At 42.4% G+C, this 127,951-nt stretch overlaps 6 protein-coding genes and 1 pseudogene across 10 annotated transcripts; 4 read left to right on the top strand and 3 right to left on the bottom strand.

Moving 5' to 3' along the window:
• Positions 1–11,327: 11,327 nt before the first annotated feature.
• Positions 11,328–20,102, bottom strand: LOC111976681 (transcription cofactor vestigial-like protein 4). Of its 2 annotated transcripts, none has more exons than XM_024005698.2 (6): positions 19,937–20,102; positions 19,441–19,593; positions 13,630–13,795; positions 11,971–12,196; positions 11,758–11,869; positions 11,328–11,628 (listed from the first exon to the last, which is right to left on the bottom strand). In XM_024005698.2, exons 2-6 carry the CDS (start codon positions 19,520–19,522, stop codon positions 11,423–11,425), a joined length of 792 nt encoding a protein of 263 aa, XP_023861466.1. In that variant the 5' UTR covers positions 19,523–19,593; positions 19,937–20,102; the 3' UTR covers positions 11,328–11,422. The 2 variants fall into 2 exon arrangements, with proteins under 2 accessions (XP_023861466.1, XP_023861465.1); XM_024005697.2 differs by having other exon boundaries at positions 13,630–13,813; positions 19,937–20,026.
• A 2,787-nt stretch (positions 20,103–22,889) lies between these two features.
• On the top strand, positions 22,890–38,035 carry LOC111976967 (synapsin-2). Its single transcript, XM_024006173.3, has 11 exons — positions 22,890–23,586; positions 32,575–32,632; positions 32,833–32,924; positions 33,168–33,324; positions 33,427–33,516; positions 33,629–33,691; positions 33,773–33,915; positions 34,146–34,220; positions 34,551–34,653; positions 35,028–35,177; positions 35,506–38,035. Exons 1-11 carry the CDS (start codon positions 23,243–23,245, stop codon positions 35,632–35,634), a joined length of 1,404 nt encoding a protein of 467 aa, XP_023861941.1. The 5' UTR covers positions 22,890–23,242; the 3' UTR covers positions 35,635–38,035.
• A 10,997-nt stretch (positions 38,036–49,032) lies between these two features.
• Positions 49,033–62,327, top strand: LOC111976214 (peroxisome proliferator-activated receptor gamma-like; annotated as a pseudogene).
• Positions 62,328–65,400: 3,073 nt separating this feature from the next.
• On the bottom strand, positions 65,401–92,473 carry LOC111976869 (RAF proto-oncogene serine/threonine-protein kinase). Its single transcript, XM_070447842.1, has 17 exons — positions 92,227–92,473; positions 85,573–85,799; positions 85,054–85,166; positions 84,582–84,684; positions 82,312–82,469; positions 74,657–74,749; positions 72,661–72,814; positions 71,886–71,928; positions 71,636–71,745; positions 71,107–71,224; positions 70,814–70,898; positions 70,157–70,333; positions 69,906–69,952; positions 69,623–69,741; positions 68,999–69,130; positions 65,875–66,004; positions 65,401–65,690 (listed from the first exon to the last, which is right to left on the bottom strand). The coding sequence occupies exons 2-16, from the start codon at positions 85,771–85,773 to the stop codon at positions 65,939–65,941; spliced, it is 1,719 nt and encodes a 572-aa protein (XP_070303943.1). The 5' UTR covers positions 85,774–85,799; positions 92,227–92,473; the 3' UTR covers positions 65,401–65,690; positions 65,875–65,938.
• Positions 92,474–94,920: 2,447 nt separating this feature from the next.
• Positions 94,921–98,874, top strand: LOC111976394 (CCHC-type zinc finger nucleic acid binding protein). Of its 3 annotated transcripts, none has more exons than XM_024005199.2 (5): positions 94,921–95,026; positions 96,314–96,436; positions 96,808–96,873; positions 97,270–97,468; positions 97,858–98,874. In XM_024005199.2, exons 2-5 carry the CDS (start codon positions 96,316–96,318, stop codon positions 97,973–97,975), a joined length of 504 nt encoding a protein of 167 aa, XP_023860967.1. In that variant the 5' UTR covers positions 94,921–95,026; positions 96,314–96,315; the 3' UTR covers positions 97,976–98,874. The 3 variants fall into 3 exon arrangements, with proteins under 3 accessions (XP_023860967.1, XP_023860968.1, XP_023860966.1); XM_024005200.2 differs by having other exon boundaries at positions 94,922–95,031; positions 96,314–96,430; XM_024005198.2 differs by having other exon boundaries at positions 94,923–95,031.
• Positions 98,875–99,469: 595 nt separating this feature from the next.
• Positions 99,470–105,477, top strand: LOC111976393 (haloacid dehalogenase-like hydrolase domain-containing 5). 2 transcript variants are annotated; one of them, XM_024005193.2, is made up of 8 exons: positions 99,470–100,054; positions 100,917–101,120; positions 101,414–101,565; positions 102,310–102,403; positions 102,498–102,531; positions 102,649–102,823; positions 103,056–103,244; positions 103,776–105,477. In XM_024005193.2, the coding sequence occupies exons 1-8, from the start codon at positions 99,935–99,937 to the stop codon at positions 104,173–104,175; spliced, it is 1,368 nt and encodes a 455-aa protein (XP_023860961.1). In that variant the 5' UTR covers positions 99,470–99,934; the 3' UTR covers positions 104,176–105,477. The 2 variants fall into 2 exon arrangements, with proteins under 2 accessions (XP_023860961.1, XP_023860963.1); XM_024005195.2 differs by having other exon boundaries at positions 99,476–100,054; positions 101,453–101,565.
• A 26-nt stretch (positions 105,478–105,503) lies between these two features.
• Positions 105,504–107,546, bottom strand: LOC111976562 (platelet glycoprotein IX-like). Its single transcript, XM_024005482.2, is given in 2 exon segments — positions 105,504–106,459; positions 106,462–107,546. Coding segments are annotated over 2 exon segments (657 nt in total). The 5' UTR covers positions 106,649–107,546; the 3' UTR covers positions 105,504–105,989.
• Positions 107,547–127,951: the final 20,405 nt, after the last annotated feature.

The raw sequence follows: 127,951 nt of genomic DNA, 5'->3' as shown, positions 1-127,951 counted from the left end.
AAAAAAAAAAGGAGAATGGGTGAGGATGCTTTGCTTAGACGCATGACGAATAGTCACTTTAATCTGTAGATATCTGTTTTAGTTGACTATTTCAACATGAATGCGTTAGTTGTGGGTTTTATTTTCAATCTGATGTTAGTTAGTTGAATTCTGTCAATTTGATAATCTTTCTTCGTTAAATTGACTTGCAATGACAGTTACTGACAATTCTGACTTGAAATGTAATGTTTAATTTCCCCTAATTAAATGGATGACTTTACCCCCAATGTTCATGTGGCCTTGAACGAGGCTTGCTCAGCTTGTCTTGAGATATGGCATAACTTACACATCATACGAGTTAATATTTGTTCTAAAATAAGATCTGGTGAGAAGTAAGTTTGAGGAAAGGAGGATAGGTTTACATGTGTTTCTATAGGTGAAAAGTATGGTATTAAAAAACATAAGCAATCAGGAGTAGCAGAACATGAAGTGTTAAGAGGCGTTGAGGATGAATGATTCTGAAGTGTTTTCCATTTCCTTTATTAACAGATTAACACTGATAGAAATGATAAGTACATTGAGATTTGTTTAGTCAGTCTTTGTAAAAATTATAGTTATATGTATTGCTCCTTTATTCTTACATTGTTTTGAAATGACATAAAACTCATATTCCGTTTTTAACTTTTTTATTTTGTATATCGAAAGATATCATTGCGCCGTGCGTAATGATCTATAGATTTTTTTAAACAGAAAATGTACTGCCATGATATTAGCCATTGATATTCATGATCCTACCAATGCTTGTATCTTATAAAAAGTTTATCTTTTTCCAGAGTGATTAGGTTTGATAATGCAGGAACACCTAGTCGTCAATGAATAAGGCTCTTCGTTGGATGCATGTCGGTGACATTATTGGTGCAAGTTTTGCTGTTTTGTACCTACAGTGATGTAGAGGTTTATCTAGAGGTGAATTCATAAGATATATGGGTTAATGTTCAATGTATTTAATTGTATTTGACTGCTTGTGCTCTAAACAACAATTGCAGGACTAACTCCTCCATTGCTCTTATACATGGAACTGCATCGCGCTTAACAGACGGTTTGTTAATTCTTATTTGTGTTATTTTGGTCTTATGGTCTCCAGAAGAATATTCCTGGTTTTGTTTACTTTGATTTTTTCTTAAATATAAACTGTTAAAATGTCTCTAGTACAGTCAGTATGTGAAAATGTTTTGGTTGGGTAACATTACTTGTCAACAATGTATTCGAGACTTGAGATTTAATACTCTTGCACAGACCACCATTGCCGCATAAACCACCACAAGGGCAGACCTGGGTTTACTTTTTTATAAATAAGTTGTAATTTGGCCTCATGGGGTGGTGGAAAACAGTAACTAGTTACAGCTGTATGTGTGGATTGTTGTTTCTAAGTGCTGGCAGGGAGGGATGATACTGTCTTTTCTCGAAACACTATCTGTCTAACAGAGACACATCATTAAAAAGACTTTCTTCGGTGAAATATTATGTGGTAGAATTGAACATAAATTCAAAAGAATCGCATGTCTGAACATTCAGAAGAAAAAAATGTGTAGAATTACAATTAATAATGGGCCGTGGGATGGGGCAGTTAGAGGATTTCTAGAGTTTTAGCCTGTTTGTACAAGTTATGTTAAACGAGTAAGAATACCAGGGTGAGTCTGGAGGATGATGGTGCCATACAGACCTGTCATTTGACCATCAGGTGTTGGCAAACTTCATAATGCTGCTGGCTATATTAAAATAGGTCAGAGGAAACTGCGTTGGGGGAACTTGGTACATCAGTGGAAAGTAAAGCCACAGAAAGCCAGAGTATGAGGAGCGTAACAACAATGTCTCTAAGAGGCTGGGGGTTTTATCAGGTAGAATTTATTATCAAACTGCAAGAATATAGAATGGAGTCAATTTTGACAAACTGATTGAATTGAAGTATTTACTTTTCCTGGTGAACCAAATGGTTTGAATATTAATTTGAGCCTTTAATATCATCCTGTATGAAACTATATGTATATTTTGTGTAATTACGATTGTGTGTGTATAACTGTTTCAAATGCTTTGCTAGTAGGATCAGAGCATAAGTCATGAAATAGATCTACATTTTAATATGAGGAGTGTTATGTATGACGTAGGCTTTGCTGAAAGAAAACAGCGTGTAACACAACCACAACCTCTGTTGTGATACCTCTTTAACTGTGTGAGTTACACGCCTCCTTTTAATGGTTCTGTCTTTGCAATTGTTTGGAACGTACTCTGGGGATTTTTCCCATTAAAAGGTAAATTGCTCATAAGTTTCCCTGTAGGTCTGCTGACTTGGTGGGCAATCGTAGTAAAACTGTTTAATAGGGATTTCAATGACTGCTTCAAGTGATATTCTTTCTTTATTCCTACTCATAAGTATATATGGTGTTGACTTGAGCAAACATTCTTTTACTCCATCGAGAGGGCTGTAATTACCACGAACCGAGACATCCCATGAACTCCTTGCCATCCCAGAGACTGAAAACAAGGTAAAATTTACATTATGCTGGGAAGGCTGATGTGAAAATGAAACAGTCTCTCATCTCTCATATTATTTATTCTTACAGTGTGGTTTTCCACTGAAAATAAAATGCATGGTACAAAGCATAGATTGCGATGAGAGGTAGAGTACCTGAAGGTTCATTGCTCGCAAGTCCGGGGTTGGGTTTGATATGCTTGCTGTGAGAGATTGTGTTAATTTTGTCTTATCGTAAGCTGATGTTATTGTCAAACAACGATGCAAGCGTGCAGTGGGGATAAATGTATAGGAATTACACATTTTATTGTTGCGACTTTCTAATTCAATGCGGCATCTTTCTGATGGCTGTTTTGGGGGGGAATGGATTTAGACAGTTCTATGTTAGATAGAACAAAGCCTCTAGTTGATGGAATTTTGAATCGCCAACCCCGTTGTAACCGCACATCTTCTACTGGAGAGAGGGAGAAGATCGGATTTTGTGCTCGTTCCCCGTTCAGCTCAAACTGCTCTAAACCCTCAACACATAAAAAAAACAAAAAAAAACAGACCCCTCTCCTATAGAGATTAAGACCCAACCATAGAAACAGCAACACCAAATGTTCGACGAGTGCTCTACTACAATACCTAAGGCCTTCAAGAAGCCGCCGCCTCCAGGGAATTGATGCGAGAAGAGAAGAAGAAGAGGAAGGAAATCCACATTTGCCTCCGCTTTATTAAAAAAGCCAACTGGCAGAACACATAACAGAGTATGGCGAATCCTGCATGTGGCAAGCTCATCAGCCACATTGGTAGAACACAGAGAAATACGGGTTATATCAGAACGACACTTCAGGGTCAAGCCAACTGCAGGCTGGCTGATTCAGTGGGCGAAGGCTGCATAGTGTGTGACCTCTGAAGTAGGACAAAAGGACCGGTCCTTGACCGTCTCCTACGGATCGGTCAGCACGATGGATCCGCTCTTCAAGACCTGTAAGGACATATACACAGTTTGAAATTCTAAAGTAGAAAGAACTCGTTGGCATATGTGTGGCCGTATCATGTTGGCAGTTGCAAAAGGCTGATAGAGATCTCATCGTTGCATAATTAAACATTTTCTGTGGCTGATGAGAAAGTAGGGCTGCTTGCTCTATTAGTCTGCGTGCACATCAGTACGGGAAATTGCATGATTGCCTTAGAGATGTTGAAACATTATCTATCAGCCTACCATCTTTTTCTGTGGCTATCTGCTGTGAGACCCGACATCCTTAGGCTAGAAAATTAAAAGTAGATATACAAGGAAACTGAATGTAGATGCACAAGCGCAGGAAGGCTCAACGGCAGTACTTTGAGTCTGCTGGCAAGTCATGCACCCTTGAGCGACACCCAACATACACCTCGATTCAGCACGTCATCTTATCCAAAGCAGTGGTCACAGAAGCGGTCCTCTGGTCCACAAACAAATGGGGCATATTGAGATTTAACCCTCTGATTTATACGTGGTCCAACCCCAGTGACTGGATTGTGTGATTAGTGATGTGTGTATAGGTTCAGTACAGGGGGTGAGAGGTAACTTGTGAATTATTCGTATGGGCTGACCTGATGAGGGTCATATCTGTGGCCTCTGCTGGCCTCGTCCAGCCAACATGTAGGGAGACATTATTGTGTCATGTCGACTGCTGGAATGAAACTGGGAGGGAAAGAAGACAACAGGTCACTTCTGGATATACAGTCTCATATGATAGCAGGAAACAGAACCATGTCAGGTGTCTCACGTGCGGTGGGTCGCACACACTACACTATGCTGTACACACATACACACCACAGGTACACCACACCACTGTAACACCATGAAAACGCACCGACCATACCCAGCCATAGATACCTGTACAGTCACAACTACATACACATCTGTGAGACACTGTAAACCTGTACACACACACGACATAACTACAAACACACGCACACCAAAAGACTGTACATCACCAGTATACACATTAGCACATCGGCACAACCACTGTAACCACATAAACATCAACGAACACAACCACCACGGACCACGCACCGTCTGTAACAACCGTAGACTCCACCACTCCACTGTAGCACGAACATACACCATAACACACCCCACCGGTAACGGAACATAGACACCACAGAATACAACCACGGTACACCAGCACCGTACACCACTGTACAGACACATAACGCGACCACGTACACTGTACACCAACCATACACCACCTGCTACCATTGTACACCAACCACGCACACTCATGACAGCACGACACACAACCCAGACATACGAACCACCAGTACACCACCCACGGACACACAACATAAGACCACCACCATACAACCACCTGGTACACCACTGTATACAACATTAACACGCAACCGGTAACACACGGTATCGACAACGAGCATTACACACTATGTACAGCGACGTACACTAATCACACGACCACCGTAAACACACCATCGTATACGACTGACACAACATCACACGCACCGTAACAAACCACCTCCAGCGTACACCAACCACTCAAGTCACAGACACCACCACTCCACCGTTAGACCACGGTACACGTTCACCGCCAACCACAGACCTTCACAACGACCACACCGGTACACACATACACCACACACTCACACATACATCACATATGAATCACCGTAAACCCAAACTACAACACCACCACCGTACACCACATTACACACCACACGCCCACGTAACACCCACTGGACATCGACGCAAACGTACAACCAAACTTCAGCACACACCAATCATATACCTGATAGACACACCACCACGTACACCAGCTATACACCACACCTCACTCAACACCACACTGTACAATACCATACACCAGTACACCACACGTACAGCCCCGTACAGCCACCTCAACTCACTGTCAGATATACCAGGTGGTGGTGGTGTACGGTGGGGGTGGTGTATGGTGTATGGTGGTGTACAGTGGGGGTGGTGGTGTACGGTGGTGTACAGAGGTGGTGGTGTGTGGTGGTGTACGTTGATGGTTTATGGTGGTGTACAGTGGTGTGCGGTGGTGTATGGTGTGTACAGTGGTGGTGTACAGTGGTGTTGTGGTGTGCGGTGGTGTTTGGTAGTGTACGGTGGTGGTGGTGTACGGTTGTGTACAGTGGTGTACAGAGGTGTATGGTAGTGGTGCTGTACGGTTGTGTATGGTGGTGTATGGTGGTGGTGGTTTATGGTGGTGTACAGTGGTGGTGGTGTACGGTGGTGGTGTATGGTTGTGTACAGTGGTGTGAGGTGGTGTGCGGCCCACCGACACTGAGACAGCCTGACAGGTTCTGTTTCTGCTCATTGGAGGACTGTTATCCAGAGTGACCGTGTTGTCTTCCTTTCCCTCCACCGAGGTTATGCTATTGCCAGCAGTCCACATGACACAATGAATGAGTCTCCTACATGGTTGGCTGGGGACAGGCAGAGGCACAGAGAGACCCTCATCAGGTCAGCCTACTGAAGGTAATTCACAAGTCCTCTCAACCCCCCTGTACTGGACCTATACACACATCACTAATCACACATCCCAGTCACGTGGGGTTGGGATGGCGGTAAATCAGAGGGTTAGATCTCCATATATGTCCCCATTCGTTTGTGACCCATAGGGACCGCTTCTGTGGCCACTGCGTTTGGAAGATGACGTGCCTTGTAATCGGGTGTGTTGGGCTGTCAGCTCAGGGTGCATGATCTTGCCAGCATGACTCAAGTCTGCCCGTGAGCCGCTTCCTGCGCTTGTGCATCTACTTCAGTTGCTTGTATGATCTATTTTAGATTTTCTAGCCTAAGGATGTGTGCGCATCCTCACAGCAGATAGCCACAGAAAAAAGAGGGGTAGGGGGGATAGATAATGTTCAAATCATCTACAGGCAATCATGCAAATTCCCCGTCTGTGGTGCACTCAGGGATGTAGATAGCAGAGCAGCCCTACTTCCTCATCAGCCACAGCAAATGTTTAATTATGCAAACGAGTGAGATCTCTATCAGCCCTTTGCACACGCCAACATGTAGGCTACACATATGCCAACGAGTCATTTTAACCTTTAGAATTTCAACTGATGTATGTCTTGACCATGTCTGAGAGCGGGAGTCCATGGTGGTGCAACGATAGTAGGAGACAGGGTCAGAGGACCGGTCCTCTTTGTCTCTACTGCAGATGTCACACACTATGCAGCCTTCGCACACTGAAGCAGCCAGGCCTGGGTTTGGCTTGACCCTGAAGTGTCGTTSTGATTTAGACCCTATTCTCTGTGTCTGCTACCAATGTGGCTTGATGGCTGTGCCACCATGCAGGGGATTCGCCATACTCTGTGTGTCTGCCATTTGGGTTTTTACATAAAGCGGAGAAATGTGGATCTTCCTCTTCTTCCTCTCCTCTTCTCGCAGTAATCCCTGGGGAGCGGGCTTCCTTGGAAGGCTTGGTGTAGTGAGAGCACTGCGGTGACATTGTGCTGTTTCTATGGTTGGGTCTAATCTRGTGGAGGCAGGGGTCTGTTTTTTTTGTTTTTTTTATTGTTTGAGGGGCTTTAGAGCAGCTTTGAGCCTGAGGGGCGAGAGCACAGAAATCCCAGGGATCTTCTCCCTCTCCCAGTAAGAAGATGTGGGTTACAACGAGGGGTGTTGGGCGATTTCAAAATTGCCATAACTAGAGGGGCTTTGGTTTCTAGGCTACATAGAACTGTCTAAATCCATTGCCCCCCAAAAAACGAGGCCATCAGAAAGATGCCGCTTGAATTATAAAGTCGAACAATAAATGTGTTAATCCTATACATTTTCCCACTGCACGCTTGCATCGTTGTTTGACAAAAACATCAGCTACGATAAAGAGCAAAATTAAACAATCTCTCCAGCAGCAGCAGTATCAAACGCAACCCCGGAGCTGGGAGAATGACACCTTCGGTACTCTACCTCTCATGCAATTATGCTTTGTCACCTGCATTTGTTTCAGTGGAAACCACATGTAAGAATAAATAATATGAGAGATGAGAGCTGTTTCATTCAAATCAGCCTTCCCAGAGTGATGTACATTTTCTTTGTTTAGTCTCTGGGGAGTGGAAGGAGTTTCATGGGGATGTCTGTATCGTGGTTAATTACTGCCATCTGGTGGAAGAAGATAGAATGTGTTTGCTCAAGTCAACACCATATATATTATTGAGTCAGGAATAAAGAAAGATATCATTTAGAAGCAGTCATGGAAATCCTATWAAACAGTTTTACTACGATTGCCACCCGAGTCAGCGACCTCACAGGGAAAACTTATGAGCCAATTTGACCCTTTTAATGGGAAAAATCCCCCAGAGTAGCTTCTCCAAACAATTGCAAAAGACAGAACCATTAAAAGGGAGGGTGTAACCTCACCAACAGTAAGAGGATAATACAAAACAGATGTTGTGGTTGTGTGACACGCTGTTTTGGCCTTTCAGCCAAAGCCTACAGTTATACATAACACTCCTGATATGTAAAATGTAGTCTATTTCATGACTTATGTCTCTGATCCCTACTAGCAAGCATTTGAAACGAGGTTAGTTACACACCACAAATACTGTAATTACACAAATATAATATAGTTCATAACATTGTGATATAAAGGCTCAAATTAATATTCAACAACAATTTGGTTCACCAGGAAGAGTAAATTAACTTCAATTCAAATCAGTTTGTCAAAATTGGACTCAATTCTATATTCTTGCAGTTTGAATAATAAATTCTCCTGAAAAAACCCCAGCCCTCTTAGAGGACAGTGTTTGTTGAGCTCCCTCATACTCTGGCTTCCTCTGTGGCCTTTCACTTTCCACTGACTGACCACAGCTCCCCCAACGCAGTTCTCCTCTGACATTTCTAAATAAGCAGCAGCATTATGAAGTTTGCCAACACCCTGATGGTCAAATGACAGGGTTGTGATTGGACCAGCATCAGCCTCCAGACTTCACCATGGGCTGATTCTACTCGTTAATACTGTTGTGGACCAAACAGGCCTGAAACACCCTAGAAAATCCTGCCTTCAACTGCCCCATCCCACTGGCCCAATTATTCATGTGAATTCTACACATTTTTTCTCTTCTTGATGTTCAGACATGCGACTTGCTTTTGAGATTTATGTTCAACTTCCTAACATTATTTCACCGAAGAGAAGGCTTTTAAATGATGGGGGTCTCTTGTTTAGACAGATAGTGTTTGAGAAAGACAGAATTATCATCCCTCCCTYCCAGCACTGAGAAACAACAATCACACAGCACAGCTGTAACTAGTTACTGTATGTTACCACCACACCCATGAGGCCAAATACAACTTTATTTATAAAAAGTAAACCCAGAGCTGCCTCTGTGGCTGGTTTCATGGCAATGGGCTGGGTCCTGTGCAAGATGTATAAATGGCCTCAAGTCTGAATCACATTGTTGGACAAGTATTGGTTACCCAAAACCAAAAAACATTCACATACTGGACTGTGATAGAGCATTTTAAAGTTTATTTAGGAGAAATCAAGTAAAAAAAACAGTGGTATATTCTTCTGGAGAAATAAGACCAAAAATTAACAAAATACAGATTAACAAACCGTCTAAGGCGATGCAGTTTCCCATGTTAAGAGACAAATGGAGGAGTTAGTTCCTGCAACTTGTTGTTTAGAGGCACAAGCAGTCAAATACCAATTAAATAACATTGGAACATTAAACCCCAACATATCACTGAGATTCAACTCGTGATAAACCCTTACAGTTCCACTGTGGTACAGAAACAAGCAGAGAACCTGCAGCAGTAATGTCACCCTGACATCATGCCAAGAGAGCCTTATTCATWGAACGACTGGTGTTCCTGCACTTATCAAACCTCAGACAACTCTGGAAAAAGATCAACTTTTTAGATAGATACAAATGCATGGTTAGAGGATCATGAATATCCAATGGCTACATATCATGAGTACATTGTTCTGTTAAAAAAAATCTATAGGATCATTACGCACGGCGCAATGATAGTCTTTCGATATCAAAGTAAAAAATAAAAACGGGAATATGAGTTTATATAGTCATTTTCAAAACAGTGTAGAATATAGGATGCAAGTACATATAATATAWTTTTTTCACAAAGAGCTGACTAAAACAATCTCAATGTACTATACAATTTTCTATCAGTGTTAACTCATGTTTACTAAAGGAAATGGAAAACACTTCAGAAAGGTCATTCATCCTCAAACTGCCTCTATAAAGCACTTTCGATGTTCTGCTACTCCCCTTGATTCTGTTAATGTTTTTTAAAGTCCCATACAGTTTACACTATAGAAACACATGTAGGAGAACCTATCCCTCTTTCCTCAAAGCTTACTCTTACCAGATCTTATTTTAGACAAAAAAAATATTAAGCTGGGTAGTGATGGTGGAATGTTCATGCCATCATCTCAAGACAAGCTTGAGCAAGGCTTTCGTTCAAGGCCAGCCATGATACATGTGGGTAAAGTCATCAGCATTTTAATTTAGGGGAAATAAACATTACACTTTCCAAAGTGAAGAATGTCAAGTAGACATGCTCATTGCAAGTCAATTTAACGAAAGAAAAGTTAGTCAAAATTTGACAGAATTCAACTAAACTAAACATCAGATTGGAATAAATAAAACCACAACTAACGGCATTATGGTGAAGATAGTCAACTAAGACAGGACTGGTCTACAGATGTTAAATGTTGACTATTCAGTCATGCGTCTAAGCGAAAGCATCCCGTACCAACCACATAATAACAACGTAGCCTATTATACTGCATTCAGACAGCCTTGCCAGAGGCTGCGATCGGTAGATGGATGCTAGTGTATACATATTCTAATGAAAACCATATACAAAAAATATATTGAGTACGACTGTACCAGCAGTAAGTATTTCTAAAACGGTTACTGACAAAAATAAATTCTGAGGGTAAATAGAATAGAATAACAAGGCTTATTATAATAGATACCAGCTATTTGAAACATGCATCTCTGTAAGCATAATACTATAATTATTACTAACTGTATCTACGAAATAAACCAGTGAGTACTAAAAGAACAAAAAGATAAAAACAAAAAATGTAAAGTCCACAAAAGAGAAAGAAGTTAGTCCAGTTGTGAATAGTTGGAGAGAAAAGAGAGAAACATTGTGACCAGAGGGAGACGAGAGCCTTGATAGCATTACCACTATTAGTATTGTTAAAACAAACAAAAACGCACTCTTACAAATGTACTGTTTGCTCCAAATGAAACAGGTATGCTGTTACCATACCTCAATCTAACACATAATAGTGCAAATCAGAGCCGGTCTTCCTTTCGAACTAAAAACACAAACACAGGGTCACATGTGGAGTTAACAGAGATGGCAGGAGGATGAAAACAGAAGAGAAGCAAAGCAGACTATGGCTTTTTGTTTGAAGCAGCAGGCAAGTTCTTTGGTTAATAAGAAAGGCATGAGGGAGTTAAGACCGAACAGTATGCCTTCTCAAAGGCCAAATGAATTGGTCATTTTGGGACTCTCTGTCAGGGTAAGTGTTAAAAATATATAAAATGATACACCTCAAATAAAGACAAGCTGACATCTGCGGGTCCTAGAGAGCTCCTCAAAGTGATATTTCTGCTTTCAAAATGAAGAATTTGAACACTTGGACTCAAACCAAAACTACCCTAACTAAACAAATGTATCAAATCCTCCCAGATCGGAGTGTCAGGAACCCCCCAAGGTCTGTAAAAGGCCAGCTTTGGTGTATAATACAGTATTAAAACTGGAAATTCATTGTCTTGTCTAGCGTTGTTCTGAGCTCAGGGAAGTCAAGCTTGACAATGAATGGTATAGGGAGGTCAATCGGTGCACTTGTCTGATGCCACAGACAAAGAAATGGTTGTGGTTCACCATTCAACAGTGAGGGAGGTCCGGCCAGTGTTTCAGGAGTTGGCCTCTGGACTGTGGGGGTGTCCCCCCGGCCCCTTGGACTTGATCTGGAGCCAGGTCTTCCCCAGGGCCTTGGCAAAGTGGTCGTCCACCGAGCCTGTGATGGACACAGAGTTGGAGACYGGCTCGGGCTCCTTGTAGTTCTTCCCCAGGCTGCGGCGGAAGTGCTCCTCGATCACAGGGTCGACCGCAGTGTTATCTGGGATTACAGAGGAGAGGAGAATAAATCAACATTTTAAAGTGTGGCATGGTAACAAAGATACAAATTATATCAAATTTATGCACAGATTTACCACGTTAGTAAGGTAATGTGGTGATAAACATTTACCATCAGCCTTCCTCTGATCCATGGGTGGGCTGGGGCTGTGAGACTTGTGGCAGTGAGACAGGTTGCAATTGCGATTGCTTGCAGGAGCACAGGTGATCACAGAGGGACGATTCTATAAGATATAAACAAACACGTTAGCGACACACAATACGAGACTGTACGTAAGGCGCAACTGACCAACGCATGAATGTATTTCGGAATTGTCAGAATTACCTGTGGTCTGTCCACAGGGCCAGGCATGGCAGGCCTCTCTGTGCCACCCAATCCAGAGTCTATGCTGTTTTTAGTCAGAGCCAGAGGCTGGTCCATCGCATAGGAGGGGATGGAGGCGTACAAGTGGTTGCCATGGAGGCCGTTGGAGGAGGAAGTGATGCACTCCACGGGGCTGTGGCCGAGGATCCAAGGGTCGTTGCGGTTGTCTCCGCCGGCAGGCTGTCCCCTGGTTAAAGAGAGGACAAGTGGCAGATTACCCCCGACAGCCTGACACAGACCAGCAACTGCTCCAGTTATTCATAGGCCACTTTAAATCAACCCCGCCTTGAAGTCAGGAGATTGGGCCTGTCACTTAATGAGGGTGCAGGGATTCAGTGCATGGATTGTTTAAAGAGCAGTAGACAGTGTTTACTTACGACACGCGTCTTCGGCACATGTAACTACGCTGAACAAGAAATATAAAATGCAACATGTAACGTGTTGGTCCGATGTTTCATGAACTGAAATAAAAGATCCCAGAAATTTTCCAGACGCACAAAAAGCTTATTCCTCTCAAATTGTACAGACATTTGTTTACATCCCTGTTCGTGAGCATTTCTCCTTTGCCAAGATAATCGGTCCACCTGACAGGTGTGGCATATCAAGAAGCTGATTAAACAGCATGATCATTACACAGGTGCACCTTGTATTGGAGACAATAAAAGGCCACTCTAAAATGTGCAGTTTTGTCACACAACACAATGCCACAGATGTCTCAACTTTTGAGGGAGCATGCAATTGGCATGCTGACTGCAGGAATGRCCACCAGAGCTGTTGKCAGAGAWCTGAATGTTAATTTCTCTACCATAAGAACGCCAAATTAGGGAACTTGGCTGTACGTCCACCCAGCCTCACAATCACAGATCACGTGTATGGTATTGTATGTGTGAGCCAGGCATAAGCTACGGACAATGAACGCAATTGCATTTTATCGATGGKAATTTATGCACAGAGATACCGTGACGAGATCCTGAGGCCCATTGACATGCCATTCATCCGCAGCCATCATCTCATGTTTCAGCATGATAATGCACAGCCCCATGTTGCAAGGATCTGTACACAATTCCAAGAAGCTGAAAATGTCCCAGTTCTTCTATGGCCTGCATACTCAGACATGTCACCCATTGAGCATGTTTGGGATGCTCTGGATTGACGTGTAAGACAGGATGTTTGAGTTCCCGCCAATATCCAGCAACTTCGTACAGCCATTGAAGAGTGGGACAACATTCCACAATCAACAGCCTGATCAACTTTATGCGAAGGATGTCGCGCTGCATGGAGGCAAATGGTGGCCACACCAGATACTAACTGGTTTTCTGATCCACGCCCCTACAGATGCATATCTGTACTCCCAGTCATGTGGAATCCATATATTAGGGCCTAATGAATTTCAATTGACTGATTTCCTTATATGAACTGTAACTCGGTAAAATCTTTGAAATTGCTGCATGTTTTGTTTCTATTTTTGTTCAGTATACATGCACACTCCTCGTGTGTACAATATTTATCTGATTTTCATGCCAGCAAATGTTTGGATACATTTGACATTAAAATATTGTAATGTAAAAAAATATTTCAAAGTACGAAACGATAGATTAAGACAGACATGTTTATACTTACAGTTGAGCAGCAAACAGTCGACTCATTTTGGTCATGTGGTTGTTGTCACAGTCAATGCAGTCATCTACCTGCTCCTCGCCATACTTCCTTTTGCTGGGGCAGATGGGGGGAGGACCGGTCCTCATGTTGGTCATTGGAGAGGGCAGCGACGGCATCCTGGATTCACCTGTGAGAGAAGATTCAGCTGTAGAGAACTCTCTCTGTTTATACTTTGCATGCAAACCAAGGTGGTCATGTCTCAATAATGTAGAACACAGACTATTCAGAACGTTTTAAACACTAAATCAGTAATACTAAGAGTTTGCCATGCTCCCCCACGTGATCTAGTTACCTGCTGTGACCATTACCTGACAAATGGGAACTAGAAAAGGTTTAGTCGATTAAACTCAAATCCACGATGGAGTTGAGRGGCAACTAGTGTGGGGGGGACTGGAGCTCCGACGTAGTTTTTAAATCAGAAACGACTGATTTCCGCACCCAAAGAATAGCCCACAATTACACACATTGTTCTGTGTAATCGCTGGATATTCTTTGGGTGCTGAAATCAGTAGCTAGTTTTTGATAAAAATKTTCAATAAATGTAACATTGGAGCTCCAGTCCACCCACAGTAGTCGCCACTCAAATCCATTGTAAATCGCGGAATTGAGTTTAGTCGGCTAGACAAGGTTTAGCTTTACCTTGTCTGTCAAGCCTTGCAGTCACACTAGCTAGGTTTCCATCCAATTGGCGACAGATTCATGCAAATATTCAAAAAAATGCATGAATAAAATATGCTAATTTTCCTACCAGAGATGTGTTTCCATCAAATTGACTTGTTGCWGATGAAGTGATGACAGTGCACATAAAAAAGTTTTTGAAGTTAAATTGCTATGTACCGAATACAAGTTAAATGAGTTTCCATCTCATTTTAACCTTACTGATGGTTTTGTCACAAAAAAAATGCGTTATACACTGAGTATACCAAACATTAGGAACACCTTCCTAATATTGAGTTCCACCCSTACCTTTTGCCCTCAAAACCTCAATTCGTCGGGGTATGGCCTCAACAACGTGTCGAAAGTGTTCCACGGGGATGCTGTCCCATGTTGACTCCAATGATTACTACAGTTGGATAAAGTTGGCTGGATGTCCTTTGGGATGTGGACAATTCTTGATACACACAGGAAACTTTTGAGCGTGAAAAACCCAGCAGCGTCGCAGTTCTTGACAAACCGGTGACGCCTGGCACCTACTACCAAGCCACTTAAATCTATTGCCTTGCCCACTCTGAATGACACACATACACAATCCATCTCAAGACTTAAAAATCCTTCTTTAACCTGTCTCCTCCCCTTCATCTACACTGATTAAAGAGGATTTAACGAGTAACATCAATAAGGGATCATGGCTATGTCATGGAAAACAACAAGTGTTCTTAATGTTTTGTATACTCAGTGTATATCAAATGTGCCCACTCTAGTATTGGRTCTAGTATTGGCTCAAGTATTGGCGCTCTAGCCAACAGCTTGCAGATATGGAACGCCGTGTGGGTCATCYCGTGTCAAAGAATATATACACGTCAAATAATACTATTTGACGCGTTAAATAAGCTTTTAATTTGACATGTCAAATAACACAATTCTATTATAGAATGTTGTGTGTGCTGAATTTGCACGTGCAAGCCAAGCGCCACCATTACTATCAGTAGCACTGTCAAAGCTGTACATAAGAAGTCTGCAAACAAGCACACACCATACACGAACAATGTGTTTACAATACCACGTTGGTAATAAGGCATTTGTTCGACCGCTTTAGCTTGGTACCCATCTAGCACCAACACAACTAGCCTGAAAACAATGAGCAATAGAAACTGCAGTCATTTTCATTCATCTTTTAAATGATTTAGGCATCCTTGTGTGTAAGTATTAGCTAGGTAGCCACTTGTTGTTCACCTATTGAAATTGAAATTCAGTTCATGGAAATACATAAAGATCCCTTTTTCAGGACCCTGTCTTTCAAAGATAATTCAAAAAAATCCAAATAACTTCACAGATCTTCATTGTAAAAGGTTTCAACATTGTTTCCCATGCTTGTTCAATGAACCATAAACAATTAATGAACATGGACCTGTGGAACGGTCGTTAAGACAATAACAGCTTACAGATGGTAGGSAATTAAGGTCACAGTTAAGAAAACTTAGGACACTAAAGAGGCCTTAAAAGAAAGATGCCCAGGGTCCCWGCTCATCGGCGTGAACGTTCCTTAGGCATGCTGCAAGGAGGCATGAGGACTGCAGATGTGGCCAGGGCAATAAATTGCAATGGCCGTACTGTGAGACGCCTAAGACAGCGCTACAGGGAGACAGGACGGAGAGCTGATTGTTCTCGCAGTGGGAGACAACGTGTAACACCTGCACAGGATCGGTACATCCGAACAGCACACCTGCAGGACAGGTACAGGATGGCAACAACAACTGCCCGAGTTAAACCAGGAATGCACAATCCCTCCATCAGTGCTCAGACTGTCCGCAATAGGCTGAGAGTGGCTGGACTGAGGGCTTGTAGGCCTGTTGTAAGGCAGGTCCTCACCAGACATCACCGGCAACAACGTCGCCTATGGGCACAAACCCACTGTCGCTGGACCAGACAGGACTGGCAAAAAGTGCTCTTCACTGACGAGTCGTGGTTTTGTCTCACCAGGGGTAATGGTTGGATTCGCGTTTATCGTCAAAGGAATGAGCGTTACACCGAGGCCTGTACTCTGGAGCGGGATCGATTTGGAGGTGGAGGGTCCGTCATGGTCTGGGGCGGTGTGTCACAGCATCATCGGACTGAGCTTGTGTCATTGCAGGCAATCTCAACGCTGTGCGTTACAGGGAAGAAATCCTCCTCCCTCATGTGGTACCCTTCCTGCAGGCTCATCCTGACATGACCCTCCAGCACGACAATGCCACAAGCCATACTGCTCGTTCTGTGCGTGWWTTCCTTCAAGACAGGAATGTCAGTGTTCTGCCATGGCCAGCGAATAGCCTGGATCTCAGGACGTTTCTTTTTTTGCTGATTTTAGCTAGCCAGCTACTTAACCCTGTTACCCAAAGCTAACGTTATAAGCAGCCAGCTAGCTTCATCTGTCTAGTGAGGCTCAACCAGACCGGGTTGTGTTGTGAAGCTAGCCACAATAAGGATTAGGCACAAGTGGAATTTGAGGTTTACCTTCAAAATAAAAGTAMCTCTTTGAAAGAGACGCAGAAGGTTACAATTGGTGGAATTGTAACATATTTAGACTACCGTAGATAATGTTAAACAAGGTTGGAATGTGAAGCAATGAAATGGGGTATCAGTCTACTCGGTGACACCCACAGAACACAACTGTGAAGAGTTTACGCAAATATTAGCTTTGTAGCTCTAATCGGGGGACTGTGACTGTGTGAAACKACCTCCCCAGTCAGCCTATTGTGTGTATTGACATTCATTTTGCACTGTACAGCTTTACCCAAGATATTTTTTCCCAAGGTCCTCCTCAGAGTTATCAGACTCCAAAACATCCACGCAGTTTTGTTTTTCCTCGGGAATAGTGTTCAATGCATATAGTAGGTTGACAATAAATGTGGTTCTAATGACAGTTGTTTCAGATTCCCGCAATAAGAGCCAAGACGCTAATGTTATCTGGGTGTCAGAGTAGACTGATACCCCGTGTCATTGATCCACAATCCATAGGTAAGGCTGTACAGTGAAATAAGTATGCCCCCCAATGCAATGCTAATGTGTAATACATCCAGTGTAATTTCAACAGATTTGTCAAATTTAACAAATTGTCTTTTACTGATTTTATATAACATTCCAACCTCGTTTAGCATGATCTATTCAATTATGGCATAATTCGACWATTTTTTATTCATTTGCATCACTGTCAATGACATACTTTTATTTTGAAGGCTAACCGCAAAGTCCACTATTGTGGCAAATCCTTATTATGGCTAGCTTCACATAGATGGGTCCGACCACCATTAATCAAATWAAAACTGTCTTGTAAATTATGTTTTTTTTTTAATTATGACAACTAGCTATATAGTTAGCTAGCTAACTATAGCTACTTAAACAGATGATGTCGTGTTGCTATGTGTTTGGGGAAGAACATTGTTTTCACCCATCAGCTAGCTAGCTTTTTTTTATGACCAGCACGGTAGGTGCGCGAGACAACTTTACCTATATTTTTTATAGCATACCTATCGATGAATCCTTGTGACATATGAAATACGAGTGATAGTTATTATACATTGATTACACTACGTTAAAAAAATTATGAAATTATTATGTGACGTGCAGTCATATTCAGATCCTGATTGGTCAATAAGCTTATCTGGCACGTCAAATAGTGTTATTTGAAACGTCAAACACAATTTGACGTGTATCTTTTTTTGACACGCAAAGACCCAAATGCGTTCCATACGCTGATACAGTGCGGGTATAGCCTACATGAGATTATTATGGACAAAAGAACGACATTATTTTAATTTGTCAAATGGCTGCCAAGCATCGATCATGTCACCACAATAAGACCCTCTCCTTTATTGGAAAGGAGAATAAAGATTATCACCTTACACTTTCACCATCCATTGAAGTTGAGAATGTTGTTAACTGACTTGCCTAGTTAAATAAAAGGTTTATTTTATCTTATTTTATCTGTATRCTAATAAACAGCATGTTTTCCCGAGATGTAGGACCACACAACATGCCATCGCGTGACTCCAAGTTTACTTCGATACGATGGTTAATATATCAACATTTTCACTTTTACACCGCCATTTCTCACATAATAAATTTTACAGACAATAAGATCCCACCTTGTCATGCGTATTTTGTTTAACCGACAAATTTGCTGTTTCCATCATCAGGCCTGTCTTTACATGTTTTATCCGACATGTACTTTACTCGAATAAGAAGGTTGGATGGAAACCTGGTTAGAATTTTTTAGTGGTTACAAAACTAATCAACACATTCAATTGTGCTTTTAATGCTAGTTAACTAAACACACGGTATGGTTTGTTATGGTGATAATGGATTGATCAACAAATAATGGGGGAAGCCATAGCATAGATAGCTGGCTAACGTTAGCTAGCAGTGGTGTAAAGTAGCCTACTGAAGTACTAAATACTTTAAAGTACTAAGRTACTTAAGTAGATTTTTTGGGATATCTGTACTATTATTACATTTTTTACAAATTTTACTTCACTACATTCCTAAAGAAAATAATGTACTTTTTAACTGCATACATTTTCCTGACATCCAAAAGTACTCGTTACATGTTGAATGCTCAGCAGGACAGGAAAATTGTACAATTCACGCACTTCAAGAGAACATCCCTGGTCATCCCTACTGCCTCTGATCTGGCGGACTCGCTAAACACAAATGCTTCCTTTGTAAATAATGTCTGAGTGTTCGAGTGTGCCCCGGCTATCCGTAAATTAAAAAATAAATTAAAAGAGTGCCGTCTGGTATGCTTAATATAATGAACGTTGACTACTGTAGTCAGTTTGCCTCTATTGGCCTATTTATTGCCTTACCTCCTTACTTCATTTGTACACACTGTATAGATTTTTCTATTGTGTTATTGACTACGATATTTTATCCCATGTGTAACTCTGTTGTTTTTTTCGCATTGCTTTGCTTTGTCTTGGCTAGGTCGCAGTTGTAAATGAGAACTTGTTCTCAACTGGCCTACCTGGTTAAATAAAGGTGAAATAATAAAATAAAGTTAACGTTAGTGACTTACCATCAGCTAGGTTTAGGCCAATAACAGATGTAGCTAGCTATTGAAAATGAGTCTCTTACCTTCGTAGTGTAGTCTCCCGATATTGTTGTTCATTTTGTCCAGGAACTGATAGTTCAACAGGTCCATTCTCGTGAAAACCATTTACGCGTACTGGCTACTTGCTAACATCAAKGTTAGCAGCTAGCTAGCCAGCTAGCCAGTAAGTGTCCGTCCTAGAATAGAATATAAAATATTAGCTAGTAGCTAACTAACGTTAACCAACTAGCTAGCTAGGTAAAGATAACGTTCGATTATACGCGTTGTTGTACCAAATACACAACTTTAGCTAYCTAACGTTATAYCTAATAGTTTAGCAACCTCTATGAACTAGCTAGCCAATGCATCCATGTCAAATGGCCCTCTTCGCCTGTAAACATTGGATAACTGGCTAGGCTAGCTAGCTAACTACCGTGGTAGTAAGCTACTAAGAAGCTAAACTAGTGCAAGCAGCTAAAGTTAGCTAAAAAGCTAACTCACTTTTTCAAAGTTGGTAAAAACCCAAAAATACAAACTTACAATGTGTTCGAGGTCCAGATCAGATGGCCGATAGTCAAAACGAACTGTAGATAGATGTTCTGAAAATCAGTTGGCTGGCTCCATCAGTATTATATTTTTTTCCGCAAACAGTTTTCAGACAAAAGGGACGTTGCGCCACATCTCATACTCAGCCTAGCTACACAGTGACGCTGCTAACCAAGCTAGTTAGCTAGCCAACTACCCCTGGTGACTATCTTCTCTCCCACGACCCCATTCAATTTACTACAAGGTTCTGTGCGTCAGGCCCGACTGAACCAAGTATTACACAAAGGGAGGACTTTGACAAATATAATATTTTTCACTTGAAGCAAATATTTTTTCCCCTGAGAGATTTTTGGTTTTTGTATTTAGATTAGTCATAAACCTAGTGATTCTTGAGTTTCGACATCTGGGGGGGAGCTGTTTTAAAACATTGTGTAATTTTCTATGTTGAGTGTTTACAGGGAGTTCCCATAATTGTTTGGTGTTTCAAACATTTCGCCCTGCAATGGAAAATGTTAAAAACCTCTGCTTTACCTTTATTTGTTTGTTTGAAATAATCTTTATTAAAGCAATTTTTAACATTTTACAAACATAATAGGTTCAACCATATAAATACAAATCTGTTTTCACATCAATACATGGGTTCATTATTTGGCTACTTAACATGATTTACATATTTAWTAGTGTCCATGTAAGTTTTTGTAGGTCAACTTGTTTTTTTGGACCCGGCCTAGACTCCCCAAGCACATAGGAAGGATCATACTCTATGGAAGGATAGGACCTTGAGAGGAACCAGACTCAGAGGGGTCTGCACTATGGATGGTATGCAACTCATTATCTAAACCCGTTATAATCCTATGGGAATGGGATCCTCGCTACAAAATAAACGGCAGGTGAAATATGATACCATAGGCCTATGGGTCATTAGGCCTAATGATATTGTATGTTTAACTAGAGATATTGCATAACGATGACTGGATTTTGTCTTAATGAGCGTGCTTATAATGAAGACATTAATTTAGKGACAACACCTAGCGACCTTGTCAAGAGGTTCGGACCTCTTGGCGTAATTGTTGACAAAGTCGCTGGACCTGGTTTTGAGTCCCGTTTAGGGATACCCCACAAATTCGCTGTTGGTGTCAGAGGTGGGATAGCGCCTGTGAGGCCATCGGAGAGGCGTGTTCACGTGAGGGAATTGGTATAGAGACTTTTGGGGACACGCAGTCCTGAAGGAAAGGGGTAATGTAACGACTTTGTCAAGAGGTTCGTAACCTCTTGGCATAACTGTTAAGGTTTTGGCTTGACAGTTGCTGGACGCGGGTTCGAGTCCCGGTCGGGGCTACCCCCTGAATTTGCTACAATATATTATATAATGTGTTTGTAGGTTATGTGTTCATTGGGCTGGGATGATCATAATCATTTACTAGTGTTGTTTGCAGAAGTCTCTACCCTCACATCAACCAATGTGGTCCTCCTACTCATTAAGACTTGTGTCCTTCCTTTCTGGATAAATTAGGTCTGACCACAATCTCTACAATTATCACCCTACCTGAGAGAATAGCAGATTTCTAATGCCAGTTTCCATGGAGATACATTTTCTGCCACTTGTTACAATGCATTCTACACTTGGTGCAGCGTATAGCTTAGAGCTGTGGAGGAGCAGCATGACATTTAATGACATTGCCTGAGGGAAAGAGCACCTCTGAGGCCAATGTGTTATGTGTGAGAACATGATTCATGCCCTACTATAATAGTGACATAAAATACAGTACAGCGTCATCATTATTCTAGTATTTTCCTTCGTATTTCACAGTACATCATTTGTCTGACAATGGCTTTTAAGGACGTTATCAAACACTCAAGACAGAGCAGGGAATTCATTATGATATCTCAAGTGAACAAGAAGCCTACATACAAATTGGCAGTAGACGCAGTGACATACAGCATTTAACCCATGTTAAGGTTTTGCATTTAATGTCTTAGGTCTATATTTTCTAGTGAATTCGTTGATCAATTCCAAGAGTAATGCATTTTCTAAATATTGACACCACAATACGTACAATTGCTAAAATGGGTTAACAGCTAATACAGCAATACCATACACATTTTTTATTGGAATCTAAGTCTTTTTAATTTGTGTATGCGAACCATTTGTATTTTTTATAAACTTTTGTCAAATACTATTAAAAATACTCCCCCAAATATTAAACAGTGCTGCAGTATATTGTATACTATTTGACTATACTAATTCATATTCTTTTACACCATCAAAGCCATAGAAAAGACTGATGATCATTAGCCTATCTGAAAAAAAAAGAATTAGAGAGCATGGTATTATGCGAATTAATCTAATGGCAGCAAGAGCAAAGCTCTGCAATCATACATTCTGCAGACCTCTACACACCCACATTAAAAACCATGCTAGTCATGTGCAATAGTAAAGATAGGTAAATATTTCCAAAAATACTGTGTTTAAAACACCTCTAGTGGSAAATCCACATGGATGATTCAGAATGGCTGCATGGGATCTTTCCTCAGCTAAATTAGCTGCTTAACGGGGATGGGGAGGAATCCATCACATGGCAACATGAAGGAGGGGGTTAACACTACAGCATGCGCTGGTGTCCCAGAGGACTGTTGCTGCCACTTGCCTGCCTCTCCTTCTGCAAGCCACACTGACAGCAGACCAAACAGCCATTTTCTCTCTCCATCCTCATAGCTGTATTAGGCACAGGCAACTGCGGACACAGAGATAACATAAGAAGAGAGAGGGTCAGGCTGTGTTGGAGGTTTCCTCTATATTACTACCTCGTGCATTTCCATTAGAAACCTCTCTTCCCCCCCCTTTTTTTTGCAGTGGTATGAAAAGACGTGATGCCTGTGAGGCAGTACAGAATGGGGGAGGGGTAGAGGAGGCAGACACGACACAATACGAATGAGTGGGAGTAGGGAGGAGAGGAGGAGAGAAGAGGGAGGGAGAGAGTGAGCATTTCTTGCAGACGTTCAGGCTAGCAGAGAGGCATGCGATTGGCTGAGGGGGAGAATAGCGTCACGGCCACAGTGAGGGGAGCTCTGAGGATGCACGGCTGAGCTGGGAGGAAACATTACATTCACTGGGAGTTTGCATGGAGAAGAGCTGAGCCTTCAACCAGCTGCACCCTGGGAAGTGGCGCCTTCTGCAAATTAATCGGTCCCTCAGGTGACATCATTTGGCCTCTACCATTCTCCTAAGGACTCTTCACATCCAGCCCTCATTGATTCGTCTGTTCTGTCTGCTCTAACAGRCCTCCATCTTCTTCAGCCATGAACTACCTGCGCCGGCGCCTCTCTGACAGCACCTTCATCTCRAACCTGCCCAATGGCTACATGACGGACCTCCAGAGGCCTGACCCTGCTCAGCCTCCTCCCCCAGCTACAGCAGGCCCAGCCACGGCTGGGACCACGCCGCCCGCCACCTCCCCTACCCCCTCCCCTGCCCCAGAGAGGAAACCCCAGCTGTCCCAGTCCAGTGGGGCAGGCTTCTTCAGCTCCATCACCAACGTAGTCAAGCAGACTGCGGCCTCGGCAGGACTGGTGGAGCAGACCACGGTCACGACGCCCAAGAAGTTTAAGATCCTCCTGGTCATCGACGAACCACAACAGGAATGGTGAGGCAACATGCTGTGTCTTGCTGTAAAATGGTGTAATGTAATTATGTGAATTATTGTGTTGATGTATGTGTTGTTTGTGTTCTGTAACATCGGAGCGGCTCTTGGCCAGATCACTGTTGTGAAACTGATATTCTGCTCAGGTTCCTTCTTGAAAAGAGGAGCTCTCAGATGGACCTGGCTTGTGGTAAAGAAAAGGTTAAAACAACCTGTCAGCCAACAAGTATGGCATCCAACTCTGCTTATAAGATTTGAACAGGTTACTGCTGTGGATGGTCTGATGCCAGTGCAGGTCGCTCTAATGACAAAACACAGATGCAGCTACTCAGGAGGAAACGAGGAAACAAAGTCCACTGACTCGCCATGTTAATGACATTACAGCATCAGGGAGTCTTTTTATGGCGTGCCTCACCCAAATACGGTGGTTTCCTGCAGTAATTGACAGGCATTCAGGGGTTTATGCCCTTTTTGACAAGATTCAAATTTCAAAATGACAGATTGGCCTTGCAGCAGGAGGAAAATTCTATATATTTTGAGGATGTTTGACTTGGTATTCCAAGAAACCCATGTGAKTTCTGCTGCTATTTTTAATATTAGGTCAGTTTCTTGCAACCACCTGTGAGCATGCGCCAGACTTAAACCCATTTAATTGATTAGTCTGATCAACCCAATGTACTCTAACACGGCTTTGCATCATTGTTGAGAAAGGCAATTTCATGAATATTCAACAGCCAGTGAGAGCATGGGAAAATGCATGTGTGTTTTCTCTATTGAGTAAATACTGCAGTGCTTTCCAGTCATCAGTGAGGTTTCCTTTCCCTTCCCGCTCAATGATAGGATCCCTGGTCACATGACCATCTGTCCACAATTACAGAGAGTCAATCCACAGAYTTTATCTTTGGCCAATCATGCAAAGACAACACATGGCATCATTGTAGGAATAGGTGATACATAGGCTAGTAGTAGCAATAGAAATGGAGCTAAAAGGGATGTTATGTGTGTGCTCTGCGWTACAATGCTAGTTCAGACGGACACCTCTCTTTAATGCTGTGTGTTGAAGAGGCAGGCAGAAGAGAAGGCAGATCATGACATGAATCCAAAGAGCGGATGGCATATATTAAAGATCTAATGCAGGTGTTTTTTTGTGTCAATATCAAATCATTTCTGGACAACAATTAAGTACCTTACTGTAATAGTTTTGCATTAAAATGGTCAAAAAGAAACAGAAATTGCTTCTTAGCAAAAATAACTGTTTCTCAAGCGAGAATTTTGCTAGGATGGTCTGGGAGTGGTCTGAGTAAGGAGTGGGAGTGATATGTAATCAGAAAACTAGCTGTTATTGGCAGAGAGGTTTGGAACTCTCTTTGTTATTGGTCTATATAAACTTATACTGCCTGGTGATGTCACCAGTCAGGCCAAAACTCCACCCATGCAAACCCTGCTGATTTAGAAGTATGTTTCATCAGCTGTTGTACAATATGATACTAAACACAGGAAAACTGAATTCTGCACTGGGCCTTTAAAGGGATTGCACAGCAGCACTGACAGGTAGCTATTGCCTCTCCTAAGAGCTACTTTAAATCAAGCCTCTTTTTCCAATGTTCTGTAAAATGTATAGCAACTGCAGTGTTGTGAGTGAGAGGGTTTGCTTATTATATACTATATGTTGGCAAGGCGGATTTATGCAGTAAGGAATTCTACAGAACCTTTCAGTGACAGACTTACATAACTGTCTGCACAGCATCCCACGCCAGACATCCTTCTTCATATCGCATATCCTGCTTTGAAGAGGTAATTGCGAGATATATCGTAGATAGTAGGCCTACATTATCACATAGCAGAGTCCTGAAGAAGGTAGCATGAAGATCGATGTTTTTAGATTTTGTGATTCTTGCTATGTGTTTTGTCTTGTGAATTCAAATTAACTAGATATATTTGCTTGAACATGGTTCCTTAGCATCAGCTGATTTTCCTCAGACATGTGTAGCTATATACAGTGGTCTATATACAGTAGGCTATGTGCAGTAGGCTATATACAGTGGTCTATATATAGTGGTCTATATGCAGATGGAAACTGTAGCCTGAGGGACACATCTGCATTTGGATGACATGTTGCTTTCTGGAGAGTGGCTATTCCAGGAGTCCTGTGTGTATGCATGATTCATCTCACCATGCAAAATGGCTGCTATCACAATAACAAAGGCAGAGTGGACAGATTCCGTTTATTGGCATATGGCATACTGCAGATGCATTTATGATATTGATGTGTATGTTGAATCATTGCAAGCTCCTTTTAACAATAATGACCACTATGCTTGCACTGCGGATATAGCCTATAGCCTAAGTAATGCTAGATATTTGAATACACGTCACATTGTATCACGGCTGAGGTAGCCCATTAAGGTAATAGAAACCCAGATAAATCCTAATAAGATCATACTCATGTCATTTTTAAATGATGCCATGTCTTTTGGCTCCACATAACAGCAGACAGTCAACAKCCTGAGAAGAAATGTAATCATTGTATTCTTATGGGATATGGGAATGCATCTATAATCATTAAATGTACCTCGATTGTTTTCTGTCTAATACCACATAGAGTAAAGCGAATCATGACCGGACTATCTGCACTGACTCCATTTTGCACTGACTCTATGCACACTCACAGGACTATCCACACACTCACACATACTTACACTAACATACACACATACACTTACATACACACACACATAACCCACACACATATACACACGCATACAGATGACACACACACACACACACTTTCACACATTCACTCATCATATACACTGCTGCTAATTTGTTTTTTTACTATTATTATTATTATTATTATTATCTATCCTGATGCCTAGTCACTTTACCCCTGCATTCATATACAGTACCTACCTCAAATACCTCATACCCTGACACATTGGTATGGTATTGGTACTCCCTGTATATAGCACCATTCTTGCATGTTTTTATTTATCTTGTGTCTTTACTCAATTACTTTGAACACTGCATCGTTGGGAAAGAGCTTGTAAGTAAGCATTTCCCTGTAAGGTCTACATCTGTTGTATTCYCCGCATGTGACAAATAGCATTTGATTTGACATCAAAAGCCTGGAATTMATCAAAAAGTCAACAGTTATGAAAACATTGAAGACATCTGAGTAAATGACGTTACCTTTCACAAATCATCTGTAGAGCCATCAGCTGAAGGATCTCTCCAGCGAAGCATTTCATTGTTAGTCTACACTTGTTATTTATTAAGCGTGTGATGAATAATACAATTTGATTTGATTGATTTTGATTTGATTTGAAGCCTCTCCTGGCATCGTTAGCTGTTTCCCTGTTTCATGTTTCCACCACTTAGCCACTAGAGAGACCTGCCACTAGCTCCCAATGCCTGCCTCAGGCTCAGCATCACGTCTACATTTCATGTGTCTACAATAACAGTGAGTCCGTTCTGAGGCCCTCTCAACTTTTATACTCTTTGGGATTGGTGACAACAGCAATGTGTTAAACAATAGGAGAGCTAGCTAGGGGACGTTTGCCACTGTCTGATTGCCCCATTGATTGTGTAATTTCTCGTTACTCTTTGGCCTTTTAGCTTGCGGTTGTATTTCATAAGGATGAGCTGTTTATGACTGTAGGTTTTTACTTTGGTGTCGACATTAGCTTGTCTTTCAGCTCCCAATAAAATATCTGTATTAGCATGTCTGGTGGTGATTCATTGTTAATTAAGTTTACTGATGTCACCATGAAGAGCATAGGCCCAATTACAGATATGGATGTGATGAATACGTAATCACTTAATTGTCTTTGAGTCTAGAATTCTGGAATACAGGATATTCTGTTTGAACAAGAACAGTATTTAACCCATAAAATTATCAGATATCTACTTCAGACAATATATTACAACTTTAGTGTCTACTGCATCTCCTCCATTTTCAGATCTGATCATTTTTAGTCTGTAGGCCAACCTCATGTGATATCAGCTCTGAACTCTTGGATAAAGGGGGTTTGAGGGTTGTGTTTCAGTGTGGGATGGGCGGTTTCTGGGTCAGAAATGTTGTGCCCTGTGCAAGAGATAAAGACAGAGGCTGACAAGCTGCAGTATAGTAACCTTAGGACAGAGACTGAAATGGAATCTGACAGGAATACTTCATACTCACACAACAGAAGGCTAAACTAGGCTATGACCACTGGTTTCAGGCCTAAACACAAACCTGCTGCTGATTATTGCATGGTAGCAATGCGCTAACATCTTTCACAGTTTATGTCCTTATTATTATAGTTATGAATGTTGTTGCTGACAGTCCTTGTTTCTTGGCATTATCACTTCAGGGATTTAAGAAACCTTTCCTCCCCTTCTCTCCTACTCAACTATCTTAATAAGACTGTTGATTAGTTGTTGCTATGGAGAGCTAGACAAATTAACTTGCTAGAAACCAAACAGAGATGAAAACAGAATGTTCTGAAAATGTGATAAACTGGAGAATAGCACACTAGTATAATGACCAAAGCTTGCCTCAATGACAGTGATTGTGCCAAATCATCCCTCCATTAGTGTGATTATATATTTAGCTAATCTAATGAAAATGGATTTAGAAGTAATTGCTCTAAGAATGGGTAAAATAATTCACAGTGTCAGGTTCTCTGTGAAAATGACATTTGTCTTTCTATGGCGTAGCAACTGTGATATTCTAGCTTTTTGTGAAAACATCATGGCTTCTGTAGTCATATGAAAGGGCATTTTTTTTGCATAATGACACTCTCCCACTGTGTACCACATATATCATGCTGTCCTTGTAGGAGAGATCATGGCTCTAGGACTGACCCCAGGCCTGTATATCAGATCGACCGTCTGACACTGCTGCCTTCAAATGCCTCTTATGCTAGCTTTACATTTACATTAACTCCTCTTTCCATGTACGCCATGAAGTGTACAATTCCCTTGTCCAAATATGTATATCTGCATCTGGCTTCTATACATTTAGCATGACTCCGTGAACGACTGTGTATGAAGGCAGTACCGTGGTGTCAGAGGTTGTCGAGCTGGAGTTGATCTGTCTTAAGATGCACTACAGCCAAGGGCCTAAGACAACGCATTATCTGTTATTAAAGTGTTATCTAGGGAACAGTCTTCCTTTGTGAAACCCTGACAGAAATGGGACAGCACTCACTCACAGAATGGCTGCTCAGTGCAATATCATCCTGCCTCAGAAGGAAACATCAAACAAAGCAGCACTTCTATTCCCTAGCTGCTCTTTGCCTGCTACCTGTTGGAAGTGGCATGGCAATTTCCCCTCGACTGACAGACTTTCAAATAGCTTTAAGATTGCATACTCTCTAGTGGTTCTGTATTGACTTTGTGCGTTGTAGGAATGAAGCATGTAGGCGAGATCACCGTTACCATTATACTGGAAGTATCACAAATATGGCATAGTGAAGACGCCTCTTCAGATCTTATTGATATACTAGCATGGTGAGATGAGTTGGACTACTGCTTGAGCTTCTCTGTTTCAGAGGTTTGGAGATAACGTAGAATAAAAGTAAATTCCTGAAGTCAGAAATAAACACCGATATATCGGAGATTATAAACTGGGTGGTTCGAGCCCTGAATGCTGAAAGCCGGGATATATCAGATCGTTTACCATGGGTATGATAAAAAACATATTTTTACTGGTCTAATTACGTTGGTAACCAGTTTGTAATAGCAATATGGCAACTCAGGGGTTTAAAGTATATGGTCAATATACCACGGCTAAGTGCTGTATCTAGGCACCCCGCGTTGGATCGTACATAAGATCAGCCCTTAGCCGTGGTATATTGTCCATATACCACACCCACTCAGACCTTATTGCTTAATTAGAGTGGGAATCAGGAATAGAAATTTCCCCTAACCTTTGATTAAGGATCAGATGGTTACGGTTAGGATTGGGTCTGTCTTGTGATAGGAATGCTGTGCTATACATCAAAAGGTGGACAAGGACAGATGGAACTGTCTCACTTATCAGAGGTTTGCTCTTGCCTCTTACAGTAGAGAGACAGCGATAGCCATTACTCATTCACTCAGTGTCGTAAAGTGGATGTCACATACTGACTAGGAAAATGAAGACAAAATAGGCCTGTTAGTCAGATTTGCTTTGCAAAATTATCATAATTAAGTTTGCCTTTGTTTGACATATTAATCTAAATCAACTAATCAACAAAGGCAGTTAGTCCCAGCCGCTCTGTCGTCCTGCCCAGCCCTCTCTCTCTCTCGCTCTCTCACACTCATAATCCTTAAAAGTCGATCTAATTAACATAACAAAAAAATCCCCATTAAAAATCTGTTAATTTAAGACAGAGATATGTTTTTTTGCATGGGCTGCGTCTCAATCCACCGTATGCCCCTATGTCGGCCTTCCGCATTTGGGGTGGAAAGTGGCAGAGCTACAGCGCTGTTTGTAAGACCAGGAGACATCCTGAAAATTGGTCTTTTCACGAAAACATCTGTAGTGTTCGAACTCATATGACCACTCAATCAAAAGATGATACTTTCACGAACGCGATGGTGCTTCTCCGTTTTGCTCTACGACCCCCACAAGCTCAACAAGACCCATCTGAAGCCGGTATCACCGATGTGTGTAGTTTTGTACCAACAAAAAAAAGGGGTTAAATATGTGTCCAAAAAAGATAACATATCCTGAGCTTTCCTATACTGTATCTCCTAGATATAGGAAAGAGACTTCAAAACCGTATTCCTTATGATTTATTTTTTGACTGTCTATTTTGCCATTTCTGAATGTGTTATTCAATGTGTTTCTATGAGCCTTAGTAGTAAAGGCCACATTCAATATTTAATCAAATCAATATTTATTTTTTAATTAACTACAGAGGTCCTAAAATTGTAAATATAATAGCTAAATGATCCATGGTATGACCATCTTAAAATAATTCCATATGTTAGCTTAGTAGCTGCTACTCCCCACCGACTCACTCACTCTGTCTTTTCTGTCCCGTCTTGGACTTGGGCATAGATCATTTGAGTATTAGAGCTATTACAGGACATTGGTATGCACCATTGTTTTTTTCCCTCACAAACGCTTCTTCATATGATATGTTCCTTAATAGACACATTATGGTCCGACACAAGTGGCATGTGCTTCATTCAATGCAGGAAGGTGTTATTCGCATGTGCAGTGGTCAGGGTGCAGAGCAAAAAAGCAAAGATCAATCAGTTGATTGTAGGTTTAATAATCTCTGCGTCAATGCATAGGCCTATGTAAAGTAACCAACTGCGGTTTGAACCTGGGCCTCCTGGTCACAATAAAACTGTGTTAACTTGCTGTGCTAAATCCAAAGCATTAGCTAGGGAAACGAATGCAGGTATTCAGGAGTCAGCGAAGGTTACTCATCACGTGAGTGTGATTCTGAACCACCTCCGCTCTACACATACATTCAGTACATCCTCCACAAGTTGGAACTGAATCAGGGAGACAGTCGTGATACCCATTCTTTACACCAACACTGACCTATCTAAAATTTCAGGCATTGTGGTTCTGTCTCTGAGTCATGTCTTTGGCTGCCCCACATATATCCATGTATCATAACACAGATAATCTACAGGCTTTTCATTTCCTGTGTCTCTGCTGCTGTGACTCATATTCAGATGATTGTTTTCCTCCACAGCCACAGATAAATCCCAGACTCAAATTAGATCAGCAATAAATTATTCAGCCAGTCCTCACTAGGGTGTGTTTGACATACGGTACTGACGTGAAACAAACAAGTAGAAGATATATCAAATCATTTTTCCCATTGTATTTTTCTTCTGCTAGTAGACTTCGCTGCACACTGCTATGTGTCATTTCAATAGAAAGTGGAAAATATGCTGGTCATTGAAACCTTGTATGGCTCTACTGTAGGCCTAATTGRAGCACATTTTGATTACTTTGGCCATTGAACTAAACAGCAACATTTTAGAGAAGGTTTGTCATAGGACTGTTTAGGTTTTTAGACCTCCATAGAGAACAGCTATTTTGTAATATTTAGTGGAGGAATATCCCATTGAAATCTGTACACTTCTCTACAGCACGGTTCCAGTTGAAGTTTTGGCCACTGAAAAGCTTGACATAATTCATTGGCTAAGAGCAACACCATGGCAACACTGAGGAGAGGAGAGGCAATGCTTTCAACAGTCCCCTGACACTTAGTTTGTTTCAGGTCACTAAGTTTGTCTCCATTGATTAACCTCCCTTCCCCTCGCTCATCACTTTAAGAGCATGGCGAAGGTCTCCTGTGTTTGTCTGTGGTTCAATTCAATAAATGCACTGTGTGTGGGTTCAATAATGGCCAGCCTGCCTGTCTGCAGGGAATGAGTGCCAGTACCTCTGTATAGACATAGCTCGATGCTAAGCTGATATTAACACTGGATGCGCTCAGTAGACTAAGATCCACCAGACTAAAATCCACCAAACAAACACTTTTTTCTTGGACAAAGACCATAGCTATTGAACCAGATCATTTCATCCATTTTATGGAATTGTAAAATGTATCTCGTTCCGAGGGCTTTTGACTACAATGCACCATTCAGTAACGATCCACTAGATGGAAGCAAACGCTGCAACACGGGGGACTACTTACATTTCATATAAAGGACAAAAACAAATCAAAACATAAAATGATAAGTAGTGGATATGTCACTACCATGACTTTATCACTTTAACAATTCTCCATGACATATTTATCTGAGGGGAATATGTCACAAGACAGAATGTTTGGGTAATGGTGTGGTGTGTATTTAAAGTCTTTGCTCCATAAAATCCATATTGATGCATTTTAAAGTCAATGAAGTCTCTTATTCAATATTTGTGATTGTAAATTGATGGAAGGCGTTCACAGAGAAACGTGATCACAAGGACTCAACACTGATAGATCCTTCTGCTATTATCTCATCATGTCCTCTAAAGGTTCATCAATTATCTTCCCTGTTGCTTAGGGCCAAACTCTTCAGAGGGAAGAAAGTTCACAGAGATTATGACATCAAAGTCGAACAGGTAAGCCTCATTTGGCAAACTGCATCGATTTACTTTTGGCACCTGTCTCAGATAGAGTTGTCTACATAGAAACTTTTATTCCATTCCAGCCAATACATATATAGCTCCACCCACCAGCCTCCTCTGATCTGTGCCGTATTCATGACTATTGATATACATTCAGTTAATCAGATAGATCTGTATGTTTTTCTACCATGCAGGCTGAGTTCAGTGAGATCAACGTCATAGCTCACTCCAACGGGTCCTGTAATGTGGACATGCAGGTTCTGAGGAACGGTACCAGGGTGGCCAGGTGAGACACGTGCAGATGCGTGCGCACACACACACACACACCACACACAACACACCCACAAGCCAAACAGTATTATTTGAAATAATTGGCACTTCACCAGTGCCCTTGGACAATTTTTCATAYGCAACACACTCAATACTCGGAAATGTGCCACATGGAAAATGTGCCATGGTTCACTTTACATGTGAAGGTCAACCCAGTTTTAATTTCTCTCTGAAGCATCTGTGTATTTATGTTTTACAGGTCATTCAAGCCTGACTTTGTCCTCATCCGCCAACACGCCTTCAGTATGACCCAGAATGAGGACTTCCGTAACATGATCATTGGTCTGCAGTATGGGGGCATCCCCAGTATCAACTCCCTGGAYTCCATCTACAACCTGTGTGACAAGCCCTGGGCGGTAGGCAGACAGAAGGCTGGCTGTGTGCAATGCATGATACTTGTTTATTTGTGTCTTAAGTCAGTGGCATAACTTCACTAATGCATGTCTGTTTGTCTCTAGTTTGCACAGCTAATAAGCACCTACAGGAAGCTTGGTACAGAGAAGTTCCCTCTGATCGAACAGACCTTCTATCCCAACTACAAGGAGATGGTAAGAACGTAATCATGTCTTCTGAAATGTAGCCATTAATGTGGACTTCTTTTTCTTCATTGTATCATGAAACCAGACATAAAACAATAATGTTTGATGGTTTATCACTCAGGTTACCATGCCAACGTTTCCTGTAGTTGTGAAAATTGGACACGCTCACTCAGGAGTAGGAAAGGTAATAATGTTATTAAGGCTTGATGTTGTTATTCTGTAGACTGTGGGGCTGCTAGTGGAAGGTGGTGTGTGTTGTGTCCAGGTGAAGGTGGATAACCACAGTAAGTTCCAGGACATAGTCAGTGTGGTGGCTCTCACCCAGACCTACACCACCACAGAGCCCCTCATCGACTCCAAATACGACATCAGAATTCAGAAGATTGGCAATGACTACAAGGCTTACATGTAGGTACTATTCCCCATTTTGTATTCATGATTATTCCTCTGTTGTAAGCAAATGTAAACATATGAAAACCTTTAAATGTTCCACATTTAGCAAGGATCTGCCTTTTTTTCAAATAATCCAGAAGTGTAATCGAATGAATCCAAGACTATTGAATTTGTGAATCCTTGAATTAACAATCAACAGGGACTTTAATATGTATACCATTTGTATAATGTCTCATATGTTATAGGAGGACCTCAATCTCTGGCAACTGGAAGAGCAACACAGGCTCAGCCATGTTGGAACAAGTGGCCATGACTGACAGGTATGAGTCCTTAACAGCAGTACAGCACCACTGACAATGCTTCCTTTCTAAAAGGACAAGACAAGAGAATGTCAGAAAATGGCCTGTCTCGTTACCAAAGTCAATTATCATTCATGTAGCTCATTATGAAACAATGTAAATGTCTGTATTGATACAAGTTAGCACTCTGTAGTGTGTTCTCTCTGAATGATACAAAATTGATAAAGCCATTTGAGTAATTACACTCCTACATGCAAATGATCTCTATTAAATAGCATCGCACTTGTCCTTGACTGTGACACTATGTAAGACCACTTAGTGTCYGATCTGTACTCCTTGGCCTGTGTTCAGGTACAAGCTGTGGGTTGACACCTGCTCAGAGATCTTCGGAGGGTTGGATATCTGTGCTGTCAAAGCCATTCATGGAAAGGACGCGAAAGATTACATCACTGAGGTAGGTGTTCCCTAGTAAGTGTAAAATATTTCACAGCGCCTGAAATATTGCAGGAATTTTTATGATTAATTATTCAGCTCCTCTCAACACACTGAGGCAGTTCGCTTATTAAATATTTTGAAATATTCAACATCTTTGTTAACCAATGTATTGATGTATTCCATATCCTTGTTAGGTCGCTATCTGGTTGTTATGGGAACAGCAGCCTAGACATGTTTCACAGATGGCACAACTGTTGAGAACATAGTTCCGAACCATTCAGTTAAACCTTCACTTTAACCAAATGTGACACACAATCTACTGTCCTTCCTTCATAACCTACTCCACGTCCATTTTCTCTTCCTCTGGTAATATTACCATCTTCTGTGTGTCAGGTGGTGGGGTCGTCCATGTCACTGGTAGGAGAGCATCAGGCAGAGGACAGGCAGCTCATCACTGACATGGTGGTAGCCAAGATGAACCAGGCAGTAGGACGGACACCCGCTGGGTCCTCTAACAGACCAACCACCATGCAGCCATCACAGGTATGGTGAAGTAGGCTACATACAACACTGTATGGGAATATGATCAGTCATAGTCTCACAGATAGTCTTTTAGAAAATCCTGTTTGAGAGCCTTCACGTGTATTAGAGTTCAGTGTATAACGTCCATATTACTGTGTCTTAGTAACTAGTGTATAGCTAGATTTGTTTATAGCCTTTGTGTATTGCCAGATTTGTATAAAACCAACATTGGATCCATATTCTTGATTGAAAAGTACATTCTTTAAAGCAGTATGAAAACAGAACTGTGTCATAAGGACATTTAACTGTAGTGTCTCTGGGAGTATCACTTAGTTTTATGTGTTTGCAGAGTGGTGGCCAGAAGGACCTGGTGGTTGATCCCAAGACTGGCGCTACACGCCCTCCTCAAGGTTGTCTGCAGTACATTCTCGACTGTAATGGCGTTGCAGTGGGGCCAAAACCCGTCCAGGCCAACTAATTAGCCCGCCAGAGAGGAAGTGTATGTAATATTGAAATGACGATGACGTACATTAGCTGAACACAAAGCAGAGAGGAGGGGAGGGGGTTGGGGAGTGGAGAGACGGTAGACGGACTGAGATCTGGCTGGTGTTAGTTTGGTCCAGAGTGTACTGCTGGCCTGGACTGTGTTTTTCCTCTATGCAGTGTCAAGATATACTGTCCACTTGTTTCCCTGTTGATTTAGTGTGCTTGTAACGGTCGCCTCTGTTTCTCTGTAGCCGTGGTTTTCTTTGGGGCTGTTGTTGACGGTGTAATAAGCAGATTGTGCCTACACTGAGTCCAGTGCTACTGTGTGCCACGTGTTTGATTCAGTCATTATTCATAATTTGACCTCCCTCTAAACCCCCCTGTTTATTTCTCAATTTTGGTGTGTACTTTTAGATATGGTCAAACTGGTTTATCGTGCAGTTTGACGTTTGTGTATATGTCAATATGTAAATGTGGGTGCGTATGACTGTATTGGTGATTATTTTCATACATATACTAATATAATAGGTATTTCTTTTTGGTTTGCATGAATGATACGAAGGAAGGTAACTGTATGTTTTAAATGTCAGATGATCAATCAGGATGTTTCTTTAGTGACATCAATGGTATAGTTCCAAACTACTGTCCCTGTGATTTATGCATTGTGAATGTGTCATAATATGGAATACATATTGTATAAGTTCTACATAAACAACCAAGTGTTAGTGCCAAGAAAGCTGATGAGCACACCAATATATACAGCCAGATCACTTCTAAGTAGACCTTCATTGATTAAAAGGAGGTTCGAGACATGAAACGTAGTTGCTGTTCCTTTGTCCATTATTAGCAGATAGACTACCCATACTTCGCACAGTGAATGTTGAAATACAACCGACTCCTAGCAAGACAGTTCTTTGACAGTTTTATAAACTGTCTCTATGCACAGAACACAGCCATAGATGTCTTCATGTGTATGAGGACAAACATATTAGATAACTTACAAAATTACAATAGACTACTCTAGCTTTTTGAGAGAAATAATAAATATTAGACTTTGTTATCACTCAGCACTTATAATCACAGTCCCCCACTGTAAATATATGGGATTGGTTTGTGGCAGCTGCAGTTGGATCAGGAGAGAGGAGAGCTTATGGTAGAGTTAGAGAGTAACTGTGATAGTAGAATGCTCTCATTAAGATTTGTTAACAGAATGACTCTAGACGTGTGTCCATTATCTAATAAGATTACAGTAATAACCATTTCCTCTTAGGCCTATGATGCATGTATTTGTGATATTTCAGGAAGTGAAGTAGTCCAATTAGTCTTGTCACTTTCAATTATGTTATCAAGTAGAAAAACTAAATTGTGCTTCAGTAAAATAGTCAAGGTTTTACATAATATATTTAAATTACTAGGTATAAGGTTTCTGATACCACCATACACATACCATCCATGCTTAATATCAATGACCGTAGTGCCGTTGCCATGACGATGGTGATGCTGCTCTGTATTGCAGTGATGATATGCGTGGAGTTATGCTTATGTTACTGCCATTTAAAGATTCTTTGACATATTTGCCTTATCATACTCATACTGAGTTAATGGAGAGTGCAATATATATGTTTTTAACTTTATATTCTTTATATTTTTAGTACCAGATCTTCTAGCATAATCTATTCACAGAGCTATATTCACAAGTGGGATACAAACATTTTCCCATAGCTAACACTGTTGTAAATGAAAAACACTTGCATTAAGTAGTAGTTATTAGAAGCCATGCATGTGTCCTATTTGGTGAAATGGTCGTACAACTAAGAATACATCTACATCAAGATAATTGTAAATGTGTGTCCCATTGTAAAACACTTTGTAAACTAACAGAATTGTACAAACAAACTAAGTTTGGCAAGCTCAGTGTGCAAGTTCTTTTCCTAGGTGTATGAAATAACATTGTGTCTGTGCAGATAGCCTAACCCAGAGAGTAACCCTGTAAAAGCCTTGCCTGTGGCTTTATGGTTTTGTGTTTTGATTTGTGGAGTAAAATGCCATGACATATCTACAAAAGTCAAGATAGAGCGGCGGCACCAAGGTCCTTAATAGTTGCATAGTGACATATTTGTTGTGTAACTGATTGATTAAAGGAGTTATTGTCGGGGGAAATTCAAAATCAGCCATCCTGCCCAGGTGAAAATCCTTTGCTGGTTCAGTTTTTCAAACCTGCTGGGTTGCAGCTATTTGGGACCAGGGTTGCTACTACCTGTTAAGTGTGCACTKTTGGAACTAGTGTTGAACTGTTTGAAAAGATCCAGTACAGATAACAAGACATTGTAGAAACATACCCCACACTGATATTTTCCCCCTGTCACTGGCAATAAAGCTTCCTTTGCAATATATGTTCAGTCTGTGTTGCCGTATTTGTTATGGTTGTATAAAAAAACTAGGCCTATATCAATGAGCAAATCAGCCTATATTGTGTCACTATGTACAGTGTATATATATAGTGGAAAGGGAGACTCCTTTAAAATGTCAGTTTATAGAAAGATATGTGGAGCAAGAAGACCAACAAACACAGGTGAAGAAAGGCCTACTAATGGTAGTCAAAGTATGTATTTTTCATATCATATTATTAAAGTTTGGAAAACCAAATAAATGAGCAAACATATTGGTTGGTCAAAACCCCTCCATCTATACCCTCATGAAGCATGTTCACCCCACATTGCATTGCTTCTAATGCATGACAGATATCTGCATTATTGTAATATCGTATCCTCCCTGCTTTGTGTTTTTTTATTTTGCAACTTTTACCTCCTCCATTGACCAGTGTTGATTTTAGACTGTTTATTGTTATTGTCACATGGTTTTAGGGACAAAATTACCCATACAAATGTGAAAAGGGTACAGAAATTAGGGGGCTGTCTGGAACCCCAAGGATCCCTATCACAAAGTCCCAGGCCTGCTCCAAAGTCATCTCCTAAAGCTTCTGCTAAAGACTCAAGCCAGAGGCCTACCTCAACCACACAGCAGCCCCATCCCCAGTCAGCGAGTCAGGCCAAGCCCAGACCAGGAGGACTGGATGCTCAACAACCACTACCACCTCCAGCACAACCAAGACAGCTCAACTCAGCACCTCAGGTCCAACCCAAGTCCCAGGCTCCTCCACAGGCCTCAGTCCAACCCTAGCCTGAGCCACAGGCCCAACCCCAAAATGAATCACCGACTCAGGCACAAGTGAAGGCCACAGTCCTGAGAAGAACCAGCCTCCAGTGTTAGAACAGCTAACAGTAGAGGAAAAGGCACAGGCACATCCACTGGTGAAGTAAGAGCACATTGGCAGCAACACTTTGAAAATACCTAGTTTTGACATAATTACAAGGTTAAACCAAACATCATAGCCAGTATCTAATAACTATAATACTCTACAGTCAATTAGAGTACAAAAAAAATGTTCAGTAAATCTCAGTCCCTGACCAATGCCTTTGGCCTGAAGGAAACATCGTTCTTTCGCACAGCCAGTGAAGACGTGGCCAAGGCCGAGACCATATGCAACTTGAGGAAGTCTTTTGCAGGTCTGTTCTCTGACTAGACACAGTGCAGGTTGACTAACCCTGAAACAGAGGGAATGAAAAGTGGTGTACCGAAACCAGTCTCTGTTTCACCTCCTTCCTGTTTATCTAGATACAGACGTATATGCTATTTCATTATAGGAATATTGAGTGTGCTCAGAGGTCAGGTAAAACAACATAGTGATGCAGGCTAAGACTACAATCTATGACATGCTTATATTTGTCCTGAGATGTACACTACCGTTCAAAAGTTTGGGGTCACTTAGAAATGTCCTTGTTTTTGAAAGAAAAGCATATTTCTTGTCCATTAAAATAACATCAAATTGATCAGAAATACAGTGTAGACATTGTTAATGTTGTAAATGACTATTGTAGCTGGAAACGGCAGATTTTTTTATGGAATATCTACATAGGCCTACTGAGGCCCATTATCAGCAACCATCACTCCTGCGTTTCAATAGCACGTTGTGTTAGCTAATCCAAGTTTGTTATTTTAAAAGGCTAATTMATCATTAGAAAACCCTTTTGCCATTATGTTAGCACAGCTGAAAACTGTTGTCTCGATTAAAGAAGCAATAAAACTGGCCTTCTTTAGACTAGTTGAGTATCTGGAGCATCAGGATTTGTGGGTTTGATTACATGCTCAACATGGCCAGAAACAAAGAACTTTCTTCTAAAACTCGTCAGTCTATTCTTGTTCTGAGAAATGAAGGCTACACAAGTCTTCAACTGGCAGCTTCATTAAATAGTACCCGCAAAACACCAGTCTCAACGTCAACAGTGAAGATGCGACTCCGGGATGCTGGCCTTCCCCTGTCCAGTGTCTTTGTTCTTTTGCCCATCTTAATCTTTTCTTTTTATTGGCCAGTCTGAGATATGGATTTTTCTTTGCAACTCTGCCTAGAAGGCCAACATCCCGGAGTCGCCTGTTCACTGTTGACGTTGACTGGTGTTTTGCGGGTACTATTTATTTAATGAAGCTGCCAGTTGTCCCCCCCACATTCTGAAATTGTATTTTCGTCCCCCCCAGTTTTATCATTGGAATGTGATACAAAACAAGGCAACGATGTGCTTTAGGACCATGCGGACGCATCCGAGCGGTCAAGTAGACTGTTTGGAGTGTTTATCTGACTGAAAAATAAAATAAAAAATGAATAAATAAATTATGCCCCCCCCACTTCTAAAACTAAAGTTGTGCCCCTGATATGTATTTACTATAGTATTCACTGTAGTGTTTTAGCAGACTTTACTGTAGTATTTACTGTAGTGTTTTTGCGGACATTAATGTAGTATTTACTATAGTGTTTTTGTTTTATTATCTTTGACATAGAAGTGGCTGTTTTCTCCTTGAGGAACCCTACTGGACAAATACTAAAATAGCAAATGTTCTATAACCTGAAGGTAGATAGGACTGGAGTCTAGTTCAGAGCTTCTGCTCTTTTCTATGACCTGTAGGGAACACAATATATGGTCTATACTTCGCATGTAGGTTTATCACTCATGGGTGGCACCCAAGTGAGCGGACGCCTAAGGCAATTGTTTCATGAACGGTTCGCAACGGATTTTACCCCCTTCGTACCCGCTCCCATAGTCTATAATTCTATATAACCTTGTAACACGTGTACAGGTAGAGAGGCCACCCCTGATTGACAGAGATCAATTACCCTGATTAGAAGCACCTGGACTGTGCACCTGGACTTACTGATTGTAAGCTTTGAATCTGTACACGGAAGAAGGCAAAAGCAGAAATGTCTGTGTATGTTACTCTCCTGATACAATAAAAATGGTAAAAATGAAGAAGTAAGCTTTACGCAACATGTGTTTTTCACACAAACAATTGGGATATGGGGGAAGGGAATGGGTGGGGGTATATGTAAATTAAATACTGTAGTATTACTATAGTGTTTTTATGAACACTGTAATATTTTTTGTAGATAAAATTGTAGTATTCTACAGTACACTACAAAATTCTATAGTAAGTACTACACATGATCGAGGGATACTACAGTGTGTAGTGTATTCTACAGTGCACTACAAAATTCTATATTAAAGGGATACTTTGAGATTTTGGCAATGAGGCCCTTTATTATGCTAGCAGATACCAACAAACTTCCAGTCATTGCGCTAATGCTAGTTAACATTGGCTCGCGAAACAACTAACATCCTTCATACTGAACACAGAGACATAAAAATGGTATCCACGAGTTCATCTGGCTCTGGGGAAGTAGATAAAATCCCGAAGTATCCCTTTAAGCACTACATGATGTGGAGCATATTATTCTAGAGTATAATACAAAATTCTGTAGTAAGCACTACACAATAGATATTACAGTGTGTAGCATAGTATTCTACAGTATATTCTAACATTATATAGTAAGTACACATGATCAAGGGATACTATCAATCATACAGAATATTAAATATAGGCTATTTTAGTGGAATAGTAATAAAAATTTGGCTTTCAGGCTCCCGAGTGGCACAGCGGTCTAAGGCACTGCATCTCAGTGCCAGAGGCATCACTACAGACCCTGGCTCGATTCCAGGCTGTTTCACAACCGGCCGTGATTGGGAGTCCCATTGGGCGGCGCACGATTGGCCCAGCGTTGTCCGGGTTTGCCTGGGGTAGGCCGTCATTGTAAATAAGAATTTGTTCTTAACTTCTTATGGCTGCAGGGGCAGTATTGAGTAGCTTGGATGAAAGATGCCCAGAGGTGCCCAGAGTAAACTGCCTGCTCCTCAGTCCCAGTTGCTAATATATGCATATTATTAGTAGTATTGGATAGAAAACACTCTGAAGTTTCTAAAACTGTTTGAATGATGTCTGTGAGTATAACAGAACTCATATGGCAGGCAAAAACCTGAGAAGAAATCCAAACAGGAAGTGGGAAATCTGAGGTTGGTCGATTTTCAACTCACCGCCTATCGAATACACAGTGGGATATGGATCAGTTTGCAATTCCTACGGCTTCCACTAGATGTCAACAGTCTGTAGAACCTTGTCTGATGCCTCTACTGTGAAGTGGGGCCGAAGGAGACAGGAATAAGTCAGGTCTACCATGAGCTGACCATGGTCTAACCATGCGCGTTCACATGAGAGGGAGCTCTGTTCCATCACACATCTGAAGTCAATGGAATTCTCCGGTTGGAACGTTATTGAAGATTTATGTTAAAAACATCCTAAAGATTGATTCAATACATCGTTTGACATGTTTCTACTGACTGTTATGGAACTTTTTGACATTCTGTCTGCTTTTAGTGAACGCGCTTCCTGACTTTGGATTTGTTTACCAAACAAGCTAACAAAAATAGCTATTTGGACATAAATGATGGACATTACCGAACAAAACGAACATTTCTTGTGGGAGTCCTGGGAGTGCATTCCGACGAAGATCAGCAAAGGTAAGTGAAGATTTATAATGCTATTTATGAGTTTTGTTGACTGCACAATTTGGCGGGTAACTGTATGGCTTCCTTTTGTGGCTGAACGCTGTTCTCAGATTATTGAATATTGTGCTTTTGCCGTAAAGCTTTTTGAAATCTGACACAGCGATTGCATTAAGAACAAGTGTATATTTAATTCTATGTAAAACATGTATCTTTCATCAAAGTTTATGATGAGTATTTATGTTATTTGATGTGGCTCTCTGCAATTTCTTGGAATTTCTTCAATATTTTGGAGGCATTTCTGAACATGGTGCCAATGTAAACTGAGGTTTTTGGATATAAATATGAACTTTATCGAACAAAACATATATGTATTGTGTAACATGAAGTCCTATGAGTGTCATCTGATGAAGATCATCAAAGGTTAGCGATTCATTTTATCTCTATTTCTGCTGTTTGTGACCCCCTTCTTTGGCTGGAAAATGGCTGTGTTTTTCTGAGATTTTGCGGTGACCTAACATAATTGTCTGTGGTGCTTTCGCTGTAAAGCCTTTTTGAAATCGGACACTGTGGTGAGATTAACAAGAAGTGTATCTTTAAAATAGTGTGAAATACTTGTATGCTTGAGGAATTTTAATTATGAGATTTCTGTTGTTTGAATTTGGTGCCCTGCACTTTCACTGGCTGTTGTCATATCYATCCCGTTAACGGGATTGCAGCCATACTGACTTGCCTAGTTAAATAAAGGTTAAATAAATTGTAAACCGTATTGTTTACATGATTTTTATCCACTGATTGGTTTCTACAGTCCTACAGATTTTAATAAAGTTGCCATGCATTGATAGTCAAAATGACTCTAGAGGCCTACGGTCTCTGCATTAGAAATGCAGAAGCAATTTATAGAATTCCATGTAAAGTGCTGTTTCTTGTAAGTTTAAAATTAATAGATTATACATGTAGCTGCATTCACCGGACAGTTTATTAGGTACACCCATCTAGTACAAGGTCGGACCCCCCTTTTCCTCCAGAACAGCATTCTACAAGTTGTTCGGAAACGTTCAACAGGGATGTTAGTCGATGCTGACGCGATGGCATCACTTCCATCTCATCCCAAAGATGCTCTATTGGGTTGAGGTCTGGCCACTGTGCAGGCCACTCAAGTAAACTGAACTCACTGTCATGTTCCAGGCAAAGTTCTTCCACTCCTTATTGTCCAGTGTTGGTGATCACGTGTCCACTGGAGCCGCTTTTTCTTGTTTTTAGCTGATAGGAGTGGAACCCAGAGTGGTCGCCTTCTGCACACCACGTTTGTGGCCCGTCGTTTAGCTTGTATGATTCTTGTCATTCTCCTTCAACCTCTCTCATCCTCTGACTGGATGTTTTTGTTTGTCACACCATTTTCGGTAAGCCCTAGACACTGTCGTGCATGAAAAGCCCAGGAGGGCAGACGTTTCTGAGATACTGTATCCGACATGCCTGGCACCGACTATCATATCACGTTCAAAGTTGCTTAGGTCACTAGTTTTTCCCATTCTAACATTCAATCGAACATAATCAAATCAAATCAAATGTTATTTGTCACATGCGGCGAAWACAACAGGTGTAGACCTTACAGTGAAATGCTTACTAAGCCCTTAACCAACAATGCAGTTTTAAGAAGAAATACCCCAAAAAATAAATAAATAAAAGTAACAAATAATTAAAGAGCAGCAGTAAAATAAGAAGCGAGGCTATATACAGGGGGTATCGGTACAGAGTCAATGTGCGGGGGCACCGGTTAGTCAAGGTGATTGAGGTAATATGTACATGTAGGTAGAGTTATTGAAGTGACTATGCATAGATAATAACAGAGAGTAGCAGCAGCGTAAAAGGGGGGCAATGCAAATAGTCTGGGTAGCCTTTTGATTAGATGTTCAGGAGTCTTGTGGCTTGGGGGTAGAAGCTGTTTAGAAGCCTCTTGGACCTAAACTTGGCACTCCGGTACCGCTTGCCGTGCAGTAGCAGAGAGAACAGTCTATGTCTAGGGTGGCTGGAGTCTTTGGCAATTTTTAGGGCCTTCCTCTGACACCGCCTGGTATAGAGGTCCTGGATGGCAGGAAGCTTGGCCCCAGTGATGTAAGGGCCGTACGCACTACCCTCTTTAGAGCCTTGTGGTCGGAGGCCAAGCAGTTGCCATACCAGACAGTGATGCAACCAGTCAGGATGCTCTCGATGGTGCAGCTGTAGAACCTTTTGAGGATCTGAGGACCCATGCCAAATCTTTTCAGTCWCCTGAGGGGAATAGGTTTTATCGTGTCCTCTTGGTGTGCTTGGACCATGTTAGTTTGTTGGTGAGGTGGACGCAAAGGATCTTGAAGCTCTCAACCTGCTCCACTACAGCCCCGTCAATGAGAATGGGGGCATGCTCGGTCCTCCTTTTCCTGAATGCCTCGATGCCTGTTTTATATAGCAAGCCACGACCATGTGACTCACTGTCTGGAGCGATCCATTTTTGTGAACCGGGTGTTGTACCTAATAAAATGGCCTGTGAGTTTATGTCTACTGTAAGCCTATGGATTTATATGTACTGCTACTCTGAATACAGTTATTTACTTCAATATTCATATGAGAATCATACAATCTCATAAACTAGTCTACAGTAGCCTACATCATTCTACTATTCCAGTCTACCTATGAAATCAGATAATCCCTCAGTGCAACAGGTTTGTGCCCAGTGTTCAGTGAAGAATTACTCCAAAGTCCAACCCCAACTAAATAGTAAAGAACGAGTTGATATCTGTCTCTTATACACATCTAGATGTGTATAAGAGACAGCTCATAAACTAGTCTACAGTAGCCTACATCATTCTACTATTCCAGTCTACCTATGAAATCAGATAATCCCTCAGTGCAACAGGTTTGTGCCCAGTGTTCAGTGAAGAATTACTCCAAAGTCCAACCCGTAAATGGAGGCGGGACGGAAGATGGGAAGCCATGCAGTTCGCGAAGGGAACTTCTGTTATTCAAACACTGGTTGCGTGACCCACATTTAACCTGTCCTATTATTAAGCAACCCCGTGATCAAGAAAAAGGAAGACATATTGCTGAATATGTGAATTAAGCTTCATAAGTGAATAGTGAAGAACGAGTTGATATTTTGTGTTGCAGATCAAGACAGGTAGGCTAAGCTACACCTTCCTTGAATAATTCTGATTGCGTGAGACTGTAGACTGCTATCTAGTTTCAAAAGGTGAACAAGTGCAACTGTCTGTCAAGGCTATTCATGAACACAACTGATAGCGGTTTTAAATCCATCAAAGGCTTTAATTTGTTTCATTTGACAATTTATCTCGACCTATTTGCATAGACATACAAAACCTTTTTGGATTATAATAAGGATTCATTTTGTCAATTTAAATGCTAGCTTGTCTGTAATTCAAACAACATATACGCTACTGTCAACTTTTGACAGTTTGATAAATGTTTAATTTATTCCACCCAAGTTGTCAATTTATACTATTGTATTTTTATTATTATTATTATATTATTATAAAGTAACTGCCTAACTCATTAAAGAAATTGTGTAGTGGTTACTCAAACATCTCCAACAGCCAGTAGAACTCAAATCATAAAAGTGGTACTAACTCATATGTCAATAAGATTTCTTATCTTTTAACATTTTTGAGTACTGTTAACAAATATTAGGTTATTGACTAAATACATATTTATTTATTTGTGTTCTGATAATCTAGTTATTGAGTTTTACAAGTTATGATTATTTAATATTTTAAAGTCAATCTAACATTTATTAAATAAGTTGTTCATACTTGATTCTATTATGTTTTACGTCTTTACTTAAAATAATAAAGTAGTAATAAGACATTTATATTTACGTAAAAAACACTTGATTATCTGTGTTGTGCTGATATAGAATTATTACGTTTTTACAAGTTATTAATTCATAATAGTGGCACGTGGCTCTTTTTTYAAGAATTGTGAGTATTTTAAAATGTTTAGACTTCATGGTACTTTTACACAATATTGTATTAATATTTGAAGAAATAAAAGTATATTTCTAAAATAGTATTAAGCAGTTTGTTTTGCTATGAGGTGTAGTTGATGTGATGAACGGATATCAAATTGACGTTCAATAATGAGAAAAGCCATTCCCACCATCAACTAGGTAATGTTCACCAGTCTTAATGACAGAGGATAATGCAGCATCCTGTAATGCTTACAGCTCTACCTCCAGTTACTGCTAGAAGAATGATCACTGTGCTCAACAATGCTTGCTAAGGCGGGTTAAAATGACAAATTGTCAAATACCTAAAACCATGTTAAACACTAAGACATGACCACTGAAAATGACTAATCAGAACTACTTCCTACTTGAGATTTGTTTTTATGAAGGTTAACAATTTAAGTAGAAGTGACCCTACATTTGTATGTTCACTACAACAAATTTTCCTCTTCAAGTAACTTAAATCGTACATCATTTAATTTAGTCGCAAAAAGCTCATAAAACACATAACAATTAAGTATTTACAACTTTAAAAGATAATCATATGGATGGAGATGTCACTGTATTACTAGAAAGTATTGAATACTGAAATACTTTGAGTTAGGTTACTCGAATGGTTCTAGGCAACGGGTTTCCACAACAAAAAAATTGTTAGCAGAACTAATTACTTTTTACAATGTAGTATCCAGACCTCAATATGATCAGGTGTTCCCTGTTTACCAACTTCTAACACACTAACCTTTTCAATCATACCACTTAGGTAACAAGACTGTTCCACAGGACTTTGTCAGTCTTCTGTTAAGGTATGTGTAGATCATTTATCAGCACTCATCATTAGGGTTGCAAAGGAAGGGTACTGGAAACTTTTCAAGTTTACCAATAAACTACTAGAATTGTTGAATTTTACAAGGATTTTTTGTAATCTATCAGAAGACATCTAGTCACCCCTTTCGGTACTTAAGAATTTTACTGGTGTCTGTAATTGTCTCTGGCCTTCTGTGTATCCTGATCATGTGTAAAATATTTGATAAGATGATTTTCAAATAAAAAATAGGATGACAAAGCAGAAAAACATTATCCTAAATATAAACCATTAACTTAGTGAATACCATTGGTGTTTAATAGGAGGGTTTCAGCATTAAATATCCTTTATACATTATGCAAGACATGTACGTACGCACGCAGATATGCACGCACGCACACACACACAAACACACCCACACATGCTGCCTATGAAAGTTTTCTCATTCATTTTGAAAGACTCGGACTCACTCGATGACCAGGCAGCACAACAATTAACATCTACACTCAGTATAATGTTAATTTTTATTTTTATCGATTATCTTCGGATTTCCCCCCGCGTGCACGCAGGAGGCGGGAGGCACCGAGAGGGAGAAGCCCACGGTTAGAAGAGGGCAGACCAGAGCGGGTAGAGCACGGAGATCGACACAGACAGAGAGAGAGACGACACGAGAGTAGCATGACGCGACGGGATCGAAGAGAGGAGAGCAGGATGAGAGAGAGAGAGCAGATGTAGGCGAGTGAGAGAGCGACAGCAGACGAGAGAATGAGAGAGACCAACGTAGAGAGGAGAGAGACCGCGAGAGCGACGCCCCCCATATACACGTATAACTACACACTGCTCCATGATACACTTGTCTTTTTGTTTCGTGAAAATTCCACTTCTGTTCGTGTACATCGTTTATACTTGTAACATCCTTGTGTATTCGTCCTATTTTCACTTTTGTCCATAATATTCTACCTACCTTCTGCCTCTCCTGGCAATTGTCTCAAACATACCAGGTTTCCCCATGCCCCAAGAGCCAACAGCGCCCTTGAAAGTTGCAATTGAATTTGGAAGAGACGACATCGAGAGAGAGTCCAGAGACGCAGAGAGCAGACTGAGAGAGAGAGAAAGAGAGAGAAGAGCCACAAGAGGTAGTTGTACCCTCCTTGTCAATCTCTCAAAGCGGTCCTTTCCTTTAGATTTAAAGTGACAATGCTGTGCCTGTGTCTCCACCTTTTCTTCACCCTAATGTGTCTAAAGTGGAGAAATGTTCTGAAATGGTACAGTACAGAAAGTTGTGTTGACTTACTGTGGGCGTGTGGAGTTCCTGACCACCGACGGGCCGCTTAGTTAGTTGTTTGCTCTCTTATCTCTTAACACTGCAATAGACTGAATGAAAAAGTGCATTCTGTGTTTGCCCTGAAATCTATGTATAGATCCAAATTAGTGCAAATGTAGAATTAGTACAAATTATTCTTCTTAGTTTTAACAGGCTGAAGTTATAATAATTACACCCATTTATAGCAGCACTGGTAATGAGATGGTTTGCCTCTTCTGTGGTCTCCTTGATAGCTTTTTTATAGTAAATTGAGAGATTCATACTGTTAGTTTGACCTCTTCACTGCTGGTCTTCTTATCCAGAGATGGTGGCCCATAATGAGTTTTTGAGCTGGCACATTGGACCTGGCAGAGTGACAACAGATGAATAGTTCTGACATGAAGACCCTGTCAACCCTGGACCCCTTACTTCTCCTCCCTAGAGCACAGCCTCAACAGTCCCCACCACCACAGCCAGACAGAAACCACTCATTCAACCACAGCTCAGACAGAAACTACTCACTTCACCACAGCCCAGAAGAAACATTCGAAATCACTCATTCAACCACAGCCCAGACATAAATCACTCATTCAAACCACAGCCCAGAATACAATCAATCACTCATTCAACCACCAGCCCAGACATAAACCACTCATTCAACCACAGCCCAGACATAAAACCCACTCATTCAACCACAGCCGGACATAAACCACCTCATTTCAACCACAGCCCAGACATAAACCCACTCATTCACACCACAGCTCCGAACATAAACCACTCATTCAACCACAGCCCAGACATAAACCACTCATTCAACCACAGCCCAGACATAAACCACTCATTCAACCACAGCCCAGACATAAACCACTCATTCAACCACAGCCCAGACAGAAATCACTCATTCAACCACAGCCCAGACAGAAACCACTCATTCAACCACAGCCCAGACAGAAACCACTCATTCAACTACCCATACAACTACACATACAGCGAGTACCAATGTAAGTCTACTGTAAGGGACTTTTACTAAATCTGGCATTTACTAAAGTATAATAACTTAATGATCTATAAATGTAATCTTATGTTAAAGCAATTGCCACACAGTCTTTTCTCTTGCCTGTGATGCTATGTATACAGATGTAGGATCTTAATTTGATCACCCTGTTGCAAGAGAACTTTCCAGCAATGCAGGAAATGTAAAACATGCAGTGTATTTAAGGTTTAAAAAGGCTTCTGAAGTTTGAAAGTTTGACATTTCAGACTTGATTCCCCTACAAAAKATGTAACAACCCCTACAAAAATGTCCATTAATTATAATACACATAATACTTCACATTTCCTATTGCTGCAGGATTATTTTCCTGCTGTAGCAAACTGGCTCAAATGAAGATCCTACATCTGTACCTCATCGTGTTCTCATTTGTCTTTGTTTAGGTTCGTTAAAAGAGGAGTCCATGTCCTCTCTTTGGTCTAGCAACTGTAGCGTTGTCAGACTGTCCAGACCCACTCTTCACTCCAAGTCCCCCACTTACACAGACCCCAGCACTCTGCTCTACATTGACTGCAGAGTGTGTGGGGACACGGCCTCAGGCTTCCACTATGGTGTCCATGCCTGTGAGGGCTGCAAGGTAGGACTGAGACCTACCAACTGAGGTTCTGGTGGCTTGACAGTATGTATGGCTATTGTGTTTGCTTGGAGCTATACAAATGCATTGTTACACATTTGAGGATAAAAACAAAACAAACGTCTTGCTATTTAACCTCCAGGGGGTCATATATTAGTAAGGATTTATCCCTGACACATAAACACTCACCGTAAAACTTGTATTCATGTCAAGCTCACTGTATACATTGATCACATTTCTTTATAAATTCTGTAAAATAATTATAGTCTGTTGTTGCTTTATGATTCTACAATCTACATGTTCTCTGCATWTCTCTTAGGGATTCTTCCGCAGAACCATGCGGTTAAAACTGGTGTATGACCACTGTGATCTGCATTGTCGGATTCACAAAAAGAGCCGGAATAAGTGCCAGTACTGTCGCTTTCAGAAATGTCTGCTTGTGGGCATGTCACACGATGGTAAGCCACTACATTGTTGTGAAAAGTATATTTGCTTACCAAGATTATTAAGGGTCATGATTTGTCATATACAGTGCATTCGGAAAGTATTCAGATCCCTTGACTTTTTCCACATTTTGTTAAATTACAGCCTTATTCTAAAATGTATTAAATTATTTTTTCCCCTCATAAATCTACACACAATACCCCTTAATGACAAAGTGAAAACAGGTTTTTAGAAATGTAAGCACATTTATTACAAATAATAAACTGAAATACCTTATTTAAATAAGTATTCAGACGCTTTTCTARGAGGCTCGAAATTAAGCTCAGGTGCATCCTGTTTCCATTGATCATCCTTTATTTTTTTATTTTTTTATACCTTTATTTAACTAGGCAAGTCAGTTAAGAACAAATTCTTATTTTCAATGACGGCCTAGGAACAGTGGGTTAACTGCCTGTTCAGGGGCAGAACGGCAGATTTGTACCTTGTCAGCGCGGGGATTTGAACTTGCAACCTTTCGGTTACTAGTCCAACACTATAACCACTAGGTAGCATCCTTGAGATGTTCTACAACTTGATTGGAGTCCGCCTGTGGTAAATTCAATTGATTGGACATGATTTGGAAAGGCACACACCTGTCTATATTAAGTCCCACAGTTGACAGTGTATGTCAGAGAAATAACCAAGCCATGAGGACGAAGGAATTGTCTGTAGAGCTCCGAGACAGGATTGTGTTGAGACTCAGATCTGGGGAAGGGTACCAAAAACATTCTGCAGCATCGAAGGTCCCCAAGAACACAGTGGCCTCCATCATTCTTAAATTGAAGAAGTTTGGAATCACCAAGACTCTTCCTAGAGCTGTCCGCCCGGCAAAACTGAGCAATCAGGGGAGAAGGAGGTCACACTGACAGAGCTCCAGAGTTCCTCTGTGGAGACGGGAGAGCCTTCCAGAAGGACAACCATCTCTAAAGCACTCCACCAATCAGGCTTTTATGGTAGAGTGGCCTGACGGAATCCACTCCTCAGTAAAAGGCACATGATAGCCCGCTTGGAGTTTGCCAAAAGGCACCTAAAGGACTCTCAGACCATGAGAAACAAGATTATCTGGTCTGATGAAACCAAGATTGAACTCTTTGGCCTGAATGCCAAGCGTCAAATCTGGAGGAAACATGGCACCATCCCTACAGTGAATCATGGTGGTGGCAGAATCATGCTGTGGGGATGTTTTCAGCGGCAGGGACTGGGAGACTAGTCAGGATTGGGGGAAAGATGAACGGAGCAAAGTACAGAGAGATCCTTGATGAAAACCTGCTCCAGAGCGCCCAGGTCCTCAGACTGGGGTGAAGGTTCACCTTATAACAGGCCAATGACCAGAAGCACACAGCCAAGACAACGCAGGAGTACTTTCGGGACAAGTCTCTGAATGTCCTTGAGTGGCCCGGCCAGAGCCCAGACTTGAACCCGATCCAAAATCTCTGGAGAGACCTGAAAATATATGTGCAGCAACGCTTCCCATCCAATCTGACAAGAGCTTGAGAGGATTTGCAGAGAAGAATGGGAGAAACTCCCCAAATATAGGTGTGTCAAGCTTGTAGAATTATACCCAAGAAGACTCAAGGCTGTAATCGRTGCCGAAGGTGCTTCAACAAAGTACTGAGTGAAGGGTCTGAATACTAATGTACACTACCGATCAAAAGTTTGGGGTCACTTAGAAATGTCCTTGTTTTCCATAAAAACATACATGAAACAAGTTGCAAAATGAATTGGAAATATAGTCAAGACGTTGACAAGGTTATATATAATGATTTTTAATTGAAATAATAATTGTTTCCTTCAAACTTTGCTTTTGTCAAATAATTTGCATCAATTACATCCTTGCAGGCCTTTGGCATTCTAGATGTCAATTTGTTGTGGTAATCTGAAGAGATTTCACCCTATGCTTCCTGAAGCACCTCCCACGAGTTGGATTGGCTTAATGGACACTTTTATGTACCACACGGTCAAGCTGCTCCCACAACAGCTCAATAGGGTTGAGATCCGGTGACTGTGCTGGCCACTCCATTATAGACAGATACCAGCTGACTGCTTCTTCCCTAAATAGTTATTGCGTAGGTTTTAGCTGTGCTTTGGGTCATTGTCCTGTTGTAGTAGAACCTTGGCTCCAATTAAGTGCCATCCACAGAGTATGGCATGGTGTTTTGCGAAATGGAGTGATAGCCTTCCTTCTTCAAAATCCCTTTTACCCTGTAGAAATCTCCCACTTTACCACCACCAAAGCACCCCCAGACCAGCACATTGCCTCCGCCATGCTTGAAAGATGGTGACAAGCACTTCTCCAGCATCTTTTCATTTTTTCTGCGTCTTACGAATGTTCTTCTTTGTGATCCGAACACCTCAAACTTAGATTAGTCTGTCCATAACACTTTTTTCCAATCTTTCTCTGTCCAGTGTCTGTGTTATTTTGCCCATCTTAATCTTTTATTTTTATTGGCCAGTCTGAGATATGGCTTTTTCTTTGCAACTCTGCCTAGAAGGCTAGCATCCCAGGGTTGCATCTTCACTGTTGACGTTGAGACTGGTGTTTTGCGGGTACTATTTAATGAAGTTGCCAGTTGAGGACTTGTGAGGCGTCTGTTTCTCAAACTAGACACTCTAATGTACTTGTCCTCTTGCTCAGTTGTGCACCGGGGCCTCCCACTCCTCTTTCTATTCTGGTTAGAGACAGTTTGCGCTGTTCTGTGAAGGGAGTAGTACACAGCGTTGTACGAGATCTTCAGTTTCTTGGCAATTTCTCGCATGGAATAGCCTTCATTTCTCAGAACAAGAATAGACTGACGAGTTTCAGAAGAAAGTTATTTGTTTCTGGCCATGTTGAGCCTATAATCGAACCCACAAATGCTGACGCTCCAGATACTCAACTAGTCTAAAGAATGCCAGTTTTATTGCTTCTTTAATCAGAACAACAGTTTTCAGCTGTGCTAACATAATTGCAAAAGGTCAATTAGCCTTTTAAAATGATAAACTTGGATTAGCTAACACAAGGTGCCATTGGAACACAGGAGTGATGGTTGCTGATAATGGGCCTCTGTAGGCCTATGTAGATATTGTCACGCCCTGACCTTAGTTATCTATGTTTTCTTTATTATTTTGGTTAGGTCAGGGTGTGACGAGGGTGGGTATTCTTGTTTGTATTGTCTAGGTTTTTTTGTATGTCTAGGGGTTTTGGTAAGTCTAGGTAAATGTATGTCTATGGTGGCCTGAATTGGTTCCCAATCAGAGGCAGCTGTTTATCGTTGTCTCTGATTGGGGATCATATTTAGGTTGCCATTTTCCCTTTTGGTTTTGTGGGTTCTTGATCTATGTTTAGTTGCCTGTCTGCACTATCCATATTAGCTTCATGGTTCGTTTTGTTATTTTGTTTGTTTTGTTCAGTGTTCGTTCTTTAATCAAGAAGAATGTACGCTTACCACGCTGCGCCTTGGTCTCCTCCCTACGACTGCCGTGACAGATATTCCATAAAAATCTGCCGTTTCCTACAACATTAACAATGTCTACACTGTATTTTTTATCAATTTGATGTTATTTTAATCGACAAAAAATTTGCTTTTCTTTCAAAAACAAGGACATTTCTAAGTGACCCCAAACTTTTGAATGGAAGTGTAAATGTGATATTTCAGTTTTCTTTTTTATTAATTTGCAATAACATGGACTCTTAACAACATAATGAAACTTTGTTGCTCCAAGGCAACGCCCCCCTCCCTGCAGCACCAGCACACATTGAAATAGAATGAATAGAATGGGTTTGGAACCTCTAATCATGGCAATTTGACTGGTAAACTCATGGGTACACTCGCAATGGCTGCATGGTATTGGGATTTATACAATGGGTGGGTCTAATACTGAATGCTGATTGGTTAGTTAAAACTGCATTCCAGCCGATCTCTATTCCACAAGTTGCCACTGGCTAAATTTATGTTGTTAAAATGCCTATTTACTCTGTTCCATCTGACTGTGTAATCCACTGTCTCATCAGCCCAGCCAAGCAACATATAAACTTGATCTCCACTGTAAAAAGCATCTAGACATTATCTCACATTTCTTTTTGACTAACATTTCATTTTCAACAGCAGAGATTTGTATAAACCTTGCTGTCTGTCTCTCCGACACTTGCAAAATTGAAACAATATTAAAATGAGATCTCCAGCTGTCCCATAGTAATGAATGTGTCGGGAGTCGGGATGAGACAGACAGGCAGGCAGCGTTTCTCAGCCAGTTGAAATCATGAATAAACTGGCATCATTTTTATGGATATATACAAAAAATATTTWAAAAATGTGTGGAAAAAATGTAAAATGAAACACAGCTAATTTGACGTCTTTCCAGCTTCAGTTTGAAGTGATCATGTTACTGTAGCTGTGTTGTTGGCTAGCTACTTTGAACAACAGTGTCCTGACGAGAGAGCACATTTTCTATGCCAGGCGAAGTCGTGCCTCATTAGCTCATTGTTATGGATGTACAGTATCCAAATAAATGTCACAAGAAAACAGCTTAAACAAATGCAAAATTTTGACTTTGTCTCAGACCTAACAACAATATATCCTCCAAACATCGACTTCTCTAGCATTATCACTTAAGCAATCATTTGTTTGGAGGATATATTGGCACGGTTTGTCAGCCCTCAACAAACAACCCCCGTGCCAATATATCCTCCWAACACCAAACACCGGCTTCTCGGACATTATCACTTAAGCAATCATTTCCATGGTAATGTAGAATGTTCATTCAAATGATTGCTTCAGTGATGTTAACTGATGTGGCTCATACAATGGAATGTATTTTGTCTAATGTAAGTTGAGTTGAATCAACAAATCACAGCACATATTGATGGGTACACTTTCTGCTTTTACTTCCTGCTTTGCTTCTATGGGTGCACTCGCAATGGCCGCCAGTCCACCCATTATGCCATTATTGACTTGAATGGGGACACTCGTTTTATTCATTATATTTCTATGGCAGCACAGTCAGGAGCGGAGTAGAGAAGAAAATGTGCGTCTTTATTTTTTGTTGCTATTCGATCGGTTATAAAGGTGACACAGTCATTTGGCTGACCAATGACCAAAATTCCAAAATTCCATGACTGTCACAGCATTAATCAAGGGTGTTAAACATATTCAATGTGAACTGTTTCAACAGCAGGTGTCTGTCTGAAACCGGGCCTTAAGTCTTTGGAGAGGTTTCTACACAGCAGGATGAAGTATATTCCTTCTTTAGCCAACGTCTTTGTCATTGTATTGTTTGGGCAGCCAGTGACGTGTAGCATTATTCAATACAGAAAGAGTCTGACTGGCACCCAGGCTAGAATATAATGATTCTGATGTCCCCACGCAGCCATCCGCTTCGGCCGGATGCCCCAGGAGGAGAGAGAGAAGCTGCTTGCTGAGTTTATGGATGTGTCCCCCAGGAGCCCCGAGTCAGCGGACTTGAGAGCCTTGTCCAGACAGCTGTGTCTGTCCTATCACAGACACTTTCCCCTGACCAAGAGCAGGGCCAGAGCCATCCTGTCTGGGAAGACCCACGGAAACTCAGTTAGGGCCCAATTGTTACTTGAGATACTGTACAACTACATGCACATAATCTTTAAAGTTTTGCATAAATTATGCATTGATGTCAATGGAACATTTGTAATATGAGTCAGAACAGAGCCATTGAAAGCCACTTGACCTCTTTCTCTCTCACACACACCAGACATTTGGTTCTGTATATTTGAATATCACAGTTTTTGGTAAATGCACTCTGTCCTGATTAACTGGTAGCAAAATATCAGTGTACAGTAGGAAGCAGTAATATTGTGTCATCTCAGCTTGTCTAAGAGGAAATAACTAATAGACAGTTATTTATACTTTAGAGAAGCAGATATATATTCACTAACCTAAAAGTCAGGATTTTAATGTATCTTTTATTTCCTAGTTAGATTAACCCGTTGTGCACCCAGCAAGGGGCCTAATACTGAATCACTACAAATTGCCAAGAGAATGAATGGCAATGGATGGCAATGCTTCATAATACATTGTTTTTAAGGGATGTCTCTCTTTCCTTCCAGCCGTTTGTCATCCATGACATGAAGTCCCTGACAGCGGGTCAGGACTTTATAAACAGTAGACAGTTCCCTTTCCTGGAGCAGCAGAGGTCTGTCCTGCCCCCTCAAGAGCCTGCTGGGGAGCTGGAACTCTCCTTTTTCCGGCAGGTTCAGTTCCGCACCGTCGAGGCTGTACGAGAAATCATAGAGTTTGCCAAGAGCATCCCTGGGTTCACAGAGCTGGACATGAATGACCAGGTGACCCTGCTGAAGTACGGGGTCATCGAGGTCATGTTGATCATGCTGGCGCCGCTGATGAACAAGGACGGCACACTGTTCGCCTACGGACAGATCTTCATGACCCGGGAGTTCCTCAAGAGTCTGAGGAAGCCATTCTGTGAGATGATGGAGCCAAAGTTTGAGTTTGCGGTAAAATTCAACGTGCTGGAGCTGGACGATAGTGATACGGCGCTCTTCCTCGCTGTCATCATCCTCAGTGGAGGTGATGTTTTTCCGTTTTACATTTATGCATTTACAGTTGAAGTCGGAAGTTTACATACACATAAGTTGGAGTCATTAAAACTTGTTTTTCAACCGCTCCACAAATGTATTGTTAACAAACTATAGTTTTGGCAAGTCGGTCAGGACATCTACTTTGTGCATGACACAAGTCATTTTTCCAACAATTGTTTACAGACAGAATTAATTTCATTATAATTCACTGTATCACAATTCCAGTGTGTCAGAAGTTTACATACACTTGACTGTGCCTTAAACAGCTTGGAAAATTATTGTCATCAAATCAAATCAAATGTTTTTATAGCCTTCTTACATCAGCTGATATCTCAAAGTGCTTGTAAAAGAAACCCAGCCTAAAACCCCAAACAGCAAGCAATGCAGGTGGCTTTAGAAGCTTCTGATAGGCTAATTGACATAATTTGAGTCAATTGGGGGTGTACCTGTGGATGTATTTCAAAGCCTACCTTCAAACTCAGTGCCTCTTTGCTTGACATCATGGGGAAATCAAAAGATATCAGCCAAGACCTCAGGGAAAAAATTGTAGACCTCCACAAGTCTGGTTCATCCTTGGGAGTAATTTCCAAATGCCTGAAGGTACCACGTTCATCTGTACAAACAATAGTACGCAAGTATAAACACCATGGGACCACACAGCCATCATACCGCTCAGGAAGGAGACATGTTCTGTCTCCTAGAGATTAATGTACTTTGGTGCGAAAAGTGCAAATCAATCCCAGAACAACAGCAAAGGACCTTGTGAAGATGCTGGAGGAAACAGGTACAAAAGTATCTATATCCACAGTAAAACGAGTCATATATCGACATAACCTGAAAGGCCGCTCAGTAAGGAAGAAGCCACTGCTCCAAAACTGCCATAAAAAAGCCGGACTACAGTTTGCAACTGCACATGGGGACAAAGATAGTACTTTTTAGAGAAATGTCCTCTGGTCTGATGAAAGAAAAATAGAACTGTTTGGCCATAATGGCCATCATTATGTTTGGAGGAAAAGGGGGAGCCTTGCAAGCCGAAGAACACCATCCCAACCGTAAAGCACGGGGGTGGCAGCATCATGTTGTGGGGGTGCTTTTCTGCAGGAGGGACTGGTGCACTTCACAAAATAGATGGCATCATGAGGATGGAAAATTATGTGGATATATTGAAGCAAGATTTCAAGACATCAGTTAGGAAGTTAAAGCTTGGTCGCAAATGGGTCTTCCAAATGGACAATGACCCCAAGCATACTTCCAAAGTTGTGGCAAAATGGCTTAAGACAACAAAGTCAAGGTATTGGCGTGGCCATCACAAAGCCCTGACCTCAATCCTATAGAAAATGTGTGGGCAGAACTGAAAAAGTGTGTGGAAGCAAGGAGGCCTATAAACCTGACTCAGTTACACCAGCTCTGTCAGGAAGAATGGGCCAAAATTCACCCAACTTATTGTGGGAAACTTGCGGAAGGCTACCCGACACGTTTGACCCAAGTTAAACAATGTAAAGGCAATGCTACCGCATACTAATTGAGTGTATGTAAACTTCTGACCCACTGGGAATGTGATGAAAGAAATAAAAGCTGAAATAAATCATTCTCTCTACTATTATTCTAACATTTCACATTCTTAAGATAAAGTGGTGATCCTAGCTGACCTAAGACAGGGAATTTTTACTAGGATTGAATGTCAGGAATTGTGAAAAACTAAGTTTAAATGTATTTGGCTAAGGTGTATGTAAACTTCCGACTTCAACTGTATGTTAGATAGATGCGGTAAAGAGGTCAATGGATGTCATGCCAAACGCGTTGGGGAAAGATGCCGTGGGGAAAATGTCCAGAATCTTCTCATTGCCCCCTAGCAAAATTAGCCTACCTTAATTAAGGCTATTGTTTAAACAGTATGTGTATTTCACACTATGTTGAGGTAAACATCGGAGTATATTGCTTGTATGCATGTCAACCCCAATACATGTTCATGTCATCGTCACCAATCAACTGCATTGCAGTTCAAAATTACTTTGGCTACCACCACCGATTTCTGTATGCTAGCTATTCTACCAGCTTATACAAACCGGATTTAGCATTTAGCAGTCACTTTTTCTAAACCTGAAAAGGAACTTCTAAATGTTATGCAGCAAAAAGAGCCATATATATCAAAATCAGGCTTTAGTAACCACATTMTGGGCCTGTTCAGAACGGATTTGACGAATATCCACTTTGTTTGATCAGATTTGTTGATTGTGCATCAATATGGCATCCTTCTTTTATCCCCAACGGTCTGCCTTCCATTGACCTCAACTGTAGGATTAGGTGTTTTATTGCTCTGTGATGGCTTGATTGGGCTTGAGACCAGATATAAAACAATGGTGACCTATTTTATGCTGTATCATTTCAATTGACCTTGGACTTTGCTCATCAGGACATTGCAACTTCAGATCATTTGATGTATATGGTATGTCCAATCTTCCTCTATTTCCCTCTCTCTCCTCTTGCACTTTCCACACTCTGGTGACCTCTAACCTTGACCTTGTTGTGCTCTACTCTAGACCGTCCAGGCCTGGTGAATGTGAAACCCATCGAGGACCTCCAGGAGGTAGTACTGCAGGCCTTGGAGCTGCAGTTGAAGACCATCCACCCAGACTGCCCCCAGCTGTTTGCCAGGCTGCTGCAGAAGATGACCGATCTGCGACCGCTGGTGGCTGACCACGTCCGCCTCATCCACCTGCTCAAGAAGCAGGAGCTGGAGATGTGTCTGCACCCCCTACTACAGGAAATCATGAGGGACCTGTACTAGAGTAGTGGGAGACTCAGTTTAACAGCTATGAAGAAAAGAAGACTATACACTGTACAGCAGTGGAGGCTGCTGAGGGGAGGACTGCTCATAATAATGGCGCAAATGGAATCAAACACATGGAAACTGCATTTAACCCAACCCTCTAAATCAGAGAGGTGCGGAGGGCTGCATTAATCAACATCCACGTCATCTGTGCCGATGGAACAGTGGGTTAACTGCCTTGCTCAGGGGCAGAGCGACAGATTTTACCTTGTCAGCTCTGGGATTCAATCCAGCAACCTTTTGGTTACTGGCCCAATGCTCCTACCCGCCAGGCTACCTGCTGCCCATATTGGTGGTACCACCAACATCCTGTGCTATACAGTACAGTTTTATCCAACTAGTGTGTTTATTATAACAATATGCAGAACCTTATAGGTCTTTATCTAGCCAGATCTGTTGGTGCTTTGGCCAACTAGTGTGTTTATTATAACAATATGCAGAACCTTATAGGTCTTTATCTAGCCAGATCTGTTGGTGCTTTGGTCAACTCTTCTGTGTCATGTATATCATAGCAGCAATAGTCACTGAGACCAGGCTAGTTTTCATCAGGCTCTCAGTTAAAGCAAATGTCTGGCTTCACAGGTGACCTCCATGACAAGTGAGAGTCTGTTTTCTTGGGACGTGTTGTTTAATAGAAGGATCTGTGAACTCTATTTAAACAATAAGGCACGAGGAGGTGTGGTTTATGGCCAATATACCACGGCTAAAGGCCTGGATACAGCCATTAGCAGTGGTATATTGGCCACATACCACAAACCCCCGAGGTCCCTTATTGCTATTATAAACTGGTTACCAACGTAATTTGAACAGTAAAAATAAATGTTTTGTCATACCAGTGGTATACGGTCTGATATATCACGGCTTTCAGCCAATCAGCATTCAGGGCCCAACCACCCAGTTTATAATACATTATGAATGATTCATTACTGAGCTTCCTACCGTCTTGCTGTAACTGCAGCTATTCTGTCTCCTACCATGCTTTTTAATTAAAGGGATGAAAGGAGAATTGCTTTTAATTACAGGACATTTATTGGGGCATCCTACAATAAAATAAGCCGATACCTACAGGTGTTATATACTGTGAAACACAATGTGTGTTATCGTAATACATTGTTCATGATGTAATTTCTTTATGTATGTTTCCATGTGTAACGGATGTGAAATGGCTAGCTAGTTAGCGGGTACGCGCTACTAGCATTTCAATCAGTTACGTCACTTGCTCTGAGACTTAAGTAGGGTTTCCCCTTGCTCTGCAAGGGCCGTGGCCTTTGTGGAGCGATGGGTAACGATGCTTCGTGGGCGACCGTTGTTGATGTGTGCAGAAGGTCCCTGGTTCGCGCCCGTGTCTGGGCGAGGGGACGGTTTAAAGTTATACTGTTACACATGTCTTTGAAGCATATTTGAGAGGTTAGATGAGTGTGAAAACGTCTATTAGTTTCCATTTCCTCAACTTCACCCCCTCTAAACATTTCAGTGTATAATGTAACATGTATTACCATGGAAATATGCTATCCTGTGTTATCTATAAATCACCTGTATAAACAATACTAATATCCTTCCTAATAAATACTTAAAGTACATTTTAATGTTGCCATCTGGTGGTGAATATGTCAGAGATGCCATCACTTCATGATGTTATGCAATGTCTTGATATACCACTGTTGCTGAGGCAAAACGTGTCGGTGCTCATGTTAAGGTAACGATTGGCACGTGTTTTTCTGTTGCTCACTAGATAAACGAGATTTCAGTCTTGGAGGTGTTTCCTGGCCGATTCCGCGTTTGGTTAATGATGTTTGTTCCCGATGAGCCACTGTAGACGCAGAAGCCGATTTCACTTCCTCAAAATCCGCAGAATGAATCTATGATAACTCATGAAATCGGTAATAAATGTTAACGTTTTTGCTGATTAAATTTTAGTTGCCCAATTTTACATCTAACTAAGATGTTTGGTGCAGTATTTCTCAAGTTAATAAATGTGCGGTGTGTTGTCTTATGTAAACAGTCGGAGCTGCTGGGCATGTCTGTCTCACTGTATGCTATTGGATAGAGAACAATCGCCGCAGCTGTTCACCCCATGTTAGTGGGCAAATGGACATCGTCAAATAAAAACCCAACCAACCCGTTGTGTTGCACGGATGTTACAAACTCCATATTAGACGAGACTGACTTTATGACCAAAATTATCCTATTTACACTTTAGTACATTTTGACACTAGAATAACTGTTTCTGACTCATATTGATGCTACAAAGGCAGTTTTCAAAGGGATTCGTTGCTGTGATTATTGCTATACATAGTGTATTCTATCTACAATGAGATATGACATGGTTAAAATTCTTTAGTTTATTCAAAACATAATTGGGGAAATGGTACAATAGTTATTTTGCCACAGTAAATTAATGTGCAGCACAGGTAGCAGACTTGCAGTACACTTATCTACAGGGTTATAATCTTTATATATGTTGTATAAGTGTCTATCTTTTGAATATTTATTTTAATGTTGATGCCCAAAGTCAAAGTCATCGTGATTTCTTATAGACTAACATGCCTTGTCTGCACAGGGAACATACACTTTGATTGACAGTTATTGTTTTGAGTGAACCGCATCCTTACCAGTCAGTAGCAACAAAGAATGGAAGGTGTTGAACACTTACGCAAATTAGTTTAACTTAATTTTATTAAAATAACATAAAATAAACAACATTCTCAGGTTTACAATAAAAAAGAAATGTACCTCCTGAAAGAGACATGGCAGACAAAATGCAAATTAGATTTCAAATAATTGTTTAAATATTAAAGACAATTGCCCAATATCCAGCTCATGATGGTTTACCCAAAGAGAAGGCTGATTAAAATGTGTGGGTAACTACTGATCAGAACACTCTGCAAAGCCATGAACCAATCACATGGACCGTAGAAACATAGCCATTGCGTTTGTTAAAATGTTCAAATAAAAATCAATCAGTCATGCTTGACAAGTTATGTTTTCCAGAATTAAGGAAAAAAATGATAAAAGCATGAAGATGAAGACATTGATAATAATTTCAAATCTCTATCTGATTTAAGACTATGTACAATCAAATACCCCTGCAAACCCAATAGATGGATCACAATGTTTTTGATAAGAATCATCCTAGAAGGTGGTTGTCCAGGGTGTCTTGGTCTAGGCTTCATCTCCTCTTCAGGCAGGTCAGCTTAGAGAATATCTTCTTCATAAGAAAGTAGGGCAGTCAGTCCTGTCAGACAGAAAGGTGTGCTTCACAGCTCAGAGATAGAGAGCCTCTTATTTCACTCTCTCTCAGGCATTTCCTTCACTGTCTCTGCCTCTCTGTCCCCAGGTTGGTGTGCTTTCTTTCACATATTTACATGTTACACTAACTGCATTGCCACTTTGTCCATTGCACCCATTTTAGCAATGGAGAAAATTACAGTAGGCCTCTGATTAACCCTATKATTTGCATGAATTTCATTCACCATCAATCATCTCCAACCCAATGGGTAGTCAATATTTTTCTCTTCTCTCCATACCAAAACAGTCACTGGAAAAACTCAGTCAGTGACTGAAATCCCATATTGATCCCATCCACCGTTACTGTCAGAGGATTCCTTTTACCCCCAGTCACTCCTCTTTTTCTACGCCATACAATGCCTTGCAAAAGTATTCATCCCCTTTGCATTTTCCTATTTTGTTGCATTATAACCTGTAATTTAAATAGATTTGTATTTCATATAATGGAAATACACAAAATAGTCCAAATTGGTGAAGTGAAAAGAAAAAAATAACTTGTTAAAAAAACTAACAAAAAACAAATAAACTGGTGCAAACAATTACCTTCAGAAGTCACATAATTTGTTAAATAAAGTCCATCTGTGTGCCTCTCTAAGTGTCACATGATCTGTCACATGATCTCAGTATACATACACCTGTTCTGAAATGCCCCAGAATCTGCAACACCATTAAGCAAGGGGCACCACCAAGCAAGCGGCACCATGAAGACCAAGGAGCTCTCCAAACAGGTCAGGGACAAAGTTGTGGAGAAGTACAGATCAGGGTTGGGTTATAAAAAAATATCTGAAACTTTGAACATCCCACAGAGCACCATTTAATCCATTATTAAAAAATGGAAAGAATATGGCACCACAACAAACCTTCCAAGAGAGGGCCGCCCACCAAAACTCACAGACCAGACAAGGAGGGCATTAATCAGAGAGGCAACAAAGAGACCAAAGATAACCCTGAAGGAGCTGCAAAGCTCCACAGCGGAGATTGGAGTAACTGTCCATAGGACCACTTTAAGCCGTACACTCCACAGAGGTGGGCTTTTCGGAAGAGTGGCCAGAAAAAAGCCATTGCTTAAAGAAAAAAAATAAGCAAACACGTTTGGTGTTCGCCAAAAGGCACTCCKCAAACATATGGAAGAAAGTAATCTGGTCACAAGACTAAAATGTAGCTTTTTGGCCATCAAGGAAAACGCTATGTCTGGCGCAAACCTAATACCTCTCATCACCCTGAGAACACCATCCTCACAGTGAAGCATGGTGATGGCAGCATCATGCTGTGGGGATGTTTTCATCAGCAGGGACTGGGAAACTGGTCAGAATTGAAGGAATGATGGATGGCTCTAAATACAGGGAAATTCTTGAGGGAAACCTGTTTCAGTCTTCCAGAGATTTGAGACTGGGACAGAAGTTCACCTTCCAGCAAGGACAATGACCCTAAGCATTACTGCTAAAGCCAACACCTGAGTTGGTATAAGGGGAACATTTTTAATGTCTTGAAGATGGTCAAGCCCAGACCTCATTCCAAATTTGAGAATCTGTGGTATGACTTGAAGATTGCTGTTTCAATCACCCATCCCAAGAAGGCAGTTCTTTCCCTTGAAGAACTGTGGCAAAAATCCAGTGGCTAGACGTGCCAAGCTTATAAGACAGTACCCAAAGACTTGCAGCTGTAATTACTGAAAAGGTGGCTCTACAACGTATTGACTTTGGGGGGGGTGAATAGTTAGGCACGCTTCAAGCGTTTCATTTCTTTTGTTCTTATTTCTGTGTTTGGTTTCACAACAAAAAGTATTTGCATCTTCAAAGTGGTAGACATGTTGGTGTAAATCAAATGATACCAACCCCCCAAAAAATCTATTTAATTTCCAGGTTGTAAGGGCAACAAAATAGGAAGAATGCCAAGGGGGTGAATCTTTCATAAAGCCACTGTAGAATTTAGTTGTGTGTGTGTGTTGTGTTTGTGTGTTGTGTGTGTGTGTGGTGTGTGTGTGTGTGTGTGTGTGTGTGCTGTGTGTGTGTGTGTGTGGTATTGCTCATGCACACGTGTATGTTTTTGGAACAGGGAGCAGGTAGGAGGGACAGGTTGGGTATTGTAGTTCTAGAAACAGGCAGTCTGCTAGTAGGAGTGAAGGCTTAATGTCCTCAGTGTGGAGGCTCTGTGCATGGAGGGTTTCTGAGCACTGCGTTGATCTTAGGCAGGATCTGGAGCAGCTCAATTGACACCAGGAATCTGGAGAAGAGAGAGGAGAGAAAGAAGAGAGAGAAAGAGGTAGAATTGGATGAGTACCGGGAACACTCCCATCAAATTTGGAGGCCTTTCATAATCCAGTTGCATTAGAACTCCAGAGACCTTCAACCACTTCAGCCAAGTAAAGGTCAGATAATGTACAGAAGAAAACTCATGTAGCTAGTACCTGGGACAGTGGCCTTCGTCCTTGATTTCTGCTGATGCAGTCGGCCACCAGCCTCTTCATGGCCTTAGGACAGCTCTATTAAAGTTATGAGGGTCTGGAGACAGGTACCCCGGCCCACCATGAAGATGATCTATAGAGGAGAAAAAGGTTAGAGGTTCAGGGTAAGGAATAGAGTTGGAGACAGGTACCCCCGGCCCACCATGAAGATATCTGCAATGGAGACAGAGATAGGGATTACAGTGTTATTGTTGTCACCAACCATTCACTAATAATACCTGTGAGACAGTCCTGTATACAGAACTTGTTACTATGGACCCTAAGGGTAGAGAGGTAGAGCTGCCGCTTTCAAGGTGCGGACTCTAACCCGGAAGCTTACAAGAAATCATGTTATGCCCTGTGACGAACCATCAAACAGCAAAGCGTCATGCAGGGCTAAAATTGAATCATACTACACCGGCTCCGACGCTCGTCAGATGTGGCAGGGCTTGCAAACTATTACAGACTACAAAGGGAAGCACAGCCGCGAGCTGCCCAGTGACACGAGCCTACCAGACGAGCTAAATCACTTCTATGCTCGCTTCGAGGCAAGCAACACTGAGGCAWGCATGAGAGCATCAGCTGTTCCGGACGACTGTGTGATCGCGCTCTCCGAAGCCGACGTGAGTAAGACCTTTAAACAGGTCAACATACACAAGGCTGTGGGGCCAGACGGATTACCAGGACGTGTGCTCTGAACATGTGCTGACCAACTGGCAGGTGTCTTCACTGACATTTTCAACATGTCCCTGATTGAGTCTGTAATACCAACATGTTTCAAGCAGACCACCATAGTCCCTGTGCCCAAGAACACAAAGGCAACCTGCCTAAATGACTACAGACCCATAGCACTCACGTCCGTAGCCGTGAAGTGCTTTGAAAGGTTGGTAATGGCTCATATCAACACCATTATCCCAGAAACCCTAGACCCACTCCAATTTGCATACCGCCCAAACAGATCCACAGATGATGCAATCTCTATTGCACTCCACACTGCCCTTTCCCACCTGGACAAAAGGAACACTTATGTGAGAATGCTATTCATTAACTACAGCTCAGCGTTCAACACCATAGTACTCTCAAAGCTCATCATTAAGCTAAGGATCCTGGGCCTAAACACCTCTCTCTGCAACTGGATCCTGGACTTCCTGATGGGCCGCCCCTAGGTGGTGAGGGTAGGTAGCAACACATCTGCCACGCTGATCCTCAACAGTGGAGCTCCCAGGGGTGTGTGCTCAGTCCCCTCCTGTACTACCTGTTCACCCACGACTGCATGGCCAGGCACGACTCCAACACCATCATTAAGTTTGCAGACGACACAACAGTGGTAGGCCTGATCACCGACAACAACGAGACAGCCTATAGGGAGGAGGTCAGAGACCTGYCCGGGTGGTGCCAGAATAACAACCTATCCCTCAACGTAACCAAGACTAAGGAGATGATTGTGGACTACAGGAAAAGGAGGACCGAGCACGCCCCCATTCTCATCGACAGGGCTGTAGTGGAGCAGGTTGAGAGCTTCAAGTTCCTTGGTGTCCACATCAACAACAAACTAGAATGGTCCAAGCACACCAAGACAGTCGTGAAGAGGGCACGACAAAGCCTATTCCCCCTCAGGAAACTAAAAAGATTTGGCATGGGTCCTGAGATACTCAAAAGGTTCTACAGCTGCAACATTGAGAGCATCCTGACTGGTTGCATCACTGCCTGGTACGGCAATTGCTCGGCCTCTGACCGCAAGGCAATACAGAGGGTAGTGCGTATGGCCCAGTACATCACTGGGGCTAAGCTGCCTGCCATCCAGGACCTCTACACCAGGCGSTGTCAGAGGAAGGCCCTAAAAATTGTCAAAGACCCCAGTCATAGACTGTTCTCTCTACTACCGCATGGCAAGCGGTACCGGAGTGCCAAGTCTAGGACAAAAAGACTTCTCAACAGTTTTTACCCCCAAGGCATAAGACTGCTGAACAGGTAATCAAATGGCTACCCGGACTATTTGCATTGTGTGTGTCCCCCAACCCCTCTTTTACGCTGCTGCTACTCTCTGTTTATCATATATGCATAGTCACTTTAACTATACATTCATGTACATACTATCTCAATTGGGCCGACCAACCAGTGCTCCCGCACATTGGCTAACCGGGCTATCTGCATTGTGTCCCGCCACCCCCTCTTTTACGCTACTGCTACTCTCTGTTCATCTTATATGCATAGCCACTTTAACCATATCTACATGTACATACTACCTCAATCAGCCTGACTAACCGGAGTCTGTATGTAGCCTCGCTACTTTTATAGCCTCGCTAATGTATATAGCCTGTCTTTTTACTGTTGTTTTATTTCTTTACTTACCTATTGTTCACCTAATACCTTTTTTGCACTATTGGTTAGAGCCTGTAAGTAAGCATTTCACTGTAAGGTCTACACCTGTTGTATTCGGCGCACGTGACAAATAAACTTTGATTTGATTTGAGAGAGACAGAGAGAGAGAGAGATACTAGATAGAAATAAGTACATTTATGCCAGTGGCTGAAACTGGGTCACACAATCTTAGTTATTGTAACGGCAGCCTTCCTCCTCTTCGTCTGAAGAGGAGGTGTAGCGGGGATCAGACCAAGACGCAGCGTAGTTCGTGCTCAACATATTTAATTAAGACGATAAACGTGAACACTTACACAATACAAAAATAACAAACGTGGCAAACCGAAACAGTCCTCTCTGGTGAAACGAACACAAAGACAGGAAACAACCACCCACAAACCCCAACACAAAACAAGCCACCTAAATATGATTCCCAATCAGAGACAACACAAAACACCTGCCTCTGATTGAGAACCATATTAGGCCAAACATAGAAACAGACAAACTAGACACACAACATAGAATGCCCACCCAGCTCACGTCCTGACCAACACTAAAACAAGTAAAACACACAAGAACTATGGTCAGAACGTGACAGTTATATTTGATTTGTTAAAATCAAACAAGGCAGGACAGGTCAAGGGCCTATATCTGTCCCTACATTTAGCACAACTGAAATAGAGACTACCATGGTTTTAGAGATGGCTGTGTGGCAGGCTGGGTTTACCTGGTCTCTGTTGGCTATCTGTGAGTATGGCAGCTCTCCCGTCATCAGCTCATGGAGGACAACACCGTAGGAGTACACGTCAGACTGGAAACTATAGGGCATGTTGTCCTGCATACGGATAACCTCAGGAGCCTGAGAACAGAGGATAGAATAACAGACAAACTTGTTTAAATTGATTTCATTTTTAATTCCAGGAACCATAATGAGTACATCTCAAAGGTGTGGCTTCTAAGTTTCATTTTCAAAAGAGACAAGTCAAACGATTGCTGGAGTGCACAGCCACCAAAACGAACACATTTTCCCAGATTAAGAAACTGCTCCCCTTAACCCAGGGGTGGGCAATTCCAGTCCTCGGGGGCCTGATTGGTGTCACAGTTTTGCCCCAGCCCCAGCTAACACAACTGACTCCAATAATCACCTAATCATGATCTTCAGTTTAGAATGCAATTTGATTAATCAGCTGTGTTTGCTAGGGATGGAGAAAAAGTGTGACATCAATCAGGCCCTCGAGGKCTGGAGTTGCCCACCCCTGCCTGAACCCCATCTCTCAGGCCCAATCTCAACAGCAACGAAAGTAAGGTATTTTTTCTTCTAGTGTGACATTGACATTTTCCTCTTACTGACCATCCACAGTATGGACCCTGAGGGTTGCTCCACCTGGTGAGAACCACTCCACCTGGCCTTGACCGTGGCCAGACCAAAGTCTCCTATCTTCACCGTCAGGCCCTCATGTAGGAAGATATCTGTACCACTGTCAAGGAAGCAGAGCTGTGGCAGACTGCTGAATCTGTGAAAAATACTACGACTCTGAACTCATACATCATTTGTCTAATTTCAAGCCAACACTATTTTCTATTCAGTTGTCACAACAAAGTGACAGAGCTTAAAACAGTGAAGAAAAGGATACTGTTTGACTTCATGTCCCGGTGGATGATGTTTTTGGCGTGCAAATAGCTGAAAGAAAAATATAGTGAAAATGGMAATTTACGACATTTCAGTTGCATGTTAATAATACAATAATAAACATAATATCCTTCTAAAGCTATCACCTTTTTATAGCGTCAATCTAAAGCTAACACCCTTGTAAACCTAGTATTCCTATAGAGCTATAAGTAGCACCAATCTACACCTAAGCTTGTCCCTGCTGTATAGACTCACTCCATGCCCTGAGCTGTCTGCCTGGCGATGTCTATAAGCTGGAACATCTGGAAGTTGGTCTCCTGGACGTGYAGGTGTTTGTAGAGGCTGCTGCCCTCACACCACTGGGTCACGATGGCCAGGTTGTCCTTCGTCATGTAGCCCATAAACAACAGGATGTTGACGTGCCGCGTTTTCCTGCGGCCAAAAAGAAGGAGAGAGAGACATACAGATAGCGAGAGAGCAAGAGTGAGAGAGCGATACAGGAAGAGGAAATCACCAAAACAAAGATGAGATAATGCTGCATGAAGATAATCTACCAACAATAAACACATAAGGTCAATCTATTGCTCTCTCTAAAGTGATGAATACAATAAGAATATCACTATAGGGCAACAGAAAGCCTAGTGGTTAGAGCGTTGGGCTCTAACCAGGGGTTGCTAGTCAAACAAGGTGAAAAACCTTGAGCAAGACACTTAACTCTATAGGGGTCGCTGTTAATAATGGCAGACCCCAGTCATGACCCCACTCTCTGAAAGTGTCTCAGTGGGATTTGGGATATGCAAAAAACACATTTCCAATTAATACACACTTGTACATGTGTGCAATAGGAAAAATATAAGCACCCACCAAATTATTATTATTATAGTTCTCCTCACTACTCTCACCCTCTCTTACCTAAGGACAGCCACCTCGTTTCTGAAGGCCTGGAACTGCTCTGGCGTGGGGTCAATCACCTTTAGGATCTTCACCGCTACGTCACCTACAACAGACAAACAACGTGGTACAGAAACTGTCTAAGCTGCTGTGTGACCATGTAGACTAGGCTCAGTACAAGTGTTCAAGTCAACTCATACGCGGGATTGGAAGATCCAGAACTCCTCACAAACTTTGTAGACCTTCGTAACAGCATAACCAAGCATTACAAGCATTGTGTTTATCCAACAGGTGCAATCCAAAAGCATGCTCACCGTGCCATTTCCCTTTGTATACCGTTCCGAAGGAGCCTGAGCCGATACAGGAGTGTAGCACCACTTCACTGGCCTCAATCTCCCAGTAGTAACTGGAGTCCCGCTTGTCCCTCGGACGCTGCAGTGGGATAGTCAATATAAGGCCACATTCTCCATATAAAGTAGATCTTACATACAATTCACTTATGCAGTTATTCCTACACTCTTACAAAAAAAGGTGCTATCTAGAACCTAAAAGGGTTCTTCGGCTGGCCCATAAGAGAACCCTTTGAAGAACCCTTTTTGGTTCCAGATACAACCATTCTGGGTTCCATGTAGAACCCTTTCCACAGAGGGTTCTACATGGAACCCAGAATGGTTCTACCTGGAACCAAAAAGGGTTCTACCTGGAACCAAAAAAGTGTTATTCTATTGGGACAGCTGAATAACCCTTTTGGAACCCTTTTTTTTTTATGTAGGAATTAAAAGTACTATTGAGATGCTATTCATTCACAGTCAGTGTACAAACTACAGGGGCTGTCTAACTTACTATTTTGTGTTTCTCCTGAGTGTTGAATGAAGGAGCCCTTTCTCGTCTGTCTGGAGCTGGGGTGTTAGACTGGGACCAGCCTGTGGGACTCTGGCTGGGGGAACTCCCGCCTAGGAAGGGAAGATGGACCAATGGTATTTAGGATGGCAGGTTATGACAGAAGGTGTTGTTGTGGGATGTTGTGCATGTTTCCATTAGCTTAGCAGAAACTGTGCCACTCATGTGAGGTAACCACCTTTTAAAATCTTACCTGAGTCATGATTACGCATTGCTTCATGATTACGCATTGCTTCCTAGGAAAACACAAAACAAAATATTCTTTCAGATTTTTACACATATCAAATGAACACAAGTTATTCAACAGTTTCATCATTCAGTTAGATACATAAACTATAAAAGCATGTGGATACTAGTCTGTTGAAAGGCATGCCATGTTATTTATCACACAACACTCTGACACTCTGCCTCCTAACCTTGTCTGGGCTCTCTGACGTCGCCTCAACAAAAGAGTTGGAGAAGCGAATAATATCTACTCTCCTCTTCAGCCAGAAACACCTGCACCATGAGCTAGGGGAGGTATTCAGATCATCTAGCTACTCCCCATCAGGGCACAACACAGTGGGACAGGAAGGAAAGGGAGACGAGGAGAGATAGTGCTACCCAGGTGTTACATTTTGTGGGCATATTAGATACAGCATTCAAGTTATAATTTTTCCAAATACACGGGTATGGAAATTAATGAATCAGAAAGGAATACAGTAAAGTGCAGGATATAAAAAGTGAAATGAAACAAAGAGAATAGAACACAATCAAGGAAATCATGCAAAGTAAATTGTAATCATGCTAGATTAATTACTTAGTAGAAAGAATAAGGGGGAGGGAGGGAGGGATTACAGAAGTTACGCAGAGAAGATGGTTGAGATTCCTGGCGTGTAAGAAGGGCCAGATCGGGCAGGGAGGTTATTTTAAGATGGGCTGCCTGGACCTCCAGGAGTCCCCTGGGGACCCGCCTGGTGTGTTGTTACCTCGATCATGCTGCTGTCGACGGGCATGGTGGTGCTGACCATGTGGACGTTGGGCGTGGAGGTGGAGCGCTGCCTCTGGGACAGAGCGCCCACCGTGGATGGGTAGGGGGCCGTGTAGTTGAAGGCATGAGGGGTGGAGCAGCGGTGCAGAGAGCTGAGGGGTGAATACAGGGGCAACATCAGGCTTAGGAAAAGTAGGGACACTGAACACAACACAACACATTAAGTGCATCAGTAAGATAGAATAGTGTCATGGTTTTGTCATGAAAATTGTTTGGATAATCAAGGATCAAATATTATTACCATGATTGAATAATTACTATTTTTGTTTATCTTAGTCTGAGATACCATTGAGTGGCTCTTCTAATGCAAAAAATTATAATAATTCACACACAAGATAATTCTACAACTTCTTACAATCAATCTCACAGGGGTGTAGTGGATGGCAGCTTGTCAGTTTCATTTCTGCCATTATGTGAAATTTTTCTCAGGCACACCCTAGAACACCCTCACTATGTGACATGGTTAGAAGGCAGTTTCTGTTTCAGGCAGTGACAGTTTGACACTACATCTCAAAATCTATCCTCTACTTTCTTGATAGTTGAACAAACACAGTCCTGCACACATTGAGATTCTACTAAATTCAATAACAGGAAAATGTTCTAGGTATTAGGATTTCCATTCTACAAATACTACCCCATTCACTAGGGGAAGTATTTCAACCTCAGTGTTTGCCAAGTATTTGCTATGATGTTACGCTACAAAGCTCACCAGTCAAAGTTAGCACAAATCCTACCAAAACAATTCACATGGTACAGATGTGGGATCTTAATTTGAACAGCAGCAAAAGAATCCTACAGCAACAGGATTTTAAATGTCACACTTTTATGTAACATTTAAACTGTGATTAGACTATTAGCTGTCCAAAATTGGGCTACATGAAAAGTGCAATTCTGCTAATATAACCGTTTGTTAGTGCAGTAGATTTACATATATTTCTGTGAATTTATGTAAATCTCGACGCTCATCTGCATTTCCTGCAGCGCAAGAAAATTCTCAGCAACAACAGAGTAATCAAATTAAGATCCAATATCAGAGTAGTACAAATTTCACAATAACTTGAAGGGAAAGGATATGGTTTTTAATTTCTTGCATGTGTCATGCTTTTCTAGGAGCCTATGCAACTCATGATTGCTAGTTAGCCTTTTCAGAATGGTGGTAGGTGACAATACTCCTTGCACTCTCATTAAAGTTCTTGTTGATTCAGTGATGCTTAGTGTGATGCTGGTCTTGGTTCACTGCTGACTGGAAAGTATATTGTACTGTACTGTCAGTTGCTGGTGAAAGTGGCACTCCATGCGAGTGACATACCATAACAGCACTCATAATGTATTAGACCACACTTCTAACCCTGTAAAGCACTCTATGAGAACAAATCCCCCTTTTGGCCAAACTTTGTTTTGAAGAGCATTTGAGATTYTTCTGCACCGAACAACTTGATACTGTGTGCGAGATAATTTGGCAACGATCTGAGTGCTTTTAAACTGTTATAAATGCTTCTGAAACAACAGCCTCTTTTCACACCTCTGGTTACATCATAAAGCTGGAGACAAAAAACAGGCATTGATTCGGTTTGAGGCCTGGGTTAAGGTGCTTTACAACTTACAGCTGCATCAGCTGAGGGCCAGTCAAACATGGCAACCAAAGAACCCTTAACATTTGGCCACCATTACCTCTGAGAGCCAAGGACTTAGTAAACCTTACTGTACTGTAGTTAAATCAATTACAACCACACGCAACCCTTAGCCGTCATTAAATGGTAAGTCAAGAGGAAGACTTTGGCTGTACTTCTGTAGTTATTTGATTGCTGATGTTCTGTTGCTGCCTGGAGATAGCCTTGCTCACAGTACCAGGGTGAAAGAGGTCCATGGGACCAGTATCACTCATGGGTCGGAAGTGATAGGTCAGAGTTCAAGAGCAGGAGGGGTGGCTTTACCTGCTGGGGAGTCGGGACAGCGATTCTCTCATTCGCCGAGAAGTAAGAGGAGGAAGAGATGGACCCCCACTTTCACCTGGTGTCGGGAACAACCTAGAGAGAGAGGGAGAGAGAGTTTCAAGCTTTATTAGTCATATGTACAGGATACACATGGTATACACTGTCCAACGAAATGCTTAATTGTAGGATCCTTCTCAACAATCCAACATAAATAAGAAACAAAAAATCTACAAATGTATCTCTTCATGGCCAGTGATAGCGATCTACAAATGTATCTCTTCATGGCCAGTGATAGCGATCTACAAATGGTATCTCTTTCATGGCTAGCTGATAGCGATCTAACAGATGTATATCTTCCAGGTAGGTGGTAGCCTATCTTTTGACAAAATGTATCTCTTCAATGGCCCCATGTGATACGACCACATCCTACCAAAATGTAAATCTTACTGGCCCAGTGTATGCGATCTACAAAATGGTATCTCTTCATGGCCCAGTGGAGTTAGCGATTCTTATCCCAAACTGGTATTCTCTTCTATGGCCCAGTGATAAGCCCGATCCACAAAAATGGTAATATCCCTTCATTGGCTAAGTTGGTAAGGCCAAAAAAAGGCCAACCTAACATGTGTGGCACATATCTTGTGTTACTATTACCTTCGTTTTCTAAAGTAGTGAGCAACACAAAGCGTGAGTAAAGAATCTCGCCTATACTAAAGCCCGGAGGGTGTATCTTTAAAAGATACATTCGCGTCTCCTCTATACTGAGCTGACCCGAGGGCTGCGAGAATCCTTCAACAAAGGCCAACATACAAATGGTGATCAGATAATCCGTTGTATTGGTGGTGAAATCGAGCGCCCTCAGTGGTCTCAGAACCATCTTCCCGAGAACACGTTTGCGTTATGTAAACCGTTTTCTCTCATATTTTCGGAGTGGGGTCTTGAGTGTGCTGCTTGATTCCAAGTCGTAGTCGTACCCCAAAAAATGCGTAATTCCTCCTCCATGGGTCCAAGTGAGACGACGCCCGAAGTCGTACTACAGCCGACACCCGCATAATATGTCCGTGATGTCAAAATCCCTTGTAGAGCCAATTTATCCTGGGGCCAGTGCTCTTAAGGTGATGATAAGTCTATTCTAGCAAAGACCCAGTGGTGCTCACTCGATACTTCCCATTTAGGTTGCCAAGATTTGGAATTACCAGGCCTCTCAATTCTTTATCAGAGGAAGTGTACCTGCTCTCTGATCGGCTAGCGGGCTGCAGGAGTCAGTTGTAACGTGCCTAACCTAATTATTGTCTTTGCAGATGTGTGTACGTAACGTCGTCTTCCAGCGTTCCGAGTTATAGGAACTCCTCCTAGTAGGAAGGTTGCCCATACATTGCCTCAGTGAGCCCGGTGCAAGCGTCTCAACAAGTTTACAATGGTGATCTCGGTCTTTCTTAATTCCGGCTCAAGTGTGGATAGTTGCCTCATGTTCTAGACCTTACAGCTGAGGAAATCTCTTCGTGTGATCAAATTGGGTTCCCCTCCCAGTGTATGTATTCAGCGCACCAACTCTAAACGCCAATCAAATATGCTCTTTTCCTTCCATGTAACTTTAGTGTATGCCGCCACTGCTTCAACTTGCACTATTGTTTATCCAGTGTTTCGTTGAATGGGCCCTAAGTGGAATTAAGGCTTCTTCCATAAACTAGCGTAACTGTGCTCATAGTGGTCTCCATTGCTAGACGCTCAAAATGGGATGACTATTTACAGTGTCTATAGTGTGTTGATCCTTCTCTTACGTTGTGCCCATTCCGTTCCGTAACCTAGTTCAGTTAAACAAAGGTTTGTAAGATCCTCATTTTCGCTGGTGCTCAGCTGAATAAGCCAATTCTACCCAATATATAATGTGTTCTTCTGTCTGATGGCCAGTGGATAGAAGTCCAAATTCCATACAAACTGTGTATCTCCTTCGTCATGAGCCAAGGTGGAATACGGACCTAATTGCCGTAGCGCATAATCCATTGTAATATCTTCATAAGGCCGCAAAGTATACAGTTGGAATAGTATACACCCGCCGATGCTGCCGTGACACGGGTACGTCCATACTTGTTGCCAATAGTATTACTTACATGTGAAGCCCCGTTGTTGAGCGACATTCTACCCGAATGTATTCCTCCATTGTCCGACATGGCCGCGTAAGTGATAGGCCGATCCTTACCAAATTGTTAATGGCTTCTAATGGATCCCGCGAATTGGTTAAATAGCCAAAATGTGGACCACTCATGCTACCAAATACTCGAATTGATCTATCGTTGCTACGCAGGATTGCTCCCATCCAAACCAGTGTGCTCTCCTCCAGCTTGTAGGCTCGATTCTACTCAGATGCATCAATGGTACATCGATCACATTCATGGCCCAGTGAGAAGATCTACTAGAAGCGTTTAGATAATCCTCTTCTCGGATTTTGTCCGAAAAGGCTAGTTCTTGTATCAAGCCGATCTGATCTGGATAGCGCGGTATATCGGTGCTACAATTGATAGGACCCGAAGGGGTGTGTCTGTTTGACCTTAACCTCTTTGGTTTAGCCCTGTTCATCACACCTTCTGGTATCCACAATTAAGCAGATAGCCACTCTTAGTAGGCAAAATGATAAGAGATATCGTAACTTGTGATAAAACATTTGTTGGCTCGCAGTGGACTAGCCATACAGTCTCTAATCCACCAGAAACAGTTGACTTCCTGCTTCCATGGCACCATTGGAGTGACCAGGCCACTACGGCTTGCTATGAAACTCAAAATGTTACACTAATCTATGCTAGACGCGCCTAGGTCAAGCATATTAAGCCGAGTTCTTTAACTACCATAAGTGTATCTCGCACATTGTGGTCCATGCCTCCTAGATCAAAGACCACTCTTACATAGATTGTTGGGCTGTTTTCTTCACAGCATCGGCCGATGTGAATATCGCTGCCATTCTTTGACTAATACGGTCACTCCTAATCCAGGAACCATCTCGCCTAGTGATATAGGATACTACGCAAATACTGGATCATCTCATGGTCGCAGGATGAATATGGCACTCTACATAACTGTAGTACTCGTGCCTCACATAGTGCACTGGACTATCCAGAATTGACTAATTGTCCCATCTCCTTCCAATGAGCCTATGAGCTATTACTTACTACACCCTGTCTCCTGTCCCATGGCTACGTGATAGCTCACTCTACACCTCGTAACTGTCACAATGGCCAACGTAGTCGGATCACAAATGACTCCTCTTCATGCCAGTGATGTAGCCATCCTACAAATGTGAATCCTCTTCCTGGCCCAGTTGATAAAAAGGGTCGCGCCACTTTCCTAAAAACAGAGGAAAATAGAACGTTTTGTAATTTTTTGACTCTACTCTCATCTTCGTGGGGCAGTGTACGCCATCTGCGAATGTAACTCGTTATTCCGTAGATCATGGCGCCAGTTCCGTATAGTATACCAACAAATAGGCTCCATCAGCTACCTCACGGTACTATGGCGAGTGATAGCGGATCTACAAGTATACGATCGTTCATAGTGCGAGATCTAACGACCAATGCATATAAGGGTCAGCGTACTGCCACCTACTATGGCCCATGTGACTAGCTCCTCTCAATACCCTGAAGGAAAACTGAGCTATTACTTACAGTCCGCATACATAAGTAGCAACTCTCATAGTGCACTCCATATAGCTATTGGGTGTCAGTAGAGTAGTCCATCTCAAGGCACATTGATACTCTTACAGTCTTCATCGGACTGCTCAGCCAGCTTGCTCTACCCAGTCGTGTAGAAACATATATGCTCTTCAATGGCCCAGTGACTAAGCCATCTACAATGTATCTCTTCATGGCCAGTGATAGCCATCTACAAATGTATCTCTTCATGGCCGTGATAGCCATCTCAAATGTATCTCTTCATTGGCCAGTGATAGCGATCTACAATGTCTTCTTCATGGCAGTGATACCATCTACAAATGTTCTCTTCATGGCCAGTGATAGCCATCTACAAATGTATCTCTTCATGGCCAGTGAATAGCCATCTACAAATGTATCTCTTCATGGCCAGTGATAGCCATCTACAAATGTATTCTTTCATGGCCAGTGATAGCCATCTCAAATGTATCTCTTCATGGCAGTGATAGCGATCTACAATGTATCTCTTCATGGCCAGTGATAGCGATCTACAAATGTATCTCTTCATGGCCAGTGATAGCCACTACAAATGTAATTCTCTTCATGGCCAGTGATAGCACTAAATACTCAGACAAATGTATCTCTTCATGGCCAGTGATAGCCATCTAAAATGTTATCTCTTCATGGCCAGTATAGCCATCTAAATGTATCTCTTCATGGGCAGTGATAGCATCTACAAATGTATCTCTTCATGGCCAGTGATAGCCATCTACAAATGTTATCTCTTCATGGCCATGATAGCCATCTACAAATGTATCCTCATGGCAGTGATAGCATCTACAAATGTATCTCTTCATGGCCAGTGATAGCCATCTACAAATGTATCTCTTCATGGCCAGTGATAGCCATCTACAAATGTATCTCTTCATGCCAGTGATAGCCATCTACAAATGTATCTCTTCATGGCCAGTGATAGCATCTACAAATGTATTCTTCATGGCCAGTGATAGCCATCTAAAATGTATCTCTTCATGGCCAGTGATAGCGATCTACAAATGTATCTCTTCATGGCAGTGATACGATCTACAAATGATCTCTTCATGGCCAGTGATAGCCATCTACAAATGTATCTCTTCATGGCAGTGATAGCGATCTACAAATGTATCTTTCATGGCCAGTGATAGCCATCTACCAAATGTATCTCTTCATGGCCAGTGATAGCCATCTACAAATGTATCTCTCATGGCCAGTGATAGCATCTACAAATGTATCTCTTCATGGCCAGTGATAGCCATCTACAAATGTATCTCTTCATGGCCAGTGATAGCGATCTACAAATGGATTCTTTCATGGCCAGTGATAGCGATCTCAAATGTATCTCTTCATGGCCAGTGATAGCCATCTACAAATGTATCTCTTCATGGCCGTGATAGCCATCTAGAAATGTATCTTCTTCATGGCCAGTGATTAGCCATCTAGAAATGTATCTCTTTCATGGCCAGTGATAGCCATCTAAAGATATCTCTTCATGGCCAGTGATAGCCATCTACAAATGTATCTCTTCATGGCCAGTGATAGCCATCTACAAATGTATCTCTTCATGGCCAGTGATACGCATCTACAAATGTATCTCTTCATGGCCAGTGATAGCCATCTACAAATGTATCTCTTCATGGCCAGTGATAGCCATCTAGAATGTATCTCAGCCATCTAAAATGTATCTCTTCATGGCCAGTGATACCATCTAGAAATGTATTCTTTCATGGCCAGTGATAACCATCTAGAAATGTATCTCTTCATGGCCAGTGATAGCCATCTACAAATGTATCTCTTCATGGCCAGTGATAGCCATCTACAAATGTATCTTTCATGGCCAGTGATGCGCATCTACAAATGTATCTTCATGGCCAGTGATAGCCATCTACAAATGTATCTCTTCATGGCCAGTGATAGCCATCTACAAATGTATCTCTTCATGGCAGTGATAGCCATCTAAAATGTATCTCTTCATGCCAGTGATATGCCATCTACCAAATGTATCTCTTCATGCCAGTGATAGCATCTCACAATGTATCCTCTTCATGGCTTCTAACCCCCCCCCCTTAAAGAGTTAGATGCACTATGTAAAGTGGTTGTTTCACTGATTCATAAGTGAATGCACCAATTGTAAGTCGTCTGAATAGCGTCTGCTAAATGACTAAATGTAATGAATGGCCATGATACCATCTGCAAATGTATTTCCATGGCCAGTGATAGCGATCTACAAATGTATCTCTTCAGGCCAGTGATACCCATCTACAAAAGTATTTCTTCATGGCCAGTGTAGCGATCTACAAATGTATCTCTTCATGCCAGTGATAGCCATCTACAATGTATCTCTTCATGCCAGTGATAAGCCATCTACAAATGTATCTCTTCATGGCCAGTGATAGCATCTACAAATGTATCTCTTCATGGCCAGTGATAGCCATCTACAAATGTATTCTTCATGGCCAGTGATAGCCATCTACAATGTATCTCTTCATGGCAGTGATAGCCATCTACAAATGTATCTCTTCATGGCCAGTGATAGCCATCTACAAATGTATCTCTTCATGGCCAGTGATAGCCATCTACAATGTATCTCTTCATGGCCAGTGATAGCCATCTACAAATGTATCTCTTCATGGCCAGTGATAGCCATCTACAAATGTATCTCTTCATGCCAGTGATAGCCATCTACAAATGTATCTCTTCATGGCCAGTGATAGCCATCTACAAATGTATCTCTTCATGGCCAGTGATAGCGATCTACAAATGTATATCTTCATGGCCAGTGATAGCGATCTACAAATGTATATCTTCATGGCCAGTGATAGCCATCTACAAATGTATCTCTTCATGGCCAGTGATAGCGATCTACAAATGTATCTCTTCATGGCCAGTGTAGGCCATTCTAGAATGGATCTCTCATGGCCAGTGATAGCCATCAAATGTATCTCTTCATGGCCAGTGATAGCCATCTACAAATGTATCTCTTCATGGCAGTGATAGCGATCTATCAAATGTATCTCTTCATGGCCAGTGATAGCCATCTACAAATGTATCTCTTCATGGCCAGTGATAGCCATCTACAAATGGTATCTCTTCATGGCCAGTGATAGCCATCTACAAATGTATCTCTCATGGCCAGTGATAGCCATCTACAATGTATCTCTTCATGGCAGTGATAGCCATCTACAAATGTATCTCTTCATGGCCAGTGATAAGCCATCTACAAATGTATCTTCTTCATGGCCAGTGATAGCCATCTACAAATGTATCTCTTCATGGCCAGTGATAGCCATCTACAAATGTATCTCTTCTGGCCAGTGATAGCCATCTACAAATGTATCTCTTCATGGCCAGTGATAGCCATCTACAAATGTATCTTCTCATGGCCAGTGATAGCGATCTACAAATGTATCTCTTCATGGCCAGTGATAGCGATCTACAAATGTATCTCTTCATGGCCAGTGATAGCCATCTACAAATGTATCTCTTCATGGCCAGTGATAGCGATCTACAAATGTATCTCTTCATGGCCAGTGATAGCATCTACAAATGTATCTCTTCATGGCCAGTGATAGCGATCTACAAATGTATCTCTTCATGCCAGTGATACATCTACAAATGTATTCTCTTCATGGCAGTGATAGCGATCTACAAATGTATCTCTTCATGGCCAGTGATAGCCATCTACAAATGTATCTCTTCATGGCCAGTGATAGCCATCTACAAATGCTTATTTAAAAAAAAGCCTGCATGCAAAACAATGCTCTATGTAAATATCTATCTTCAATGCAGACTGAGAGCACCACAATCATGTATCTTACTTAGCTCTTTTGTTAGTATGTTCCTTATAGTGTTTATTCACCCATTGCTGTATACTTGTACTGTTAATATTTATATTGTTTTGTAAGTGTTCTTGCTATTCAATACAAACAGTTAGGTGTTAGCAGCCATTTTGATTTGTGCTGCACAGGAGAGGAGACTTACAGGAGCTGTCTGATGTTGCTCCAATCCACACACATCGTGGGCACTTTGGTGCTGCAATGCTCATGGAATTTGTAGCCACATGTTTGGCAACGGAAACCGTTCAAAAGGAACTTCTGGCATATATCGCAGAAGGCCAACTTCAGAAATGTTTTCCGAACCTGAAAGTTAAAGAGGAAAATTAAGTATTTCATTATTTTCCAGCCGATGCTAACGGCCTGGGTAAACAGTGTAAAATCCTTTATGGCAGGGGTGTCAAACATATGGCCATTCAATCCAGCCCGCGGATTTTTGTTTTTTCAATGTTGTTTTTTTGGGGGGGGGAACGATATTAAATCGACATTGAAATGACTAAAACCAAATCGAAACTGTGTAGAAATGTATAGTCCGTACATTTACAGTTGAAGTCGGAAGTTTACATTCACTTAGGTTGGAGTCATTAAAACTCGTTTTTCAACCACTCCACAAATTTCTTGTTAACAAACTATAGTTTTGGCAAGTCGGTTAGGACATCGACTTTGTGCATGACACAAGTAATTTTTCCAACAATTGTTTACAGACAGATTATTTCACTTATAATTCACTGTATCACAATTCCAGTAAGTCAGAAGTTTACATACACTAAGTTGACTGTGCCTTTAAAATTACATACACTAAGTTGACTGTGCCTTGAAAATTATGTTATGGCTTTAGAGGCTTCTGATAGGCTAACTTACATCATCTGAGTCAATTGGAGGTGTACCTGTGGATGTATTTCAAGGCCTACCTTCAAACTCAGTGCCTCTTTGCTTGACCACATGGGAAAATCATAAGAAATCAGCCAAGACCTCAGAAAAAAAATTGTAGACCTCCACAAGTCTGGTTCATCCTTGGAAGCAATTTCCAAACGCCTGAAAGTACCACGTTCATCTGTACAAACAATAATACGCAAGTATAAACACCATGGGACCACGCAGCCGRCATACCGCTCAGGAAGGAGGCACCTTCTGTCTCCTAGAGATGAACGTACTTTGGTGCGAAAAGTGCAAATCAATCCCAGAACAACAGCAAAGGACCTTGTGAAGATGCTGGAGGAAAAAGGTACAAAAGTATCTATATCCACAGTAAAACAAGTCCTATATCGACATAACCTGAAAGGCCGCTCAGCAAGGAAGAAGCCACTGCTCCAAAACCGCCATAAAAAAAGCCAGACTACGGTTTGCAACTGCACATGGGGACGAAGATCGTACTTTTTGGAGAAATGTCCTCTGGTCTGATGAAACAAAAATAGAACTGTTTGGCCATAATGACCATGGTTATGTTTGGAGGAAAAGGGGGAGCCTTGCAAGCCGAAGTACACCATCCCAACCGTGAAGCATGGGTGTGACAGCATCGTGTTGTGGGGTGCTTTGCTGCAGGAGGGACTGGTGCTCTTCACAAAACAGATGGCATCATCAGGATGGAAAATGATGTGGCTCTATTGAAGCAACATCTCAAGACATCAGCCAGGAAGTTAAATCTTGGTCACAAATGGGTCTTCCAAATGGACAATGACCCCAAGCATACTTCCAAAGTTGTGGCAAAATGCCTTAAGGACAACAAAGTCAAGGTATTCGAGTGGCCATCACAAAGCCCTGACCTCAATCCTATAGAAAATTTGTGGGCAGAACCGAAAAAGCGTGTGCGAGCAAGGAGGCCTACAAACCTGACTGTTACACCAGCTCTGTCAGGAGGAATGGGCCAAAATTCACCCAACTTATTGTGGMAAGCTTGTGGAAGGCTACCCCGAAACATTTGACCCAAGTTAAACAATTTAAAGGCAATGCTACCGCATACTAATTGAGTGTATGTAAACTTCTGACCCACTGGGAATGTGATGAAAGAAATAAAAGCTGAAATAAATCATTCTCTCAACTGTTATTCTAACATTTCACATTCTTAAAATAAAGTGGTTATCCTAACTGACCTAAAACAGGGAATTTTTACTTGGATTAAATGTCAGGAATTGTGAAAAACTGAGTTTAAATGTATTTGGSTAAGGTGTATGTACATTTCCGACTTCAACTGTATAGTCTTTTCACTCTGTCCAGCTTGCTAACCGTTATCGAAACGAAAGCTAGACAGTCAGGGAGCATCAAAAATACAAAAGCGATGGATAGAGGACTATTTTGTGCAAATATTTACAACAAGGAAATATAATACATTTTAAGAGTGGCCCTCCGGACCTCGGTTAAGACCGAATGCAGCCCGCGGGGTAAAATGAATTTGAAACCCCTGCTTTATGGGTTACTTACAAAGTTGTGCGTCGTCAAGGGGACATGATCTAAGACTTTCACCAGCAGTTCTTCCCCAATTAGTGAGGTAGAGTCGGTATTCCAATCCATACGTGACTTTTTACTGTTAGAAAAGGGACATGACACATTAAGTAAGGTAACAAATACTAGAGAGCACAGACTGACACAACCAACCTTTACAAGACAAGGTCATTCAACATATCTTAGCCTGAAAGGTTGTATAGCTGCAGAATTATTTTGGAGCAAAAAATAAAACACTTTCTTACAGCATCATATGGACCTACCTCAAGGTAGAAGTTGCCCCTAACCACAGATCTAGGATCAGCTTGCCCCACCCCCAATCCTAGCTTTTAACCTTAGGCGGGTGAAATAATACCTCACCCTATATCAGTGGTTAGGGATCATTTCACCTACACTGCGGAGATCCAGTGACACCCCTCTGATCCCCCAGTGCCCAGAGCCCAGAGCATACCTCCTCTGTCCTGGGTGCAGTCTGAAGACAGCACAGCACTCCGGTTGCAGGCCCCGCACCTTCAGCGCTTTGATCAGGCAGCTGTGCAGGGTCATACCTGGCCTCACATTCACCTGAGGGACCACAACTAAAACACTCAACAACAACAACAACACTTACTGGGACCAGTGAAAACACAAACATGTGCATAATATATTATCTTTTGGGATAATGGGATGATTTGGAATAATGGTATGCCCTTTGGTCTGTGTATGATGATGACAATCAATTTAGGTAGCAATTTTCCACTAACAGACTGCCACACTGCACTTAGGTGACTCAGTTAATTAAGCCCCCACTCAAACAACATTAGCGCAGCAGTGTATTGTTGTTTCCATAATCCCACTCACTCACCGTCCCCTAAACTACTGTATTTCATTGCTTCCATTTGTTTAGTGTCCTTGGGTGTTTTGAAAGGCTCTTCAAATGAAATGTATGATTAGTAATGTACTATTATTATTATTGTTCTAATGGACTCACCACTGTGCGCTGCTGGTTGGGGAGGTAGACGCGGATGGTGCTGCTGGTCTTGGAGTCGGGGATCTTACTGTCGTCGGAGGAGCGGCGCTGGGAGGGGAAGCCCTGCACCATGGTTGGGGAAAGGCAAGGGCCCTCGAACACAGAGTCCTTCATCCCAAAGCCGTTGCTCAGGGTCTTCCATGCTCCCTGGAGGTGCTCCATCAGCAAACACTGGTGCTCTCAGCGCTCTGGGGACATAGTGGGAGTCAAAGTGTTGGGTTGAAATTCATCATATAGCAATGTTTACGCAGTGTCTGTCTTCATTCCCTCACAACTCCCAATACATTTCATATTCTGAAAACTAGCTGAGAAAACTAGAAAGGAGTCTACCTGGTAGTAGTAGTGGTAGTGTCTAGTAGGATTTGACAGTCCTCCAAAACATTCTGTGATTTTATTTGACCATGGGAAAAAGAGTACTGTCAATACAGCAATGGTCCTATTAGGGCTGTGGCGGTCATGCCATTTTGTCAGCCAGTGACTGTCTAGCAAATAACTGCCGGTCTCACGGTAATTGACCATTAATTAACATAAACACATTTGGCATCTCCTGCCTTCCACGCATGGCCTACAAGACACTGATGCAGACCTTTGGAACATTTTAAAAAGTCTAATAAATCAATTTAATATAGCCTACACCATCACAATAAATCCATGACTTATTTTAGACAGGTCTAAAMAAATATGATACGAAGAAAATGTAGTCTATTTCAGATGTCCTTAGGCCCTGATATGGCTATGCCATATGGCTGTGGGCTACACTAGTTCATTTAGCAGACAATTCCGTGGCATTATTTTATAGTATTTTATAGTATTAAGAATACAACTGAACAAAGCTGAATAAAATAGAAAGGATATTTTCTACAAAGGGAGCGCGCACATGAGGCTATTCTGTTTAACAAAGAAACTGGTGCTCCTATATGCCTAATTTAGAGTTATTTATGCAACTTTAACGGTTATTCAAAAATTGGGCAATATGTTTGGATTTTTTATACATTCTAAAGCTGCATGATGCGACTCTCATGATGATTTCACAAAAGTTGCATGAAAGGCATGAACTCTGCTTTGTTTTTTGTGCAGGCTGTACACTCTTCATCTGTCTCTCATTCACAATTTCACAAGCACTTGATAATGCCTTGAATATCCCGGCCCTTTGCGTCCAGTGCTCGTTGTGCCCTGGTTTGAATATAATAATTATAATTCCCTTCTCCCGGCTGTGTGCTCCAAAGCACCACTCACTCACATGGCTCTCGCAGATATCTAAATTCTTATTAGCCAATGCCCGTCAAGTGATCAGGTCCTTCTCACAGGCATCTCAGCTCCTAAGAAGGCTACAAGTGAAGACAGACACATCGGGGACGCAACTGCGCGCGTCCTTTTTATCGAATTCTGAAGCGCATATTGAAGATAGAATCACTGTCCACATTTACTTTTTCGTCAGCCAACAAGACGAGTAGGCCTAACAAACAGCAAAAGCACTAGCCTATGTCCATCTACTATCCCCCATAGTACAAAAGTTTACCTATTCTATTGGTCAACTTGTCCTTCTGTGCGAGAAATAAATATTCCAAACATAGTCTGGGACAGCTGTGGGATGCGATAGATCCCAAAATAATGCAACCACTCTCATCAAAAAAAGTTTAAAAGCAACAAGGCTGATGCAACAGATCAGAACGTTTAGCTTAAAATGTTGATAACCTATTAGGCTATTTCTTCACATCATAAGCGCAGCAATGAGCACACGGCAGTAGGCTTTAAGCCGCAAATGTTACAAAATGCAATGAACTAGTGTGAAAACACCATTCTCAAACGTGACCGCAAATGTGATTATGCATGTAATGCTTTATTATAAAGGGAAATTATCTTCCTCAAACTTGAAACTCAAGCATTGCCTATGTATTGTACGCCAGTTAGGCTCTACATCGGTTGTAAAGTGGATTCATGTGCTTAATTTTAAGACGTTATTGTGCCACTTTAGTTGTGATACAAACCTTACCAAAACATATAGGTCTATGGGCTAGTCTACATGAGGTGTGCGACTATGATTTGAAAAATTCACAAAAAAGCCATGTGCTGTTTCTGCCCGTACTGCATACAAGCTGGGCATCATTCACAAGTGATAATATACACTACATGACCAAAAGTATGTGGACACCTGCTCGTCGAACATCTCATTTCAAAATCATGGGCATTAATATGGAGTTGGTCCCCCCTTTGCTGCTATAACAGCCTCCACTCCTCTGGGAAGGCCCTTCCACGAGATGTTGGAACATTGCTGCAGGGACCTGCTTCCATTCAGTCACACGAGCATTAGTGAGGTTGGGCACTGATGTTGGGCGATTAGGCCTGGCTCGCAGCCGGCATTCCAATTTATTCCAAAGATTTTTGATGGGGTTGAGGTCAGGGCTCTGTGCYGGCCAGTCAAGTTCTTCCACACCAATCTCGACAAACCATTTCTGTATGGACCTCGCTTTGAGCACTGGGGCATTGTCATGCTGAAAAAGGTAAAGGGCCTTCCCAAAACTGTTGCCACAAAGTTGGAAGCACAGAATCGTTGAGAATGTAATTGTAAGCTGTAGCATTACGATTTCCCTTCACTGGAACTAAGGGGCCTAGCCCGAACCATGAAAAACTGCCCCAGACCATTACTCCTTCTCCGCCAAACTTTACAGTTGGCACTATGCATTCCGGCAGGTAGCGTTCTCCTGGCATTCGCCAAACCCAGATTTGTCTCTTGGACTGCCAGATGGTGAAATGTGATTCATCACTCCAGAGAACACGWTTCCACTGCTCCTGAGTCCAATGGRGGCGAGCTTTACACCACTCCAGCCAACTCTTGGCATTGCGCATGGCTATCTTAGACTTGTGCGCTGCTCGGCCATGGAAACTCATTTTATGAAGCTCCTGACGAAAAGTTATTGTGCTGACGTTGCTTCCATAGGCAGTTTGGTACTCAGTTTGGTACTAGTGAGTGTTGCAACCGAGAACAGACGATTTTTACGTGTTACGCGCTTCAGCACTTGGCGGTCCTATTCTGTGAGCTTATGTAGCCTACCACTTTGCGGCCGAGCCGTTGTTGCTCCTAGACGTTTCCACTTCACAATAACAGCAATTACAGTTGACCGGGGCAGCTCAAGCAGGGCAGAAATTTGACGAACTGACTTGTTGGAAAGGTGGCATCCTATGACAGTGCCATGTTGAAAGTCACTGAGCTCTTCAGTGAGGCCATTCTACTTGTCTACGGAGATTGCATGGCTGTGTGCTCGATTTTATACACCTGTCAGTAACGGTGTGGCTGAAATAGCCAAATCCACTAGCTTGAAGGGGTGTTGACATACTTTTGTATATACAGTTGAAGTCGGAGGTTTACATATACCTTAGCCAAATACATTTAAACTCAGTTTTTCACAATTCCTGACATTTAATTTTAGTAAAAATTCCCTGTCTTAGGTCAGTTAAGATCACCTCTTTATTTTAAGAATGTGAAATGTCAGAATAATAGTTGAGAGAATGATTTATTTCAGCTTTTATTTCTTTCATCACATTCCCAGTGGGTCAAAAGTTTACATACACTCAATTAGTATTTGGCAGCATTGRCTTTAAATTGTTTAACTTGGGTCAAATGTTTCGGGGTAGCCTTCCACAAGCTTCCCACAATAAGTTGGATGAATTTTGGCCCATTCCTCCAGACAGAGCTGGTGTAACAGTCAGGTTTGTAGGCCTCCTTGCTCTCACACGCTTTTTCAGTTCTGCCCACAAATTTTCTATAAGATTGATGTCAGGGCTTTGTGATGACCACTCGAATACCTTGACTTTGTTGTCCTTAAGCCATTTTGCCACAACTTTGGAAGTATGCTTGGGGTCATTGTCCATTTGGAAGACCCATTTAGCCAGCAGCATACCACCCTGCATACCACTGTTGGCTTGCTTCTGAAGCTAAGCAGGGTCGGTCCTGGTCAGTCCCTGGATGGGAGACCAGATGCTGCTGGAAGTGGTGTTGGAGGGCCAGTAGGAGGCACTCTTTCCTCTGGTCTAAAAAATATCCCAATGCCCCAGGGCAGTGATTGGGGACACTGCCCTGTGTAGGGTGCCGTCTTTCGGATGGGACGTTAAACGGGTGTCCTGACTCTCTGAGGTCATTAAAGATCCCATGGCACTTATCGTAGGGGTGTTAACCCTGGTGTCCTGGCTAAATTCCCAATCTGGCCCTCAAACCATCATGGTCACCTAATAATCCCCAGTTTATAATTGGCTCATTCATCCCCCTCCTCTCCCCTGTAACTATTCCCCAGGTCGTTGCTGCAAATGAGAATGTGTTCTCAGTCAACTTACCTGGTAAAATAACGGTAAAATAAAAATAATTTAAAAAAAATTGCGACCAAGCTTTAACTTCCTGACTGATGTCTTGAGATGTTGCTTCAATATATCCACATAATTGTTCTCCCTCATGATGCCATCTATTTTGTGAAGTGCACCAGTCCCTCCTGCAGCAAAGCACCCCCACAACATGATGCTCCCACCCCCGTGCTTCACGGTTGGGATGGTGTTCTTCGGCTTGCAAGCCTCCCCCTTTTCCCTCTGAACATAACGATGGTCATTATGGCCAAACAGTTCTATTTTTGTTACATCAGACCAGAGGACATTTCTCCAAAAAGTACGATCTTTGTCCCCATGTGCAGTTGCAAACCATAGTCTGGCCTTTTTTATGGCGATTTTGGAGCAGTGGCTTCTTCCTTGCTGAGCGTGTCCTTTCAGGTTATGTCGATATAGGACTTGTTTTACTGTGGATATAGATACTTTGTACCTGTTTCCTCCAGCATCTTCACATGGTCCTTTGCTGTTGTTCTGGGATTGATTTGGATTTTTCGCACCAAAGTACATTAATCTCTAGGAGACAGAACGTGCCTCCTTCCTGAGCGGTATGACGGCTGCGTGGTCCCATGGTGTTTATACTTGCGTACTATTGTTTGTACAGATGAGCGTGGTACCTTCAGGCATTTGGAAATTGCTCCCAAGGATGAACCAGACTTGTGGAGGTCTACAATTTTGGGCTGATTTCTTGGCTGATTTCTTTTGATTTTCCCTTGATGTCAAGCAAAGAGGCAGTGAGTTTGAAGGTAGGCCTTGAAATACATCACAGGTACACCTCCAATTGACTCAATGATGTCAACTAGCCTATCAGAAGCTTCTAAAGCCATGACATCATTTTCGGGAAATTTTCCAAGCTGTTTAAAGGCACAGTCAACTTATTGTATGTAAACTTCTGACCCACTGGAATTGTGATAAGGTGAATTATAAGTTAAATAATCTGTCTGTAAACAATTGTTGGAAAAATTACTTGTGTCATGCACAAAGTCGATGTCCTAACCGACTTGCCAAAACTATAGTTTGTTAACAAGGAATTTGTGGAGTGGTTGAAAAACGAGTTTTAATGACTCCAACCTAAGTGTATGTAAACTTCCGACTTCAACTGTATAGTGCATCTGTGACCAACAGATGCATATTTGTATTCCCAGTCATGTGAAATCCATTGATTAGGGCCTAATGAATGTATTTCAATTCACTGATTTCCTTATATGAACTGTAKCTCAGTAAAATCGGTGAAACTGTTGCATGTTGCAGTTATATTTTTGTTCAGTGTAGTATCATTGATAATATATGATTTATAGTGTATGGTTACATTTAATTTGCTCTTTAAAGACCTAACCTTTGGAATGACTTCAATAGCAACAGGGAATCTATTAACAGATCTCTCAATAATCATTCTCACGACAGCACATTGGTAGTAGTCAGTGGACTACCACTGACTACTACCATATCAAACCTTGATGAGAGACCAAATGGATAAAAGTAGCTGTAGAATAGATCAAATCTCAGTCCAAATCATGCCCAGCCTATTGTTTTTTTTCTTCTTCTGATAGTGGATATAACGTTGAAGATCTGACGTTGTTTCAAAGGTACAAATCCAACATATGTTATACAAGATTTGCCTATGTTGAAAATTGGTTACCATGATGACATAATACTGTGGTTAAAATGTCACCCTCAAAACACTTTTTGCAAATGCAGTGTATTGTCCACATAGATTCTACGTCAAAATACCTTGACAAATGARGTTGAAACAAGTTGATTCAACCAGTTTGTGCCCAGTGGGTTATAACTACATATTCCATCTTTCAGAAYAAGTAGAGATGACAAATGCCAACGTGTTATAGAATGAGAATAGAATGTGTTATATCGAATGCATTTACATTTTACAAAATAAGTAAATATATTTGTGCAGGAGAATAGTGGTAGAAATGGCTCAACACAGTCCTCTAATTTACAAGTTTAGAGTCTATTTTCAACTTTTCCTCTAAACATAGATTGAAATAGCATAAACAATGCCACGCTGTCTAAAATATGACAGTAGCCTATCTAGGGCCCTTTTCCGTACGATCCAAACTCCTTCATCAACCGAAACTTTAGACAGATCTATCACCATTTTCATATCACATTAAAATACACATATTTGTTCTACTGACTCCAACAAGACTCACAGTGATCTGACTCGTGAGAAAGACGACAGCTGCAATCCAATTTTGTGCAGAATTAATGGCACTGCCAGAGCAAACTCACCAACACAAGCTAGAAAACTTCAGCTCCGCCATAACTTGAGCAAAATGTGGAGTCGATGACATCGTCATATTTGCAACGCATTCAGAAAGAAAAAAAGTAGCGGGTTATGATCAATCCAAAATGTTTAGCCCGGAAAGAAAGTAACAATGTATCAAAGTATCAAACCATGAAATAATAACCCACATGAAAGGAACCCCGATGTGTTACTCAACCAACCCCTAAAAAGATATTTAGCCTTCCTTTCATTACTTACCCTGGGTGAGAGAAAAAAATACAAGCCTACAAGTCCAACAGACACCTTCCCAAAGTCACATGTGAATGACACTCTACAACCGCCCGCTTCTATTTGCCTGATGCCAAATTAAAACTTTAAAAAAGTGGTTGTAGTTATGTTGTCCACATACCAATCAATATTTACGGCGATAAACAGAAGGTGAAAGAGTTTGAGTTCATGTCGTGCGCCTGCCTGACGCCAGTGACTGAAACAGGACCCCACAGTCATAACAAGAATTTCAGCCATACAACTTACTGCGCAAAAATTAGGACACAAATTTAAGTCAGCCCACCCACTCTGACACTATGATATTTACTTTTTATGTGAATAACTAGTGAAAAGTAAACAAAGTCCAAAAAGTGGAGGTGTAGCTTAATAGAAAACAACCACAATTATGTTATTAATGAACTTTGAATGTGTGATGGAGGTTGGGCACTGACAAACAGCACACAAATTAGACAAGATTTAGCCTAGCTATAGGCATTCAGGATGATTAAAATGTGTTGAGATTGCAATAGGCAGACTTTTCACCAAAATATAAGTCATTCTATCAAAACTTCAAAACAAAAAGGGCATTGCTCAATTGCAAACATCTGTGCAATATATGGTGAATCAGCATAAAATGCAGGCAATTATATTATTCAATAATTTTTGTAGACTATATGCTTATATTCAGTTGCAGAATGAGAAATCCATCAAAAGAATAGAAAGCACCCCATCATCTGGTAAAAAGAAGGCACTACCCATAGCCTAGTTCAGAGAGCATCTACAATTACGCTATCTTTTCAGGCCTGTCTATTAGATTTTTGACAAGAGATTTTAAAATCTTGGTTACTTGATATAGATAAAACCTGCTTGTTGACTTGAAATAGATAAAACCTGCATGGTGACTTGAAATATATAAAACCTGCAAATCATTTGAACTTAAATGTACTGCATCTATCTTATTTGAGACATGCTGTTCTCATCATGAAATATAGTCCTTTCTCATAGCAAAGAACAAGCTTAAAAGTGTTTGCTCTTAAATGGAGCAATAGGATCTTAGGGTCCTATCTTACCTTCAAACCTTCTACTCACCATGTGTTCAAGATCAGGTCCCCAGCCAATGGTCCCCTGAGGTAGATTACGACATCAAAGAGCCCAGAGTTCTATTGTGGAGAAAGATCAGAGCTTTGGTGATGTGGCTCTCCTCACCAGCACAGACCAGCAGCCTGCTCTCCTTAATGCTATGGGCACACATTGAATGTATGGGCAGATGACATCCTTATAAAAAAAGCTAAAATCATCCTAATTTTATAGTTGCATATCATATCCTCTCTCTCCTGTCAAATGCTCACKATTTTCTGATCATATATTTGATTTAATCTCCATTCCAGCAACTACCTAATTCATATCCTGACAGCAACAAATACCAGGAAATACCAACGCAAGCACTTTGTAAGCAGCCTAAGAGGAAGAGGGCAGGGCTTTATCACTGTACGATCTTAAGGTATCCCATTAGGATGCAGTCTAATCATCCATCCCAGTGCAACGTCAGCTACAGTGTTGGGAGGAAAACAGAAAACCATTATTTCAGGGGAAAGTGTCCAGTCACTGGTATTCACTAAACCAAAATGATGAAATTCAAGAGAATTTAGAGAATCTAGAGTTTTGAAAAACAATGTATTGAGGGTTTCAATATCCCACATCACCCTAATGAAATCAGCCTATCCCTTCCATGTTCATGACTGTGCAGGCCACCTTAAGATATGGATTATTGCATCTTTCCCACTTATTGATCTGACCATGCACTCAGAGCAGTGAGCTGAAATGCTTAGCCTCCATGATTCAGTGTAATGTCTGTCTCACTGAGCAGCACTGTGTTCAAATAGCCTATCTATGATGCAACCTCTGTGTGGAACGGGATGGGTCAGTTTGCATCCATTTATCCCATACAATAATATTCTTACACTTTATAGACCCTTTTACCTTATATCAAAATGATCCAAGGTCATTGGCTATGCTCAATACTGATTACCAAATAATTGTATTTGATTGATTACCTGCATGCCCACGAGAAGATTGGTGTCAGTCAACACTGATACATAATATGCATTTTAGCCTACATACAGCTCTTTTAATGTGATATTTGGAGGTGGAAAGCTATTAGAATATATCCATAGAGGAATGATAAGTTCTTAGGCTACATGATTGTATTAGGCTATAATTGTAGCAATTCTACGTGTAATATATGGCAAATTAAACATCAAAATATGACAATATGAGATCACCTTTGATTTGACAGCAGACAGCAGGAACTGGAAACTTGGGAGGCGGGACATAATTGCTGTCTTGTTAAGTGATTCGCCACTCCATGGAGGAAGTGTCCAAGTGCGCTCGTTTGCTATTGGTCCTGGAAAAAGACCATGCCCAAGTGCTGCGTTAGCTTTGACTGGATAGTGTGAATGATCACTAGAAACTCGTGTTCACACCGCATGTGGCGCAACGGAGAGAGGAGGCGTAAACAGCAGAGAATCTCGTAGCTAGGTAAGGTGAGTAATAAAAACATTTAATTAGAAAAGATCGTAGTATTTGTAATATGTTCGATCTTAGTTAAAGTATCAAACTTAGAGGCACCATAAAATAAATATCCGAAATCATGTGTTTTCATTGCGATAATGGCTCGCTGATGTTAGCTAACGGGTAGCATTAGCCTTTTCTAACGTTATTGGGTCGGTGGCCTAACTGCTACTTCGACTTTGTCGTTATGCGCGGGAAATTAGCCCTATTAAATTAGAATTTTTCCTCATTAAAATATGGCCGATTAATGCGTCTAGCAATATACTATTGAAACGAAGTATTTGTGAATGTGCTTGATAACTGCAATTTTTAGAACGTTGAATGGCTGCTGCGCGGCCTAGCAATGCCACATTCAAGAGGTGGTGTTTGCATTTTGCTACAGCTAGAAACTGCTGCAATCTCAACGTGACAAGGCCAGAAAGCCTCATGCACTGGTCATGTTTTTACCGAGGATAACTACAATTTTAATGGATCCGTATAGAAAGTACCTCGGTAGATCAAATTGTCAGGGAGAATAAGCCATATTTTGCAGTTAACCAGGTTTGTGTTTGCTAGGTAGCTAGCATTGCTAACGTTAATCAATTGGCCAGACGTGACATGTGTTTCATTAGCTACCGACGTTGGCTAGCTATCTACGCTAGCGTTGCAGGGTAACGTGTTAGGCCCTTTCATAGTTTATGCCCGCATGTCAGCTTGCTCAAGCAGACATGACCAAACCACCACGAAATGTAGCTTATTTCAGGTGGCATATGGATCATTATTTGACCTTTTAGAATAGTAGCCACGAGCTAACTTGATCCCATCCACTGGGCATAAACTGGTTGAATCAACGTTGTTTCCAAGTCATTTCAGCCTAAAAAAATTGTGATGACATTAAATCAACGTTAAACTACGTTTTTGTATTGTCATGCACAGGCGGGAATTGTATTTTACCACCCAACGTTTAACCTCCATCCAGTGACATGCATTTTTTTTGTTTAATTCACGTTAGTTGACAAAGTAAAAACAAAACTAGAAGTTGGAATGTCTGTAGGCAGGGCTGATAATCAAGCTAACAGCACATGGTTGATTGAGTTGGTCAGTCACTTGATTGGGTCGGAACAAGCCACGGATTGGCCCAACTTTTATTGGCCAATCGTACCTTTGACTCCACTGTTGAATGTATCATTTACCATACCCTTGGAATTCCTGCCGCTTTGTAAGTGACTTGCCAAAAGTGTGGTTTTAGTTAAGTATTTTCTGTTTTCTTTGCAGATATGGAGATGAGCAGCAGCAGTGAGTGCTTTCGATGTGGCCGTCCTGGGCATTGGATCAAGAACTGTCCTGAAGCTGGAAGTGGGGGGCGTGGCCGCGGCAGGGGCAGAGGAAGAGGAAAGGGTACTTTTCTTGGTTTTTGGGACACCTCACACATTCTACACCAAGCAGAGATGTATGAATGATTATCAGCAGCGGCCTTAAGTTTGCTGAGCACAAAGGCCTTCTCCTATGGGGGATAACCTCACTGTTGGTTCCTTTCAGGGTTTTCACATAGTCCTATCACTTCGTTACCACGGGGATATCAAAATGACAAAGCATGGTTGTCTTAGTCACAATCTGTTACGTGATTCTGTTGGTTTAGTTCACAATCGCATAGTTCACTTAGCTGACATGGCAGCAGAACGATACATGTTCCTCCTCGGAGTTAGGGTCGCCGGTATTTTCTTCACGGATGAGTATAAAGTAAACCTCGGTCACCTTTCTTCTTCTAGATCTGTTCTGCTATCGCTGTGGAGAGCAAGGTCACATTGCCAGGGACTGTGAACAGACCGAGGATGGTGAGAATACTTTTCTTTCCTTAATTGAATGCTAAGTACATGCCAATGGTTTTATGTCAACCCAACTCCCAGTTTTCTGAATGTTAAACTTGTCGTTCCAATGTGGACTTGTTCAGCTTTACAGTGAGCAATYGTTGCAGCCTTCTTGTGACTGTCACTATGTACTAGGTCCTACTGTTATTCAGGATCTGGGGACACATGGTATTTCAGAATGTTTATTACATGTTATAAACATTGTATAAAACAAATTCTTATTTGAATAATGGTATTTTGAAAGATATGTATTAATTATTGATAGCAATGCCGTTGTTAATTGCTTTGAAGTAGTTCTGACAAAATTCCATATTACATGTTAATTTAAAGAAAAAATCTTGTAACTTTTTTCTTTCTCCTCAGCCTGCTACAACTGCCACAGGAGTGGCCATATTTCCCGGGACTGCAAGGAGCCCAAAAAGGAGAGGGAGCAGTGCTGCTACAGCTGCGGCAAGGCTGGCCACGTGGCCCGTGACTGTGACCATGCCAACGAGCAGAAGTGCTATTCCTGCGGTGGCTTTGGTCACATCCAGAAACTTTGCGATAAAGTCAAATGTTACAGGTGAGTGGCCACTTAGTAAGAATATTTTTTGTAAAAATGTTTAATAAATACACATGGTAACGACTCATACTTGCATGTTTCCATGTACAGAGCAAACTTGACTAACAACCGCTGAAAGCACATACGCACAACGTGTTTCGACAAGTCTTCTCGAGGGTGACATGCAGCCTCTGGTACCCCCTTCTTTTGGGGACATAAATGGGTTTACTGTAGTCTTAAAAGCTTTCAAGTAGTTATGCAGTGTATCAAGATATATGTATGTTTGTGCTTTGTATATGGTCCTTCCGCTTTTTGTTTCCAGATTAGTTCCCGTCTCCGCCAAAACCATGTAAATGATAACTCTTACGCTTGGTCAACTGAAACCCTAATGTTTTCTCTCCTCTCTCTAGGTGTGGCGAGATTGGCCATGTTGCTGTGCAGTGCAGCAAAGCCAGTGAGGTGAACTGCTACAAATGCGGCAACACTGGCCACCTGGCGAAAGAGTGCACCATCGAAGCCACCGCATAATCAGTGCCCTTTGTTGCCCCTCCTATTTTTTTCTGATTGATGGTTGGTTGTATTATTTTTCTCTGAATCCTCTTCACTGGCCAAAGGTTGGCTGACAGAGGCTAGTCCCGGGCCAGTGAGCCTCTCAACATGTAATATGAAGAAAGGGGTGGGAAAAAAAATCTTTCTGCATTCAATACAAAAAATGTTTGTTTAGTTTGGTAGCGGTGTTATGTATAATGCTTTGTTAAAGAATCCCCCTTTCCAAGCCACTGGTGAACAGAGATGAATGAATGGGACTAAATATATGGGATAGAGAGGACCTCTGGGCTTGTGGAAAGCGAGTCTCAGTAAGAAGGGAGTAAAAAGAAACCTGAACTTCCATGTATGGTTATTTTTGGTTTGTTTTAGTGGGATAACATGAGTTGGCCAAGAGAGTATGACATGGGAAACAGTTCACAACATATGAGCTGTTTGCCTCTGGGCCCTACAAGCAGCTAAGTGCCGGGCGATAACAAACTGCATGTTATATCGATAAATGCCATTACATTTTGGAAGAATTTAAAGAATCTTCTGTTCTTTTATAAAAAGAAATCTGTTTACAATTTAAAGGAGTATCAGTAAATAGACCAAGGTAGACGTTTCCCCAAAAAATGATTTTGGAAACTTTTGCCTTGGAGGAACAATTAGCAACAAAAACAGTTGTCAGATCATCAGAATTAGCAGTTATTTCGGAATGGAGAATGTTTTCACAGAAATCAAATGTTATTTTTGTACAATATCACTTAGACTACTGTAAAAAAAAATCAATTTTGCTTGTACTCAGTTTTTAAGTCGGAAGGAAAACGCATCTGAAGTCGTAGAACATAGAAATGTAATTTTAAACTATCAATAAAGCGGGAGGAGCACGGGGAGGAAGATTCTTGTGGTTGCGTTTATTTCAATGCTTATTTCTTCTAGGTCTTGTATTGCTTTCTTGAATGTAGTTGTGTATATATTATGTTTTGGTCAGCAGTTCTGAGTTCTTTTATGTTGAACAACTTAAACAACCCTGCCCTAGAAATGTGTCATGTAACATTTTCTTTACAAATTGACAAACTCATTGATTGTGGGTGGCCATACATTGTCAGCAGTTATAGTACAGGACTAGGCAGGCTTTTCTTCCCAGAGAGAATATAGAACAGGTTGTGGCAAACTCCATAGGGAATCCTGTCATCTCTAACCCATAGCTCAGATTTCCATGTCAAATTACCCTTGGGTGGCACTTGCAGTGTAAATTTAGCCAAACTATATAAAGACCCACTTGTGCTTCAGCTCTCCGGTTGTCGATTTTGCAGTCGGTTTGGCCCTTATTTGGTCTCAGAAAATGGAAATAAATCAATTGAAAACATGGATTAAGTCAATTAATACACTTGTATTACTTTGGTGCAGTGCAGTGGACAAAATTCCTCAATCTATACTTCTAAAATGGCCAGTATCCTTGCTGCTGTTTTCCCCTGCATTTCTATTGCTCCACCTGATGTTCAAAATGGCAGCTGGGGCCGCAGTCTAGTTCTGCGCTGTTTACGATTTTCAACAGTGCGTAATATAATGCCACGTTAAAAACAACTCGGAAATCTCCGACCTCCGTGCGGTCTAGACAACTGTGACATCGCGGGGGGGAAACGAGCATCGACTGGAAATAATCGTTTCGAACGGTAATCCAACTCGGAATTTGGAAGGTCGGAAATGCGAGCATCTTACTAGAGCTCCGACCTGAACACCACTGACGTCATGATTTGACCTCTTTTTCCGTGTTCCCAGTTGTATTGAAAGCACTAAAAGGAAGTCCTCATGTCGTCATTTCGCCGTGCATAGAAAAAAATTAATGAGTAAAAAAATCGGAAGAAAACAAGCCCAGCCGAACAGCCAGCTCAGCCCAAGCCGGCTTTTTTATTTGGTGCTTCATTATTTTTCGGTCACCGGTGAAAGTAGGCGGAGATGAGGGGACTCCTGCCGTTTTACCGAGCTCTGAACGCCCTGTGTAACCGACAAGTCAGGCGAAGAGCTGGATTTGCCGGTTCTGAGTGCGGGTTTAGCGGAACCGTGTCTGTTAGCAAGGTACGATTCGAACTGCAAAGCTGTTGCTTCCAAATGAATTCTGCACTGTCAGCTGATACATTGTAGCCAATGTTTCCTTGTAATAGGAATACCAACGAATGTAGCATTGCACTGGTATTTTGGGGGATGGGCGCTTTGTGTCCTCAAATGTTAGTTTTTTCCCCATCAGTTTTCAAAATCCAAACAGGCACATTTTTRAGTCTCCGAATGTTATCGCTCAAGATGAGTGTGTAGGAAAAGAGATTGCAGTTCCATCACAATCCCATATCATTAGCTCCTTCTGTAATGTTGGCTACAATGAATTGAATACATCATGGGGGTTTTCTCTCTAAATAATAGGCCTCAGAGGTGCATATGTATCCAAATGGCATATTGGGCCTGTCAGTAAAGTGGCTTTGATAAGAGGAAAGTCCCAATAATCACAGGGCCTATGAATTTCTACCCTCACATCACATATTATGTTTATTTTCTCTTTATGTGAGCTGCCTCCACAATTCACATTTCCTTCCACATATACCTAGAGGCTAGACTGTTGTAGCCTGATCCACACCAATAGCAAAACAGATTGTAAACTTACGGGACTTCAGGATGGTCGTATGAGGCTAAGACTGTTGAGCAACACCCTGGAAATAGTTGTGTTGTAACATACAGAAACTAAATCATTACTAGTCTAGATTCATATTTAAAACAGAACCACACACATGGTCCTGCATCCTGTCTTGTGTGTCAACTCAGACCCATGCTTTGAGGATGGGTCTTATATTGTTGAGTGGAATATTTCTAATGATGCATGATGTCAACTTATGTCATCATGTAGCGATCTAGAATGTGGCATATGAATCATTCTCTCTTCCTATCCCAGCCACAGCCATGCTTTGGCCTGCTGTTTGACATCGATGGCGTGCTTGTCCGGGGAAAGATACCCATCCCTGCTGCAAAAAAGGCCTTCCAAAAACTGGTCAACTCTCAGGGACAATTTGTGGTACCAGTTGTTTTTGTCACCAACGCAGGGAATTGTATGCGGCAGATGAAAGCAGACCAGCTCTCGCACATCCTGGGAGTGCCTGTAAGTGTCTCACAGCTCTCTTCTGCCACACAATCTGTAATGATTAAGACATAATTTAATTCAAGGCCCTGTGTGGGCAGTTAGCCACTCATGCTGTACATGTTAATGTGGTGCATTGTCTTTTGACTTTAAACGAGTTCTCAGTAATATGATGGATAAATATTAGGACCAGCAGAGGTAGACAATGACATGCATTATACACAGCCTTTTGACATAAAATTCAACTGTATGTGTGTCTTGTTGCACAGAAAATCAAACCAATTAGGTCCTCTTGAAGATATTGCTTGCTGTAGGTCTGGCTCAGCCTATCAGACCGGTGTTTTTGTTACCAGATCACCATGGACCAGGTGATGATGTCACACAGTCCACTGAGGATGTTCAAGAAATACCATGACAAGTGTGTTCTGGTGTCAGGACAAGGGCCCGTCCTGGATATTGCCAAAAAGTATCCTTTTGAAATACAATATGTATTATTAGACAATATCAAAGCATCTACTTGACTTAGCTTGAWAAGAGAATATCAGGGCGGCAGGTAGCCTAGTGGTTAGAGCTTTGGACCAGTAACCGAAAGGTTGCTAGATCGAATCCCTGAGCTGACAAGGTAAAAATCTGTTGTTCTGCCCCTGAACAAGGCAGTTAACCCACTGTTCCTAGACCGTCATTGTAAATTAGAATTTGTTCTTAACTGACTTGCCTAGGTAAATAAAAATTACCTGGAAATTAATTAACAAGCTGATTATATCAGGTATATCAGACCYAAGTGCAGACTGTGTTGAAGTTACAATGTTTATTGCAAKAACAGGGGCAGGCAAACGACAGGTCAAGGCAGGCAGGGGTCGATAATCCAGAGTAGCGGTACAGGACGGCAGGCAGGGTCAGGGGCAGGCAGAGTGGTCAGGCAGGCGGGCTCAGAGTCAGGACAGGCAAGGGTCAAAACCAGGAGGACGAGGAAAAAGAGAGACTGGGGAAAAACAGGAGCTGAGAAACCGCTGGTTGACTTGAACAAACAAGACAAACTGGCACAGACAGACAGAAAACATAGGTATAAATACCCAGGGGATAAGTGGGGAAGATGGGCGACACCTGGAGGGGGGTGGAGATAAGCACAAGGACAGGTTAAACAGATCAGGGCGTGACAGATTATAATGACCATGCTATACATTGGTGGTGTAATCCTTAAAATTATAAGCTTGGGCTTCCAGAATGTGGTCAGTATCGACATGTTGAGAGAATCCTTTCCTCTGCTGGACATGGTAGACCACAACAGACGGCCCAAACTGCCGGTGAGAATCGAGCCGATGTATACATCAAGATCCATAGACAGGCTATATTTCAGAGGCTTTCCTAAGCACCTTCCATTTCTTATTTTCTTTTCAGTCCAGTCCTATTGCCAACCTTCCCACAGTAGAAGGTGAGGGCTTGTAAATGGATTCTCTCCTTCTCATTGATCTTGTTGTTGAACTGTCACCGTAATCGCAATTGTATATCATATCCATCATATTCCACTTCTTTTCTCTTCCCGGTCCAGCTGTTATTCTGTTTGGGGAGCCCATCCGATGGGAGACCAACCTCCAGCTGATAATTGATATCCTGCTGACCAATGGGAACCTGAGCGGAGCCCACCAGACCCAAAAGCTTCCCCACCTCCCCCTGCTGGCCTGCAACATGGATCTCATGTGGATGGCTGAGGCCCAGTCTCCACGGTAACCACAGTGAATCAGAGCTGTTATTGAAATGTGGTGAAAAGGAAGGCAGATATGAATAGGAAGAAAGACATTTGTTTTTTTCACCATAGAATCTATTAATGTCCTGGATGCAAAACGGGACTAAGCTCATTGAAGTCTGGCCTTTAAGAAAACGGTTCAATGAGCTTGATTAGTTTAATTGATCATGTTTTCATTACATGTTTGCTTCTTTATATGATCTCAACTCCAGCTTTGGTCATGGAACATTCCTGGTGTGCCTGGAGAACATCTACAAGAAGATAACGGGTAAAGAGGTGAAGTACAAAGCTCTGATGGGAAAGCCCAGTGAACTGACCTACCACTTTGCTGAGTACCTCATCAGAGGCCAGGCTGTGGAGAGAAACTGGAAACAGCCCATCACCTCCCTCTATGCTATTGGGTAAGACCCCTGTCATCTCACTGTTGACAGCAAAAATGGTGGCAATTTATTTTACGTGAGAAAAAAAAATGAAAATTATGGGTAATCGCATAATGATAACATATCATTATAATTACTTGTTTGTTGTTTGGGGATTCAAAGCACAGCTAGATTTCATCTTGAAGCTAGAGTAGTTGTTATAAGTGTGGGCTCTTAATTTGATCACTGTTGTGGCTGAGAATTTTCCCGCGCCGCAGGAAATGCAGATGAGCTTTGAGATTTACATACATTCACTGAAACCCGCACTACAGTTATATTAACAGTATAGCACTTTTCATATAGCCTAATTATAGCCTAACCACAGATCAAACATTACATTGGTGGAAAAATGTGAATGTTCAAATGTTGTTACAGGATTATATTGATGCGACAATACTGGTCAAATTAAGATTCTGCACCTGGATGTGCTGATGTCCATGATGTGGGATGTAATTTCTGTACTACCTGATTCCTCTCCTTGATTTCCTTTCCTTTTCCTCTCTACTCCTTCAGGGATAACCTGATGACTGACATCTATGGGGCCAACCTCTACAGTTGTTACCTGGAGGAGAGGAACAGGAGGAAGAACTCCAAAGCTGTCGCCAAGATGGCCACTGGCACGGGCTCTAGTGCAGCCCTTCCCCAGGACAACGACCACATAGAGAACACCTGGGAGAGCGAGCTGGCACCCCCCTCCGCCACCTCCTGCAAGTCCATCCTGGTGTGCACTGGGGTGTACAACCCCCACACGGAGGTGCCCACTTATGCCAACAAGTGCATCAAGGAGACTGTGTTTCACGGGCATCGCGACTTCCGCTTTGACCCGGCGTTGGTAGAGCCCGGGCACATCGTGCAGGACGTGGCTGACGCCGTGGAGCTCATCTTTGAGCAGGAGAAGTTTGTGCCTCAGTAATGTTTTCAGGTTGGTGTCATCATGGAGACCTCCTTAGTAGAGGTCTCAGGTTTGCCTGTGCCGGCCATAGAATTAGAATTGATTATATTCAAATTCTATGGTTCTGGGTTAAAAAGGAGGGGGTTCCTAAAAATTGATACAGAGCAGACCCAACCAACTGATCAATATCCAGTGTTGTGCAGATTTGTTTTGTATGATACGATGGACCAGATTCCCTTAGTCCTTAACTGGGAAATACCACTCACTGAGTTACGTTGGACAGTGTTTACAACTTGGCAGGGTATTGAAGGAACTTAATAGGTAAAGTACTGTAGTGAGATTGAACTCTTATTCATTCTGTTGTATTGTTCTATAGTGGGCTTAAAACGATTTAAGTTCTGCACAATTACCCGCTTTTAAGTAATGGCAATTGATTTTAATGCAAGCCTTATTTAATAGTATTATGAATAAGTATTTTCTTAGTTGTGATTATGTACAAAGATTATGACCATCTTTAAAATTGTGAATTTGATTTAATTGGTCTTATGTATCTTAATGACTATAATAAGTTCCAAATATTTTTATGAATTCATATGTTTTCAATTCCTTCTCAAACTGACCATATTACTGTCTACCATACGTTTTGTCTGTTACATCTATGCATGCATTTCATAAGATAGATTTAATGCATTATACTGTACTTGGCCCGGTTTCCCAAAAGCATATTAAGGSAATTTCATCGTTAGAACCATAGATGGTTCTAATATTAACCATAGATGGTTCTAATATTAATTTTGCCTTAAGATGCTTTTGGGAAACCGGGCCCTGTACTGTAAGAATACCTATTTGATATTTAGGGTGCAATGCCGTCCTTCAACTGTGCTGTCTACATTATTTCGAGCAATGTAAACCATGTAACCTGTATTTGCACAGAACAAAACGATTCATTCTCATTTAATGTTACCATATCTTGCCGAGCTACTAAACCTGCTCTTTGTTGTAAATGTACCATTTGTCGTATGCGTTAGAACTTTGACCACAGATGCAATGACTGTATCTAGCCACTTATATTTATATAAAATATAGGAATATAAGAGAAGCTATTTTATCATAGGTGTATTAACCATGTATTTCAGTTGATGCGTTACATATTTTATAAGATGTTGTCAATATTGCTTGTATGAATGAAAATAGCGTAGCCTTAAAAAAACGAAAGAAAAAAGCTGGCTACCTGTTCTTCAGTGCTGATGATACAGCATGGCTTTGTTTACATGAAAACAAACGACTCCATAGAAAATAAAACATGCTTATCTTCTTGCCATATATCCTAACGGTTTTCTTCTTACTGTCCTCATGCACACATCTTCAGTTTCAGAAATAAATATTCTCACTTATCTGGTGTTAACAATATTTGCAAATTGTACAACACCTAAATGTCTCCCGAATCTGTCTAAGGCACTGCATCTCAGTGCTTGAGGCGTCACTACAGACACCCTGGTTCGAATCCAGGCTGTATCACAACCGGCCGTGATTGGAAGTCCCATAGGGCGGCGCACAATTGGCCGGTGTAGGCCGTCATTGTATATAAGAATCTGTTCTTAACTGACTTGCCTAGTTAAATAAAGGTAAAATAAACAAAAAAGCTTCACCCTCATGTAGTGCTAGGTATCAACAGCCAATCCAGTAGGGCCTGGAAGCTATAGTGAGCTTCGATTGGTCAAAAATGGCACGATGTCACAGAGTATTTGCATAAAGTTCAGCTTTCCCTAACTTTGGTCACGCTCCCTCGCCCATGCTCGCATCGCCCGGTGAGAGAGGCAGAGTTCTCACATTCCTCAGACAGAGAGCCTCTGGAGTGTCCTCCTGTGTTTGGGCTTCAGCGACTTCAGAGAGTCAGCCTCAAACCATGCGTGTCTCTGATCCATGTCCAGAGTGAAGGTGGAGTTCTTCGCCAGCCTCAGGCCACACAGCAGGAGGCCGATGAGCCCACACAACATCACCCCCACCAGGGTATCATACACCTCCCTTGCACACTTCTGCTGGGCACAGGAGGAAAAGTAGGCATCACTGAGCACAGTGATTGCTGTGTGTGCCACACTACTTGGGCTGGCACAGGTGGGCACCCCACCAGACACGACAGCCCCGTTCCTCTTCAGCCAGGTACTTAGGTACTGGATTTCACAGTTACAGTGGAAAGGGTTCCCATACAGGGTGACCCTTCTCAGGCCTTGCAGCCTGTCGAAGTGCCCTGGAGGTACTGTGGACAGCTGGTTGTTCTGGAGGTGGAGCTCGTTGTGTCTGGAGAGAGAGGTGGGACTTCCCTGAGGCTCAGGGAGCTGCAGTTGATCTGTAGTCCTGCAGGGTGTAGGGCTGAACACTGGCAGGGCTGTGGGCTGGTCTGTGCACTGGATGTGGCCAGGAGGAGGAGGATGGCTAGCCCTGAACCAAAGAGAATCCTACAGGAAGAAAAACATACCATATCTGATGTATACATACACTATACAAACAAAACGGCCTCTGGAAGCAACGTCAGCACAAGAACTGTTCGTCGGGAGCTTAATGAAATAGGTTTTCATGGCCGAGCAGCTACACACAAGCCTAAGGTCACCATGCACAATGCCAAGTGTTGGCTGGAGTGGTGTAAAGCTCGCCACCAGTGGACTCTGGAGCAGTAGAAACACGTTCTCTGGAGTGATGAATCAAGCTTCACCATTTGGCAGTCTGACGTACAAAGTTGGGTTTTGCGAACCTTCCCGAATGCATAGTGCCAACTGTAAAGTTTGGTGGAGGAGAAATAATGGTCTGGGACTGTTTTCCATGGTTCGGGCTAGGCCCCTTAGTTCCAGTAAAAGGGAAATCTTAACGCTACAGCATACAATGACATTGTAGACGATTCTGTGCTTCCAACTTTGTGGCTACAGTTTGTGGAAGACCCTTTCCTGTTTCAGCATTACAATGCTTCTGTGCACAAAGCGAGGTCCATACAGAAATGGTTTGTCGAGATCGGTGTGGAAGAACTTGACTGGCCCGCACAGAGCCCTGACCTCAACCCCATCGAACATCTTTGGGATGAATTGGAACGCCGACTGCGAGCCAAGCCTAATCGCCCAGCATCAGTGCCCAACCTCACTAATGCTCTTGTGGCTGAATGGAAGAAAGTTCCTGGAGCAATGTTCCAACATCTAGTGGAAAGCCTTCCCAGAAGAGTGGGGGCTGTTATAGAGCAAAGGGGGGCAAAGGAGGGACCAACTCCATATTAATGCCCATGATTTTGGAATTAGATGTTCGATGAGCAGGTGTCCACATACTTTTGCTCATGTGGTACCCAAAATATCATTCATAATAGGCATACCTGTCAAATGAATATTATGTTTTGACAGCATAGAGGTGTATGTAACATTTATTGATCTATTTACATAATAGTGACGTGGGTCAATTTTGTATCTATCTCACATTGGGTGGGAAAACATGTCTGTCATTTCATATACAGTATCCTATGGGCTGAACAGGCTTATCATGATAAGCCATAGCCATAAATGTTAAAGTGAGGCCTTACCTTTAAGTGTGAAGTTATTGACAACAAGGTTAGAGTGAGGCCTACTGTGGTGGAAATTCAACACCAGGGACACCTGAAGTGGAGAGGTTACAACAACAAACTCTGCACACTGTACAGGTCTATCAGAAAACTCAGCTGGGGCGGTCCCAACAGTTGTCTTATGTACAGTGTCGTGTCTTTAGTATCATTGAAGGTGAATACTGTTATTTTATCAAATCAATTCTCTATAATTATTATTACGTGATTAAACTAATCATGTACATTTAATTAACTAGGAAGTCGGGGCACCACGGAAAATCTTCAGATTACAAAGTTATACTTTTCCGAATATAACTCATCAGATACATATATACAGTGGGGAGAACAAGTATTTGATACACTGCCGATTTTGCAGGTTTTCCTACTTACAAAGCATGTAGAGGTCTGTAATTTTTATCATAGGTACACTTCAACTGTGAGAGACGGAATCTAAAACAAAAATGCAGAAAATCACATTGTATGATTTTTAAGTAATTAATTTGCATTTTATTGCATGACATAAGTATTTGATACCTACAACCATAGAATTTCCGCTCTTCACGACCTGTTTTTCTTTAAGAACCTCCGTTCCTCCACTCATTACCTGTATAACTGCACCTGTTTGAACTCGTTACCTGTATAAAGACACCTGTCCACACACTAATCAAACAGACTCCAACCTCTCCACAATGGCCAAGACCAGAGAGCTGTTGTAACATCAGGGATCAAATTGTAGACCTGCACAAGGCTGGGATGGGCTACAGGACAATAGGCAAGCAGCTTGGTGAGAAGCAACAACTTTGGCGCAATTATTAGAAAATGGAAGAATTCAAGATGACGGTCAATCACCCTCGTCTGGGGCTCCATGCAAGATCTCACCTCGTGGGCATCAATGATCATGAGGAAGGTGAGATCAGCCCAGAACTACACGCAGACCTGGTCAATGACTGAGAGAGCTGGACCCACGTCTCAAAGAAAACCAATAGTAACACACTACGCCTCATGGATTAAATCCTGCAGTGCACGCAAAGTCCCTCTGCTCAAGCCAGGCATGTCCAGGACCGTCTGAAGTTTGCCAATGACCATCTGGATTATCCAGAGGAGGAATGGGAGAAGGTCATGTGGTCTGATGAGACAAAAATTGAGTTTTTTGGTCTAAACTCCACTCGCCGTGTTTGGAGGAAGAAGAAGGATGAGTACAACCAAGAACACATCCCAACCGTGAAGCATGGAGTGTGAAACATCATTCTTTGGGGAGATGCTTTCTGCAGGGACAGGACGACTGCACCTATTGGGGAGGATGGATGGGGCCATGTATGCGAGATCTTTGCCAACAACCTCCTTCCCGTAAGAGGCATTGAAGATGGTCATGGCTGGGGTCTTCAGCATGACAACGACCCGAAACACCAGCCAGGGCAACTAAGGAGTGGCTCCGTAAGAAGCATCTCAAGGTCCCGGAGGCCTTCTCCAGACCTAACCAATAGAAATCTTTGGAGGGAGCTGAAAGTCCGTATTGCCCAGCGACAGCCCCGAAACCTGAAGGATCTGGGAGAAGTGTCGTATGGAGGAGGAGTGGGCCAAAATCCCTGCTGCAGTGTGTACAAACCTGGTCAAGAACTACAGGAAACGTATGATCTCTGTAATTGCAAACAAAGGTTTCTGTACCAAATATTAAGTTCTGCTTTTCTGATGTATCAAATACTTATGTCATGCAATAAAATGCTAATTAATTACTTAAAAATATACAATGTGATTTTCTGGATTTTTGTTTTAGATTCCGTCTCTCACAGTTGAATGTACCTATGATAAAAATTACAGACCTCTATATTTGTTAAGTAGGAAAACCTGCAAAATCGGCAGTGTATCAAATACTTGTTCTCCCCACTGTATATTTAAAAATAATTTTCCCATTTTCGTGGTATCCAATCGCTAGTAATTACTATCTTGTCTCATCGCTACAACTCCCGTACGGGCTCGGGAGAGACGAAGGTCGAAAGCCATGCGTCCTCCGAAGCACGACCCAACCAAGCCGCACTGCTTCTTAACACAGCGCGCCTCCAACCCGGAAGCCAGCGCACCAATGTGTCGGAGGAAACACCGTGCACGCCGCCTCGGTTAGCGCGCACTGCGCCCGGCCCGCCACAGGAGTCGCTGGAGCGCGATGAGACAAGGATATGCCTGCCGGCCAAACCCTCCCTAACCCGGACGACGCTAGGCCAATTGTGCGTCGCCCCACGGACCTCCCGGTCGCGGCCGGCTGCGACAGAGCCTGGGCGTGAACCCAGAGACTCTGGTGGCGCAGCTAGCGCTGCGATGCAGTGCCCTAGACCACTGCGCCACCCGGGAGGSCCCCTCTTCAGATATTTTAATATCTGATCAATTAGTCTTCTATTAACGAATTATTCTTTACCTTACGTCAGTCTCATTTCAAACGTCGTAGAATTCTTGGTTATCTGCATGAACCCAGCCTAAACCATGAATCATCCATACACCAATTGGCTTAATCATTTATCTACTAACTAACTAAATAATCACAGAAATGCACAAACAAGCAGTAGGTATTGGTTACAAATAATGATAGGGAAGATCCCCTAGTGGGCTAAACAGATATGACGGCTTGGTATACAAAGAAAAGGGGGTGTGGACCGATAAAGGAGCGGGAAAGACAAAATGGATTTACTACACACAGTGCATAATTATATTCATTGAAATGCTAATCCTTTGCACATGAACGCTCACTCATTCGGGAATAATTGCAATCAATATATTTACACCCATATGTCGTTGTTGTCTTCTCTGTTGGAATTGTCGGTCAGTCTGCTGGAGAGTCAGTTCATCAGAGAGTCTCTCGTTACTTCTCCATAAGTCAKAATGTCTTTCATGGTTGTAGCTATCGGCTGCTCCTGATAGTGTCTGTTGTAATGGATATGTCAGGCGTCCATTGTTCTTAGAGTAGATGTTTCGGTGGTTGTCGGTATTCGCATCCCAGGTTTACATAATTTCTAGCTGCAGACTAGTAATTAGTATCTAAGATTTGCTCTTATTCTGTAGGGATCCATAGTCTCAGAGTTGAACCACTTCCAGCCGTGTAGCCAATGCTCCACGTGGTATAGTTTTCTAGTCTTGGTACTCAACTATTCGTAATCACAGCTCCCGCTGTGGGTTTGCTTAGTCTGAAGAGTATTTCTTCAGGGGGGGTTTAATTCGGAACAAAAGAAAGGGTGGTTCCATGACGCCAGATTATGTCCGTGCTCACGGGGGCGTGGCCGCTGACTAGTTAAACTTTACAGCGAATAAAATTAAAGGTTAACATCACATTACATCATTTCACAAATAGTTTCATTTTTACTCATTCATTTCATACAAGAATTAGATGCAAACACCAAAATTGAGAAATGTACACATTCAGAGATATAGTAATGTGTGTTTCCTGTCCTTCATGAGGTCACCAAATTAAACACACTCAACATAACTGTCCCTTAAGTGTCCACGGACCATTCCCACAAGTGGACATATTGTTTCATTCTCCCATTTTGGGGATTTAGGAGTTCGGCCATGTGAAATCAAATCAAAGTTTATTTGTCATGTGCGTTGAATATAACAGGTGTAGACCTTACCGTGAAATGCTTACTTACAGGCTCTAATCAATAGTGCAAAAAAGGTATTAGGTGAACAATAGGTAGGTAAAGAAATAAAACAACAGTAAAAAGACAGGCTATATACAGTAGCGAGGCTATAAAAGTAGCGAGGCTACATACAGACACCGGTTAGTCAGGCTGATTGAGGTAGTATGTATGTACAAAATCCTTTGTTCACTCTGTGATCTCTCTTTGCATGAAAAGGGGGAGAGAGTCTCCGCCAGGAATTTACGACCTGAGATAACAGAACCTGGGTGTGGGAGAGAGTGAAAGAGGGGAAGCCACGATCTACACCCAGAAAGGGCCACGTCATGACAACAGCTATGCACAGACAAGTTATATTTGCATGTTTAGCATAATTATTTCATCACTACCGGTGTCTTGCACATGTGACTGACCAATACCTCACAAGTTGAGACCTTGAAACTGAGATACCTCGGTTGTTCCCATAGCAATATTCTGGGCGTACTGCGTTGAGGAACAGTGATAGTGAGGATTCCTCCATACACGATCAGTCACCAACTGTTCCTGAGACTAATCAAAACATAAAACAAATCCGCTTGGGCCATCTAAACTTGTCAAACAAAAACAACCTCCAATTCTCACTCATCGTCCTATCTACAGTGTCGGCAGCTCATCAGTCTCACCATCCTCTTTAGGAGCATTACATATAATGGCTGCCGAAACCTTCCCAGCCTGTGAGGCACAAATAGCCTTACAACATGTTAGTAATACAATTAGACATACTAAGAAAAAAATCTGGGATCCCCAACAATCTGGGATCCCCAACTCCCGAACACAGATMTCAACCAAGTTGCAAGCGTCCACTCGGGCTGTGGGGAATTGTTCTTAGCCACAGTGGCAATGTATTCGGCAAGACCGTAACGTTAGAGTACCGATCTGGGACAAAAGTGCAACATTCCTCTCCAATTATTGCACAAGTGCCCCAGAGCCAATTTACGCAATTCTTTCAGTTCGTCATTCAATTGTTATGGGGCATTTTGAGTAGCATTGCCAATTTCCTCCACATGTTTGGAGATATCACGAATTTGGTCTAGGGCACATGCAACTCCATACCCTGGAAAAAACACACCAAAGAACCTGGAGGCAGGTGCCTGAGTGTGAGTGATGTCAGCCAGAGACCTCTGAGCTCTCCTTATTCCAGGAGGTTTGTACTCTAAACAGAGCCCTCAGACTCTTATTATTGTTTGGAACGGCTCTCATAGCTGTTACCACAAACCCAACAGTACAACTACCTCCCCAGTTCAGGGGCAGGCTATYGTAAGCCATTTTCCCACACAACCAATAGGTGCCATTTGGGGCTCCTCTCAAAGGGATAAGAACATTACAGACTGAAATACCATAAGTAACATTAKCAGTGTCGGCATTGTTGACAGTTAACTTACAGGTATTGGACCCGTTGTAGTACATTATACAATTACATTGTAGTTCACCCAAATGATTAATTCCTTCTCCTCTAATACACCAAGGGACTGTCATCACTCCTGCTACTGAGATGGGTGGGAGWAAAGTATTATCTGGCCTAGCAAGCGACGGTGGGCCTCTGTGGTTATATAATGCAAAAACCGTCATGGGGTCAGGGTTACGTGGCATCTCTACTAGGAATGGTAAGTCAATTTGGATAGTCAGATTTACTTGGCAAAGTGGCAAACCTGCTCCTACCTTAACTGGCCCCAACCCACACATCACAAGGCATAGATGGCTTTGAGTTGAATATGGGGATGATTTCATCATAATCCAATGTATCTGTCAGTTCACGCTCAAAAGACAGCAATAATGGCACCGACAGAGATGGTCGCCTCGCTTCYGGTCCTTAGGAAATTATGCAGAAATTTGTTTTTGATGTATTATTTCTCACATTGTTAGCCAGGAAAATCTCAAGTGTTATTACATACAGCCGGGACGAACTACTGGATATAAAAGCGATGTCAACTTACCAAAATTATGACCAAGAATATGTCTTTCCCGAAGCGGATCCTTTGTTCGGACCTCCACAATGGACATGGGATCATATCCCAGAGGGTGACCCAAAACAACGTGGTCGCRYCAGGAGAGGCAGACGGAGCGGCCTACTGGTTAGACTTAGAAGGCGAGCACACCATCCACCGTTTCTGACCATATTACTCACCAATGTCCTATCTCTAGACAACAAGGTGGATGGAATTAGGGCACGAGTTGCCTTCCTGAGAGACATCAGAGATTGTAACATTCTCTGTTTCACGGAAACATGGCTCACTCGGGATATGTTGTCAGAGTCGGTACAGCCACCTGGTTTCTTTGATCACCTGATCTAGAATTCCTTACAATCAAATGCCGACCGCATTATCTACCAAGAGAATTCTCTTCGATTATGGACTCTATGTAAACTGAAACCATTTATCCTGAGGCTGCATTTATTGTAGCTGGGGATTTTAACAAAGCTAATCTGAGAACAAGGCTTCRTAAATTCTATCAGCATATCGACTGCACGACACGAGCTGGTAGCATTCTGGACCATTGCTACTCTAACTTCCGCGATGCATACAAAGCCCTCCCCTGCCCTCCCTTCGGGAAATCTGACCATGACTCCATTTTGACCATGGCTCCCAGCCTATAGACAGAAACTAAAACAGGAAACGCCCGTGCTCAGGTCTATCCAACGCTGGTCTGACCAAGCAGATTCCACGCTTCAAGATTGCTTAGATCACGTGGACTGGGATATGTTCCGGGTAGCCTCAGATAACAACATTGACGTATACGCTGACTCGGTGAGCAAGTTTATTAGCAAGTGCATCGGTGATGTTGTACCCACTGTGACTATTAAAACCTTCCCTAACCAGAAACCGTGGCTGGATTGCAGCATTCGTGCAAAACTGAAAGTGCGAACTAAAGCTTTTAACCATGGCAAGGCGACTGGAAACATGACAGAATACAAACAGTGTAGCTATTCCCTCTGCAAGGCAATCAAACAAGTAAAGCATCAGTATAGAGACAAAGTAGAGTCGAAATTCAATGGCTCAGACACGAGAGGTATGTGGCAGGGTCTACAGTCAATCACGGATTACAAAAAGAAAACCAGCCCAGTCACTGACATCGACGTCTTGCTCRCAGACAAATTAAACAACTTATTTGCTCGCTTTGAGGACAATACCGAGAAACTGATACATCCCGCTACCAAAGCCTGTGGGTTCTCTTTCACCGTGGCCAACGTGAGTAAAACATTTAAACGTGTTAACCCTCGCAAGGCTGCCGGCCCTGACGGCATCCCTAGCCGAGTCCTCAGAGCATGCGCAGACCAACTGGCTGGTGTGTTTACGGACATATTCAATCAATCCCTATCCCAGTCTGCTGTGCCCACATGCTTCAAGATGGCCACCATTGTTCATGTTCCCAAGAAAGCTAAGGTAACTGAACTAAATGACTGTCGCCCGTAGCACTCACCTCTGTCATCACGAAGTGGTTTGAGAGACTAATCAAGGATCATATCACCTCCACCCTACCTGATACATCAGACCCACTCAAATTTGCTTACCACCCCAATAGATCCACAGTTGACACAATCGCCATCACACTGCACACTGCCTTATCCCATCTGGACAAGAGGAATACCTATGAAAGAATGCTGTTCATTGACTACAGCTCAGCATTTAACGCCATAGTACCCTGCAAACTCATCATTAAGCTCGAGACCCTGGGTCTCGACCCAGCCCTGTGCAACTGGGTCCTGGACTTTCTGACGGGTCGCCCCCAGGTAGTGAGGGTAGGAAACAACATCTCCACCCCGCTGATCCTCAACACTGGGGCCCCACAAGGGTGCGTTCTAGCCCCTCTCCTGTACTCCCTGTTCACCCATGACTGCATGGCCATGCACGCCTCCAACTCAATCATCAAGTTTACAGACGGCACTACAGTGGTAGGTTTGATTACTAACAATGACGAGACGGCCTACAGGGAGGAGGTGAGGGCCCTCGGAGTGTGGTGTCAGGAAAATAACCTCTCACTCAACGTCAACAAAACAAAGGAGATGATCGTGGACTTCAGGAAACAGCAGAGGGAGCATCCCCCCAACCACATCGACAGGACAGTAGTGGAGAAGGTGGAAAGTTTTAAGTTCCTCGGCGTACACATCACAGACAAACTGCAATGGTCCACCCACACAGACAGCGTGGTGAAGAAGGTGCAACAGCGCCTCTTCAACCTCAGGTGGCTGAAGAAATTTGCACTGTCACTAAAACACTCACACCTTTACAGATGCACACTCGAGGCATCCTGTCAGGCTGTATCACCGCCTAGAACGGCAACTGCACCGCCCTCAACCACAAGGCTCTCCCGAGGGAGTGAGGGTGCACAACGCATCACCGGGGGCAAACTACCTGCCCTCCAGGACACCTTAGTACCCAATGACACAGGAAGGCCAAAAAGATAATCAAGGACAACTACCACCCGAGCCACTGCCTGTCCACCCCGCTATCATCCAGAAGGTGAGTCAGTACAGGTTATCAAAGCTGGGACTGAGAGACTGAAAAACAGCTTCTATCTCAAGGACATCAGACTGTTAAACAGCCATCACTAACATAGAGAGGCTGCTGCCAACATACAGACACAAATCTCTTGCCACTTTAATAAATGGATGTATACAAATGAAGTCAGAAGTTTACATACACTTAGGTTGGAGTCATTAAAATTAGTTTTTCAACCACTCCACAAATTTCTTGTTAACAAATTATTGTTTGGCAAGTCGTTAGACATCTACTTTGTGCATGACACAAGGAATTTTTACAACAATTGTTAACAGACAGATTATTTCACTTATAATTCACTGTATCACAATTCCAGTGAGTCAGAAGTTTACATACAATAAGTTGACTGTGCCTTTAAACAGTTTGGAAAATCCAGAAATGATGTCATGGCTTTAGAAGCTTCTGATAGGCTAACTTACACCATCTGAGTCAATTGGAGGTGTACCTGTGGATGTATTTCAAGGCCTACCTTCAAACTCAGTCCTCTTTGCTTGACATCATGGGAAAATCAAAAGAAATCAGCCAAGCCACAGAAAAAAATTGTAGACCTCCACAAGTCTGGTTCATCCTTGTGAGCAATTTCCAAACGCCTGAAGGTACCACGTTCATCTGTACAAACAATAGTACGCAAGTATATAACACCATGGGACCACACAGCCGTCATACCGCTCAGGAAGGAGGCACGTTCTGTCTCCTAGAGATGACACTACTTTGGTGCGAAAAGTGCAAACAATCCCAGAACAACAGCAAAGGACCTTGTGAAGATGCTGGAGGAAACAGATACAAAAGTATCTATATCCACAGTAAAACAAGTCCTATATCGACAGCAAGGAAGAAGCCACTGCTCCAAACCGCCATAAAAAGCCAGACTACGGTTTGCAACTGCACATGGGGACGAAGATCGTACTTTTTGGAGAAATGTCCTCTGGTCTGATGTAACAAAATAAGAACTGTTTGGCCATAATGACCATGTTATGTTCAGAGGGAAAAGGGGGAGGCTTACAAGCCGAAGAACACCATCCCAACCATGAAGCACGGGGGTGGCAGCATCATGTTGTGGGGTGCTTTGCTGCAGGAGGGACTGCTGCTCGTTCACAAAATAGATGGCATCATAAGGATGGAAAATTATGTGGATATATTGAAGCAACATCTCAAGACATCAGTCAGGAAGTTAAAGCTTGGTCTCAAATGGGTCTTCCAAATGGACAATGACCCCAAGCATACTTCCAAAGTTGTGGCAAAATGGCTTAAGGACAACAAAGTCAAGGTATTGGAGTGGCCATCACAAAGCCCTGGCCTCAATCCTATAGAAAATMTGTGGGCAGAACTGAAAAAGTGTGTGGAAGCAAGGAGGCCTACAAACCTGACTCAGTTACACCAGCTCTGTCAGGAGGAATGGGCCAAAATTCACCCAACTTATTGTGGGAAACTTATTGTGGGAAACTTCTGACCCACTGGGAATGTGATGAAAGAAATAAAAGCTGAAATAAATCACTCTCTCTACTATTCTGACATTTCACATTCTTAAAATAAACTGGTGATCCTAACTGACCTAAGACAGGGAATGTTTACTAGGATTAAATGTCAGAAATTGTGAAAAACTGAGTTTAAATGTATTTGGCTTAGGTGTATGTAAACTTCTGACTTCAACTGTAAATGTATCATTAGTCACTTTAAATAATGCCCCTTTATATAATGTTTACATATCCTACATTACTCATATAATACRTATATACTGTATTTTATACCTATATACTGTATTTTATACCATCTACTGCATCTTGCCTATGCCGCACGGCAAACACTCATCCATATATTTATATGTACGTACATATTCTTATTCATCCCATTACATTTGTGTGTATAAGGTAGTCGTTGTGAATTTGTTAGATTACTTGTTAGATTTTACTGCACTGACGGAACTAGAAGCACAAGCATTTCGCTACACTCGCATCTGCTAACCATGTGTATGTGACCAATAAATGTTTTTTTTTAACAACACTCTTTGTCCAAATGTAAGATTAGCAACCATTTCTGCTCTAGAGAAGAACAGATTGTCCTCATGGTTATGAGGGCCCAGCAGGGCTCTCCTTTTACTTCTGGGTCAATACTCCGGACCTGCATTGGCCCCTTTGGCTCAGGACTCCTTCTACGATGACCATCTACTTCTGGGCCACTACTCCGGACCGGCGTTGGCCCCTTTGGCTCGGGACCCTCTGCCAGGTTCCCCTTTGGCTCATCTCACCCTCTGCCAGGTTTCCCACAAGAGGACAACCTACTGTTCTTATAAGCACTCCTGTACTAATGCAGAGGAGGGCCACACTGCACCACCGGAACTGGKAAAGCCCTATCTTCTCCTAGATCAGGAACTCGTCTGCAGTGTGACACGTGGATCCAGGTATCTCTCTCAGCAACCCAGAAGAACTTGGTACTGCCCTCTCCAATGGGAGTCCTTCCAACTCTTTCTCCTGAAGTGCTTGACCACCACAAAATCCCCTGGGCTCAAACAGTGCTCAGCTCCACCTGCCAGGTTTGGCAAAAATGTCTTCACTTGAGGAAAGAGAGTCTTGAGAACCCTGTTAAGGGTAACATAATACTCAACCATGTCTTCCTCCATCCCTTGCAGGGACAACCTGTTCTGGGCGAAAGGTGCATTTGTCATTCGCATAGGACGGCCAGCCAGCACCTTGTGTGGAGAGATCKGTGACCGTATAGGATCTGCCTTTCATACTCATCAGTACCAATGGAAGCACTTTCACCCATGTCAGGCTTGTTTCACCAATCAACTTAACTAATTACATTTTCAGAGATTGATTCGCCCTTTCGACTGCATTCACAGGTTGAAGATGATAGGCACAATGTGTTTTCAAATCAATTTATTTGTATTTTTTTTATTTCACCTTTATTTAACCAGGTAGGCAAATTGAGAACACGTTCTCATTTACAATTGCGACCTGGCCAAGATAAAGCAAAGCAGTTCGACACATACAACAACACATAGTTACACATGGAGTAAAACAAACATACAGTCAATAATACAGTGAAAAATAAGTCTATATACAATGTGAGCAAGTGAGGTGAGATAAGGGAGGTGAAGGCAAACAAAATATATAAATAAATAAAAAAGGCCATCGGGTGGCGAAGTAAATACAATATAGCAAGTAAAACACTGGAATGGTAGAATTGCAGTGGAAGAATGTGCAAAGTAGAGAGAGAAATAATGGGGTGCAAAGGAGCAAAATAAATAAATAATACAGTAGGTAAGAAGGTAGTTGTTTGGGCTAATTATAGAGGGCTAAGTCAGGTGCAGTATCATGAGCTGCTCTGACAGCTGGTGCTTAAAGCTAGTGAGGGAGATAAGGTTTCAGTTTAGAGATTTTTGTAGTTCGTTCCAGTCATGGCAGCAGAGAACTGGAAGGAGAGGCGGCCAAAGGAAGAATTGGTTTGGGGGTGACCAGGAGAGATATACCTGCTGGAGCGCGTGCTACAGGTAGGTGCTGCTGTGGTGACCAGCGAGCTGAGGATAAGGGGGGACTTTACCTAGCAGGGTCGTAGATGACCTGGAACCAGTGGGTTTGGCGGGACGAGTATGAAGCGAGGGCCAGCCAACGAGAGTGTACAGGTCGCAGTGGTGGGTAGTATATCGGCGCTCTTGGTGGGACAAAACGGATGGCACTGTGATAGACGCATCCAATTATTTGAGGTATGGGTTTTGAGGGCTATTTTAATCTTGACATCACCGAAGTCGAGCAGATTGGCTTAGGATGGTCAGTTTTACAAGGTATGTGTTGGCAGCATGATTGCAAGGTGCTGTTCGTTGCGGCAATCAGAGAAGGCCAATTCTTAGAAATTCTTAGACTTTGATTGGGAGATGTTGATGTGAGTCTGGAAGGCACTGAGTGTACAGTCTAAACCAGACACCTAGTAGTATTGTAGTTAGTCTCACACATATTCTAAGTCACGACGCCCGTCCAGAAGTAGTGATGTTGGACAGGGCGGGCAGTGCACGGCAGCATTCGGTTAAGCAGCATGCAGATTTAAGTCTTCACTTGTATTTTAGAGCAATGGAGCGGCCACGCGGAGGGGAGTTGCGCCTAGACTGCATTGAGGACGCTCGCCTGGAGCCGCGCTGCTTAACACAGTGTCAAAAGAAAGGGCCAGACCAAGTACTTACAGTCAATGAGTGTCCGTCTGCATGTTACGAGGTGGAATCACGCGAGACATCACCAGCAGCAAGACGCGACCAGTCCATGACTGTAGTCATACCAGAGAGAGAGTTGTCCAAACGATTGAACACCTGTGGGCACCCCCCATAAAAGAGCACTCGCCACGAGGCCCGCCCACAACAGCGACCCTCCGACTTTGCACACCACTGAACTTCGATCAGATGGAAGCTGAGTTGGTCCGAACCTGAGGCCGTAGGCAATCATTGAGAGAAACATCAAGCGCTGCTCTCGAGGTCTGCCTCGACTAGGAAGTGGTGCGGACTTGACAGTAGTCCAAGAGCCCTTCGGCACAGATCAATGGACTACTCAGGGCCGCAGCCGTGGCACAGATATACTTGTTCTCCTGATCGGATGGGCAGGCCTACAGATACTCGATTTACGACTCTGATCAGAGCCCGTCGCGCACTGACGGAGGCCTGCACCCGCTCACGCTGACCAGGCTCTGACAACCAGAATTCGCATAGGGAGTAAGGTCATGGTGGGATCGAAATGCGGGCCGCAGCGGTAATCTTGTGTTGTTGCACCACCTTCGGCCCTCGCAATACTTTAGAAGGTCCAGCAACGGCCGGGAGGATCAGAGCTACATAGGTCGTTAAGCTGTTGGGTCAACTGACTTTCCTGTCCCCCTTTTGAAGAGGGGATGACCGCCAGCTGCTCTTCCAATCTTTGGGAATCTCAGACGACACGGAAAGAACGAGCGTTTGAACCATCGCTTGCTTAGTAATCCCAGGGTTGCACAACATACATTTCCGAGCCAGACTAGTTTTACGAAGACAAGGCGGTTTCCAGATGATCTAGCCCGGCTGATTCTGTGAGGGGTCCAGATTTTGCCAAGCTCTTTGCAGAACATCAGCTGACTGTATTGTGGGAGAAAGGAAATGGGGAGTGCTGGGCGAGTAGCTGCAGGGGGCGGACGGGGCCACGCTTGCTGCTTGGCACCACGGGTTAGGGGTAGGCCAGGATCGGAGCAATGGCCAGCCGTCTTAGAAAACAATGGCTTATTGAAATTTCTCCAACTTATCAGTGAGATCTTGTCGGGGTGCACAAGTGTTTCCTAATCCTTCAGTGCAGTGGAAGCTGGAGACGGAGGATGTGCTTATTCTCCATGGACTTCGTACCAGAGCCCTTGTCCTCCGAACTTTCTATTGAGTCCTGGATGTTTGCAGGAAGCAGAATTCTCGTGCTGACAAGCTAGCCCTTAGGCCTGTCTCTCAACTCTCCTGGTGTTATCATTGCGTTCTCTAGCTCCCTGAAAAGTCTGCATATCACGTGGGCTGTTCGTGACCTTAATTGCAGACGAACCATCGGATGTTTTCTGTTCGTAAGGGACAGTCAGGTTCAGGAGAGAACCAAAGGGCCTATATCTGTTCCTGGTTGCTACAATTATCTTGAATGGGCCATGCTTTTTCAAGATGGTGAGGAAGCGCATTTAAAGAAAAAACTTATCCAGGCATCCTCTACTGACGGGATGAGATCAATATCCTTCCAGGCCATACCTCGGCCAGCGGTCGATTAGACCAAGCGCTGCTCGCTGAAGTGCTTCAGGGAGCGTTTGAACAGTTGCATGAGTGGACTGGTCGTCTTGACGCTGACCCTACGGATGCAGGCAATGCAGGCCATGTGATCGCTGAAGATCGTTGGGAAAACAGCCAGAGGTGTTATTTGGAGGGCAACGTTTGCGTCAAGATATGAGCACCGCCTTCGACGAGCCGTATTCTCATCAGGGTACCCGCTGTTTACGGAAGTTGGGTCCGGTACCTGGTAGGTTCATTGATATTTGTGTGAGATTTGAGGCGGCATCAAGCTTAGATTGTGTAAGAACTGGCTGGCGACCGGTGTTAGCAGTTGTCCAATTTAGGTCCGGCCTAGCAGCACGAAGTCATCTGGAAGATAAGATGGGGGGCCAATTCAGTTCACAATATGGTGTCCCGAGCACCAAGCTTGGGGGCAGAGCAGGCGGTAGCGTCTAATAGCAGCCGGCAACGGTGAGAGGAACTTGTTTTTACAGAGCGTGCGATTTCTTAAAAGTACAGAAGTTCCAAATTGTTTCGGGAAACAGACGCCGGATGAGTTTAAACAGAACATCGCAGGCATCCTTGACCGTAGGATTGCAAACACGCCCCCTTCTTGGCCGTTCTATCTTGTCTGAAAATCTTGTAGTTAGGGATGAAAATGTTCAGAGATTTTTGGTCTTCCTAAAACCAGGATTCAGATGGCACTGCCTAAAACATCCGGGTTGGCAGAGTGTGCTAAAGCAGTGACAAAACAACAACTAAAGGGAGAGGCTTCTAATGTTTACATTGCATGAACCAGGCTATTAAGGCTTACAGAGTCATGCAAAGAGAGGTCGCTGGGGAAATAGAGAGTGGAGCTAGGTACTGCAGGCCTGGATTCACCTCTACATCACCAGAGGAACAGAGGAGGAGTAGGATAAGGGTACGGCTAAAAGCTATGAGAATTGGTCGTCTAGAACGTCTAGAACAGAGAGTAAAAGGAAGTTTCTGGGGGCGATAAAATAGCTTCAAGGAATAATGTACAGACAAAGGTATGGTAGGATGTGAATACAGTGGAGGTAAAACTAGGTATTGAGTGATGATGAGAGAGATATTGTCTCTAGAAACATCATTGAAACCAGGTGATGTCATCGCATATGTGGGTGGTGGAACTGAAAGGTTGGATATGGTATAGTGAGCAGGGCTAGAGGCTCTACAGTGAAATAAGCCAATAAACACTAACCAGAACAGCAGTGGACAAGGCATATTTACATTAAGGAGAGGCATGCTTAATCGAGTGATCATAAGGGTCCAGTGAGTAGAGGTTGGTTGGGGTCACGGCGATCCAGACAGCTGGCCGGGTAGCTGGCTATCGGTAGCAAGATAGCATAGGATGGAGGTCTATTTTTAGTCACCTCGTGCGTTTCCGTCGGTAGATTAGTGGGGTTCCGTGTGGTAGAGGGGATCAATCCAATTGGCAAAATAGATATAGTGACCCAAGAAAAATTGTCCGATATACTTATTCAGATAGCAGCCGATAAGACAGCTAACGATTAGCGGGCCCCAGATGAGCGTTCAGGTAACGTTGCGACAGAGGTGCCAGTTGGATAACTCCCTCGGGCAGATAACGTCGGTAGTCAGTCGTGAAGGCCCGGTGGGGCTCCGCATTTGCAGCAAAAAAAAATAATATATATTTTTTTAAAGTTACAAAAAAATAAAATAACGGATCCGGATAGGTGATCGGAGCCCGGGAATGGCTGATGGAACTCTTCAGCTGGCTAGCTCCGGAATAATTTAAGTTTGCTCCAGGATCGACGTAAGCCAATAGTCACACAGTTTGCAGCTAGCTAGCTGCGAAATCAAGGTGTAAATGTCCAGAGCTTGCGGTTGAAATCCGGGGATATTGAGAAAAATAGGTCCGGTATGTTCTGGTCTGAGTCGCGTTGTACAAAAGTGCCGATAGATTATCGAGCTAAAGGAATAGCTGATGACCACAAAACGTGGTTAGCTGAAATACCAACGTTAGCCAGTAAACCGGCTAACTTCTGGGTAGCTTCAGGTTAGCTTCTGGCTAGCTTCTGGTTAGCTTCTGGGTAGCTTCTGGCTAGCTTCTGGTTAGCTTCTGGCTAGCTTCTGGCTAGTTTCTGGCTAGRTTCTGGRTAGCTTCTGGRTAGCTTCTATTGTGGATTTTCAGATTTGAGGTAAATAATACTATTTTTTTGTAATTGGTGAGGCGGGTTGCAGGAAAGCCTCTTGTAGTTGAGTTCTTGGATAATAAAATATATAAAAGATATGCGAAGAAAGGTGTAAATATATATATATACAGGACACGACAATACGAGGACAAAATTACGTCTGAACTGCTATGCCATCTTGGGCAATCTGCAAAGCCCCTGACAGGGACTGGACAAACACATTCACGAAATGCCAACCATTGTCGGAGAGATTTTAGATGGCAGACCCTACCTGGGTATGATCTCTCGCACGACTGCTTTCACCACAGCAACAGAAAACATGTCAACAATCACCAAACAATACTTGTACCCCTCACAATGTGTCAACTCAATGAAGTCCATCATTAAGTGCTCAAAAGGTCCTTCAGGCCTTGAATGGGATGCGGGGGATACTGAAATGCCGCGTCCAATATTATTAGTCATGCAAATTTGCAGAAATGTTCTGCAAACACAGTAAAACCTACTGTACACCAATATTTATTTACAAGATCCACCATCCCTGCTTTGGACACATGATCCTGACCATGTGACAACTTGGCAAGGAAATGAAAAGTACAATGGGGCATGGCAGGTCTGCTCCTCTCATCCAGCCATACCCCCGATGCGTCTTTACGACAGCACCCAGCCCACTTGCATCTCTCTGACTCATCAGTCGTTGCCTGCAAAGCAACCACGTCATCAACAGAGAAAMGGTTGATGGGAGCTGGGACTGCTGCCATCTGTAGGAGAGGGGAAACAGAAGAGGAAGCAGCCAAGTTAGCTGCACGGTCAGCTTTAGAGTTCCCCAGAGAAATGTTGTCYTTAGAGGAAGAATGCGCTTGACATTTGATTATGGAAACAGAGGAGGGTAGCTAGACAGCCTGTAAGAGAGACGAAACAAGGTTACTGTGTGTAATCTGTTTTCCAGACAAGGTCAATAACCCTCTATTCTTCCACAATGTTCCAAAATCATGCACAACACCGAACACATATCTGCTATCAGTGTAAATGTTAACAGAGCTGTCCTTTCCCAAAATATAAGCTCTAGTAAGGCCAAAAAGTTCTGCCGCCTGGGATGATACGTGTGAAGGGAGTCGAGCACTCTCCACAGCTTCCAAAACAGTCAGAACAGCATAACCAACTAATAGATCCCCTTTRTCATTTCTCTGGGCAGACCCATCTACAAAATACTCAAAGTCTGGATTGCCTAACGGGGTGTCTCTCAAGTCCAATCTAGGGCRACAATTTCAATAGCTACGTCACAGTTATGATCTTCACCGGCATCTGCTGTAGGAAGAAGAGTTGAGGGGTTAAGAATTGTACATTGTTTCAGAGTAACATGAGACATTGTCAACAGATTGTTCTGAAAGTCTAGCAGTCTCGCATGCGTCAAATGAGCCGTTCTTGCCTGTGTAATAATTGCGTGCACAGCATGGGGCACATGGACGGTTAGGAGAGACATAGCCACAATATCAGAACATGCCAAAACAGCTTCAGTAGCAGCAGCTACTGATCTCAAACAGGAAACCATTCCCCTGATCACACTATCTAATCGTTGAGAATAATAACCAACAGGTCTATATCCCACACCATAATACTGTGTCAAAACTGCTGACATAAACCCACTTGTCTCTGAAGCAAAGAGATGGAAGGGTTTATTACGGTCTGGCAAACCCAAGCAAGGGGTAGACATTAATGTTTGTTTCAATTTTACCAATGCCATCTCAGCCTCATCGGTCCAGACCACAACTTCACTTGCATTCATCTTTCTCCCACAAATACAATCCTGCAGCAGTTGAACTATCTCTGCATAGTCTTTCAACCACAGTTGACTGTAACCAGCCACACCCAACAAAGGCATTATGTGCTGCTTGGTACCAGGTTTAGGCAAAGCTTTAATTGCCTCTAATCTACCTTTGGAGAGGGTGCGACCCACAAAAGTAATGTCATGACCCAAATATTTAACGGAGCTCTGGCATAATTGCATTTTACTCGGGGAAACATCATGACCATTTTCTGCCAGAAAAATCAACAATGCACTAGTGTCCTGGTGACATATCTCCTCTGATTGTGAGCAAAACAACAAATCGTCAGCATACTGAACCAAAGTACTCCCTTCCGGAGCATCAAAACTCTCTAGGTTTTGAGACATTTCTTGGGCAAAGATTGCAGGTGATTTCACGTAACCTTGGGGAATTACCGTCCATTTCCATTTGGCCCCAAGAAACATAAATGAGAACCAGTCCTGTGACTCATCAGTCACAGGGATGCTAAATAAAGCATTAGCCAAATCAATTACTGAAAAACAACAACTACCTTGAGGCACCTGGGAAAAAATGGTAACAGTGTTAGGCACCAAGGGTGCTCTAGCATGTACAGCATTGTTTACTAGTCTAAGGTCTTGCACAAAACGATTATCACCAGATGTTTTTTTTGTTTTTTTACCCCTTTTTCTCCCCAATTTTGTTGGTATCCAATTGGTAGTTACAGTCTTGTCTCATCGCTGCAACTCCCGTATGGACTCGGGAGAGGCAAAGGTCGAGAGCTATGCGTCCTCCGAAACCCAACCCAACCAAGCRGCACTGCTTCTTGACACAATGCCCACTTAACCCGGAAGCCAGGTGTCGGAGGAAACACCGCACACCTGGCGACCGTGTCAGTGTGCACTGCGCCCAGCCCACCACAGGAGTCGCTAGTGCACGATTGGACAAGGATATCCCAGCCAAACCCTCCCCTAACCCGGACGACGCTGGGTCAATTGTGCGCCGCCCAATGGGTCTCCTGGTCGCAGCCGGCTGCGACAGAGCCTGGACTCTAATCCAGAATCTCTAGTGGCACAGCTAGCCCTGCGATGCAGTGCATTAGACCACTGCGCCACTCGGGAGGCCCCACAGGTAAAATTAGTAAAATTGGTGTGTTACAAGGCGAATTTGGGGAGGGAACCAAGTCGCCTATTCCAACTAACGCACTATGAATGGGAATGATACACTTTTCAGCTTCTTTGCTAAGAGGGTAAAGAGCTTTGTAAGGTATGTGGGTGCTTTTTGGAATTACCACAACTGGTGCAGCTCCTTTCATGTGTCCAATGTCGGTCTTTGATTTAGCCCATAGTTCTTCAGGGATATCTTTTAGCCAATCAATGTGTGAATTATCTTGTAATACCACAGGCATGGTTTCAACGTGAATTGGTTATTTTCTTGGTGTTGTCATTGCAGTAGCCCTGTATGGGGAATGCTGTATAAGCTGACTACTGTGCTTCCCTTCCCAGGCCACCCAATCAGTTGATTCTATCACTTTCTCCATACAAATACCCACATCTTTACATTGTCTTCCTGGAGCTTTTGATAAACAAACTCATCTTAGTATCCGTCAACAATACTCTAGCTGCTACGAAGTCTTCTCCCATCTATATCACCTTCATGGTTTTCTCAACTTTCTCTTTTTGTTTTGACCATCTCTGTAGCAGTCTCTGTAGCAGTACACTGTAGGTAATCAGACACTTCCCAGTTACCATGCAACGGGGAAGAGAAGGACTGCTCTCTCAGCTCCCCCTCAACATGTTGATCATTCAGGTGCCAAGCATAGTAACAGTTCATCAGGCATGGGAAGATTAAATTTTCTCGCAATACTAATGACAATCGTTCTTCAGTACAGAAAACAGATAAATTCATTTTACACATCAAATCTCTTCCTAATAAATTTACTGGGCAGACGGAGGAGTACAGGAATCCGTGTCTCCCTTTGCTGTCTCCCCACTCCACAATCAGGGGAAAAGTAAATAATTCTTCAGAGTGAATTCCAGACGCTCCCACTGTGTGCATTGGTTCTTCATCATTGTTTTCTTAATTAGTTTCTTCTTCTGTTTCCGCCTCATCCTATGGTTGGTAGCCCCTTCGTTCACATCCGCTTCCAAATGGGTTTTTCACCTGCACGCCTGCAGGTGGGGACAGCCACTCTCCTTGGCCTTCTCCTACTGGGCAATGTGTTGAAAGGTACCATACCTTCCCACAGTTGTAGCAGCTCCAGTCTATCCCTCTGTAAACTCCAGGACCCACTCCAGGACAATGTCTTGAAATATGCCCTAACTTCCCATAGTTGTAGCACCTCCAGACTCGCCCTCCGTCAGCTCCAGC

This window comes from Salvelinus sp. IW2-2015, linkage group LG17, assembly GCF_002910315.2.
Source record: "Salvelinus sp. IW2-2015 linkage group LG17, ASM291031v2, whole genome shotgun sequence".
NCBI lineage: Eukaryota > Metazoa > Chordata > Actinopteri > Salmoniformes > Salmonidae > Salvelinus > Salvelinus sp. IW2-2015.
Note: the sequence above shows the minus strand (reverse complement) of the source record. Positions and strands in the feature narration are given on the sequence as shown.

What these genes read in the sequence shown, in the direction of transcription:
- LOC111976394 (XM_024005199.2), top strand. Translation starts at nt 96,316, where the DNA reads ATGGAGATGAGCAGCAGCAGTGAGTGCTTTCGATGTGGCCGTCCTGGG. An exon ending in CTGTGAACAGACCGAGGATG is followed by an intron (nt 96,874 to 97,269) that starts GTGAGAATACTT and finishes CTTTCTCCTCAG; the next exon opens with CCTGCTACAACTGCCACAGG. An exon ending in GATAAAGTCAAATGTTACAG is followed by an intron (nt 97,469 to 97,857) that starts GTGAGTGGCCAC and finishes TCCTCTCTCTAG; the next exon opens with GTGTGGCGAGATTGGCCATG.
- LOC111976393 (XM_024005193.2), top strand. Translation starts at nt 99,935, where the DNA reads ATGAGGGGACTCCTGCCGTTTTACCGAGCTCTGAACGCCCTGTGTAAC. An exon ending in CGCACATCCTGGGAGTGCCT is followed by an intron (nt 101,121 to 101,413) that starts GTAAGTGTCTCA and finishes TGCTTGCTGTAG; the next exon opens with GTCTGGCTCAGCCTATCAGA. An exon ending in ACAGACGGCCCAAACTGCCG is followed by an intron (nt 102,404 to 102,497) that starts GTGAGAATCGAG and finishes TTTTCTTTTCAG; the next exon opens with TCCAGTCCTATTGCCAACCT.